The 135,655-nt window shown below is 38.6% G+C and overlaps 1 protein-coding gene across 1 annotated transcript; it reads left to right on the top strand.

The window, feature by feature from the left end:
- Positions 1-71,799: 71,799 nt before the first annotated feature.
- Positions 71,800-135,454, top strand: SYT9 (synaptotagmin 9; the record flags this gene model as incomplete). The annotated part of the gene is made up of 7 exons (XM_084262751.1): positions 71,800-71,974; positions 104,092-104,443; positions 107,347-107,893; positions 132,650-132,770; positions 133,820-133,991; positions 134,641-134,770; positions 135,347-135,454. The coding sequence occupies exons 1-7, from the start codon at positions 71,827-71,829 to the stop codon at positions 135,452-135,454; spliced, it is 1,578 nt and encodes a 525-aa protein (XP_084118877.1). The 5' UTR covers positions 71,800-71,826.
- Between the last annotated feature and the right edge of the window lie 201 nt (positions 135,455-135,655).

Here is a 135,655-nt window from a genome sequence, read left to right as displayed (position 1 = left end):
TTTACAATATATAATGGATCCAGTCTTAAAACAATGCCTTATACAGCTATTTCCATGAAACATTTATTTTTAAACCTCCACTGGAATAAACTACAAAAGGAAAATACAAATTCTGTATTTCATATGTGACATACTTGAGGAATACAACCAACAAAATCCTTGAGAATTGCTGCAGACTTTTGATAGTAATACGGGATAAGGCAATTACTGTTACTACTATTAAGAGATAAAGAAGGAATTTCACTGAGAACATTAATAAGAAAATCAGAATATATACATAAGCATGGTATCATTGAATTTCCTCCCATTATCTATTATTTCTATTAATAAACAAAACCAGACAGAAAAATACACTGCGTGAGAAATAAATAATCCTGACAATCTAGCTACATTTAACCTGTGAAGATAAATACTACTGCAGTGCTTCACATGAACACTAATTAATTTTCTGTAACAAATCTCAATGGATCTTCAGGATCCAAGAGTAATTTAAACCTTGTGAGCTGAGGCAGATTGTAAACCCTGTTCAGATCCTTTTCTTCTGCAGGAAGGACACCTGGCACCTGTAAATCCTACGGTCTCAGACGTCACATCTACTCAGGGATGAGATCCCATGCAGTTCCAAGGACCAAGAGTCCTTCACTCATGATCTTTCTTCCAAGGTCCTCATTACAAAACAGTAATCCTTTTTATGAGTAGGCGGCAATGAAAAAGGAGAGCCATTTCTTTGCTGCTTTCATCATCTTCCCTAGTAATTTTTGCATTCCCTTCCCTCCTATTTTATTTATGTTTTTTTAATTGCTCATGATTAAATCAGTTAAACAAAACAAACCAACTTAGGTGAGTTATGGGGAAAAAAACACAAAAATCTTACAAAACCCTCACCAGGAGTGAAACTGCAGAATTTTTTACTCCTATTAGTAACTCACAGAGCACAGTAGTGATTAACCATAAATTATCCATTAATAATAAAATTATTTTATCACCTTAAATGGGCTGGGTGCTTAAAGTTGGGACAACCATCTTTTGGGAAGAGCACCTTATTAACCAAAAGACTTGGTTTAGTTTTCTTTGAGGACTCAATTTGTGATTGATAATCTCTTAAGGCCAGCATTTTCTGCTCACAAAATATTAGAAAAATAGAAAGATTTTTCATTATTTCAGAACTAGGAATTGTTTGGCACCTCTTTTATCTAAAGCTCTCCCTTCAGAAATTGATCAAGTAGGGCTTTGGCCTGGCTGCAGTATAAATCAATCAGTAGTATTTCTGCACCTTAGCTGCAAAATAGAAGATTCCACAGTGAAATGTCAGTATAAAGAAAATTTAAAAATCACTTCCATCAGATCTGAATGTAGAAGCTAAAAATACAATTTTCTAAAAATCTCTGTTATTCAAATAGGAAAAAAAATGATACAAGCCCAAGCTTTATGTTTTAAATCTCCCAGCCTTCCTCTTGAAACTGAAGGATGGCTGATATTACCTTCTAATTCTAAAGAGGAGGTGAGCCACTTCAGAATGAGACCATGTTTAGGAAGCTGCTCCTAACTCCTCCTCAAGCAGTTCCTCCTGCTCCTTTTTGTCATGTGCTTGTGGTGCATGAGCTTCCTCTAACCCTTCTTCAGCTGTATGGTTAATCGAATAAAAGATACTTCTCAAAAGCCTTCCTTCCCCTCGTTAAAAGAAAACCACAAGGTCCTCGTGATGGTCCTGCTCACATCCTGAAAAATTTTGAGAACTCATGATCTATGGTTGTGACATAAACCTGAATGCAAAGTACAGTGGTTGAGTTTGCAGATCTTTCTTATCTGCTTTCCTAAGCCTGGGCTTCCATTTCTGCTTTTTCCTGCCTGCAGAAAGAGCACAATACTTCCCACATCTGTGGGAAGCTTAATCATTTATGATGAAGTAATTCTTGCCTTCAAAGCTCTTCAAGATTATCATACACCAAGCAGTATAGAGCTGCATCATTAAGTGAAGGTATTTGAATTAAATTTACCTGAGAGTAACTAAAAGGAGATCAAGAATTTGAAGAGAAAATATCTGAAAACAGCATATAAACAAGCCTGCCTTTAAATGCTGAAAAGCAGCACAGTTAAGAGCTATTACAGCCTGAGGTAACTGATAAACAATCAGTATTTCACCTGAACATATATTCTGTGGTAGAATTACTGTAATTACAATACTCGGTATTATTCTTCAGAGACAAGTTAAATGCTAGGGAAAGCTCTCTTTTACATAAGCACTGTTTTGCCTATAACGTTATCACAAACACCCTGCTCAAATACATAACCAATTATTTTAATCAGATACTCAAGCAAAATTCCTGTAGCCATGTACATTGTGTGCAGTGACGGCACTGATAAGCTCTTGTCACAAAATGTTAATTGCATTTTATTAAAAATACTCAAACAGCCCACATGATTTCAAACACTGTGTGTCATTTCTCTCTAATTGGTCCAAAGAAATATTTTCCTTTACCTTTCATTTCCGTGTGAAGTTCAAAATTGCCCTGGAACTTGATGAAGACAAACACTTTGATGTTTCTTTGCATTAGGAAAATCTTTACCCAATAAATTACAATTATGTAAATATTAGCCCCCCTGGGGTATAAGTGCCTCTTTGAGGCATAAGATGATTAGAGCAGAAAAATTATTAGATTTGTCCATGACCATGCTATACTTTCCTTCCTCAGGAAATTCTGTTATCAAAAAGTTTAATCCTATTCCCAACGAAGCAAGCAAATTTGGCGAACGAGTTAAATGTAAAGAGAATTAATTTCATCCATTCAAACAGCAGTCTAAAAGCCCAGATGATAGTGACATTCCTGGTGTGAATATTTAGCTACCATTTTTAACACTATCTTTTCACAATTGTGAATGTTTTTACTGTTAACGGTCCCTTTCTACTGTCACAAAATCTCGGGCTTTTCTGAAAGACTCCAGAACATTGCTAAACCCGGATAACAGCTGCACAGCAAGCATGCATGCCCATAATCACATAGTGTGGCTAGTGTAGCGGGATTGCCTGGTGATGGGACAGCACACAATTACATTGCTTTTGATATTAATGCTTAGTGGATGATAGCTTGATCTGATGCTTGCAAGGCTACAACAATGATTACAGGATTTGTGAGACAAGGGACAGCTGCAGCTGTGTAACAAGAACACATATGAAGAAAAGCATGTTGTTTTTTGTAACCCTGATTACATCACCAAGTCCTTTCTGTCCTCACAAAAGGCATAGTTTGTACTCTGCTCCTGGAGACTTTATATTAGGCTTAGGAATCTGTTTGAAGTAGAAAGTAGCAAGTGGTTTCCTCTGTTCCATCCTTTGCTCATATGATTATAAAAGACTCTGACAGAGCTTAACCTCCTTTCGCTAGGAGCAGGCCAGCTGGTTTGTGATTTGGTGTAGCTGTTTTCTCATTGCTTACGGGTTTTCTCATTGTCAAAGACCACGAGGTAGGCTGAATTCCCGAGGAATGCAAAGGAAGACAGTGCCTCTTAACAGCAAGCAATCCAGTAATGGCATGGTGGATTGGAGCCTGTTTGTACATCTACAACGACTTGATAAGGAAAGGATGAAACAAACATTATCTGAAGATTAAGACTTTATCCTTAAAGAATGAGGCCAAAAAGAGTAGTCTTCTGAATAATTTACACATGCTTGTTCTGAAACACATTTAGGAGAATTAATTACTATAGAGATTAGCATAGAAATTTGAAGTACAATTATTCATTTATATACACATAGAATAAGAGTAGATGGTGTTATGAGTTCCTTCAGATTTTTCCTGCTTCACCAAAGGGTGATAGTACCTTAGGTTTCTAGCACAGGACTAGAACAACATGCCAGACACTAAGTGCTCTGTCAAGCTTGGCAAGTTTGAACCATTTTCCAGAAGGGAGGTTATGCGTCTGAAGTTTTGGCATATCCTTTCAGTTGCTAAATCCTGCTCAAAATTTTTCTTATAAATCTGTACTTGCATAAACCCAACATCATTCTTTAGAAGCACAACCATAGTTACCAAGAACATTGGGCAGCGTCTGCACATTTTAAAAGACCTGTCTCTGTAGGTGGTTTAAATGTTGAAAGTTATTATGCTGTGGCAGATTTTGAACTTCAGGAAACTTCTGGATAGGGCTCAGGGAAATGCTCAGCAGCAGCTTTACTTGCTCTATTGTCCTAAAAATAAATTGTGGCAGATGTACTTGATGGCTCATATGCCAAATCCATGAGATAGCATGCCTACATTGAAGGTGAAGAGAGGGAAAACCTACACCTTAAAGTAAGGACTCTGCTCCAGGTTCTGATACAGCACTGGCTCCCCACCACTCCCCATCCCCGCTGAAGTCTCTAAAAAATGGTAGGAAGTTATTTTTAAAGGAGCAGTGAAACAGATACTGCAGCTTACTTACATGTATACATGTCTGTTTATCATAGAACACACAGAGATGAATCTTGTTTTCCCCACCTTAATGCTTTATTCTTATTTTATACAGAATAGGCACTTGTGAAAGTAACCTTTTAGAGTTAACCAGTATTCAGATGAAGCGATTAAGCCAGTGGTAACTGCTGATTTTAAGAGCAATTCCTGGTCCTCTGAACCTAGAATTTACCATTTGCACCCATCTGGAAGTATCTGCAGCAAGTTAGAAATTTTACCCTATAAAATCCTTGCAGCAGAGAGGATACTTGAATTCCAAAGTGCTGCAGAAGAAGAAAAGCACTGATGAGAACTGGGAACCAGGATGTTTCCCTGCTGCCAGTCATTGGCAGGTCTGGCTCAGACTCACAAGCCTACTGAAGTACCTATTGTAACAGGATCCATGCACTTGAGTATGAAGGAGATTAAATTATCTTTCTAGTCTATGGAATGTGACTCAGTCAGTCAGCTCTTTTTTTTTTTTTTTAATAAAAGGGTTTTGTAGAGAAAGAACACAAAAGCTCTGCCAATCATGTTTGCTTTATCTTGTCCCATAGCCTCCTTCATGTGATGGAAGCTGCAAAATACTCTTTTCAGATTGTTTACCTGAAGTTCCATAATTTCCATACCATTTTGAAAGTTTGAAACTGTCTAATGAAACTGTCTTTGGAAAGCAGCATTAAAGAGCTCAAATACATTTCTGTAGTCACCTATGAGCACCTTCATTTAATAAGTGATTTTGGATGAAAAATGTCTTTAAAAGATTGCCTTGAAACCCTTAGTCAGGCACCTCACTGCAAAGTAAAGCACTACCCAACATAATGCTTCTAATCTGACCTTGAGAAACACGACTATCCGTTCCTAGAAAAGGAGTTATCCTCCTTGATAGAGATGACTGTAGGTACATTAAGACATTTGTACTCCACACAGAGTATCTGTTCAATCTTTAGGAACTATTTACTGACAGATTTGGCTCAGATTATAGCTAAGACTTTGGCTGAAACAATGTACTGTAGTGGATATTTCAGAGCTACACAATACATGTGCTAAAATAAACTCCAAACTGCTATATTATTAGGGAGAATATAAACAGGAGGTGTATCAACTTTTTAAAAGGGCAGATAACAGCAGGACAAGGGGGAATGGAATAAATCTAAAGGAGGGAAGGTTTAGTTTAGATATTAGGGGGAAGGTCTTTACAGGGAGAGCAGTAAGGTGCTGGAACAGGCTGCCCAGAGAGATGGTGGGTGCCCTGTCCCTGGAGGTGTCCAAGGCCAGGTTGGACGGGGCCCTGGGCAACCTTGTGCAGATCCAGACCTGAAGGTTGGTGGCCCTGCCTGTGGCAGGGGCGTTGGAACTCTCTGATCCTAGAGGCCACTTCCAACCCAGACCGTTCTACGATTACCTCTGCTAACGAGCTGCTTCTTGACTATTTTTACTATGCTTATTGAGAGTAGTAAATTATTCTGTAAATGATTTCACCTAATTTCAATGTGACTGCTCTAGGGTAAGGCAGGACTCAGCAGGGTTAGGGAAAAGGTTAGGGTCTGCTACTTATTCCATGCTCTTTGTTAGCATCTCAAAGAGAAGCAAAGCAAAAAAAATAGCTTTAGCAAAATAAAATGTTTGCAAGCATGCTTTGATTTTCCCTAAATCTTCAGTTTGATGGGGATCTGCCAGGGCATAACTATTCACACATGGCCTCTATTAACAAACTGTTATTCATTTGAACTTCCTCAGTAATAATATCACATGTTTTGCTTTGGAGATGCTCTAACCACTCTGAATGCTATCGGATTTCAAATCAACATTTCTCACCTTTTTTCAAAGGAGTTTATACTGCACCAACCAACAAATCTGAAAACATTGTGGTGGCTCATCATACTGTCACAAGGAAGAAGAAAAATACCCACCAAACATTTAACAAGCAAGTTTTTAACTTGTAGTCTTCATCAAATCAGCGTAAAAAAAATTTAGTACAATAACAAAGCAAAAAAATAAATATCAAAGATATTTCATCTTCATTCTTGGGAAGTTACTTTCTCACTTACAGGTTTGGGGATCTTCTTTCCGAATGTCAAGGCAATTTTTCTGCAGCTTTCCTTTCAGCAGTGCAGTGTTTCCTCTGCTGGTGATTTTCAGGTAAAGCAAAATTTCAGAATTACAAAAATGAGAACAGATGGTTTGGACTCCATTCTCCCTTTACAGACAGCAGGAGAAGTTAGAGAGGATTTCCTCTATGCTCATATACCCGGTAGGTATCTTCAAATAATCAGATATTATGCTATCATTGTTACTATAATTATTACATGCAGAAACCTGAGAAGACAACAGTCTCATGTAGGGTAATGAAAGAAATAATACAAGATCCTGCTGTGAGCATACTAAATTAGATTCCCCAGTGTAGGCAGGTAGCTAAAAACATGATAAATTACAACTGTTGTGATATATGTTTCTTAAAATTGGAGAAGAATGGACCAAAACCAGCACTAAGAAGGTTGTTGTGATGCATGAGTTGGAAGGAGAAATAACTACATTAGAAATGTTCCAGATCCCTTTCAGCAGTGGAAATTAATGGAACATTGTCAATTAGCCTGAAACACTTAGCATAATGTATTTGGAATTTACATGATGGATAGTTTATGTAACTCCATAACAAAGGTCATCACAGGATTTCTTCAACTTCTGTAACTATTTTCCTCAAAGGTAAAACACAGAAAAAATAAATACATATAACAACATTTCCTGGGAAGAAAGTTGGGCATTTCTTCCTGCATTTAGGCTTTAAAACATTGCACAGGATTAAAGCCCTTGCTTAAAGGCCAAAAGGAACTATGCGAAAGCCTACGTGCAGCACGCACACCTATCAGTTCCACAGCAGTCATCAAGAATCCTCACAAGTTTAACTTAAACCTGGGTGAAAAACTCTGAGAAATGGCTTCTAGATTTTCAATCTCTGCAGGCATCAGAGATTATCTGATGCTATCACACTTGTGTTGATCCATTCAGCTCTGTCACCCTTTGGGCCTTGCTCCAAACACACAGTTTCTTTCACTAAAACATTTCACATGTGAGATGGACACACACCAGAATGCCTGACTGAACTGCAGCCAGGCAACAGAAATGTTTTCTGGTCATTTCCCTACTTTTCTCTCCAAGTAATGCCATCAGATTGTAACTGTTTTGTATCTGGTTTTCTTTTGTTGAGCGGTTGTCAAGAAACTGCAAGTAAGGCTTCTGCTGAGAAACAGGTCAGTGACGAGGCAATGCAGCAAGGTAGACTATGATCACAGCTGCTCATCAAAGTGCCAGTATCTGTCTCAAGAGCTAGCTTGATGGGCAAAGACAAAAAATCCTTGTTAAAAGTTATATTCCTTCCTACAAAACTTCAATAAAGGCACACATGGTAGCACTTCTCCAGGACTAAATATTAGTTTGTGCAATGAGAAAAATTACTTTCAAGGTTATGAACAGCATCTTGTGACCCAAATACATACAATAGCAGAGGGGTTGGTTTTTTTTTTTTAAATTTGAGATACAGGGAACTTTAAAGAAATCACAATTGAACAGTCTTTAGACTAATTTAATAACAGTGTATTCCCCTGATGCAAATTCAGCCATCTGTCAAACTCCATATGGAGTAAGAAGTCAAATACATAATACATTTTAAAAGTATAAAGTATTCAATGACAGGCAGGACCTCCCTCTGGCTGCTCATTAATAAGCTACACACTGGTACAGTTATACACTTGTAACTGCATATCTTGCCTTTACTTTTTCATTATTTACTTTAACAAAAGACAAAATTAAAATTATGTTCTTCCACTGATACCTTTTTTCAATTAAAAAAAGTTTTCCTCTCTGACCTGAACTTTGTGAAAACCCCGACAAAGCCTTAGTCAGATAATTTGTGTTCAATAAGAAGTTTTCTTTGATATTTTTCACCACTTTAGCGCCTCTCTTCTTCATGAAATCAGCATTATTAAGAGCAAAATGAATGCTGTACAGTTTCTTCAGTATAGACCTCAACCATAAAAACATCTCTGACCCTGCGAATATTGGAAAATCTAGAGGAAGCCACAGAAGAAACTTCTGTAGAAGTCCAAGATGTTTAAGTTCACCCATCTTGCATTACAAAAGCCAAACAAAACCAATTAAATCACCAGATGCTACTCCAGAAATGTGTGCTCAGTTTGTCCTACAAATGAACCATAATCAGGTTACATGGAACATGACACCCCACCCTCCAGAGTCCCAACTGTTTCCTTGCAGAAGCAGTTGCAGCTAGGGCTTATACAGTCATCCTGGAGTTTGCAGGAGACTTGTTAGCATTATCTTCTTCCTGTTTTCCCTGCAACAATGATACTCCTGCAACGGATGCAGAACCTGCCCAGAAACTTCTCTCATGCCTGCCCAGCGCTGAAGTGGAAGCCACCACACAGAGGTAAGAGGACCAGAAACATCCCAGATACCATGTAAAGGGAATGGATAAGACCAAGCTGAGACTGGAACTGAGAGAGCATGTTGGATAAATTGCCAATGGAAGAGAGGAGATCTGTAAAGTGGAGAGGAGATGTGGGGAGCCCAAGGAAATGGCAGGTCACCTGAGGTAGCTTGGGCATACCTTGACAAGGGCTCTGCAGTGGTGTGGAAGGAGGAGCTAGAGGAAGGAAGGTAAACACTGAGACTTAACATACCTAGCTTAAAAGTTAGGTAGTTTTGAAATAGATAAAATAAAAAATTAGAGGATTATTTAGTTATCTGTCTAGAATTAAAACAGAAATCATTTCACTTCCAAGCAGGCAACTTCAGAATTACAGATTACTCAGGAGAGGAGGCTTGCTTCCTAAAATACTTAGATCCACTTAAACTCAGTACCAACAAATATTTTGTAAAAATTCACTCCATAGTAAACTTTCATAAAGTACTCCCTTCAAAAGGGCCTGAAGATTACAACATTACTGTTTTCTTAGCTATGGTTTGGATTTCATATTTAATAGTGGCATTTATGAAATATTAATTTTAAAACTGCATAATTTATACTCATGGTTAGCATAGGTGAATAGTTCTGTCACTCATGACCTCAGTCTTGAGCATTTATCACTATTCATACTAACTTAGTCATGTAAAGGTTTAATTTTAAAGATCTTCATTACTCCCAAGTTTGCCAACTGATTTGGCATCCATCCACACCAGTAATCAATAGGGTGTCCCTTTGACCATGCCTGGAAGCCACCAGGAGTCCAGGGCAGAGCGAAGGCAGCCTCCCATGTGCTCGGGCTCCATCCCCACTACAGCTTTGCAGACTGAATAGAGGAATAAAAATACCCACAGAAATCCATGGCTGCGAGGCAGTAAATCCAGTTTCTGTAGCTGCATTAACCAGAACTGATTTCATGAATGCCCCATGTCCATTCCTGTGCTGATAGGCTAGGCTGAACCACCTATGGTGGTGATTTATACTAATTCTATGATTCTATGATTAATCTATTTGACACTGTATTGAAAAGGGCTGTCAATGATCACTCAGTAACCGGAGCTCAAACAAGACAGTAACAAACAGCTGAGTTGAAAGAACATTTTTAGTTGAGACAATTTTTTTTTATCAATTTGCAGTTACTGAGGTATAGAAGACAATATGGGACAAGGATTTTAGAAAGAAATTACCAGGAGGTGAATACGTAAGAATTGACTGGCCTAAAGCTGCTTATTGAGCTGCAGATGTGCATCAGTGAACCTCAAGTATTAACTTGAACAAAGCAAGAAAAATATCTATAGATTCCCTGGTCTGTGTCCCTGGCTCAAAGCTGGGCCAATGTGATCTGCAGAATGCAGGAAATTCCCTTCCCTGCACAGATATTTAAATAGCTTTCTGCATTTCAATACACTTTTTGAAACGTAGAGAATAGTATTATTTCCTTACATTAGCAGGTGATGCAGGACACTCACCTTGGGTTAAACACTGAAATCACTGTGAATTACAAATTTCCACTACATGTTCCATAGAGTCAGATACCCTGAACAAACTAAACAGCTATTAAAATCTCAGCTTTGTTCTTGGAAACATACATATATATATATGTGTGTATATATATATATAAAACTAAAAAAACATTCCCAGTAATTTGATTGCAACTCTTGCCTCATGTTTATGCAGCTCAAGTATGAGAGGACAGCTATCAAATAAACAAAAATTTGGGAAGTATTCTGTGACAAGTGGCAAATAGTCAGCTACAAATGCTGCATCCTCAGAAACTGAACAGTTCAATTCCATAACCTGCTCACTTCAAAATTAACAAAGAAAATTAATAAATTCTTCCTTGCTTACACCTTCAAGTAAAGATTCCTGTAACTTCAACATCAAATCAATGGCTTAGGGTTAGCAAGATCTGCTGCTGGTTTAAGAGCCACTTTCTGCATGTCAAAATTGGAGAACCACGAGCCTTCTCCTATGGTACCAACCTTTTTTTCTTCTTCTATTTCTGCCTACAAAAGATTTCCATCAATACTGGAGCAGGGCAATGATTTAAATATATTTATAATACCATAAACTAGCTGAAAAATACAAATGAAAACACAAGATGACCAAAAGATATTCTTTGAAAATCTGGTTTTGTTTGTTTGGTTTCTTTCCCTAGAGCAAATTCTGAAGCTATGTGCATATATTAATTTAATTCCTATCCAGCCCTCTCTCATAAATGCCACAAATCTGCAGTTACTTCTGGGTCATAGATTTTGGCCAGAGTGTTGTACATCTCTTTCAGGACAACCTCACATTCTATCCATCTTCCAGGGAAATTACATCCAATAGAAAAATAGCCTCTATTCCTCAAACTAAAATCCTAGTCAAATCAGCTCCAGTTACAAGGCAACTGTCCATACAGTGCTTTTAGATCCCTGACCCAAGAGCTTTCCTTGCCTAAAGACAAGGAAACAACCTCTACAGCCTCTGGCATAATTCTTTGTGCCGTTCATTTCTTCCTTCTTAAAAAAGATTGCTGCCAGTCCATTGATGAAAAACACTTCTGCCATCCCAACGCAGTATCTGTCCATCGGCTGTTATCTATGTTCATGGAGTCACAAAGCGGAAGTTTCCTCGCTCCGAGGATGGTGCTCACTTCTAACACTGATGAGCAGATTTCAAATGAGGTCACAGAACAGCCCAAGTGGTGCTACAGGACCATGAAAAGAGACAAGAAACCACCAACCTGCTTATAACTGAGAGATGATGATAGTAAGAGTTCAATATTCCATTCACTTCCGTACATCACCAAGATACCAAAAAGCAAAATAAATATTTTGCTGTAAAGTCCGTAGCAAACAGAATGATCCAGCACCTCAGACATGTTCTGGTCCCTGCCTTCCACACAGTTGTAAACTAACACATAAAATATGTAATAATAAAATATAATTTGAAAGTAAGGGAATGGTATCAAATTTTAGTTTAGATTACCTGTATGCAAAATTCCTAAGCAGAATAATCCTAGTGTTGAGTAGTAAAACATTTATAAAGGCATTATTTCAGTCATGAATAAAAGCAGCTTACTCGGTCTTTGTAGCTTCTTCTACAGCAGACTAAAACAACTAACACATAGGTAAATTCTAGGAAACAGCAATAGCTGATGTGCAATCTGTCCTAAAAAGCAAAGCATGTGAACTTTGCAGGCTAACAGAAAAAATAATGTGAAATACTGTAGGAAAAGGACAATCTCACATTTTATACCAGACTTTTCCATTAATTTATCAATAAACTAGATTAATGGCACTGTTTCTGGCTCCATTAGAACCCAATTCACCACAGAGTTGCCAGCAGGATATATCACAGTTTTTCACACATAGCTTGGTGATGTGTGACCCTTCCCAATGGTAGCAAGCGGGAACCATACCTGTGAAAGGTAAGTGCTCTGCCTTTCCTGCTGACAGGTAGAGAAGGTAAGCATGGCCAGACCAGAGGTCCAACCGGCCTGGAGTCTATGCCCAACAAAACCCACTCACTGTGTTTTTTCAGGTGTCTAGAAAAGTGACAAAGAACCAAACACTTCTTTGGGGACTGGCAGTGAGTCCAAAACCATTCCCCATTTCTGAACTAGTGCCTTTCAGCATTGTTGCTACCTTCCTGTTGCATACCTCTGTACTCCACAGCATTCCCTGCCACCACCACCAGTACCGTAGCAGCTCTGCAGGACACGGAGAGGTAAAAGTAAGCAGTACACTGTTTTACACTATCACTGACACTTCAAATCCTGACTGCTCCGGTCTGCTGAGATCCTGCCATAGCCAAGTCACTTTGTAAAGCTTTGCAGTTCTCTCAAGAAAGGGGTAAGAAAACAGCAAGAGGACGTTCAGGGAAATATGTAAGAAAAGAATGTAACATAGCAACTTGCTCTCCCAGCATCCTGTGATGTGTAGCTCAGGCAACTTTGAGACAGAGAACATCTTTGTATTTAGCCTTCAGTAAGTTCCTCTTCCATTAATTTCTTTGATCTATTCTTGAAAGCTGTGTAAGCTTTCAGAATTTATGTCATCTTATTGCAAAGGCTTCCACAGCCTGATTACACTGGGTGAAGAACACAGAAATAAAAATGAAGATTAAGTTGCTGCTGCGGGCTTATTTTCTCTAAGTGCTCCTTGTACACCTTGATCATCTATTAGCCTTACTCTCCAGCATCCTGATTCTGATGTATTTGGGGGGAAAAAAAAGTATTGTTATTCATCTTTATTCTGTCTGCAAGGTGTTCCTCTCTTTTTCTTTCTCTCCTCCTGTCTTGTGCTTGTACATTTAACCTGCCAGAGTCTATGAGTCTTTGTATATTTCTCATTTGATCACAGATTCACCTCTTAGGAGGATGTTTTCCTGCCTCTTGCAGTCCCCTTGCTCTGCTCTTTAACAATGCCATTTCTTTCTGGCTTTGTTGCCAAAACCTTTTGATAAGTGTGTTTGTCCTGGTTTTTTTTTAATGCAGCAGCCTTGAATAGTCCCCATCCTGCCTGTAAAAAAAATTATGTTTAAAAACAATTCTAGATTCATTTAAATTGGAAATGCCAGTTTTTAGGTTGTGTGTTTTTTTTTCTTTTTTTTCTTTCCTTCATATAAGGCTATCCATCCTGTGTAGGTTTCCACTACTTCAGACACTTCTCTAACCCTAAAGAAATTGTTTCCCCTGTCCTTGTGGGCTCTCTCTCCCATACTCCCAGACACACAGGGAGCTTTAACCTCTCTGTCTCCTTATTTGCAAGTGAAACCACGGGCTGGAGATTGCAGAAACCAGCCAAGTACAGTATGGATCTCTTGTTTCAACCCTGAAATAGCCTGTGATCATACTGGATATTGCCGTTATCCCAGATTTACTACCAGCACGTAGAATGAGCATAACTTCAATGAGGTTAGTAACAAAGCACATTGTTACCCAGCTTACACTGTTCCAGCAGAGTACTGGCCCGACTAAGCGAAGGACTCAAACAGGCCGATGAAGTAAGTGCAGCATATTGTATTTCTTGTTCTCAGTAGTCAGTATTTTACACTTGCTGACTTCATTTGAGAGCTGTCATTACTACTTTGGGGGGCAGAACCAAACAGTGTCTGGGGAAATGGTACAATGTAAGAGCTGACAACTGCAGAGACAGGACGTGTTTCTCTTGCGAAGAAATGCCCGAGCCTTGACCAATAAACATGCCCTGTTTGTGCTCATTTTTGTGTGCCTTTTCATTTATTTGGAAGAAAATCTTAATCCTTTTCCAACCACCAAACCAGAGTAGCCTCTGAAGATTTATATCGAAAGACTGCTGGTGAGATCTAGTTAACTAAGTACGACATCTCAACCCACCAGCCCTAAGGGAAAAGAGGAGATAAAACTTAGATGTACAAGTACAAAGAGTAGTTTCATGTTTATTAGAACCAAGCCACATTCTTAACAGCAGAGAACATAATGGCAAATGAGGGTAAAATTAATCTCCAGTGTTAAATCATCCTAACAGAAACATTCAGGTATCTTTATTTTGTTTCAAAACAGTGACTTGCCCACTAATTTAAGATCAAATTATTAGTAAAAACATTGTTATGTATTTGTTAAAATCTATAAGCATAGAGTACTACAGGAAGGATTTAAATAATACAGGCACTTTTCTACCACTACACCTATGAATTTTAGATAACTTTATCAGCGCTGTGTGCTGATTCAACTGCTCCTAAACCAAATTTGTCCTGCTGCTTTGAACTGAGCTATTTTTCACAGTCCTTTCAAATGTGCTACTTATAAACAATCGCTACAACTTCAAATTCAGCAAAAGAAGGGATGAAAGTTCAAACTCTCATTTATTTTGATTTAACATGCTAGAAAATCCCGCATCATACTTTGAATGAAAAAACAGTAGTTAGATTAGAAAGGAGTAAATTCTGCCAACTAAACGTGACATTTGGTAGATATTAAACCGGCATTTTGTTAGGTAGTACTATCAGCGGAAAAAACATATAAAGAAAAAATGGAGGAACTGCATTAGAGTCTGTACACACAACAACAAAGTAATTTGGTATGCTTTCCTTCCCATCTGCTTTATTATGTCAAGGAGTAGCTGAATAGACAGAATTGTGCTTTGTTACTTTTATCTTACTGTATTGTATATTTTATTTATTTCACTATGTTTTAAAGTTCAGAGCTTGTGGGTTTCAGTAACTGCAATGTCAGTAACACTTCCTGAGTTTTAATCCTGTCAAACACAAACAGATTCCTTACTCATTTATTATAGTTGGTGGTCCAGACTTCTAAAGCCTTATTAAATTATTCTGAGTCTGTGCACAATACTGTCTTTCCTTCCATCCTCATTAATTTCATATTATGGCTTTGTTTTCTGTTATCAATAGACTTACATTAATTTTTTTCCAAACACAACCCTTACTCCCACTCAGATACCCCAGTGGCCTAGAATACACGACTGGGAATCTACGTGGACCTCTCCTGCCAAGGCTGGCAGCTGTATACCCGGTAGTCATCTAAAACTGCTTAATTTCTCCCTTTTCTGACTTTGTTTTACATATATTGGCTAGAATAATGTCAATAATGCAGAAACCATTTAAAGCATTTTGAGCTCAAAAGAGCTTCTTCAGTGTTCAAATAAATATCACTTTCTAAAATTTGCTTAGACAGCTCTCAAAGTCAAAAACAATATAAAGGAAGCACAAGCAGATCTGTTGATAAAGCCAAAGGGCTCCTCCAGAGCTTATGCTGTATTGTTTTCTGGGATTCAACACTAAATACAGATTGCAATTCTGTAAAAGCAAATAAAAAGGGATCCTTCTGGCACAAGAAAGTATACTACAGATATAGAAATAAGGAGATTGATATCACATACCAGATTAGAACAAAATAGTAATCTTTGATCTCTTAACCCAGTTTGCCTTGATGACAAGTCTTCAGAAAAGAAAGTAGACAAGTCCCATATCCCTACTAAGTAAGCCAAAGACTTTTGAGTCAGCTTTAATTCAGAACACTTTTTGGTCTGATTTTTAATTCACATCTCAAGTAAACAGGCTTGTTTTCGTGGTGTGTGCTAACAACAGTCCCCATTAACATAGTCTTTTACAAGCAAAATACATCTGCTGCCATTCAATATTATTTATTCATTTTACCTCTATGAATAATGAATACAGCTTACCAAATGTTGAAGAACTTTTAAATGCTTTATTATTCTTAAGAGCTTTGCAACACACTTAGGAAAAATCAGAGTATTTCTTTTTAATATAAAAAATATGATACTCCTTTGAGTACATATTTTTATTTAACTGTGCTAATATTGGTCCTTAACTCTTTCTTCTATCAACATGACCAGTGATTATTTAACCACTAATAGCTCACAAAACAAAAATATGGTTATACGATGATATATACCCATGTTACACTAAAGAGATGGTTGGTGCCTCTTATTCATCATAATGGCTTCCTCTTGGCTATTCAGTCATATCTGCATGTATTTTATGCATTTATTTTTAGAAAATACCAATACCTACTGGCATTCCAAATAAAACGCAGGTACAGGAGGGTGAGATTAGATGGATTTTACAAAACAGTTCTAAGGATGATGCAAAGGAAAGAACAGTCTCCTCATACATACATCAAGCTAAGTCAATGCAACTGGTTTAATGCAGGACTACTTGATAGTCTGTTTTTCATTTATTGCTGGGTCTGCAGTGGAAAAATCCCAGTGTTGTGTTTGGAGCCTAAAATCAAGTTTGCAAGGACTGGCAAACAAAGAGGAGTGTGAATGTATGGCAGAGATTTTCATTTCGGCATTGAATCCTTACACAGAGAACACGCATTCAGCTGGCTTGACTTTACCCAGGCTTGGGATGATCATGCAAGGCGGTGTTTCATTCAAGGAGACACCTATAAGCAATCACTGGATTAAATCATGCCCAACCTGTAACACTCAGGAAAGCACAAGTCCTTCAGAGAACCTTAACATTATAATAAAATGCCACTATAAAAAACCTATTTCTGTTGCACATGATATTTCAGTACTCTTGCAACATTTTTTTGCCACATCCAAAGCATCACTGATGCAGTTCAGCTGCTTCTCTCAGAAGGAGCTGTTGAAGTTTCTCTTCTATTTTACAGAGACCAGCAGTAAGATTGACCTTTACTATCTCAAGCTTTAGCTTTCTAACTCTGATTTTAATATTACTATTCTCACAGTTTATACCAGATATACAGCTTAAAGTTTTGGGGAAAAACATTTAAAGCAAGCTAAGCAGCATGCAAACAGGTTGAACCATTCCTATAAAACATAACTATTATTTTTGAAGATTGCAAATATCTCAGACATAGTTGCTCTATAATATATCTGCTTCAAGTTCATAAAACTGAAGGAACCAGATGTCTTAGATTATTACAGATATTCTCTGACAGTAACAATTAAGCCAAAGTAGGGAACTTATGGGGAAGGAGAAAACTGTAAAACTAAATTTCAAGTGGATACAAACTAATCATGCATTTAAAGTCTATACCACCAATATCATGTTGCAGTCATTACTCTGCCATATAATTATTTTTCTAAGGAAACACACATATCTGATGAAGAGAGTTTCAATTAAAAAGTCTTGGCAAGACACCAAGGGTTAGTCCTTTGAAAGAGATTCCTTAAAAGCTCAGTCCTAGGCTGAAAATGTCACTGCAGAAGCAAAACAGACAAGCATGCAAAGCTCTTGGTATTCTAGGGAGTTTCAGATAACATACCAGCAAAACTAAAGGGATTTTTAAAAGCCCAAAGAAACGTTATTTATAAAAGAGACGCAGTCAGCAGTTTACAGATTCAGAGCCCATTCAACTATTCTAAGTTTAGAGACCAGCCTTTGCTTTGAAAAAAAAAAACAACCACAAACAAAACCAATGCAAGTGACCAGAAATTTAGTAATCTAATAACAGCACATGCATCCATCCTAGCAAAATCATACAGGCACCTTCCACCTACTGCAAGTCCTGCTCTGCTTTCACAGCCTGAGACATAGAGTTCAAAACAGCACCATTACTAGTCCTTTACTTACATTTCCCAGTTGCTCTATATCCCTGTCTCCAGTAATCAAAGTTAACTGGGCTTCTATACAGGATTCAATAGAAACATTCTGTGCTCAGATGTTTTCTTCTCTTTTGTCAGTGGATGGGACCCTGTTAAGAGACAGATTACAACAGAATTATGCTGCATGTTACCATTAAAGAAAAAAAGGCATATATAGAGTCACAACTACCTTCCATAAACCCCTCATTTTAAGGGCTGCAAAGCCATACAGCACTTCCATCAGAAATCTGCCTGATGAGTTTTTAGAAAGATATAGTTTAGCTAATTTAATTACACACTTCATGGGTACAGGAATTGGAATAACCATACTTCACTTTACTTTCCATTGTGGGTGTCAAAATTAGAGGAAAAATTGTCTTGGAAAAATTGTTAATCATATTTAAAGCAAAAATTCACAAAATAAGCCTTACTGGTATTCCTAAGAGAATTTCTGAACTGCCTAAAAGAAATCTTCTCCCATTGACCACTATTACCAAATAAGCAGTAAGGTGTCATTTCTTGAATGGAAGGCTGGTACCTGAAAAAAGAACAATACAGCTCTTTCCGGTGGTTCTTTGGCATTACTCCCCTGTTCATACGTTCACAGTGACATAGCGGCTGTTTTTATATTTCTGAACAAAGCAATTTGTACTTCTGAATTTGTATAAACCATTAGACAGTTTTAAAAAAAAGCCTCTATATGAACAACAGTATTTGTTGCAGTAACAATAATTTCTACTGTCATTTAAATTAATCAGGCTCAGTCAGTACTTTCTATTAAACTGCTACAAAAGGGAATCCTTTTTCCTATTTAATCTTTTCCTCTTAAGGTACCGGCAAATTTATTTCTTAGCCAGATCTCCTAAGGAAATGAGATTTATGCATTGAAACTGCATAACTTCAATGACTTCTAAATCCATTTGCAAATTTCAGTTAAGTGCAATAGGGAAGTAAAAATCCCAAGGTACTGAAAATACTTATAAACCTTTCACTGTTCAAGGAGAGAGGCCCTCGCATTTCCCACTGATGGTAAGGAAGGTTGCAGAACAAACTTACTCCCCAAGACCTCCAAAATTAGTTTCATTTTCAGACATATGTTCTACCTATTAAGGAACAGACTTACTGACTGTCCCTAAAAGCTTTCATCATCAGACAAGGGCTTAAGTGACATCACATCTTTTACTGCTTAGCCAGTGAATGAAATATAACCCTCATTACTACCTCCAGGTTTTACCTGAAAGCCATTATGTGCAAGGCTTCTGGCTGGCCACTTGAGCAGTACTCCTGGTTTCAGTGCCGTTCTCAGCTATCACATTTCTGGTCCTAATTGAATGCGAAATCTCAAAGCTTTCCTTATAAAGGCCACATGCTAAATGAATGCAAAGGTGAATGTAAACAAACTCTCACTGTACTAAGCTCTCCAGATTGAAATTTTACTGGGACCATCAGGGGCTTAGAGTGCTTCCACCACATGCTCTCTATATAAGCAGAGGATTTCTGCCTCCAAAGCTCCTTATCCAAACCCATCCGTGAGCACTAAATGTGTTACAATGATATTTGAGAGGAAGGTTCAGCCCTTGAATCATTGTAAACAACCCTAGTTAGTACTAGAACAAAGGTAGCAGTGATATTTGATGTAATTTCATTACAAAGAAGAAAATACATTCTTAGGATTAATGAGGCACACCCAATTCAAAAGTCATCCCTGGAAAAAAAAATGCCAGAGTATTTCATAAACATCTGGATACACTCTTCACCAAGTAACAGCTGTTAAAAAAGTCAAAGAAATAACCAAAAGAATAGGGTTTTTTTCCAAATATCTCTTTGAGAAGTGAGCAAATTCTGTCACAAATACGAACAAAAATCCCTGTAGTTTACCCTCAAACCCTCAAAATACATCCTTTACATATATGTACATACTATCAACACAATCACAAAATCAGAAAATGAAACCAAAACTGTTAGAAGTGATGGAAGCAGCTTCTGAGATTTACTTTAATTGGGGAGCATGTTGGATCATGGATGGTTACTAGTTCACATGAGCCCCTCAGGATCAAGATATCTGAAACTGAATCTGAGGATTCTAATTCTGATACCTTGATACCTTCTATCAAACGTTCTCTGGTGCAGACAGCAGCCCTACATTGAGCAGATACACTTCCACCACAAACTGCATCCTGGAGTAAAGTTGTCCAAACTAGTTTGTGTACTACTGAAGTATTCTCGCATAGCAATACAGAAAGACTGAGACTTCAAACTCTTAAGAGGTTTACCTGTGCAAGCAGCAGATCTAATAGCTAACCAATATTTAATTAATCAATAAAAGTTAGGGAATCATGTCTAGAGTGGGACTACAAATGAGAGCGTGCAAATATATTGAATTGGTTAGCATTTCATATGAATTTATTAAATTCAAAGAAATCTCCTAATTTGTACAAAGAGGACTTCTTTAATAACACAAAAATGTTCAGCAGCATCAAAGAGGCTTAATACAGGAAAATAAAAGACCCCTGTATCTGAAGTCAAGAACATTAACCGCAGGGTTATTCAGAATACAAAGAAAAAATGGATTCCTAAAAACATGCCTTCAGACCAGGCACTATATTTTGCTCACTCACTCTCTCGCACAATTAACCCGGCAAACATTAGTGGTTTTCTAAGTCTCGATGGTTTCCTTATGTACCAATATATTTCTTATTATTGACAGTATGTCAGGCCAGTAATGTGTGTTCAAGGGAACAAAAGATATATTTAGAAAAGAAAAAGAACAAACTGACAAGGAGAAAAAAATACATCTAGACAGAATTTATAAGAATATATGCAATATGCAACAAAAGAGGTCATCCTTGTTGGAATGAATTGTAAACATGATAGCATTAAGCAGAGAACTTACAGGAAAGTATAAGCAATGAGGTCACTAGTTCAAGAAAACATGAAGAGTAAACTGTACGTTATTCATTTTTCACTTCTCAGTATTACTCGCATCACAATCAAGTTTTTTAATAGGTTTTATTCCTTTATTTTAAAGGATAAATTTATGCTCCCAGGCTCCTACAGCTCATTTGGATGCCTATCATGGTACCACCTCCCTTGAGTTTCCTTCTCACAAATTTCATATGATTTCTTTAAATATCTTTCATGTCATACAATTTCATTTAATTTCATTTCAGGTTTATAGAGTCCCTAATATCACATATCTGTATTTACTCTTCTTCCAGATAACCAACATTAACTCCTTTATCACAGAATTTAGCTTTTCATCCTTAAATCTACTCATTTCCTCTCTACTATAATTCCTTTTTGCTTTCTGTGATGCAGTCTGACGCTTTTATCAGGTATCCTATCACTTTTCTGTCTTTCTTCTCTGTCTAAAATGACTCCTGAGAGACTGCAGACCTGCAGAGCTGAAGCAGAGATCCACTGAAGATCATCAGTGTCTGGAGGAAAGAAATTACACTTCTTGACATCTAAAGAGATCCTGTTTCAAGGCTCTTCACTTTTAAAGAACCAGAAATTTTACAGTACCACTAGAGCACTCTGTAGCTGTAGTTGCATTTCATATTCTTTTCGGGAATCTCAGGACTTCGAAAATCCAGTGTGACTTGAAAATGTAAGTAACTGAATGATGAGAGGTGAATTATTAGCCTCTCACAGCACAAAAGAGAATCACAGGAGGCTGGAATGAGGAGCAACTAAAAGAAATAATGCTTGTCTACCAGTCCTCAAAAAACAGCATATGAAAGCCTGCCAGTCAGCTGAGTCTGAAGATTTTTATAAATTTACCAGAGGCTGGAATTTCAGGTTATGGTCACATGAAATGTTACCAGCATTAATAAAGCCAAAGTTCAAAAATAACCCTCAGAACAATCCTTAAAATACACTATATATTGGAAATTGCAGGGAGTTATAGCTGTCCAAAGTACAAAGATAATCTCTTTTGATGACTTAAGACACACTTTAAATTATGAATTTACAGATGACAATAAATATTTTCAGAAAATGGATTTAATATTCATCAAATCAGTACTGTAATTCTGGAAACATTCATTTTCAACAAAACAATTTTTGAACAAGAAAATCACCCTGCATCACTGTCACAGATTCAAAAACTCAGCTGTTAATCACAGTGTTGTGACATACATTTCTCTATATAAAAGGTTGGGAGTAACAAAAGGGGAAAAAATAAAAATCACAGTTAAGCACATGACTGATCAGACATCTGATGTTTTAAAATACCCTCACTTGAGGTCTAAACTCAACTGCACTTACCAATTAGCTCCCTGTCACCTACTTCATGGCACATAATAACTAGGAATCAAATCCTTTCATTTTATGACGTGACCATTCACTGTATAATCTAGACACAATAAACCTTTCAGAGAGCCACCTGTATTAATCTAGAGGTACCAAGATAACATCCATTACAGGACCCAAAATGTCATTTGGCTATTTTCTTCTTCAAAAAGAGAAAAACAAATCCATCGGACATCATAAACTCTTGCCAAAAACTAGATATTATTGTTAGATTTTATAAAACCAAGTTACCTAAAAATACTAAAACTCTATTTAATGAAGTCTTCACCCTGCTGCTATCAGCTGACATGCCAGAGAGAACATGGTGCTCTCAATGTGCCCCCAAGCCATGGCCTGTTTATCTCCTACCAAAGAAAAATGATATAATAGAGGACCTTATCAGTATAACCTTGCCTTTGGTTTTATATCATGCACTCTGGTACATCAGAAAGACAAAAGACAGTTCCTCAGAGAGATTCAATGCCACTTACAGTTCTACAGTCAGAAATACATTGTCTACCCCAAAAGCAATAGAAAGAGCATGAATTTTAATGATGATCACACACACACACTTCCTCACTATATTAAATCAGACTTAAAATAAAGCACCACTAAAACTGCTTTCTCTAATCCACTTATGAAGATAAACAGTTACTAATACTTCCTTTATCCTATAAACATCATCTTTAGTCACTTCATCCTTCAAAACCTGACACAGACCTTTCAGGTTGCATCACAAGGGAATATCCAAAGATACCATATTATGTTAATATAACAGAGTAATAGAGTTGTCTGTGTTAAATACCGACTGCTGACATTACACTGCTCATCATAAAAGTATTCTTTATTAAACACATGGACTTAATATATGCTAAATATTTACCTTAAATACATTTTGTTTTAGAATTAAGCGTTTCAGAAAATGAAAACCTATCATTCCAAGCTAACATAACAAGGAGTATTGTAGGATATAGGATCAACATCTTTACCAAGGAAAAACACAAGGTTTATTTCAGGACTTTCAATCATAATAACTTCTGTTCCCGGGAGATCCTGATATTGTGTCTCCTTTCAGGCTGCTGTGTATTTTAAAAACTATTATGTTAATTGAGAGAAATGCTTTTCCTTAAGCATGCTTTCAAAAAATAAAAAAAGTTCATGCTATAAGACAATCTTTGATCCATGAATAATTATCCACAATATTCCCAAGAGGTCAAGTCTTGTATACTAACCACTAAGTTACATATGCTTACTAATGCTAAGATTCTATGTTGATTTTCCTATTGATTCACTGAAATGATATAGTGAAGTGTTGGCTTAGAGAATGAAATAGAATAACGTGGAAAAAACCCACATTATCTCCATGGTATTAACACCTTCATTCTGTACTTTTATTTACATATAAAAATACTCTATATACTCTATATACTGTAGCTACTTTTCTACAAAAAATTCTTCCAGGTGAGCAATTATAGTCCTTTAACTTTGATCTGTATGTTTGTTTATTAAGACAAATTATCTTGTGACTACTTGACACAGTCTCCCTGCTGTGCAAACAATCTTAGCATGCTTTCAGCTAAGCATCACTTCTAATATGGACTTCTACTTTACCACCTGTACTACAGCTAAACTAGGAAAGTGGTTATTAATGTAAAAAATTTCCTTGAAGCTTAATGATCAGTAAGAGTAAAATCACATCTTTTTTCCTGTTTACATTCAAACTCCATTAAGTATCATGTTTCCAAGAGGCTTTTAACCTTCAGTTGGGGCTCACTGCTACTGCTGTCAGTTGGATTTTTCAATTCTCTCAAAATATTCTTTTAACTGTATACATTACTGCATCCTCTAAACGCACACAGTATGGTTCTGGCCAAGCGATCAGAACGTAGCAGGAAGAACAGCAGGAAGAACAGCAAAAGCTCCATGTAAAACTTTCTAACCACTGTATTATCTCCTGAAAATTAATAAAGATTCTCTTTCAGCTGTCAAAATCTAACAAGGTTGTGACTATTATAAACACTTAATAACAGATATCATTTAGGGTGTGGTGCCTAAAAAAAATTAAAAACCACAATATCTTTTTTCTCCGGCAAATATAAAACTGGAAAAAAATTAAGGGTAGATACTATTAATCAATAAAGAAAAAATCAACAGTTTATTCTCTCAGACTAAAACGATTCCATGAGCGAAGGGAGTTGGCAGAGAAGAGCCCTGAGACCAAATGCCTCAGCAAGGTAACTGGGATTTTTTTTTTTTCCAAGCATCAGAATAAGAAAATAAAGTTTTCTGTTTATTAGGACTTGATGCCTCTTGTCACCCTTAATCTTCTGATTTTATTTTAGGTAGTGGTGGGGATTGTGGGGTTCTCTTTTGGTTTCCCATTTCAAGTATATTAAACAATAACTGATCAGTAACTGTAACTTACAGGACATGACAGAGTAACAGCTGGGGCCCTCCAACCCAGGAAATCCCAAACCATGTGAGCTAAAGGGAGCTCATGGAGTTAATCTATATGAAAAAAAAATACCTCAGAGTTATGCTCAGATGTTTTGTAGCATGCGTTTAGTTTCTTAGTGTAGCCACAAGAGGGAAGCTCAACCTTCGCGTTAACTCTTTAACTAGTTTATCCAAGTCCAAACCGCTCACAGAAGGGAGGGGCGGGGAAGAGGTGGTTAAAGATTGGATTGTACTTCTCATTACCCTATTGAGGTTTCAGTTTCAGTTTGCTTGTGTGTAATAAATTAGGTGTTTTTCTCTTAATTCCGAGTTGAGTCTGTTTTGCCCATAACACTAATTGCTGAACCATCTCTCCCTGTCCTTATCTCTACTCTTAATCCTCCTAGTATACATTTTCTCCTTATCCAGCTGAAAAGGGAAGTGATAGAGCAGCTTTGGTGGGCATCTGACCCTTAGCCAGGGCCAAATCATAACAAAAAGGTTAATCTGAACTGGTCCCAAAACTTACAGTACAAGACACCGAGAGAGCACGTGTGAGACTAAAGGTAATCTGCATAACCATGACAGTGAAGACACTCATCCAAATGAAGATCCCTTTGTGAAGAACTCAGAGTAAATCCAACCAGGCTGCTAAACAGAAAGTTTCTGGGATGTGAGGCAATCTAGGCAGCCAGGGAAAGACTTGGCTGAGTCAGAGGAGAAGGCAAGGTTGTTTAGCTAAGAACAGATCAATTTCTCTTTGCTTGGACAAGGGGAACCACAGCCTGTGAGAGACTAAGCCAGCAGGCCTCACTCCTGTGCTGGACCACTAATCCAGCAATCAGTTGTAACACAAAGAAATACAAGCTATGGTGCAAATACAAGGCTCTCATGGACCAAGGTCCATCTCTTGACATAGCTGAAGCAGTAGGATAGTAAGTACATTATTGATCATTTTCACCTGTAGACTACCAGCAACAGTTCTGCTGAGGAAGAGGCACATTCAGCAGTCCCATACAGCAAACCCATTTTGCTCCCCTCCTGTGGCATGAATGCTCAGTGCTGGTCTCATAAATTACACTTGTGCTGGGTACTGCCAACTAGAAAACAAGCTGGCATTCCTCTGCACCAAAAATACACCACTGAAAACAGGGATGCTTGCCAAAAGGAAAAAGTGAGTTTGACTGACTGTATCAGAGCAGGTACTTAGTCTTATACTTCTGCAAAGGCCTGTATATCCAGTCGATTTTGATGCAGTCTGTTCCTTTTAATAAGCTCAAGTAAATGAAAAACTAGTGATTCTAAAATAAATATGATTCTTTAAAAGTTTGCTTCCTGTGGATTTCAAGTTTAACAAAAATTGGATGCTGAAAATTTTTTTTAAAATATTTGTCACAGTGAAAAAAGAAGGTTTGAGTCTACAACTAGCCATTTTTTAAAAAATGTAAGGCATGTTAATTTCACAACCAGAAACATGTTTTCATGTAATTCTAAACTTAATTTGTAAATTCTTTCCTTTTCCAGAAACATTGTATACACATTCAGAAACGAAGCATAATTTTCCTCATTTGATCATGCATCCAGATAACCTTTATGAAGAGCTGTACATCCCAAACTGCCCTGTGGTGAGGATATATGCAATCAGCACTTCACAGGTGTAAATTTCTTTCTTCCTTTCAGTCAAGTTTCTTTCTCCAAGACAGAGGCTGCTTCCCAAAATGTATACCTGATGTGTTTTCCTTGACTTGCAGTGTAGTCTGGCAGAAGCGATGGGAAATAGCTTACCATTAAAACGTAAGTTATTTTATCTGCAGTCTTTCTTGCATATAGCACTAAATTGCTTGCCTACTCCAAAACCACGATGCTTAGCATATTTTTTCTATTTGTGTATATCAGATTCCCAAATAGAGAAGCAGGACTTAAAAACAAAACACAACCCATAACACATAAAAGTACAGTCCTTGTGCTATCATAAATACAGGAATGAAGGCTTGCTACCTCTGGGACTTCAAGACATTTCAAACATGTGGTATTACTTTCACTTCATTTAACCAAAGTAAAAAATACTTTATAGCATTATCTGTTTCTATAGTGTCTCTTCAGTATTTTTTCCTCATTTAGTATGCTTTCAAACTGCCAAATGACAGCTTAGCATATGGTTACCTGTTCTTCTTTCTATTGCCTCATTCTTCCACACTGGACACTACTTTCAGAGTGCTGGTAGCATTGTGTAAACAGCACTGATGACTTTGCATCACAGCAGTGTCATATAGCTATGGAAATCGTGACCAGACATTCCTCCTGAAGGATTCCCCAAGGGCTGGCCTCCCTCAGACAGTCATTAGGATGAGGCATTACATGAAGTGCACAGCACAGAAAGAGAGCTAGCGTCACAGCATATTTCTTACCAGTGAGTCTCAGTAAGCAGGGCCTTGGCATCATAGAGCAGCTTAATAAAATAATTAAAAATGGGGACCATCTTGAACAACGCCACTACTGATAACAGCCCTCCTGGACACAACTGACAGAGAAATTAAAACCCTGTGGTATAGACAAATGCAAAAGGTGGGAAGCCTGTTTCTATCCCTAAGCAAAGGGCATAATAATTTTTTAAAAACCCTTTTCCAAAGCTGTCGGGCTGATCATTCGTGCATAGCTTGATCTGGATGCTCACAAGTAGTGCTAATACATTAGAGACAGGGCTGCAGAGTTCTGTGTAGAAACCTATGATCAAGCAAGTTAATGATCTGAGAAGATGGTCTGTGGTAGAACTGGTTTGATTTTATTTTGAGTTGGCTGTGGAATTCTCAAGTAAGTGTTTTGCATTAATAGGTAAAAGGCCCTGGTAAGTAAATTTTGCTTGCTGATAGAGATGCCTCTCAGAGGTGTCCCTGAAATGATGTGGAAAGCCTGTGGACATCAGATTATTAAAGCCAGCGTTTCTTCCAGTTAATGTATCTAACGAACAGCAAAAGTCACAGACTAATTTTAATTTAATACGGGACCTTTGGAGTTCATCTTATCCAGTCCCTTACTTCACACAGAGTTAACTTTCATACAGTTTCTTCTTTTTCTTTACTCAGCATATAACAAGAAGATATTCCATGTCTTGAATGATGCTGACACAATTGTGCAGGTAGTTGAAGAGCTTAGCAAATGACAGAAGCCAATTTTTACAGTTCCAAACTTTACTGGGATTTAACATGGGCTTGTATGTGGGTTTTGGGTTTTTTTTTTACCTAGAATAATTAGCTTAATGCACATTCCTCATTTATGACCAAGTCAGTGGCTTCCTTATCCCCTGGAAGCACTAACCAATCCCCCTAGAAGGCACCTTGCTGCACAGAGCCAGCAGAATCAGATAAATCCTGCAGAAAAGCAAAACTAAGCAGACATTTCAGAAATACTGAAATGGGGTTTCTTACCATGGGGGGAAAAAAGAAAATAAATTTTATGAAATAATTTAAAACACCACCAAACAAACCCCAAAATACCAAAACAGCAACTTGAAGCATCCTTGATTTTAAACCTCCGTGTTACCAACCTGTGCCACACAGAGATTCAAGCAAAGATTTGTCAATCAGGACCCCAACACCAGAGCGCAGTGTTTTCAGTCCAACTGTATCTCTTGCAGGATTTGAAAACAATGATGTACACAAGACAAATATCAAACACGGGTTTAAAATCATGAGATTTCTAAAGCCAAAAATTGATTCATTTTATATAGGATTAGTCACAGCATTTCTAGCCCTTACGATCATTGCAAGATGAGATATAGAAAACAACTCATATTTTACTCACACAGAATATATCATTTGGGAGTTCTAAAAATATAGAATACCACTAATTTGAAATGCTCCAACAGTATCTTACAGCAACAAGGGTTCAGCTCCCCCAGGCTTCCCTTTTCCTCAGCCACCTCGGAGGGGTGACATTTCCCACAGTTCCTTCTCCCTTGATGAACACATGTCGTGCGCTACAGGAACTGCATGGCTGCACATCAGATGATGGGCTCTGACCCAGAAAGGAAGAAGTGGCTGATAAGGTAAACTGTATCAGTCCCAAGTTAAATGCCAAGACAGCTACTGTGAACTTGCAGCAATATATCCAGTAAAAACATGATCTGGGTTTCTTTTATGATTTATTTTTGCAAAGGATTTCCACAGTACACAAACACTTTTGATGGATGCTTTGTCAACAGTACTATGGAAAAATGTTAGGGCCAGACATCCTGATCATTTTTGAATCTTCTTTATATTATTTCTTAACAATAATAGAAAAAAGCTGCCATCTGATTAATCTGTGTTAATTCTTGCATATTGTTTGGCATGGTTTTAAAGTCCTTATTAAAACCTCTTCCATGCAAAAACATTGTCCCCTGAATAACTATAATCATGAGACAGTGAATAAAATCTTCTCTCTTCTAACATCTATCTTTCCTACCCATATGCTCATTAGCAGGCTTTAGTTGCATTGGAATATTCATGGCATATAAATAATAAAAACCCCCATGAAAGCTACTAGAGTGTAGGTAGAAATTTACTCTCCTTGCTAGTTTTTAACTTTCACTTAACTTTCTTACAACTGTACAATAACTTGCAGCAAAATTTGTCCTCTGAGAGAAACTGCTAAGCAACATTTCCAGTTAACAATGTACTCCATCTTTTAAATATACACACTGTCAGAGGATATTAATGTAAGAGTCCCAAGTTCTGATCACATAACACTGCTGGTTATTAAGAGCAAGAGCTGGGATAGCTAAAGAAATTCTTATAAAAATTAAGACAATTTTGTGCTTAAGTATATGTTAGGTGCAGGAAATTTTAAGCCAAACTTATTTCCAGTCTCTCCCAGGTCATTTCTCTCTCCACCAAATACAGCCCATTTTCCAAAACATTGTTTCCATTTACTTCTCAACAATTGGGTAGTTTTACACAGCCTTTTAACTTTCTTTTGAGTCTCTACAGACATCGTGCATTTAGTAGACAAAGTCTTGAATTAGAAAATAAACCCAAACACCACCACAACAGTAAGAAAGTGATATTTGTGTTCTAAAAGTTCCAGGTTATTATTAGACAGTATTTCCCCCCAAACTGGTAGTTTTTTAAAAGATAACTAATCGGCAAACATATCACCTTATAAATCATTACTGTTGTATCTGCATAAATAATATTATATAGCCATCTTGAAAGAGTACAACTTAAGATAAATGTACTAATATTTTGTGAGTCATTTAAGTACTAACCCTTTTAGTATACCATAGTGTAGGTATACTATTTATAGAAACATGAATTGAAATAACGCAGCTTAGTTCTTAGCTTAATGGCTATATCTCCTTTGCTAGGACTTTTCAGAGAAGCTAGCAAGCACTTAAATGAGGGTTTGGAACAATTAGGATATTTCAGAACTCTCTTTCATACCCTTATTTTGCTTGATGAAATTTTTATATGGTATTTTAGTTTTATTTTGATTTCTTTTGGTTGCCTTTTTAAGCCACCTATCAAAATATAAGGGACCCACTTCCAAGTCCCAAAGCCTACCTTCCAGTGGTAGCTGTTAGCAATCTAGTGAGATTAGTTTTATCGTGGATGATCTTCCTGGGAGACTTTAGATGTTGAACACACATCTAATTCGCAAATCTTGTGCAAGACTACTGGCGAATATTTTTGCAATGCTTGACTCTTCCCTGGCAGAGCAGAGCCAGAACAACAATACATGCTATTAAATAAGTTTGTCATCTTGAATGTCTTTGCTTTCTAGAGCACAGAACATTAAGCTACACTAAGCTGCATTGAAAAAGCCATCAGAGTTTCACCAAGACAGCATTACAAGAGGCAGTCAATGTTTCTGGTTATTTGTCCTTTCTTCACCTAATATGCTTTGACATTATATTGCTACATTATAATCAGTCATTGCCATCTATATTTAGCCAATCTGCAATGGTCACAGCACCTCTGTGAATCACATTTAAGAAGAAAAAACCCATAAGCAGTCGCTTTTTGCCACCAGGGTGAGAAGATGGAAGAAACCGTGCAGACAGGAAAGGCAGGGAAGGCGGGGGGGGGCGTGGGGGAAGAGGTGCCCCAGGTGCCTGAGAGAAAGATGCACCTGCTGCAACCTATGGTGGAGTGGGTGTCCCCCCCCCCCACAGCCCATGGCAAAGGACAACCCCACCTACAGCCTGTGGAGAGGCCCCACACTGGAGCAGGTAGAGATATACAGAAGATGCTGTGACCAGCATTGGAACAAGCCCCTGACAGCACTTGCCATCTGTGGAGAGAGACACACAGAGATGAGAGAGAGAGATCCACACTGGAGCACTCCCTGGAGGACTTGTGACTCAATGGAGGACCAGACAGGAGCAGTCTGGGCCAGAGAGACATTCCATAATTTTATGACAGCACCCCATAGAAGTGACCCAAACTGAGGCAGTTGGTGAAGACCTGAAGACCTGTGGGAAAGGACTCACATTAGAGAAGTTTGTGGAGGACTGTCTCCCATGGGTGGGACCCCACACTGGAGAAGAAGTAGCACGTGAGGAATGCCTCTCCTGGCTAAGAAGAAAACCATCTCATGAGGAACTGACAGAAACCCCCATTACCTGCCCCTTCCCGTGCCACAGTGAGGGGGGAAGAAGGGACCAAAATCATGATTAAAGTGAAGCCTGCTAAGAAGGGAGGGGTGGGGGAGGTGCTCTAAGATTTGGTCACACTTCTCATTATCTGCCTCTGGTGTCACTGGGTGTGCAGTGTAATAAATAAGTGAGTTTACTCTGTGTTGAGTCTGTTTTGCTCATGATGCTGACTGCGGCATGATCTCTCCCTGTCCTTATTTTGACTCCTATTTCTCTCAATATATATTTTCTCCCTCATTCAGCTGAAAAGGGGACTGATAAAGTGACTTTGGTGGGCGTCTGGCCTCCACCCAGAGTCAAACCATCACAAACCTAAACCTACAGCAACAAGCCCTACAGCTTGTCCCCATCTTTCTTTTATGCCCACAGAGCTTTCTCTTTTCCAGGTTGACCAAGGCCTCCTCTTTCTGTCTGTCTGCATAGGAGAGGTATTCAATCCTGCTGATAATTTGTGTCCCTACTCTGGACTCAGTCCAACAGCTCCATCTTTTTCCTGTGTTTAGGACTCCCAAGCTGGACAAGGTACCCCAGGTGAGGTCTCTCCAAAGCAGAACAGAGGGACAGAATCACCTCTCTCAACCTCCTGGCTGCACTTCTTTTTATGTGGCCCATAATATGGTTGACTTTCTGGACTGCAAGCACACATTACCAAGTCATGTTCAGGTTTTGATACACCAGTACCCCTGTCTTCCTACACCTGGTCTCAGTCCCTTTCTCCCTCAGCCTGTGCTGATATCAGGGGTTGCCCCAACACAGGTGCAGAACCTTGCATTTGGCCTTGCTGAACATAAGTTTCACGTGGGTCCACTACTCAAGCTTGTCTGGGTCACTCTGAATGGCATCACATCACTCAGGCATGCCAACTACACCATTCAGCTCGGCTTCCTCTACACACTTGCTGAGGGTGCACTCTCTCTCACAATGACATTGATGAAGTTAAAGAGAACTGGTCCCAATATGTAGACCCCTGAGTAGCATCACTCATCATTGCCCTGCATCCCAACATGAAGCCATTGACCACTACTACTCTCTGAATATAACCATCCTGCCAGTTCAACAGTCTGTCCATCAAATCCATCTCTCTCCAATTTACAGAAAAGGATGTTCTAGGGAATGTTGCACAACTGCGGTCTCTTCTGCTTATCCAAAGGAACAGCTGCCTCTAACCTCTTTGCTTGATCTATTGCTATTCTTCCTGCACAAATCCGGACACAGCATTCCACAGGCCTTACAGACACCAGAGGAAAAGTGTGGGAAGTATGCTACCTTCACTCTTACAATACAGCCCAGGATGCAGTTCCCCAATAGAAACTAGGACATGTATTCAGGATCCTACAGACATAACAGACAAATTGTTGCTCATCTTCAAAAATGCATTATTTGAAATATAGCTATAGGTTGTAATTAATACTAGTGATTAATATTAATAAAAATATATGGAAGGAAATTAATAAACTCCAACAGAAAAAGATTAAATAGCATTCTCTCCTTGGGCAGTCTTCACTAACAGATTCAGTCAATCATTCTCTCAAATTCTGCTATCAGGACAAACAGAACATGTGTCCAGGAAATTGAGAATGATAGTGCCTTGAAAACAAAGAAAAGAGGATTTCTGAAGCATTTATATCTCTATGTAGCATTTAACAAATGCCTTTATAAGTTTTAAGAGAACCAGAATCATGAATTGGAACAAGATGCTCTGTGCATTAGTTTCATCTCCCTTGTTGAAATTCCTGCCTGCATTAATGTTGGTAGAAGCTTTTATTTTCCTACTAGCATCACTGATTCAAAATGATTTGAAATACAATTATAGTTTTCCCAACAGTTATCCAACCTAAGTGGGAATTGACACACACGCCTCAGTGGATGTTTTACTACCTTAAGACAAAACCAGCTTAGAACATGTTTTTTTAACACCACTTAATATTTTGCTAACCAGAAGAATATTTTTTCCCCCTGCAAACTGACATTTTAGACAGACACAGTCTTAGTGTCTTCACTGGTTCCAGTGCTAAAAGTAGGCTGCATATAAGAGAAGGAAAGATGTACAGAAAATATGGATTAATAAATTATTCCCAACCAGATGACATAGCATTGCTCACCTAGAAGCATGTTTTTGTTGGCAAAGATTTTATATAACTTTCTTTGGAAGAGAAAGTATGGGGTAAGAAGAAAAAGTATCTGATGATGTACAACAGAAGAAAAGCAGCAAAGTTTTTTCCTAGCAAGAGTCCTTCACATGCTTTTAAGTATATTTGCTCAGGAATAATATAGGTATTTATAGGCAGGGTAATAATAAAATTACAATGGCAGCACATATTGCAAGAAGTGTTTCCAAAGCTATTTCAGTGTTCTTTCATAAGATGAATTATTAACATTAGTATTGGCATGTTTTTGAAGGCAGGGGTGTAGAATCATGAATTCACCACCAACAGTACAGAAGTGCCATGCATATATGCACCTAACTGTCTTTAAATAGTAGCAATCAAGCAACACTACCTCACATTTGCAAGTGTTACGTGTTATCCCACCAAGGAAGATCAATACATTATTTTACTTCTTTCTAACCCAGATAGTTCAAATTTTCAAAGACCAGTATCATCATGAATTATTTACAGGCGGGTCACACAGAACTTCCCTTGCCAAAATTATTCAGCAAATACTATGTAAATAATTTTGAAAAGCATCTGGCTCTGAGCTACTAAGTTTTGTACACGGATGTCATTTTATGTAAATTACCTTGTAAATACATCAGTATGTTTCAAAATAAGATGTATCAATGGACAAACTGTTCTAACTTTACCAGTTGTGGCAGATGGCAGGATGCAGAATGTCTGGAGCCTGCCAAATAGATGGCTTCATCTAGAATGGACAGCCTTGGAAGGCATGGCACAAAGGATGTCAATAACCATTATTTCCTCCTCCCCACCATATTTTTCTGGTCATGTGTTCCACATCTAAATCCAGTAGATTCAAGTCTCAAATTTTCTACTTGAAAGAGGCCATTTAGACTGATCCTGACAGCCCAGGTGAGACTGGACATAGGAGCAAGTGACTGCCTCAGCACAGAGGTGTAGCTATTTTCATTAGCTACTCTCTGACAAAGACCAAGAGCATATTTAGGGGGAAAAAGAAAAAAAAGAAAAAAAAACCCAAACCAAACCAAAAAGCACAAGAATCAAGGTATGTTGCCTTGCATATCCTACTTGCTCTTGGAAATCTGCTATTTGTAAGGCTCTTGAACATCAGATGACCAAGTTACTAGACACTCTGGCTTTGTTTTTTTTTCCTCCATAAGTACATAAAATTCCCATCTGAACTCTTAGGTTTGCCTTCTATTGCATCCTGCAACAGTAGAATCCGCTATTTAATTAACTATTTTAAAGGAAAACTAAACCAAAGCAAACCCAAAAGCTTCAAATCTTCGTCGTAACAGTATTTCCAAGGAACTTCATATCAAAACCCTAGGGAAAGCAGCATTGCCAAACAGAAAAACGACTACAAATGGAAGTTACCACAAAATACCTCAAGTTGGAAAGAGCCTATAAAGATCATGATATCCAACTCCTTGGCTTTCACAGGACTGCCTAGAACTAAACCACACAAGTAAAAGAATTGTCCAGACATTCTTTGAACTATGACAGGCTTGGCTACGTGCTGCTTTAACACTGCACATCCATAGTTCAATTTTAGCATAGCCTCATGCAGAAGATAAACAGCAGTGCAGGTATTAAGCCTAGTCAAACCAACTATCAGAAGAAAAATTCATTTTTCAAACCAGTCTGCTCCAGACAAACTCCCTCCAGCCTACAGAGACACAAACGTGAAAAAGTCATAGCTGCTTATTCCATGCAACTGCAAATGGAGAGCAATCTTTGTCAGCTCTGCACAGTTGATACCTGTTGAACAGCACTTTCCTACTGCCACAGCATAACAGAACTCTACTCTTTTCCCAGATGGTACTAATCACAAAATCGAAAACAGGTTATTTATGCTACTTTCTCCCCAATTTAAAGCCTCCAAATTCAAGTACCAGCAGCATCATCTCTGCAGTATTGTAACTCTAACTTGGATCTTGGACTCAAACAAGGAAAAAGCATGCAGAGATCACTTTTCACCACACCTTAAGATGAGCTTTTTGAGAAATGTTTTGACCATTCTCACACAGGACTTGCTTGACTGAGTGCACAGATGGAGAGCAGGGTCTACATAATTAGGTTTGCTGAGGAGGTAGTGAGGACTGGTAGAAAACATGGCTAAATGTGCAGGATGAGTTTTGCAGCACTTTGGAAGTTGCCTGTTTTATCTCATAGTGAAGACATTCAACACAGGAGCTCTTGAGGATAAAGAGGAAAGAGGAGTTTGCGTCCTGGAAGAACAACCTCCTCTCAAGCTTCTTGGAGGGGGAAAGCATTTCAGATCACAATGAAGTCAAAAGGTTCCATCCAGCCCTTAATAAATTATGTAGTGCTGGAAAGTTTGTGGCTAGGGCCCAAAAGTTGTACTCCTTTTTAATTTTAATGTCTACAGAATTTCCTGCTCACATGCACTCAAATTATGTATGCTCTTAAAATACATAGCAGTAGTGCCCAGCACAGTACTGCTTTATTCAAAAAGAACCTGAGAGAGAATAACTTTTAAGGACCCCCACCTTTGTTATTCTGTGATTCAATATGCTGCAGTACTGATTGCAATAAATAGAATTGATAGCACTATGAAGAAACAGAAAACTCAGTTAGCAAAAACTCTAGCATCTGAGTACTTATCTCCCAGTAGAGCTTTACAACTATTCTACAAAGCTGCTGCCAGAAACTCCAGAGGGAATTAGGTAAGAAATTTTTCCAAGGACTTCCTGTACTTTGAAGCCAACATAGCTATCACATGCTATTTCCTCAATCCTGCTTTCTGAATGTCTGAGAGAAGCCATTTCTGTTTGGCTCAGAACTTGCCTTGAAGGAAAAAAAAAAAAAAAAAAGGGGGACTAATTTCCCTGTAATGGAGAGCAGCACTTTAATCTGATGTCTGATGTCTCTCAGGTCTTGCTACCAATTTTCTGCACAGGCATCCCACTGCATGCATAGAGAGGTTTCATTTTGGTAAACAGCATACCTTAAAGTAGTGAAGGTCCTTTTCTAGTCATAAAATAATATATTTTATAAAAAAATCCCAAGTCTTTACAATCTTTTCCTGTGCTTTTCAGCAAAGGCTCTAATATTTGATGGCTTTTCATATTTATGTTTAGTGGATATTGGTTTATATGCATATAAAAGAGCTACTAGATGTCTTCTATCATATTCCAGGAATGCACTCCTTAGATTTGGTCTAAGTAAAATCCAAACACCATTTCTTATCTAATGATTTCTGACTAGTCACAATAAATCATATGAAGTCACAAGCATACATACTACTCTAGGAGGCTGGAGTTACATGGCACAAATCATAGCAATTGTTACTACAAGTGTTTCTACATGGCAAGGCAAAATAAGAAGCTGAATGATATCTTAACACACTGGCTGTTTCCCAACATCCTCTTGAACACATCTGTTGCATCTCTTCCCTGCAAAAATACTCATACAAGTAGAATCAGCACTTTTATTGCTTTTTACATTGCAACTTAATCTAGCACTTTTGTTATTGCCCAAAAATAGATTCTAGCAAACAGCCTCAGTAACACAGCAAACATACCATCCTTCCTTCTCTGTTTAAGCCAATAAGCAAGGTCAATATAATGTTTCCAAGAAATTGAAAAGCTTCATCATTCTTCTTTAGCCTTAGTGTACTGCACCGAGTATGCTTGACAAATTGTCTCTGCTTCAGTTTCTGTAAAACCAGGACATGTCAATAGGACATGTAACGGTTGGCAAATTAGCTTCTCAAGGCACTATAGTGGCAACAACAAATAAACTGCAAGAATTATGAAATTAGTTGTTTCCTTTGAAAAAAACTACCCCATTAGAGTTTGTTTTCCTGTGACCTAAAAATGTATTATTTGCATAAACACGTTTTTAAAAATAGGAGTCTCAGAACTTGTCAGCTTCAAGTTTAACAGACAGTAGGGCTTCAAGTGATGCAAAGTAAACAACAGGTGATGGTTGAAACAATATGAATTAATCTCTTTCAGACAGTATTAAAACTTCATATATATCCCTTAGGACCGGATTTTAAAAAACCCATATGCTCAAGAGCTCTTTAATGTATGAATAGTTTATCAAAGTCACCAAGTTTTATACAAAGAAAAAGCTTTCCACAGAAAGAGGGCTTCCCAATGTGCCTTTCCTACACATTGAAATCTGTAACACAGGAAATGCAGGAAGTTCTGCATCATATTTTACATTTTAATTAACTACAACTGTGATCACCTCAAGCATTTTGGAAACTGAGCTCGTTTGCAGTCTCCTGGAAAAGCTTTTTTGAGCTAGCATTTGCAAAGTCTCTCAAAACCTAAGTGCTAGGCTAATCTACTAAAATATCCAAAGCATCCCAATTAAAGAAGAGTCTCATATAGAAAAGGACACCTTGCTGATAAGTAGCTTTGTATAACCTTGACTCACATAAATAATTCACAGTATTATACTGTAAATTGTTTAAAAGTTCCAGGGTTTTTATAAACTCTTAAGAAAATTAAGCATTGTTATTAGAACAAAACATCTGCTTTTACTTTCCAGCTTTTTCTTTTCCCTCAGTTCCCTCCAGGTGGTATAAAAATATTTTAAGCCAAGCTGCAGTAGTTGCTAATATAACTATGCATACCAAAGAAAAACATTCATTAAAATACATCTAGCTGTAGAGATCCTGCATGAAGCACAGATCCATCATGAGTAATAAAACACTAACTTCAAATAATTACCTTCTCAAAAGTAGAGCTGCAATACAGAAATTTTATCTTCAACTGAAATGAAATTATCATTTCAATAGACTTCTATTATGTAAAATTTTAAAATTTCTATTATTAATTCTGCTTTCTTTCTGCTGTTACATACTCATACCAGTGTCACAGACACAAACTGAAAGCAGGTAAAAATCTCAGATGCATAAAGATCAAGTGGGGTTTTATCTGGAAACGAAGGAGTATCAGAACACCAACAGCCAACAGATCTTTGCTATATAGCCATTCAGCTCTGACAGTGATCCTAATAGGTCTAAAAACCAGACAGTATTAGTTCAAAAAAATTAAATTAGTCGTTACCAAACCACTTTGATATTAGTTATTCCAGGAATGGCTCATTAGCTCAATCCCAAACCATTAAAATGCTTTAATAGTAACTGGGAAAATGTGAGACATTCACAATTGATTTCTGTGGAAACTGAATTAAATTACATGGAGCTATACATCTCATTCATAAAGGGCAACAAGAAGTCAATGCTGTGTGCTTTTTAAAGAAAAAAATAAATTTAATCTCCACTTCCCACAACAGCCTTCTCCCATTTCCGTGGACAAAAATCTATTTGATACAGACGTGTAAGTGCCTTTATAGCAGCTTGTGGAGAAACTCCTATTTTTCACAAAATACTTGGAAGAAAAAAAAGTTTGGGGCTTTTGATCTTCCTTTCCAGATAGGTCTAAAAAGACTCTACCCTGGGCTTTGCAAATTCTGCACATGAAACACTGTCTATAGCAACTTCAACTTGCTTTGGACCATCCACCATTTACATGCAGACTTTTGCTTATTACTGCACTGGCTTCATAAGCCTCCATAGCTGCCTTTGACTGTGCAACTGTCTGCCTTTGGATTTATTCCTTTTACAAATATCTCCATGACATCTCCTCAAAGATGAGCAAAAAAATATGATCTTTTATTTCACAAACACCAATGATTTCCTAACAGCTCAAAGGTACAAACTAAACGGCTCCCACTACAAACCAGTCCTGCTTGGTTTCAGGATCACTGACACTATATATTCAAACTAAGGGTTTCCACTCCATTACTCTTCAGGGAATAAAATACGCATCAAGAGAGCCTCAAGTTCTGTCATATTTTCAGGTAATATGGACATATTTGCTTGGCAAGCCACTTGATCAAATTCAAAGTATAGCTTATGAGACTGGCAGAAACCCACAGAGGTTAATCCCTGGTGTCATTCACCAAGCTATATAGACCCTTGACACTGCATTGGCTGCAAGGATACAAAAGCATGCATCTCTAGACAGCCCTTGCTCCTAATGTTTTCCATTTACTGATAGCTCATTGTGGTGGGTTGACCTTGGATTGAAGCTGCTCTATCGCTCCCCTCCTCAGCTGGACAGACAAGAGAAAATAACAAGAGAAGATAACAAGAGAAGATACAAGAAAAGGCTCATGGTTCGGGAGGAAGGCAGGGAGAGATCATTCAGCAATTTCAGTCTCAGGCAAAAGTTATTCAGCAACAAAAACCCACCTAATTTATTACCAAGCAAATCTGAGTGGGATAATAAGAAATAAAACACCTCCTCTCACCTCTCCCATTTTCCCAGGCTCAGCTTCACTCACAAATTCTCTTTCTCTGAGCAGCACAGGGTGACAGGGAATGGGGCTTGTGGTCAGTTCATCACACAGTCTCTGCCACTCCTTCCTCCTCAGGGGGAGGACTCCTCACACTGTTCCCCTGCTCCATCATAGGGTCCCTCTTATAGGAGAAAGTCCTCCAAGAACTTTCCAGTTCAAGTCCCTCCCATGGGATATACATCTTCACAAACTTTCCCAGTATGGCTCTCTTTCACAGGGTGCGGACCTTTAGGATCCAGGATAGGTCTCCCATGAGGTCACAAGTCCTGGCAGCAAACCTACTTCAGCACAGGTTCCTCTCTCCACAGGGCCACATGTCCTGCCAGGAGTTTGATCCATCATGGTCTTCCCAGGGAGTCATAGCCTTCTTCAGGTGTCTCCACCTGCTCCACCATAGGCTCCTCTCTCCACAGCCTGCAGGGGAATCTCTGCTCTAGGGCCTGGAGCACGTCCTCCTTCCCTAACCCCCTTCTTCACTGGCCTTTCTGTCTGCAAAGTTTCTCACATCTTCTCACTACTCTCTCTGGCAGAAAAGCACTACCACTAGGTTTGCTGGGTTTTTTTTCTTTCTTAATTATGTTGTTATCCCAGAGGTGCTACCACCATTGTGGATTGCCTTGGTCCTGACAGGACCTTGATCCATCTTGGAGCCAGTTGGTATTGGCTCAGTCAGACATGGTGGAAACTTTTAGCAGCTTCTCATAGAAGCCAGCCCTGTAGCCTCTCCCAGCCCCCGCTACCAAAACCTTGCCATGCAAACCCAAAACACTTACTTAGTTAATAAAAGAAAGCTTCTCAAATATTGGTATTTTTTCCTCAAAGACACGACAGTATCTTTTCTGGTAGGGATTCAGATGTCTTTTGGAAAGCAAGTATGACTTTCAAAAATATATCCAATTTTTCCACTTCTAGATAGTTTCATTTGCTTTTTAGAGTGCTGTGTTGTATATGAAAGTTTTAGCAGAGTTTTCCTAAAAAATACTTAGATTAGCTAAATACAGACCTGCTTAAAGAATTAAAGAAAAAAAAACAACCAAACAAAAACCAACTCAAGGATGGCACCAATAAGGTATGGAATAAGTCAAGGTCTAATAAGAGTTTACCTATTCATTTTCATCCAAGTTTACCCACACATAACTGGGCTTATTTCACCATGTTAAACAAATTAGCCCCTGCTTATCAAAGTGTCACAAGGCAGGTGTACTTAGTTATCTAGAATTGAAAAAATTCTGATCTAAATAACTCTATTCATTAGTTTAGTTTTACTTGTCTAATATACTAATATAGTTGTCAATAACCCACTGCAAGTCAAATCCACAAGTTTTGAACAGAGATTTTCTTTGTACCACAGCTGCTATATCAACTTCACATTTAAGAGAACATAATTCACTGAAAGGGTCAGGGCTGGTTTGCATTTTTTACTTCCTGCTAGCTAGCTATTACAATATAAAATTAAGATTGAAATTTGTATAACAAACATTAAGTTGTGTTTATCCCTTGAACAGAAAATAACTACTTTTCCCATTATTTCTTTTCCTTATGTGAGCATTACAAGTTGGTGATAGTCAGAAGAACATGGAATGAATGGAAAGTGCAACACAGACAATGAGCAATGTTTGTAGTTATCTTCCACAGTCATTCATGATGCAGGATAATTTTACTTTCTTCAGAAGGTTCTCTGTCATACTGAAACTGTAAAATTACTCTGTGGTGGTTTAGCCCTGGCTGGAGGCCAGACGCCCACCAAAGTCAGTCTATTACTCCCCTTCTTAGTTGGACAGGGGAGAAAATATATATTAAGAGGCTCAGGAGACAAAATAAGGACAGGGAGAGATCACTTTGTCATCGATGTGGGGAAAAGAGACTCAACACAAAGCGAAGAAGAGAGAAACTACCTAATTTATTACACTACACTACAAAGAACAGTGACAAACCGGAATTGGGAGCATGAATAGATCTTAAAACAAATGCAACCAGATCTTAAAACACATTCCCTCCACCACTCCCTTCTTAGCAGAATTGACTTTAGTTAGGATTTTGCTCCCTTCTTCCCCCTGCTTGCAGTATAGGGGGGCAGGGACTGGGAAAAAATGGGGTTCTCAGTTACTTCTTCATGAGCTGTTTTCCTCTTTCAGATCTTAAAGCACCTCTAACCTCCCTCCCTTCTTAGCAGACTTCACTCTAGTCATGATTTCACTCCCTTCTTCCCCCCGATCGCAGCACAGGGGGACGGGAAATAGGAGATGGGGGCTACGGTCAGTCCCTTGCAAGTTGGTTTCCTTCTTGGCCAGGGTTGGGGGCGGGGTTGGGAAGGGCATTCATTCCACACCCTCCCCCTGCTGCACCATGGGGTCTCACCCACAGGAGATAGTCCTCCACGAACTACTCCAACGTGAATCCTTTCCCCAGGGCTTTATCTATTCACCAACTGCCCTGGCGTGGGTCACTGCTATGGCGGGCAGTCATAAATCACAATGTCTCTCAGTCCCAGTCCTCTGTGGGGTCACCAGCCTCCCCCAGCAAACATGTTCCGGTGCAAATCTCTCACTCCTCTCTGTGTCTTGGTTTCTCTTCATGGCTGCAAGTGCTGGCAGGGGTTTGTTCCAACGTAGGGTCACAGCGTCTTCTCTATGTCTCCACCTGCTCCATCCAGCGTGGAGCCCCTCCACGGGCTGCAGGTGGGGTCTCAGCCTTTTCCATGGGTTTCTCCACAGGCTGCAGGGGCATCTTTCTCTCTGGTACCTGGGCCGCCTCCTCCCCCGCCCTGTTCCGGCCTTGGTGTCTGCACAGCTCGTTACATCTTCTCGCTCTCTTCTCCGGTGGCAAAATGCAGCTACTTCCGGGTTGTTTTCTCCTATATGTGATTCCCAGAGGCGCTTGACTATCTCTTGGGCCACGATTTTGGCCTTGAATTGCTTGTTGTTTATAGTTCAGGCTGGCAGAAAACTCCAACTGCTGCTTAAACAAACCGTCTCAGCAGCACAGCCTCATAAAACTGCAACATACTAAAACACTCAGTACTTCTAGCCTCTCAGACTTGGGGCTTTTGTTTTGGGCAGGGTTTTTTAGCTAAAGAAATTAGCTGAACACTGAACCAGAGGTTCCCCTCTGCTCGTGTTTCCAGCAGCCTTGTTTTAAAAATAAGTAAAATTTCCAAATTCTCAGACAAATATTGGCAGCACTAAAACATCAAAGAACGCTGCAAACAGACAAGTTTTACTGCCAGGGCCCTCTCAGGAAAAAAAAAAAAAATCTTATTCATATGAGGATAAAAGAATAAAAATTAAGAGTTATTTTAGACAGATATCTCTTTCTACATTATTGCTACACAATTTTATTCCTTGTTATATCTTCAGTCAGGAAAAAGAAACAGTAGTAACTTTTTCATGAGTAATAGAAGTCTGCCACTTTGCACAATTTAGTCACCATGCACATACCTGTCACTTCTGAAGTTACTAATGGTTAACCTGAGAAAACTACTGCAGAATATTAAATGCTAGTAGGGACCAGTATCTGATTCTCCATGGATAACTTAAAGACCTAGAAACCCCTTAGCAAGTAGCTGACTTGTAACATACTTCATATTTTTATTTGCAATTACAGTAAGCTTCCCTTCAGGAGTATCAACCTAGCACTGCAAGGTAGGCTCCACACATTGTTCGTCTGGACGTATCAACATAGCAGGTACCAAAAATCAGGTCCTGAGCTGGAAAGTCACAGAAACAACAGGTATACAAATTATTCCAATGCCATTACAATTTGTTGCTACCTAAAATCTGCTGCACATCTCAACCAAACACCCAGCACCACTTTCAGATCCAGCAACTGTTTTCAGTCAAGCCATTTCTAGATCTACAACAACCTGCTCAAAGCAGAACCCAACAATCAAAATCTGAACTTCCAATATCATCACTCAGTGGACACAGTCACAAGATCTGTCATGGCAAACTCCAGTTGGTTGGCATGGTGACAGAAGAAAGTCTGCTAACCAGGAAAAATTGGGAGACTCTGAATGCTGCTGGAAGCAGTGTGCTCTACAACAGCCTCCAAGAGCCCCCAAAAAATTAAGGCATACAACAAGGAGTGGAAAGGAAACACATTTTACCACCAGGGCAATTTTTCCTAAATTTTTAGAAGCCTGGAAAATTAACAGAACATAGCAGCCTTGCGGACTGCATTTTCCACAAGGGACAATGTGGGCTGTCATGCTATACTAATTACAAAATTGTTAATAGTACTAGAGAAATGATCTACCATTTGGACAGTTTTAGCCCACAAAAAAATGCAATGTGTGAAATAAAGTCAGCTCTAAGTACACAGGACAACACACACATAGCTGCTGTTCTAAATGGTCCAACACACTCCTGACAATCCAACAAGTTATTTCTAAAGAAAAATATTTATGATTTTTTGAGGGAAAAAAAATATCCCCTTTCAAGCTGTCTTAGCATGAAATACCTCTGTTCAACTTAAATTGGTTCTAGATTTTTTTCTTCACCTGGAGTTTCACAAGTCATAACCAATATAATGTTCTGTTCAGTCTTGGAAAACGAGCTGTTCTTCTTAATAGTTTAGTGCTGAAGCAAACCACATGCTTTCCCTCTAAAAGCAAAGGATGGTGTAAAGTATATTACAAAATAAGGCGCTTAGGTCTTTGTTGTTATCTATGTAAAAAATCATAGGTGGCATTTGAAGAGGAAAACACCAAGAGGTGGACCAATTTTTCTGCACTGCAGGAAATTATTAATTTATTTTCTTAGAGTAGACATATTACACTATATGTATACGTACATATTATGCTGGAGAACATTCTTATGATGCTATTATCTTTCTAATGCCTAAAAACAAGTAATAAGTTAAATAACCAGTGATACAGATCAAACCCAGGTAGGCTCACTGCAGGTGGTCATTTTTTCCTGGTTAAACACTGCAATGTACAAGAAAAGTTCTAGTAAATAAAGATGCTTAGAGACAAAAAACTCCCAAGACTGCATCTGTCTAGTTGCCACTTGTTACCACAACACTATTAGTAAAAATCACCTGTCAAACTGTATTTATCTTTTAAAGAGAACATAGCTCTTCTTTTTCATCTGCTAAAGTGTTTCTGACCTACAGCTATCAGACTTTTAGCACCTTCCCATGTTCATTCTCCTTGCAGAGCAGCATTAGTATCTCCATGGGAATAACAACTACCTCAGTGACATACATTATAAATGAGCTCCTTACCATTAGCAGTCTAAGTTTCATAGAAAGAACAAATTCTACAAGGCTTTTATTTAAAATATTTGCATTGAAACAACCTTGCACTGAAGGGAAGGCAGGACAAAAGGCAAAGAAGCTCCACAATCTGTCAGGAGTGTGAGTCAAAGGGAACACCTTGTAACACTTTGATTTCTAATTAGGATGCAAAATGCTTGAGGCAAATAGCGTATCTGAGCTGGTCAATTAGGAGGCTTGTTACTGTTCTTTCACTGTAAGACCCCTTTACCTTATCAGAAGACAGAAAATCATTACAAAATGGTTAAAGCCTCGGTGTCTAGGTAGCTATCCTTTGTGAAATAAAATTATTTATATCAAAACATAGGCAACAGATATGACTAGAGTAATTTTATCTTCTGGTTTCCAAGGAGACAAATGACCTGTATATGCTTCTCCTAACAAGCGTATCAAAGTCATTTCGCAGCAAGTAAAACCAGAAAACCCCCTAAGAAAGTAGCTCAATGCTACAGAGACAATGAGCTCCTCAAAACTGAAGTTAGTCTGAAGCACAGTATCTTGAATAATTTGTTTAGCAGTACAGCTCCACCACTGGTGTGATAGATGAGCCTTTGTTCAGTAAACCGCACGTACCTTGAAACAGGTCGTAACGTTATGATTTTGTAAGAATGATTGTGTAACGTATATTGTAAGTTGCTAACGAAGCATAGAATTGAGTTATAGGTAACTTAGAAGTAGAAACCATAGAAATCAAGTAGCCAGTAAACGAGCTTGCTGTTAAAGATGACCAAATATGGGAGAGGGGTCAACAAAGGGACAAGTGAGGAAGACAAGCTACTTCCCCCCGTCGACCACCAGGAGGTAGAAGACAACCCCCTAACAACAACCGGCGCATGCGCAGGAAACTGAACGGAAGTCTTAGTGGGACATTCGAGATCCGGAACTAGAAGACTATAAAAACCTTAACTCGGACGGAGACTGTGCGCGCCGTTGGTAGAGCTGAGACTCTCCGGCTGCCCAGCGCTGCTTGCTTATTGTCACCTGCTAAATTAATAAAAATAAGTTTGTAACTGAATTAACTGGTTTCCAACTGGTGATTGGGAAACCCACAATTACAACTGGTATCAGTTCACAAGCTGCCTTCTAACAGAGCATTCACTGTAATTACAACTTACCCATCTTTATTTTAGAGAAGAGAAAATACAGGCAAGAAAGGCTCCTTCAATATGGAAGCACAGATAGTACACTACAACTAACAAGCGATCGGGGTGGTAATCTAACTTTAGCACACTTGGGGGAAAACTCCCTGTGATCTGAAATCCATGCTTTCACAGTCCATCAGCAATTCTTTGAAGCAAACATTTATGTTGTATCAGCAATTCTCTATTTTAGTCTTCCAGAATCTCAGGAGGATTCTGCTTTCTTCCTTAGCCAAGCTCAGGAAACCTACTGGAGCCCACAGTACACATAATCATGTTTTCAATGCCCTCCTAATCTACAAAAAGCAGATTTGTTTTGGCAAAGCACACAGTTAGAGAGATTCTCTGTCTTCCCCACTTCCCCATCAAGTATCACTCACACATTTACAACATAGTTGGTGAAAATTGAACTAGCTCTTTCTCCAGTTAAAGCTTACTGTCCATTTCCAGACATCTGCACAGACCTTGACTCCCTTCTATCCCTTACCCCATTTTTCTCCATGCTTTCTTCCACATATTCCTTTCAGACAGAATGCTACAGAACTACAGAGACGGCAAGCTGCAGGACTCCAGTGTGCTGCTGTGAACAAACAGCACACAAATAGCCAGCTGAGGGTAGGTTAGTACTGATTTCAGTCTGTCCTAATCTCTCTCAGCTGACAGTAATAAAAGGAAACCAAGAAATCATCAAAATATATGAAAGTCTTAAATACCAGTTCTAGTTTACAATTGTGTAGTAGATGAACAAGTTTTTTGTAGTATTTCCAAGATTAGTTTTAGAGCCCTATACTATTTGTGTAGTAGGACAAGGAAAGGGACTATAAGAGATTCAAAACTGTTGATAAGTTCCTGCATCTTAAGTGTATATCTGGGCACAGGGTAGTCAAAAAAAAAATTTTAAAAAATCATGAAACATGCTTAGGAAAAAAATAGGGTTTTTTGTCTTCTGAAACAAAACTGGAAGAGACATTTATTTTGGACCTGACTAATAAAACCTTTGAGAATATAAATCTGTTTGAATGAGATCATAAGAGACAGAGCCCATGATTCTGAGGAAAATAAGAAGTGAGAGAAGCTAAACAGCAGCAAGAGATCTATAGGTCAGACTCACAGATGCATTAAATGAAGTGCAATGCTAACAAACACAGGAGAAAAACATTAGCACCTAAGACAGAATTGGGGGTTGCAGTACAAAATAGGTTTGCAGAAAGACACAAATAGTAATAAGAAGCATAAAAAACAAGACACAGAAAAATGCAAGTCCAGGATTTCCCCAACAAGGCAAATAACAAATGCAAAACCCCAAACACATTCAATGCCTGTTTTGCTTAATCTTCAAAGAAGACTGCAATAGGATATTAAGCACACTCAGTAATAAGAAAAAAACAGAATAAAGACTTTAAACAAACCCCACAATCCATGCAAAATCCTAACATACACAATCATAAAGATATCTTACTGAAAAAGATATCTAGCTATTCCATTCCTCTTCATCCCACAGCTGACAAAAGTCATACAAGAGGGAGTAACAAAACCCCCCACATTTGAATTGACCTAGCAAACACAGCACTTCTAGCACTAAGCAAAGCTTTGATCCACTATGAACTCCACAGCAGAATTGGCAATCAGGTTCTTTTACTCACTACCTACTTCCTACTATTCATGACGAGTTTTAGAGACAGCCAGCTGTAATCAGACTTCTTTCCCACTACAGAATTCTACATATCTCTTCTTTCTAATTGCTTGTATATAGTCTTTAACCTTGTAGAAGACAAACAAATAAGAATCACTACTCACAGAAATTTATTTTTAGATAAAAAGTGCTAAAATTAGCACTTCTGTGTTCCCCTGCCCTCAAAGCTCTCTTTGAAATTTATATTGCTTATTCATTAAGCATCTCCCTGATACTATGAGTTCTCTCATTACACAGATAAAGAAGAAAATAAAGCAAATCAGAAATCAAATATTGAGTGTTCAATCCTATGCTGACACCTAATTCTCCTTGGAAGCACAGCTTCACCTAATTACAAGACCCTTAGCACTCACAGTTGTGTGGTGCAACCTGAGCAGGTGCACAGAATCATTACAGAAACGAGATGAGAAACAGGATTGGAGCATTGATATTTCTGTGGCAGAGCATTTTCCAGAGTTCCTGTGTTGGTAAGGATTTGATGATACAGAAGGTTACATAAATAGGAGACAGACCACAGCAGATAAGAAGAGATGTGACACGTACTGACAAACACATTTTGGGGCACAAGTCTTACAGCACAATCAGCAGAAAGCCCAAGGCAAAATGGTATTTTATTAAGGTAAATCACATAGCATGGAGCAAGGCTAAGCAAAGTTATCAATCCCTTTCATCTCATAAAAAATAAAAAAAGACTGCTGCATACAGTTTAAAGAAAGGTCAGGCTAGTACAAACCTTAGCTATGGAATTCTCACTAAAATGGCTGCTTTGACAAAAGGCTTTTCTCTTTCCTACTGGCAGCCAACAAAGCATCTGTCTGTATTCAAAACTCCTCAAACTAAAAGCACAGTAACAGATTCAAAACCCCAAGTATGGCATGAAGTTAGAAATCAGAAAGCTGTGCTATAATTTGGCTAAGTGAGGGGTTTTCCTTGACTATAATCAGAACTCTTTAGGTCCATGCCCTTTATGATTTACCAATAAACAGGCAAGATATATTTTCAGTTGCATGTCAACCTCAATGCAAGTGAAGTATAAGACCTTCATTACCTGCAGTAAAGCATATTATGGAATTTGAAGTGTTATCTCGAATTTATTGAAGGATAGCACAGGATGCCTGTAGCAGAAAGTTTCTCAGGGATTCACAGCTGCTGAGTGCAACTCCTTAGTTTACCATCACTAAACACTGTCTTCAGCCACCAACCTGGTGATCTTTTAAGGCAGCAGGATGCCAGCAAGGCCTGAGCACTCAGAACACCTGTAGCATCCCAGGAAACTTAGGTATTGCCAGTCTTCTGTTACACTTCTCACCCCCTTAAGAAAAGAGTTAAAAGCTGACAAGAACTGTGTGTATGCCATTAGTCTAGTGTATGCCTGCTTGATATAGAGCATTTACTGAAATGTCTTCATAAAACTAATCTAACGGTAGGTCATTAAAGTGTGCTAATATCTCATTCAGTCTGAAAACTGATTTCCCATTACAAAGGTTGCATTAACTGAGTTTATACATTATTTCTAATCTGGGTTTTCTATTCCAAGTCTATTCAGAGAACGTTAAACTTCCTGGATAAATTCTACTACTTACAGCTGGGATATTGCACTTAATAATTGTGAGTCCTTTGCAAAATTAGTAATCTTACTTTTTTGCAAGATGGGATATATTTTATAATCATCATCAAAAGGGTTAAATATATTTTAAAATTCTATCATTGAAATTGTTGAAGAAGCATCCTGGAGCAGCTGCCTAGAAACAACCCTTCTTGAAAAGTATTTTTGAATGCATCAATGAAAATGTGCTTAGACTGAATTCAATCTATATGAAAAATCACAGTACATACACAGCTTTTTTAATAAGCCCATCATGTGTCCACTGAGGAAGGCTGTACTACATACTGATATGCTGGTTCACTTGGATGAAAGCCAGATTTTCGAAGAGATCAGCTGCCATGTAGAGATCATAGCAGGTTGACATATTTTTCAAGACACCACAGCACACAAAGTACTCCCTGTGCTCCTCCTAAAGAGAGGAGCTTCTTGGAAAAATCTAGTCCTAAGGGAAGGGAGGGAATGGGGGCTTTGAGCCTTTATCCTTATGCTCTGAAAACATAATGTAATTGCACAGGGATAGGCTACACACAAAAAATTTTTATTTTTATTAGTGCTTCATTTGTATGATAGTTTTCTGTAAAATAGATTGTAACCTCTAAGTGTAAGAATGTATATGTATATCAAGTTGTTTATGTATATACATTATTTCTACATGCTTTTCAATTATAATTTTAGTTATGATTTTTACTGCTTAGTTATAAACTCAATGTGTTTATTTAACTCAGTGTAGAAAGTAACATCTACATATTTCTAGGCTAGATAGTCAAGAAGGTTTGAGTTTCAGAAAACATAACTACTAAATTCAGTACTCACAGAATCACATAATCGTAGGGGTTGGAAGGGACCTCAAGAGATCATCAGGTCCAACCCCCCTGCCAAAGCAGCGCCCTAGCACATATTGCACAGATAGGCGTCCAGACGGGTCTTGAATGTCTCCAGAGATGGAGACTCCACCACCTCCCTGGGCAGCCTGTCCCAGGGCTCCGTCACCCTCGCTGTGAAAAAGTTCTTCCGCATGTTGGTGCAGAACTTCCTGTGCTCCAACTTGCAGCCATTGCCCCTTGTCCTGTCTCCACAGACCACTGAAAACGGGCTGGCCGTTCCCCCTGCATCCCATACTTCAGATAATTATAAACATTAATTAGGTCCCCCCCTTAGTCTTCTCAAGATTGAACAGTCCCAGCTCACCCAGCCTTTCCTCATAGGGGAGATGCTCCAGGCCCTTAACCATCTTCGTAGCCCTTCTTTGGACTCTCTCAAGGAGATCCTTGTCCATTTTATACCAGGGAGCCCAGAAGTGGACACAATACTCCAGGTGGGGCCTGACCAGGGCAGAGTAGAGGGGGAGGATCACCTCCTTTGACCTGCTGGCTATACTCCTCCGGATGCACCTCAGGATCCCATTGGCTCTCTTAGCCCCCAGGGCACATTGCTGGCTCATGACCAACCTGTCATCAACCAGGACCCCCAGGTCCTTCTCTACAGAGCTCTTCTCCAGCAGGTCATACCCCAGCCTGTACTGATGCAGACGGTTATTTCTCCTCAGATGCAAGACTTTACACTTGCTTTTGTTGAATTTCATTAGGTTTCTCCCTGCCCAGCTTTCCAGCCTGTCCAGGTCTCTCTGGATGGCAGCGCAGTGTTCCTGGGTGTCAGCCACCCCTCCCAGCTTTGTATCATCGGGTACTTGCTGAGGGTGGATGCTATTCCCTCATCAAGGTCATCAATGAAGATATTAAACAGGACTGGACCCAACACCGAGCCCTGGGGAACACCGCTAGTCACAGGCCTCCATTCACATTCTGCTCCACTGATCATGACCCTCTGAGCCAGGTCCGACAGCCAATTCTCAACCCACCTCACTGTCCACTCATCTATCCCATGCTCCCTCAGCTGTCCTATCAGGATGTCATGGGAGACAGTATTGAAAGCCTTGCTGAAGTCAAGGTAGATGACAACCACTGCTCTCCCTCCATCCACCCAGCCGGTGATGAGATCATAGAAGGCTATGAGATTGGTCGAGCACGATCTTCCCTTGGTGAATCCATGCTGACTACTCCTCATGACCTTCTTCACTTCCAGTTGCTTGGTGATGGCATCCAGAAAAGGCTGTTCCATAACCTTTCCAGGGACAGAAGTGAGGCTGACTGGCCTATAGTTGCTAGGATCCTCCTTCTTGCCCTTTTTAAAGACTGCAGTGATATTGGCTATCCTCCAATCCTCAGGCACTTCTCCTGTTCTCCAAGACCTATCGAAGATGATAGACAGCGGCTCCGCAATCACCTCCGCCAGCTCTCTCAGCACACGTGGATGTAATCCATCTGGGCCCATGGATTTGTGTGCATTAATCCCTTTGCACCGCTCCTGGACCACCCCTACCTCAACCAGAGGGAAGCTCTTCATTCCCCAAACACTCCTACTTTCATCCAGGATCTGTGGGTCCCGAGGGGCCTTTGGAGTGAAGACCGAGGCAAAGGCGGCATTCAGTATCTCCACCTTCTCATCATCACCCGTTACCAGGACATCCGCCTCGTTCAGCAAGGGACCCACATTATCCCTGGTCATCGTCTTACTATTCATATATCTGAAAAAACTCTTTTTATTCTCCTTTATGTCCCTTGCTAGCTTCATTTCCAAGCAGGCCTTCCTAGTCGCGTCCCTACAAGCCCTGACAACATCCCTATATTCTTCCCAGGTGCTCAGACCCTGTTTCCACAGTTCATTAACCTTCTGCTTCCCTTTGAGTTTACTCATCCACACAGGTCTTTTGCCTCTCTTTCCCAATTTCTTACTCAAATGGATGCACCAGTCCTGTACTTGGAAGAAGTGTTGTTTAAATGCTACCCAGCTCTCACAGGCTCCCTTTCCTTCTAACAGTGTAGCCCACGGGATAGCTCCTAATAGGTTGCAGAGGAGATCAAAGTTAGCTCTTCCAAAATTCAGGGTAGCTATCCTGCTTTTCGGTTTGCTTCTTCCACTCAGGATCTTGAACTCTATCATTTCGTGGTTGCTTTGTCCTAAGCTGCCCCCGACCTCCACCTCCCTAATGTGCCCATCCTTGTTAGTAAGAACAAGGTCCAGCACCCGCCCTCCCCTTGTAGGTTCCTGCACCATCTGTAGCAGGAAATTGTCTTCAATATACTGCAGAAATTGTCTGGACTGCATAAGACTGGCTGTATTGCTTGCCTAGCAAATATCTGGGTAATTGAAGTCCCCCATAAGGACCAGCTCTTGAGATCTCGAGGCTACTTCTAGCTGCTTATAGAAAGCACTATCCGTCCGCTCCTCTTGATCAGTACACACCCACAACAGTGTCACTCATACTAGCATGACCCTTGATTCTTACCCACAAGCACTCGACTGATGGTTCATCTTTCCCCAGGTGGAGCTCAATACATTCCAGCTGCTCTCTAACATAAAGAACAATTCCTCCACCTCGCCTCCCTAGCCTGTCTTTCCTGAAAAGCACATAGCCATCCATGACAGCGTGCCAGTCATCCAGGCTGTCCCACCACGTCTCTGTGATTGCAATGAGATCATGACTGTGTGACTGCATGATCTCTAATTCTTCCTGCTTGTTTCCCATGCATTTGTATAGAGGCATTTTAGTGGGGCAGCAGGTGCAGGTATCCTCAACAGATCGCAGTGAGATTTCCAACAGGGGATTGGTAGTAGTGGCTCCACTGAGGAGTCCTCAGGGCAATCCACAGAATTTTCCCTACTATCACATGGAACAACATCCCCAAGTCTGTCACTGTGCTGCTGGCATTTACCTTCTTTCACCATCAACTCATGTCGTGTCTCCCGAAGCACTTGCCTAACCCCAGCAGCCTTTGTAATATCCCCTTCCCCCTTCCTAACTAGTTCAAAGCACGCTTAATGAGCTCTGCCATCTCCTGGGCAAGGATTCACTTTCCCCTTTGGGACAGGTGAACCCCATCAGCAGTAATCATGCCAGGAACAGAGTACACCTTCCCTTGGTCAAAAAACCCGAAGTTCCTATGCTGGCACCAGCCTTTCAGCCACTTGTTCAACACATGGGTTCTCCTGACCTGCTCCGAACCCCTCTTCCCACTAGTAGGGACAGACGAGAATATTATTTGAGCTTCCCCCCTCCCCCTCAACAGAGCACCCTAGGTCACGAAATTCCCTTTTGATAGCACACAGGCTACACTTCATGATTGCATCCCTGCCTGCTTGAACAATCAATAGTGGATAGTAGTCAGAGTGTCTTACCAACCCTGGGAGTCTTCTGGTAATATCACGGACCCGGGCTCCAGGGAGGCAGCACACCTCCCTTCGTGTAGGGTCTGGTCTACAAATGGGGCCCTCCGTCCCCCTGAGGAGGGAATCCCCTACCACAATTACCCTTCCCTCTTGCTTAACAGAGCAAGATACTTACTCCATACACAACTGTATCAAGGTTAGGAAGAGGACAGGAGCATCTAGACTAAACAATACTAAGGTTATGTATCAATGTAGGAGGGTCTAAAAACCCACAATTATTTTTGGATTAGTTCTCTGTTTTGGACAAAAATTAGTGGCTGGTTACCCAGAGGATCGGTCGGTGTGACTCGGCTAGATTATTACTTGGAACAAGGCTCAGTCCAAACTATGAACAGGGATCAAGAAACCAAGGGCTAAAGAGCCAAGATGATGATTGATGCTAGCAATGATGGATGGGAAAAAAAGCTATCTTTGTGTAGGAATTTGGTGTATGTTTAATCTAGATTCATTGTCATGGCTGGACACCTTCCAAAGAACAATATTCTAAAATATAACTCTAATTTCAGTTCCAACCTGAGTAAGAGATACAGCTTACTGCCACCTGATACATTCATGGTGGAAGCACAAGTTAATGATTTATAATTTAAATAGGAAGTCCAAGTCATATGGCCGGGGATATATTCAGGGATGAGGGGGAAAATATCTTTAGCACTAGATATTTAAAAGTTTCTAGCATGGGAAGACAAGTAACATCCCAAAGGTCATAGTTTAAACTGTACTTAGGGACTGTTCAAGAATGGAGAGCTTTGAAGCTGAAAGAGGAAAGTGAGACCACGGGTGAAAGAATTATAAAAATGTATTAATAAGTTTCAATTTTAAGTTTATTTATGCGGACATATAACTTACACCTGCCTCATTTTAGCCCTGTAACTCTTAAAAAATCTACCATGCTTTTTACCCTATCTCAAATCCTGCAACTGGACCATCTTCCTCTCCTAACCACAGCACTTGCTGCAGCCCCAAAAGCCCTTCAAGATTCAGCACTATCTTCAGTTGTGCAGATGGTTGGAGGAAGCAGGGCTGTCACTCCAGTGCTAAGTAGCACTACAACTACATTTAGAGATAGCTTTCAGGCAAGTAGGGAAGCAGGATTGAGATGAATTCTGTGGGTTGAGAGTCTTCAGGGTGATGTGAGGACTGAGGGACAGGTGTAAACATGCTGCCACTGGCTGCAAGTTAAGTCAAGTCCTACTCTGAGGGTGTAAGATGTGATTTAGGTTAAGGATACAGCTTGAAAAAGGAAAGCATATGCAGGTGAGTTATAGACCTTGACATGCTCACACAGCTAAAATGAGAGCTTGAAGGAACAGGAAGAAATGTAATGTCGTTCCTAAAACAAGTATGAGACTCATAGGTAAAGTTTCAGCTATCACTGGTCAGGAAAAGAGAAACTCTCAAGGTGAAACTAGTCATGGAGCATGAACAATTTAAAATGAAGACGTATAGAAGAAACCATAAAGGAGTTACTACTGCTGCTAAAGCAAATACAGATACAGAGCCTCTGGCAACAGTCTGGAGGAGAAGTTAGGCTGAGAATGGATAGTTGAAAAGCTGAAATTAATGGTGACTCTTTAAAATCTCACAGGGATAAAATAAGGGTTGAAAGAAGCAGAGGGAATTGAGCTACCACTCTTTTTAAGACTGATACTGATTTATGCTGGGGCTGATTGGATTAGAGTAGGATTAAATCTTGCAAGATGAGAGCCAACATTTCTCAAGTGCTAAATAAGGTGTAGAGCCAATTCAGTTAGCATTTTTGTCCAACAGTATCAGCTCTGCTTTCTCAATGATCAACTAGACTAGGAAGGGTTTAAAGGCCTGGCAGAACATCTACCATAGAAGACTGAAACATTAGGCTCAACTAACACTGTACACAAATATCAACAAAAAAAAAAAAAATCAGTGCATCAAAAAGCAAGTCATTATCAACAGCCTTAAATAAAATGATCTTGCTTTTACCAGTTAACAAAGTAGTGTAGATGATAGAAAACAGACTGGGTTCAGATTTCAAGTACTACCTGTCTATAATTTGAAAGCATCTCTTGAAAGGCAGACTTTGTGAGATTGAAACAGTTACAGACTTGTGCTAAAAAGGAAGAAGCACTGTGTCACCTTAGAAGGAAGAAGACTCAACTCCATCCTCTCCCACAACAGCTTTGAACCATTTTCACCTTTTAGGCAAACACCACTGCCAAAAGATGGCTGGCACTGAGAACTGTAGGTGGTTATACAATAGATGAGTATCATCTGAAATTTCAGAATTCTGTGAAATAATGAAGATGACTGATGAATGCATTTTTTCAGGCAGACACTGAAAAGCAACTTAGTTTTAATTCAGCTAAAATCAGGTTAATGGTTGTGATTGCATCCCTCATGAAATAGCAAAGTTAACAGTAAGAAAATATAAAGACCCAGCTGTTCTCAGAAAATGCACTATAGACTTTTTTTGTGCTCCCAAATAAGATAAAAAAATCACAACATTTGTAACACCTTACATTTTAGCAAGAGAATTTCCATTATTAGTGGGAAAGAATAGGTCTTAAAGAATCTCCTTTAAAAGTGCACTCTAAGACTTACAGAATTCATCAGATTTCCACATACAGAATCAGGCACACAGCACACAGATGACAATTCCCATTCTAAAATTTCACCCTTTTACCTGACCCCACAGGAGGATATTACACCATTATGAAGTTTTAGTCTTTTCTTTTGAAATGTAAAGTTCCTCTGATGATCTATCCACTTTCTCCTTTGCCAAGTCTCTCAGTACCAGTGCTAACACTGGTTTGCAATGCAGTCTACTTGAGCATAGTTATATACATCCAACCGGGTTTAATTTCATAGCAGTTTATTTCATACTTCAAATGCTCTTAGACTTGAGTATTTCCTCTGCATTGTTTTTTGTTGCCCTGCTCTTTGTTCTTACTGATTTTGTTCAGAGTTGATGCTCAGCATCTTTCAGAACATAATCTTATTTTATAGACATAGGCTCTAATACTTCCTTAAGGCTTGTCTGCTTATTGCTATGTCTCCAAGGAGTCTTCAGTTGAGATGAACATACTTCCTTCAGTATTAGGTCTCATGCCCACGTTTTGCTTATGGCTTTCACAGTTCTGCACACACAGTACTCAAAAAGTCAATGTTGTGGCACCACTGTGTCTCTCCTGCAGTAGCTGTAATCAGTAGCGAGAATGGATGTAGCTGTGACAACAAATGAAGGAGAAGCAGCTTGTTACCCCTTTCCTCCTGTGATATGCAAAAACTGCTGAATCTGCTGAATTGGACATTAATGGCAATTAGCCCATCAGAACCTTGCAGAGCAGACTACAAGTCTTAGCATTTAACTATGCTTCCAGTTATCTTAGTTGTGCCCAAATTAGAACTACTTTATGACACATAGTACAACCTCTTAATTTCAGGTTGTCCTGAGTTTAGGAACCTCTCCTGCTTTTGCAAATACAACCTTTTTCAATACAGCTAAAGTACCGTTTTTTGTAACCTCTGTTCATCAAGCTGGTTTGGACTCCTCTGGGGGATAGAGATGGTTTTCAAAGAATAAATTCCAATGTTAAGGAAAGGATTGTGCAGACTTGAGATGGATAAGCACACTTTTGGCAGTGAGAACGACATTGCATAATCTTACTATCAAGTATTCTTTAAAGCAAGTCTGCAACATCACTTTGTTGGAAAAAGAGAAGTCTGTACACTATTTGCAGAAAGTGAGATATATTGGCGCTGTTGCGCTTGCAACGTAAGTAAACTACTTTATGATGGTCCATAGGCAAGCATAAAATGCATGAGTAAGCCCAGAAATCTTACAAAATGTGATCAATGAAAGATGAAATACAGTATCTAAATTCAACTCTGTAAAAGCCACCCATTTCCTGGGGCTGTGCAAAGGTATTATGAACAATACAAACAATGCTAGAAACCATAAAAAAGGGAGGAAGAAAGGTATTTGAAACCGCTTTGTGTGCAACCATGCACACTTACTTTTATTTTTCCATGAAACAAGCAAATACTACTACACTTAAGGTTGTCAGTTTAAAACAAACAAACAAAAAAAGCAAACTGCAAATATTTCTTATGTTGCCTTAGATTTACAAAGTATTTCAGAAAGCCACAAATTCCACATGGAAATCAAAGTTTAAGTTAACATGGAAAGCTTAGAGGGACAGTAAGCATCACGTATACTGAACTGAATCCTCACTAGCATTTGCTCAAGTAAAACAAGATGCACTGGAAGAGGCCTATCTGTTATATTTTAGTTCTTCACCTGACAAAAATAATGAAGGTGTTATTCTGTGCCATTATGGAATTATAAAGAATTGGTCTGGCTGGTGTTTTAGAATATTTAATCCCTTTACATCAGCAAAGGGGTTCATCGGCAAAGAAAGCAGGTGGCAAAGTGAATGCTGTAATCTTTTTCCTTAAAAATGCAGTTGGCACAGAAATTGTCCATTTTACTCAGGAGGATGCAATTACATTTCAGCTTTCATGTGTAGCTGGCTTCATGAAATTGAAAAGCCTGTGTATGAACAGAAACATAACAGCAGGGAAAAAACAAAGACTATAGCTGGCTATGGATCATTTCTCCTTCTCCACATGGTTTGAGGGAAAAATAGCAGGATACACTGGGTGAAGCCAATCTGCAGTAAGCAAGCTCGTATCAGCCCTGCTTACCTAATGGCAACAAGAAGTTTAGGACTGAAGAGTTCGGACTCCTGGGGAAAGCAGATAATCAACCCTTCATATCTTTAAGTAAAGACTTTATGAGCTGCACACACAGAAAAAAAAACCCACCACAAAAACCTAACAACAGAAATTATAAAGAAGTCATCTTAGGCCTCAAGGGAGGAAGAAGAATCTTGCTACTTAACCCAAATCCAGCAGCTGGGCGTAGAAGAAAGAAGCTCTAGTCAGCCTTTACTATGCAAAAGCCTTTGAGAGACTGCAATGCAAATTGCTAGGAATGCTTTAACTGTACAAGTTTCTGTATGTAAAGGCCAATCCGTTGGTTTGGTTTAGGAATGTAGATAAGAATAAACTTTCTGACAGAGCGGGAGGAAAAAGAAATGAAAAGGTAGCTTTATCTTCTTTCCTCTCATATGGATATAGCAAAACTAGCTGTCACAGAATCACAGCACATGAGGAGATGGAAGGGAACTCAAAAGATCGTGTAGTCAGGAAACTCATGGGTAAGGAGGCATCAGGCAGAGCATTCTGTCTTCCCAAGATGTATTCTAACTGCCAAAGTCTTTGGCTAAATGAAGACAGTCCCATTTTTATTAGCAAAAACAACAACAGCAACAACAAAAAAGCCCAAGACACTCTGAAAAAAGCATGTTTTCTGCCCACGCTGCAACAGAAGTTATCATGAAATTCCTCAAAATTTCAAAAAACATTGGAAAGACATTTCTCATCTAACTCTGCTTGTACCATAATGAACAGAAGGAAAGTTACAAACTATAAATACAACTTTAAGGTCAGAAACTGTCAGCTTAAGAAGTTACACACCGATTATGTAAGGCTACAGTAAGTTAATTAACATTTATTAAGCCATGTTAGTTCCCGATGTGAGAAGCAGTAAATGGAGTCAGAAGACTCTATTTCTACATTCAAACAAACGCAGCTTATGTTCTGAGAAATAGCTGAATGCAAATCTTGACCTGTTAATTATTGAGGTCTTCGTGGTATGCTTTTAGATACTTTGATCAAATGTTAAAGAACTCCTGTGACAGACAAAGCACACTTGGAAAAAACATAGTGCTCACATTTTTATCAGCATTTCTCCTTGTTTTATGAGTATGAAGTTGTTGGACAGAAGAAAAAGTTCAAAGATCCTTTTGATGAATATCTTACTCATGTCTAGTTGCTATCAATAATAAAAATTAAATTTCTGTAACCTCGATATTTGGCATGTCTGCCAAGAATAATTAAAGTTATTACCAATAACCTCTTTGGTATGTAAGTAGAGAAATTTAAGTCACCTTTCACAGTTCAGCGAGGAGAGCTACCAATAAGATTTTGTATCACTTATCCCTTTGTTTGCTCACATTTCTGTTGTGATAAAGTATACACTGAAAAGTGTATTTGTCTGGTTTAATAATCTTGTCTTTTTGAAGTAAAAATAAAAAGGAAAGAGTGGAAAGTTAAGAATGCCCACTGTGTGATTCAGAAGGAGGAACTGTAAAGGTTTTATCTTCCAGTCCTTCAGTTCAATGCAACAGTGCAGTACTGAAGTGAATCCCCTAACAATCTCTGTTTATTGTACATCAGGACAGGTCAAAGTTGACAAGAGTGACATACATTTGCTCTGAGGGAAGTGAAATATGCTCCAGATACCCACTAAATGCTCTCCAACCCCTGTGGGAGTTTGAAACCATGAGCATTTGTAGCTTTGAACTGCATTTACAAATTAAAACCTATGGTACAGAGGACTAGATGAAATCTACCTCGAACCAAAATCCCCAGGCCACACCCAGACAAGCAAATCTTGGATCCCACTGCTGAAATCTGCTGAAATCATAGAACGTATTGGGTTGGATGGGGCCTAGAAAGGTCATCTAGTCCCACCCCCCTGCAGTAAGAGGGGACATCCTTACTAGCTCAGGTCTCTCAGGGCCCCATCAAGCCTGACCTTGAATATCTCCAGGTATGGGGCCTCCACTACCTCTCTGGGCAACCTGTTCCAGTGCAATGTTCCTATTGCACCACATAACACCAAATATAGGCACCCATACAGATTACTCTGCTTTTACCCAATTTTATGAGAAAAGGCTGTTGTTGTACAGTGTAAAGATAGTCCCCAGAGTCTTCACAATGAATTCAGAGGGAATTGCACTGGATCTTAAATGGTCTGAGATGGTTAGCATTTGAAGGAATTGAGAGAAGCATTTATGTTTTGTCTAAGCTTAATATAAATTCAGCAGCAACTGCAAAGTTATGCTTATTTACTCAAGAAAAAAAATTAAATTAAAATAAATTTGTGCTAAACTAAATGACTTCTAAGACATCAAAACAAAATGGGTTTGCATGATTTTCATTAAAGACAAAAAATATATTGCTCACTTGAATTTCTTCCCTATACAGCTAGGTATCCTTCTGTTGCATAGGAAACTGCCTTTTCTTTACTATTTGTTGAGTTGATTATATTTTGTCCTACTTTTCTATGTAATCATACTGATCTGCTAGATGAAGCCAGAAGAAGCCAGGAAGCCTAACAAACTTTTCCACCATCAAAAGATCATTCTCTTTTTTAATAAAAGATTATAAAAACACCTATTTGTTTTAGCATTTGTTCACAGGTCATAACATTGGGGTTTAAGACATTTTTTGTTTCTCTTTTCTGGATACTCTTCAGCTTGTCTGTATCTGAATTTGCAGTATCCAAAACTTCCATTAGATGAAGCCTCAGCAATTTCAAATCAGGGTAATTATGTCCCTTGTCTTCCATGTAATGTTCTTGATCATAAACTGTAGAATCACATTTGCTTCTTTTTGCAATAGCTTCACATTGTTGACTCACTCTATTTATTTTTTCCTATGACCCTAAATTTGTTTTCCAAGTCCTGTTCTAGTCAGTTATTTCAAACCACAGAAGTACAGGGTGGATAATACATTCTTCACCTTCCACTTTCAAATATGGGGGAAAAGAGCCATCGGATTTCGCACATAATCCACAGGGACAGGCACACACCTCAACAAAACATATAAAAGCCCTTCAATTGCTGACCGAAGAGCTTTCTGGAGTCAGCCCACTGCAAGTACCACTGCAGAGACAGCCCAAGGGAATTCTGGGATCAGCGCAATATTTTATATTTTCCCCCTGTTTCCTCCAAACTGAAAGGTGGACTCCATCATCTACCTGGAATACTGTTCAGAATCAACTCCCAAAGACAGACACTCTTCCAGGAGGTTAAAATCAAAAGATAACAGGACTTCAGTATAACAGCATCTCACTTAGATCACATTCCAAAGAGACAAGACCAGGAGTCAATTCTTCACAGAAAAGATTTTTGCCCACAGGTTCTGGCTCACAGAACAACTTCACCGCCCACCTACAGACACCCTGTGACTTCACCTTGCTAAAACAACCTTAACCCTTCTGGCTGAGAAGATATTACTGTGTTGAAAAGAACTGAAAATTCACAGTGCCTAAAGAAGGTTGAATATGGCTCTTAGAGCTAACAGTAGCTGACATAGGATGGGGAACATTCCTGTGACAGCTTCAATATTTAACAATTCAAGTACTGAACAGTGAATCCAAATTTCCTATGTAGTGGTCCACTGTGGATTTTTGTTCCTGGAGTAATTAACTGCAAGAGAAAACCCTTCTCACACAGCAAGCTAGGTGCTTACCAGCCTTTGTTTCTTAGCAATGACCCATATGTTTTTCCAGACACTGATCATTTGTAAGAGTTTATTTTTAACATAAACTCTGGTATAATATGAAAGTTCAACTGCTACCAATTGCCAGTCTTCCCTAGATTTAAGCAACAATATATTTTGGGAGTATGACTCAAGAAAGCATTCACATGAGCAAGTAAAGCAGGTGGCCAGGACCTACCACATAACACCAGCTTCATCAGAACATACTCAGAGAAGGAAAAATAGCTTTAAACTGTTTGGGGAGTTGATCAGAGGGCCGAAGAAAAACTGTTGTAAGTTATAGGTTGTAATTATTACAATCAATAAAGCAAACAGCAGCATCTATTGCCTTAGTATCACAAAAATAGAAAACAACATCCACTACTAGTCTGATCATACTGTTTTATCACTGTGTTGCCGGTAAGGCTCACAGAAACTAATTTACACATGGGGCCTCAGTCAAAAGTTATGCCTGTACCAAATAAACAGCTTACCTGTTTCGCGCTCAAAAGTACCTCATTCAGCAGCACAGCTCATTTATTGGCTCGATGTTTCAAGTGCAATAGAAAAAAAGTCGTTAGTCTGTTGGGAAGAGAGATGTCCAAGCTGCCTATAAAACTCTCACCGTCTTACATGGATTTATGCCAAGCACTGGGTCCAGTGATAGCACAGGAACAGGCAGCCTCACTGCACTGAGGTAATGCAAGTTACACTGCTGAGAAAACGTCATGTTCAGCTGGGATTCCCTAATCTCCCTCTTCAAGTGAATTAAGAAAAAAAAAAATAAATAGAGGAAATTGCATGAAGTTTTTCTGTAATTTGCTTGCTTAGTAACAGGGCTTTGACCAAGTTAGCTGTTATAAATTCTGGGAAGTCTCAGGATAAAGTTTTTCATTTTCAGCCAGAGATTTCAAAAAAGTATCCTACCACCTTCACTCAAACAAACAGTCCAGAAGCATTACTGCAGGCAGTCCTGATTCAAAGTGATACTTGGGAAGCATCTAACTTCAGGGACATCGGTTGCCCCATTTAATTAAAACCAGAAGTATTCTGGTACATAAAATAATGTACACACATGTGCTTCAACTCTGATTTGTATTCAGGTTTGTGGGAAAAGGGATTGCATACCTAAACTCTGCCTTGAACCCATAACAGTGATGGACATGACAGATACTCCAGAGGTACTATAAAAAGACCCCAGCCAAGGAAAATTCTAAAAAAGAAGAATACTGGATGTATAAAACAAGACCGTTCCTAAAAAAACCCAGTATAATATTGGATTAAAAGTGAAAAGTTTTAAAGTCCCTAGACTTCCACACAGACCATCTGTTCATGGGCCCCATACACTTTGAAAATCTTCACTGAATACCTAGGAGAAAGAAAAAGTTTAATGAAATGCTGACCTCTACTAGAGATGGTTGCAATTTAATAACCCTCGTGCTTCAGTTATACACACATGAAGTGCAGTAGTATGTTCCCCATCCCAGCCATGAGACCATTGCATGTTTAGGAGTCAGTGATCCACCTAGCAGTTAAGCAGAGCACACCTGGGCCAGTGCTGTGCAGCATGACACTATACATACAGCATGTCCACCAGGCTGTGTGATGGTGTGATGCTCACAGGACAGGCTTGGCCAGATCACCACAGCAAAGGAGTTGTAGGCAACTCACAGCCGGCACTGGCCATTGTGCCACCTGCCTGGCCCTGTCCATCCCTGGCAGCAGAGCAAGTTCTCATACAAGCATTCTTTGGCAATAGAGTTATTTCCTTGCAAGGAAATTCTATAATACCTTGTATGACCAAAAAGGAGAGCTTCTCTCCATGGACAGGAGCTACTCTTCTCTGTGCAGCTTACCACAGGAAAATCCACGCAGGCTATATCCACTGTGGCACAAAGGGAGATAAGACTTACTATCTGTATCCCTCTTCTTATACTGTCATATTGAAGTGGTTATCTTACTAAGGCATTTGGGTTTTGGGCATTTCCTAGTGGGAATCAGAAGGAGCCCTTCACAACACTTCCACCTCACCAATCAGAATTGTGTCCAACATTATTACCCTTAGAACAGTTAAGAGTGGTTCTCAAGAAGGTGTAGGCTTACATTAGACCATTACATAAGACCATCTATATTTTGTCCAGAAGCCATCTCACTGATCTGCTTTATATTGTTCTTTTTTTATAAAAGAAGAATGCTGAGTAACCTTTTCAAGAAATCAGATGATTATCCTTCACCTCCAACATAAGGTCCTGATCCCAAAGGTCCAGCATACCTGTTGGGGCACCACACTTATAACAACACTACTACTGTGTTCATACTTTCTCCAAAATTTAGTTAGCATATAAAATAATAGATACAAACAGTTATGCAAGTATTGACTGCCAGAACTCAAATTCATAACTCTCTCCTCCTTTCAGATTTTCCTCTTAATGGTATGTCCAAAAAAATACAGAAAGCAAGCAGCATATGAAAATAAATCAATATTAAGTTTTCCTGTTTAAAATAAAGCTACAGGAACACCTCTAAGCAAGAAAATGCTGCTCTTCAACACATGTGAAATGGAACAGATCAACACTTAATCTCTATCCATGTACTTTCTTAACTGGAGACAACATCAGACCACATCTGCTTAGGACCATAGCAGATAGAACTAGACTGTGGATCTGAAACAGAATGCGTCAAATGAGGCCACCTGGACTTTTCAGATTTTTGTAATACAAAAGTTGAACCTTCTGTCCAAGTGAATCCTCAAAAACACACTAATATAAATTTCTTTCATTATTTCACTTATTCTACTTCAAGAATACCTAGCAAAATGCATATTCTTGATGCAATTAATCAAATATTTTTAACTATGTTCTGGACGGACTGTACTTTATCTGATTACATGTTGTAGAGCACATAACCAGAACTAAAGATAGATTAACACTTTTCATTGATTCACAATGGAAACTGTGGATTTATTTTACTTGCAAGCAGATCCCATTTAATTAAAAATGTTTTCTAAACATAACTACCTTTCAAAGAAGGCCATAACTACAGAAACACTAGTCACAGCTATAATTTGCAAAGCATTAAGTTACCAGAAATAAAAAAAAAGGTTTCCTTTTGGTTGTTTCTTTGTTGCTGTTGTTTTTTTTGAAGGTTCTGTAACCTTTTACATTTCAAAGATAAGGGAGTACATCCTCCTCACTAAAAGCTACTTTCTTAGCATTCCTACAAATTCATCAAGCTGTAAGTCATAAAACCACAAAACATTTTTGTTCCTCCTTTTGGTTAGGAAATAGTAACATGTAGCTGTAAGCAGCTGAGTGGAAATACATTAGCAGAGCTTTCCTGCAGTCCACATTATGATTGAGCTCTCACATATTTACTCGTATGAACTGTACCACTGAGTGAGACCATCAATAAGAGTTAATTATATAAAGGTCCTACTAGACAGTATGATACCAATTTCGAGACTCATTTTTGTCCCAGATGATTCTGCTTCCTGAACTAGAAAAACATGCTTTAGAAATAATAACATTTACTTTATTCAATGGCTTTAAAGTTTGCTATACCAGGTTCAGCTTTTAGATACACTCCTGAATATTAGCTAGACTCATATCTGGGTTTTTTTTCCTGGAAAAGCTACTTTCAGTGACACTTATCACATCATCATTCCATGTTGCAAAAAAAATGGCTCTATCTTTTATGCATTTACAAATACTCAAATGATTTAAAGATTTTTTTTTGTTACTTATTAACTGTAGATACATAAAGCTCCCATCTTGTTATCATCTGGCTGCCCTTAGCATGTTAATATAAATAACAGACTTTATGGGTATATCTGAAATAAGACACACAATTTTCAGGAGATTCTCTTCTGATACCAAGTTTTCATCTTTCTGAAGGACTTGGATGCTTCAGCACATGAAGGGAGGATACCAGGAACAGCGCCTCAGAAAAGAACAGTGTGATGGTTGTCCACATTAATGTAGGAACACTCTTTTCAGCTTATTTCCTTTTTCTAAACAATAGTCTACCAAGCAATGTAAAGGTCAACATTTTTGCTCTGTAGCTGAGAACAGCTAGCTAACAGAGAGCAAGATGGTGGCGTGGCTCCAATGTAGTTACAGTTATAGTGCAGGAAACATACTATAGCAGTAAAAGACAGACATCATAGGTGATGATTTGGTTAGATATCAATCTCCTTTCACACACCACCTTCAGGTGTATTTGTAAGACTAAAGCTTCAGTAATAAAAGCAGTATCAACTAGCAAACAAATACTAAGGGAAAATGTCATAAATAATACCCCACAGAAGAGAAAGAAATCACCAAGCCTTGCAAGACAGAAAAGATGGCTACATATTCATTGGTTTCTCTTCAACACTCTGGTCCAGGGTCAAATTCTGATTTATAGTTTGTGCAGATACATGCAGAACTGCAGCTAGAACAGAGCTTGGTGTCGCATGCTAGCAATGGCTCCCCTTGCTAGCAGGAAAGTCCTTCAATGATACTTCGTATGTTCATTCGCAAGATCAGAGAGCTGGCACTGAGGGGTGGAAAGCTAGACGAACTTGCATCCAAAAGGGAGATAAAAACCACTGACTGTGGAGACAGAACTTTAAATCCATGTGAGCAGTCAGTAACAAAAACCACAGACCACAGACTTGGGAATTCAACAATTCTCTCTCAAGACTGAATTATTCACAGTTTTTCCCAGTAGTGTTTGCAAAAGCTGTGAAGGAAGAGATTGTCAAATTAGAATTAAAGTCAAATCAGAAGAGAATATGTATTTTCCTCCCCCTTTCTCTAGTTTTGAGCAAGCTTTCTTAAGATAGGTGAAAACAGAGGATGACAAGCTAGAGCACCCAGAGTCCTCTCTATTAACAACTTGAGGTATGAAGATCGAGGAAAAAATGGTTATCTGCTATAACGAGGTCATGAAAGTGATACAACATCTGAAATAACTTCTATTCATGTAACAGTCTTCTGGACTTTGGGCTTGCATCTCTTCCTCTTCTTGGGCAGTAAAGCTTTATCCAATGGCAACATGGGAAGAAAAAAAGAATCAAACAAAAAAATCCCAGTGATGAGCTGTAGCAGATTTAAAGTAGCTGTCTTGCTTTTTCTCATAACCTTCATTCAAACAGCTCATTCGTTATCTACACCTCTTCAGCTCCCTTCATAAAACGTAGCTGCGCCCCAGTTGTACCAGAACATTGTGCGTCAGATGTACGTACCTAATCCTCTAACACAACATGCCTTCTAGTGGTATTCTGCTTGAGACAGGATAGACATGTTGCTCTTCCTTCAGGAACCTGCTGTGAGAAAACAGCCTACCTATCATCATTCAGAAAACTCTGTACTGACATATAATTCTGATGCAGAAGCAGCTTGCAGGCCTCATGCAGAGCGAAAAACAAAGCTTTGCACTATCCAGTGGTTAACACTGGGTTTATGAATTATGTTGTAAAAATCTGAACAGATGCCAATAAGAGACATGTGAGTCCATATAAAACACCTTCATTTTATAAATGTCATAATGAAAATACACCATCCCTCCTCATATTCCTTCATCAGTATTTAATACTAATATCAAAATCTTTAAACAACTCCATATTATTAGCTTCAACCAAGAACAGCTGACAATGTCTGAAGTTCTGTAAGACATTGTCAGATGTATGGCATCACCTTTAGTTAACACTAACCTGTTTCCATGTAACCTCTAGCAGTCATTGATGAGTAAAAAGCCCAAATGGGGGCATATCTATTTTCTAACTACTGTCCCCTTAAAAGCATTCCTAAGAGCTTCTGTGAAGAATAACTAATGCATCTCAAGAATGAAGCTGCCCAGAAAAACATCATCTCACAAAATCTCAGTATTAACAACCCATGTTCCTGTTTCTTACATGTTCACCTAAGCATTTTCTAGTTTTCGGTGGCATGGAAATACATATCCATTAAGAACAGGCAGAAGGTAAAGAGTATATGCATACATGAGGGAGAGCGATGCAGAAAGTCTGACACAGCCAGTAACAGGAAGATTTGACAGATGTATCAATCTTTGATCCTAGATTGACATTTTCCTTTCTCCCACCTGGACTTCAGGTGACTTTTAGCACAATGGCATCCTTTAACACACTGATGTCCTCCTTGATCCCTGCCTCACCTTCCTACTCTTTAATGGGAGAGTTTACCCACTTTGGCTTTTGGAAAAAAAACAACAAAACCTCATTGGTCATGTTGCATTTAGTAAGTTTATTGCTCTACATGCTTCCTTGATTTCCTGAAATACACGAGGCCTCTTTCTTCTATTTTATTAAAAAAAAAAATTACTAAGATGATGATCTATATGCACCTATTTGAGGCCAAATATCATTCAAACAATTATAAATACTTGATCAGTACTGGGTGCAGCATAGCCATAATAAAAATTCTAATGCAAGTTGCCTTACTTCCCTCCAGAAAGACATTCGTTTCATGAACACCTTAGCTTTGATGATGATTTCATCACCAAGCTACCCTTGTGTTACTGCCAGAACACTGGGGGAAAGCTTTATTGCAAGAAAAGAAAGAAGAACGTGTCAATTGATGATGACAGAAGTGTTGTAGGTCAAACAGTTAAACTTATTCTGACTCCATGTGTTGCAGGCTCGGGGAATTTTTTTTTCCTTCTGAGCACACTGTACTGTGTGAGGCCAGCTCTGAGCTAAACAGAACAAAAACAGAGTAAGGGTCAGTACAAGTTGTAATTCTCAAGATAAGGTTAACAGGAATGTCCCACTGCATCATGCAGTTAATTAGTACAACATTCCCTTGGGATCTCAAACATTACACAATCCCTGTTACACAAAAATCTGCAGCTGATGTAAGAGTGAACTCATAACAACCAGGGGTGCCTTCAAGTACAGAAACATGCAATCCATGACAACAAAATGGCAGATATAGTCCAGTTTTCACACACAACCACAGGAAGAAAAAGTTGCATTTGCCTTTAGACACCGCAAATTACATTTACTGCTGTTACCTCCAGAAAGAGATGTGGGCATTTTCTTCTGCAGTGCACTTAGTGCTTGCTCAGAGTTTTTGAGAATAGATGTCTTTGCTTACTAGCCCTGAGAGCTAAACAATATCATGGTCTTTTCTCCACCAGAGGAACCCTCACTCACACTTTTCAACCCTCACCATCTGCATAAACATCCCAGTACTTTCAAATTTCTGTGATTTTAAAAATTATGCAAGATATTTTAGTTGTAGGAGAAAGACAAAGAAATTACCACTTCATCACCAGGCTGTCCAGACTTCGCTCTGCAGCAATAACAAGCTAGGGCCAGGCTTGTGGTCCCACAGGATAAAAACCTCACTCTAGTAAATGCATTAATATCACTTTGCAGTTGATATATTTGACCATCCTGGACAGAGTACAAACTATACAACAGCACGGCCATCTAGGTCAGGGCCAAATTACCAAAACATAGCCAAATATTGTCTAAATGAGTCACAACTCACAAATTGTATGGTAATTCAAAATCTGTTCACACATCATCACTGGGCTACTTGGAGTGTACTTCACTGATGTCTCCATCAGCAACCTTTGATGGCCTCTTTGTCTTTCCTCCTCTTCATTGCACAGTGCCAGAATTGGCTGGGACTTGATTTTGGGCTATAGATTAAAAAGTTGCTGCCCCCAGAGACCTTATGTACATCTGAATAATTCAATAGACCTCTTGCAGATTTTTATTTTTTTTTTTTCCAAAAAGGGAGTCTGGTATCTCTGGTTCTACCAAGTTCTTTAAATTTTACCTCTTCTTCACTAAAGTTGGAAGAGCAGCAGTGCTGCTAGTCTGCTCCTTAGTTTCAGAATAAGAGCTGTGATTGACAGTACCTCTGCAGAATTGTCTGTCCTCCCTCCCTGCATGCTTGGAGAAACAAGCCAATCACACTGGGATTTTCAGCACCAAGATAAATATTTTTGCAGCCTTTTTTGAGACTAGTAGGAAGTTTCCCTACGTTTAGATGTGAAAACGTATGTCATACAAATCTCTGGGCTTCAAAAATATGACCTCAATGACTATAGCAGCTACATACAATTTTATCGTCTATTTTTAATTCCTAATAAGAACTAGGCAGCATGCAAGAGTTGCCTGTTTACTGATGGAATTATACCTCATTTATACAGTCATGTTATACAGACATAATTTTTGTATTGTTAGTTTGGGAAAAGTCATGCCTTTGGGACATAAGCAATGCTGCCACAGCACTAGGAGACATCAGAGGCAAGCAAGGTATACCAGCAAACAAAAAACTGTTGTTAATTTTCACTCCAATTGCAGTATACATTCTGATTTACTTCCTTAAAAAAGAAAAAAGCTTCTACGAGAAGATACTGCTGTCTACACTAGACGTATTTCTAGAGCCATTATCACCAGCCTTTAAACGGTAGGCTGAACATCCACATCAGTCTGAACTTTTCAAGCTTGTGGCCTTTGATATTTGCTTAAACTATTATAAAAGAGAGAGGAAAAAAAAATTAAGATAAATGGAGCAGCCAGTTCTCAGCTCTTCCCCTCATGACACCCACCAGCCTCTCTGCGACAAATCCAGAAAGTGAAGCAGCACCTTACAAATCTCCTACTTGTCAGGATAAACATGCTTAATGGCAGACAGCTTCTCAGCCTCCACCTCCTCCAGGGAAAGCTCTCCTTGCCTTCCCCTCAAGCTATGGCCGAAGGCTCTCCTGCCTTCCCTTCTCCTGCCTTCCCCTAGAGCTACAGCCAGTTCTCAGGTGCCTGAGATTTCTCTTCCGTGCTTTAACGCTTTCTAACCCATTGCTCTGGCACAACTATGAACCAGCTGCAGAACGCCGTGCTATTTAGAGCAAATTTCTAGCATTTGCCCCTCTGCGAGGCTCCCCAGGGCGAGGGCGCCCATCCTTTGGCAGGCAGTCATTTCAAGACAGGCGAGTGAACGGAACAATCTCTGAATAGGAGTAGGCAGTGAGACGGGAAAAGCATACGGAATGCAACAAACTGTTAACATTAAACTCCGACCAGCAAAGAGGAGGTTTGGGCCTGGGGAGTAGGACGAGGAGCTGCCCATCAGGACCCGCGTTCAGGACCGTCCTTCTCCGGACCCTACGCCGCTTCTCAAGTTTTCCTTCGCGCCCGTCACCAGACACGGCTGAGAATCTCGGCTCGGGGGGGTGCCACGACCGGACCCCGCCTCCGAGAGGGGGCCCCTCCGGACAAGACCCGAGACGGGTGCGGCGGGAGGGGTGCGGCGACCAACCCGCTCGGGCGGAGGCGCGGCCGGCCCCCGCCCGCTGCCGCCGCGGGGGAGAGCTGCGCCAGCGCGGCTGGGCGGTCGCGGCGCCGGCCCTCCCCGCCCTCGCATTCAACTGGTGGGACCCCCCCCCTCCTCCGCCCCCGGCAGCGGCGCGGCACGGAGGAGGCGGCGGGACGAAGCCGGCAGCGGAGCGCGGGGGGAGAGCGGCGGGCGGCCCGGCCCGGCTCGGCCCGGCGGGGCGGGCGCCGCTGGCGGAGGATGCGGGCGGCGGCCCGGCGGCGCGGGCGGCTGCAGGCGGGCGGCGGGCAGCGGCGCGGCGCCTGACCGCAGGGCTCCGCTCCGCTCCCGAGGATGCTGGGGGGCGATGCCCGGCGACAGGGAGGACGAGATTTGCCAGAAAGCGCTGCAGCTGCTGGCCGAGCTGTGCTCCGTCGGGGCGGTGGAGAACGAGAACTGCCGGGATTTCATCTACTACCTGCGGGACAGAGCCCGGCCCCGCCTCACCGACTCAGGTACGGCCGCCGCCGTTAGGGGTGCGGGCTGGGCGCGGGCACCGACGGCCTCCCCCGTCCCCTGGCTACGGGAGGCGGGTGAACATCCCCAAGCATCTCTCGGAGGCCGGGCGCCGCGGGACGAGGCCTGCCGGCGCGGCGGGAGCTGCCCCGGAGTGCGAACGGCCGGGGAGGGAAGAAGGGGACGTGGGCGCTCCCAGGAACCCGGAGCTGGGGGGGATTTGCCGCGGTCTGGCCCGGGGAGGACGCTCGTCCGGGCTCGTCTGCCCGCTGCTGCGCCCGGTGGTTTCAGGCGGTGCTGCCGGGTCTCCCTTGCAGGCGTCCAGCGCCCGGCTGTTGGCGGAGATGCAGACCCCTCGTTCGGCAGCTGTCCCCGCTGGAGCCGGGCGTTAGCTGCCCGGGTGCCGGCAGCGCGGGGTGCGGGCAGCATGGCAGGCAACTTTCTCCCTGGGCGGGCCGGCGTGCCCCCGCCGCTTGCCTGCGCTCAGCCTGGCCCTGGAGCGGGTCGGAGCCTCCCTGCCCAGCGCTGACTCCTCCGTGGCTTGCTGCAGCGTCACAGGACGAGGGGGCTCTTCTTGTCCTCCTTAGCCCTCCCCATCATTGGGTTTCATTGCAAGGGTAGGGGGCGGGGTGGGGGGGGATATCGGAGCTCAGTCTAAATGTAACGCAATTTAACCTAACTTTCTGGTTCCGTATTTCACAAGCTAAGAGGAGCATTTCTTGCATTTCCGTAGCAGGTGTTGGGGTTGTAGTTCTGACAACATGTACACTTAGTGATTTTATGTGCCTGAGTGTCTGGATTATGGTTGCCTTTTCATATCTTGGCGTAGCACTCTGACTTAAAAACTACCTCAAAGAAGCTTTTTAATAAGGAAGCTGAGCTCCAGCTGCTGAAAAATGTTGAAAGATTAATGATGTTCTGTTCATCTCTGCCCTTAAGAGAAAGGCAAATTGCAATTTGAAGCAGGAGTTTATTATATTTATTTTTGCACCATCAAGTCGAGTTTGCTCAGTATGGGGACAAATTGAGAGAGTTAAAAGAGAAGTTGATAAAACATTTGCAGTACTGGAAAGCCTTGCTGTTAGATCAGCTGATCACAGCGCAGCACTGATTTCTTTAATAGTCTCTGAAATAAATTAATGTAGCATGGGGCAGGCTAATTACACTATTCCTAAATATTTTTCTGTATTTTGATGAGTCTGAACTAACACTTAGAGTCCAACTTACTGACAAATGCTTGGATATGCTAAAAGGCCTGGAGGAAACAAAAGAAAAAAAACTGGGGGGAAAGAGACCTGCCATCACAATAAACGAGTAAGGAATTTTCCAACATTCAGTTTGCTTGTATCCAAAGCTATTTGCAGCTATTCCAGCTTCTTCCTTACTTAAAAATACTCAAATTAAAGTGATTCATGCAATGTTTGATAAGGATTCTTTAAAATTAGGCAAATTTAATTGTTTTGCTAATATAGGCAGATCTAATCGCTTTGTTCATATAAGCAGTAATTTTTGTGACAGACACCTGTGATTTTCTGTAATTTTCATTTACCAAGGGATCAATCACATATTTGTGTATCAAGTGATGATTCCAAAAATGTGTACTTAAATCACTGCTCACCTTGAATACTAAATTACTTTAAATGCATATGGGACTTTAACCTCAGCTACTTGGATAACAGCTTTTCAGATTTCCTTCAGAAGCTACCTGCTTTTTTCCATCAGCCTTGGGCAAAAAGAGTACCTGGCATCTGTTTGGGAGCATTTTTAAAACATGATGTGCTCAGTAAAAATTTATCACCTCTACCTAAAGATATAAAAAAATCTGTGTTTATTTCTACCTGTTTTGCTTAAGCCATTATTATACAACAGCCTTCTGGTATTGTTGCAAACCTGCTCAATTACACAGAGCAGCAGTCCCTAACCTTCGCCAGCCAATGTGCAACAACAGTGAGCAATTATGCTGCAGGCAGCATCTTCCTATTGGCCTCAATTTTAACATTTTTATTTTTTGCAGCTGCAGCCAGTCTCAGAGGGTCTAGCAGGCAACACGTTATCCATAAGCCCTGACTCGGAAACCATTTCTGTAGGGCAGCAATGTCAGGAATTAATTAATTTACCTTGTCTTCTATTTCTTTGATTAAAATACATATATTGTCCTAGTAAACCAGCTGCCCATGAGGCCTGCTTAGCTGGTCCTTGGATGGTGTAGGCTTCAAGAAGATGGCATATGTGACTTCCAAAGAGAAGTAACACAATTCACAATCAAAGAGTAGTAAGCAGTACATTGGACAGATCTAGCTTCATTCACATAGTGAGTTTCATTCACTTAACAATGCCAAAATGGCATTTAAAAGTCCTGACAGCCAATCCATTCACTTTCCAGCCTGGGGTGGTGTAAACATAGGGGTGTGAAGAAAACCTGTGCTGAAAGCATCTCCTTGGCAAAATTAAGCAAAAGATGAAGCTATGCTTCTAACAACCTTTTTTTCTTTTTTCCTGTATGAAGGTGATGTGCATTAGCTGAGCTGAACATCTTCCTCTTAGGACAGACAGAAGAGCTATCTAAAAATGTGTACAACTTTGTTAGAGTTGAGAAAGGTACAGCTGGGAAACATATACGATTAGCTTTCCTACAGGAATGAAAGCATTTCCCCATGCTTATGGAAGTTCTTCTGAGGTAAAGAGGCTTCTTGCTTAAACCCACCTACGTGGTGGATGCAGGTGATTTTACAGCACGTTTGGTTTGAGCCATTTGTGTACGTTGTCTCTGTTATGTGAGTGGTGGGAAATCAAACCCTGACTGGGGAAGTGAACTGAAGTGTTGCTGAGCCTGCTATCAGGGTTTGTCTACGAGCTCACCTTCAGTCCCAGCACTGGGCATCCAGATCCCTGGAGATACACTTGGTGACATCTGATGCAGCCATCTGAGTATCTGGGGTATGACCCAGACCAGGAAGGAGGGGAGCAGGGGGACGACAACTGAATGCTTGTGATACGCACAGCATCTTTATTTTCCACGTAATTTGCTCTATTATGGGCAGTACTGTGCAGTGCTTAAAGCGTAAGTTTGAGGCCTAATGAGTTCCAGGTTTAACACACTGGTCACAGGATTTAAAGGATGAGATGAGTGAGTCAGATTTAGAAAGGTTTTCAGAAAACTGAAAATGCAAATTAGGCATTTAGTGAAAAATTTTCAATTAGTTCAATAAGAGTTATATGTCAGAGCACCCTCGAAAATCCCAATAGGCATCCTTAAGCATTCAGATACCTTAATAAGCTGAATTTTTTTCTGTTCCGTTTCTCCATTCCATATTTGTAAAATGCTGATAATGTTTCTGTATCATGGAAGGGATTTATGAGGGTAAATTTCTAAGTCTGAGCACACTAAGTATGTAATATGTTCATAAAGGAGAGTCATATGGACCCCTTAAAATATTAAAGTGAAAACCATGGTAGTCGTATGAACATTTGAAAACAAGGTCGTGTAATATCACCCTGTGACACCACAGAAAGCAAATATAGCAGATGAGGAATGGAAGTTACTTGACTAGAAGAATTATACTAATCTGTAAAACACTCAGCAACAACCCAAACAAAAACCCCAGGAAGGCAGGATATCTTAAGGGACAGTCTGTCCATGAAAAGAAGAATTAAGACCAAAGTGGTGTTTCCTCGTGGGCAATTTCTCCAATAGATTTACTTTGCTACTTTTAAACGAAAAACTGGCTGGGTGTATATGGTTTTGTATCTGACTTTAGGCTTTTTAAAAGATGGATGCGTTGGGGTGGGAAATCCATAGGAAGAGTTACATGGTTCTGATTGAGGATTGTTTAGAGTTTGGCATAGAAGAGAGGAAGAAAGTCTTTTGGTGGCTGGAGATGGTGCCTTCTCAGTCTGCCTGCTACATGACTGTGAATTACACTTCCATTGTAGCTGATTTGACTGCTTCACAGTTGCATTTCAGATATTTCAGAAATCAGCCTTAAAGCTTTACCACTAGCTGTTGTTGTAGTAGTTCTTGGGTGTAGGTTATTCTGGGACTTTTTGTTGTTCTGTAGCAAATGTTTGTTTATAAAAACAAACAGCTTCCCAGAGATTGGTGGTGGTGAGCCACCACTGTTCTTTGTAGACCCGATATATTTCTGCACTGCCTTATGTTGTAGTGTTTTGCCAACATTGCAGGAACTTGTGCTGCCTGCATACCTTCCAGTGACTGCTAGATACAGCAACAAAGTGCTTAATGCTGTTATATGTTTGCTGGCATTTGCTGAATATCAATAAAATTAAGTTATATAAAGGAAAAGTGTAAAAGAGTTGCACACCAAGACTGCCTTACATAAAACTTCATCTCTTTAGCACATTCTGCAGATTGAAGTTTTCTTACTTTAGTTAAAAAACTTGGAATAAAAAAATCCAAAAGGTCAGAGGAAGCTATTATGAACCTGAGGACTGGATAGAAAAGATGCTTATAAAGATATGGGGTATAAAAAAAGTCTACATCATTATTCATAATGAATTTTCATTAATGTCATAGAGGAAAAATGAACAGGAATAAAAACTAAAGTTTGGTCTCCTACTCTGTTGGATTGCACATCTCAAGGATAAATTAGTAAGATCTTAAAATATTCTTAATTATGTGGTTTAAAATTGACTAAGAGATGCTAAAACAGAATACATGGTGACTATTGTGGGTATAGTGATGGCCATTAGCCTTAAAATGGGCTACAGGTCATAAGTAAGAGAACAATATTGTACAGTGACAGAAATTCAGCTTTTAGTACTTGATGGAGGGAAAGAGCTTATGATCAAGAAGCTAAAAAAAGTGTGGGTATGAAAGTGCAATGGATATTGAAGACAGTGTATGAGAAGGTGCAGTTATGGTCTTGCAGTAGAACTTATGAACCTTATTAATCAGTACTTTATGTTTCAATGTACATTTTTTGACTACAGGAAGGAGAAAAGCGCAAAGAAACAAAAGAGCCGAACTGGCATAAACATGGCCTCATGGCCAACCGGTGATGTGTGGGAGTCAAGGTTTTCTAGGAGAGTATCATTCCACTAGACTAGGATGCTAATAATTGTATTTAAATAGTATCCCAGCAAGCTTCCCCTTAAATTTAGAACTGATTTTAAATACAAAGCTTGTCTTCAGGAAGTAGTTTAATTTCTTAAGAGGGTATTTTTAAACGTTTGTAACTCAAATGACTTACTGATTTATTCCCCCCACACCCTCAAACTTCAGGGATGTATCAAGCTGCAGTTTCATCAAGATGCCAAGTACATCTAGATTTATCTAGATAAATGCAAATTGTAAAGGCATGAGAAAGATTTGAGTGGGTGAAATAACTTTCAGTATGGTTTTTATTTTTATTTTACTCATTATGAACCATTGCTTTCTATATTTTTAATTTTATTTCCCTCCTGCAAAAAGAATGTAAAATGCTGCCACTCCAAATTGATAGTATTCTTTGTGGTGTGCTAGTGCTAAACTCTTCACAAGATAAAGGACAAGTATAAAGAGTATTCACTACACATGACGTCAAATGAATGAATAAGTGTGAGGCCCAAGTTCCTTTGGTTCTCAAGAACCAAAGTGCTGTTTCAAGAGTTTAAAAAAATAGAGTGATGTTCTACATTTTAGACTAAAAATATGTATTCTTTTTCTCTCCTGAAAAGTCAGGAACAAGTTTGCAGAAGGTAAAAATAACTATTTCCTGTTGCTTGCATGCTCAGAAGCTCTAATCAAATAGAGTCAGAGATTTTCCCATCCTTCAGAAAGAGTTCAGTATTGTTTTTTTTCTGGGAAATCTGTTTTAAACAGGTAACTCTAAACTTTGAAACAAAGTATAAAAAAGAGAAAATTCTGTTGACAGAAAAGGGATGACCTGTGTGCATAATAACAGCTTGAAACTGTAATTTAATTAGAATCATAGATTATACTGGGTTGTAAGGGATCCATAAGGATCACTGAGTCCAGCTCCTGGCTCCATATGGGACCAGCCAAGTCAGAACATGTGACTGATAGCATTGTCCAGACACATGTAAAAATTGCAATATGACTGCATATGTATTTCCTAGAATAGATTTTTTTATTCTTTCTACTGGTAACCTCAAGATGTATAGAAGTTTAAGTTATCATTTCCATGTCAGAACCAGAAAAAATTAACTGCAAAGATCATTCTTACTATAAAACTGATCTTGAACTTTGATCAGGTTGTAGTCATATTAAATACTTACATATTTCCTGTAACTGGAGAAGACAGAGGTAAGTTTTCTGTAGTCCCTTCCACCAAGGCTCATGACACTGCTGTCCTGTCGCTGCCCATGGACATAGTGGGGAGCAGAGCAAGTTTAATTATGAGGAAAAGACAAGAGGAAAGTGGCTTCTAGCCTTCTTGGCCTCTACATTCATATTCAGTGTAGGTGTGGAAAGCAAGAGCTTTCTGGGGCTTCCTGTTCCGTTTGGGTTTTACTTCTCACTTATCTGGGAATTATACCAAATGTCTGTTGTTTACAGTATGCACTTATGCACTGGAACGATAGCACAACATGGTGTTACACTTATGTTAAATAGGCTCATACCAGCTACACCACATTGTATGTTTACTTGTCTGTTATAGTCATTGTATATATATGTATAAATAATAGTTATTTACTGAAGTAATTGCAAACAGACTTCTAAAGTAATCCTAGAAGTTCAATAACATGCCAATAGAATCAGAAGTCAGTTATCTCTGCAGTCATCCCACAGTTTACGCAAGTCTCTACTAAATGTGCTGTGTGTGTTAAAGAAAATGGTTATTTTGACTTGTGAGTAACAAAAATGTATATAACTAAAAGTAGCCTAAAGAGTTATGACAAAAACAACCTTTTAAAAACTAGGATAGCAAATTCACATATAGTCTGTCTTACACCTGAATTCTTATCCTAAATGCCAGTTTTGCTGATGAAAAACAGGAGGCTAAATTTAGCCCTTGTACATATGACTGTACTTGCCACTAAAAGTTTACCACTGCATTTGTCATAACTCTTACTTCAATGGGGTTTGCACATTCATCCAAGATAGGGGGGAGAGGGGAAAGAATTTACTAATTATAGTTTCCTAAGAAATATCCATAAGCTTTCTGCAGGCAACAATTTACAAAAAAAAAATCTCTGATTGCTTAAGTAAAGGTGTTACTGTCATGGATTTATGGATCATTAGTTACTCAAAAACTGTGGACCTCTGTGACAATGCTGTTTTTCAGTGCTGGTAGAATTCAGAGTTGTTTCTTTTTTATATGATCCATACATGTCATGACCCAAGTACAACTAAATGGTCGGCCACATGTATCCCCCCCTTCCCCACATAGCTTTCTGGAATTTTCTGTTCCAAACTCATTTGTGAGAGTTTAATTACACTGAATTCAGATACCTAGAAATGTAAGTCCAAAATGATTGCTGTCAAAACAGCAGATCCAGTTAAATTTAGTCTTCAGGCTGTGCAACACTATAGCATCTTTAGTGTGTAAAAACTAGAGGTTGAACATTAACAGCAATTTAGGAATTTGTTTAAAACCACATTTCTAAGTTTTAGCTCTTCCCCTGCTAAAAATAATGTCCATTGTTGGTTCAGTGCAAAGCTGTACTTAAGAACATTGTATTGTGCATTTTTTGCTCTATTTTGTCCTTAATTTAAGCTCTTTTGTGGCTTTATTTAGACCAAAAAGATAAAAAGAGATTGTTTTGGTCTAAAGCTTTATGTCCTTTTCATATTGCTAACAGAATTTTAGTTCAAGGGATATGAATTTAGAATAATCAATTACAGATGGAAGGATTTTTCATAAAAACTCTGTCAATTGCAACTTGTAAAAACATTCATTCCTAACGTTCGTCATTTTACAAGATAAATCTTTTTTTGCATGTCTTGTAGTACTGTTAAGTCGTGAGTACTTGATCTTTGGGGAGTAGAGAAAAACTTCAGTGGCATAAATAAAATGTTATGTATAACAGCTGGTGGTTTGCACATTTGTTACATGAGCTATTGTAATCACACTGAATCTTGGGTGTTTTAAGTTGTTCAATATGTTCAACTGCATTTTTGGGAGGATTTTAGACATTCATTAGCCAAGTAAAATCCGTTTGGCTTCTTTTGGCAGAAAAGTATGCTACAGGATTTTATCCTATGTACTTCCTAGGGTGAGTTGGAATTCAGAAATACAGTGGATGCCGTCATAACTGGCAAAACGCTCCTGTATGTCTTGAACCAATTTGTAGTTTATGTGTGTCTACCAAAGATAAACATTGCAAGAGTCCAAGAATATATAATCTGTAAGAGAAAGCTTTTAGATTATGGATGTAAATCCACCATACTAACAACAACAACAAAAAAAAGTCAGACACTAATGATTTTGGAGTTAAAACTTTCAAAGGGCATGTAAAATAAGAAGAATTAGTAACTGAAATAGGATCATTCCTCTCAATATACTTTCTTACTCTTCCCCAAGTTTAGCTTGACAAGTACTGAAACAGAAAGCCTTCCTGACTTCCTTTGGAAATGTTTCCATTAGGAAGTTTGTTCAAAATTTCTTAATTCTATTTTACCCTCTGTGAAACTCCCCAAATCTTTACTTTCCCCATGTGATGGGCCTTTGTGGGGTGTGTGTACACAAGTACTAGCCAAACACTAAATATTTATCTTTCTAAATCTCTTCTTGCAAAAAATCTCCTCATACAAAATCTCCTCATAATTCCTACCCAGGTTACTTTGTGCCTGGTTTTTCCATTTGTTTTCCAGATTGTGTATGTCCATATATACACCTATATGCTTTTTCAAGCAACATCTTGTTTTATTTACTGCCCATATTTCTAGTATTTTTAATTCCTCTTTGTTTTAATTATCTGACCTCAACAGTATGGTTTGTTTTCTACTCACAGCTATGTCAATTTCTGCTTACAATTCTCTTTTAAACCTTTCTGCTTATTTTGTAATTTACAAGAGGTTCATGCCTATAGAATTAATGGTTTCACTAATATATATATATTAAGATATCATAGAAGGTGTTTCTCACATTATCAAATTCTGTAAATGATTACAACTTGTAATTTGGTAAGAACTATCCTACTATAATACATAGAAAGGGATGTATAATGCTCATTATGAAATGATCGATGAGACCAACATTCTTATAATCTTCTGTTTCAATTTGTAGCAGATGTTTTACCCATTTAAAAGAGAAGCTTCTTTATTATTTTTTTCCCCAGAGAAGTTTAATGATAAAATTAATGCCTAATTATTTTTTATATATGATAGGCTTTTTGGGAAGCCTACCATATATAGGGTGATCTCAGTATTCATACTGCATAAAGGAAAGGAGTGTTTCCTTAGTCTGGCTACAGGGAAATAAAGCAGGTATTGAGTTGGTTCTTGCTGAGTGCTCTTCTATTCCCTGTGGTAGGGCTGATGTAGGCTTATGTAGCGGTGGCATTATGGCAATTCTTACCTGCTGAAAAGAGCTTTTAGGTCCATTATCAACCAAATACAAGAGAAAACAGATCTGATATTGCTTATACAAATATATGTAAAGCTCTTAACAGAAAATTCTCTTATCCATACTAAATTTTTTAAAGCTTTACCTTGCTTGGGGTAATATACGACACAAATCTAAACTAATAGCTTTAATTTTGTTTTAACTCTGATTGTCCTGTCTTCTGCAGTAGATCATGCCATGAAGAAAGGTTCCTATTTTGGCAGATGCCACTAAGGCATCCATGGTAACAAAAGTCTAACTTAAACTTTTCCTCCTTTTTTTTTTTTGAATAAATTGAGAAACATTAATGATGATTAAGGAGCTGAAACAAAAATTTATTCCATCCGAGTCAACGGCTATGAGATAAATGGTGATGTTTAATGACGACAATGAGTATCAGACTGGAAAATGGAGACCAGAAATTAGGCTTAGCTGGCAAACAGAAAGATGAGGGGTTGACCTTTTCCTTTTTCTGATTTGTTTGTTTGAAATTTATAGTTGTCTCACAAAGAAAGAGAGGTGAAATCTGCTGGTGTAGCAGGCGTAAGCAAGAAGTCTATCACTTGTGGTGCTCAGAGCATGGATATGGGGAGCAGAACAGGCGGCCAAGCCTCTGGAGTGGGAGAACATCGCTTATGTTCCTAAGGGACCGAAGAGCACCAAGCAGATTTGCTGTCACTTGAAAATTAGAGTTAACTGAAATGAACCCTGGGATTTTAAGGACCTGTCTATAGGGATATAGTAGACAGAAAGAGTTGTGTCTATACCTTGTTATACCTCTTCTGTAAAAAGTTATATTTCTGGGTTTTATTACAGTTTTCTGAATTTAAAAGACCTTTCTTTGGGGTAGGAGGGTAGGGGTAGTGTTGGTTGGGGTTTTTTCGAGGATGTGTAGTTTGGTAAACCTGCCTGCGAAAGTATAGTTTGAGGCTGACAGTAGGACTGTGGCTAAGCAGGAAAGAGAAAGCTTCACCATTGTAGCTTCACCTAGCAAGGAAAACCTGTCACCTCGGCTCTTTCCTATGCAGCAGCATCACTGTTCCTGCCAGCTTCTGTTAACTGCAGAAGGTGTAACATTTTTATATCTGCTCTCATTCTCAAGTTAATGTCTTGTTCCTGCCTACCTGATTCATTCTGTACCTGTCTCTCGGTCTGTTGTTGTTATGTTATAAAGAGTGATTTGACTAGTCAAGATGATTCCTTTCATACTGCTGCTATGAGCCAGTGACGATAAGATAGCTAAAAGCAGTGCCCAAAATAGCAGCGTACAGGTATAGGTTTGCCAGAGCGATTTGATAGTAATTACTGTGTCTGTCCTTCTGTGGTGCAGTGTTACAAGCGAGACCCAGCACTGTGAACAAAAACTGCACTTTCTTCCTTTGATGTATTTTTCTTCCTCCTTTTCTGTTTTTCTTGGGAGCTGAAAACCAGAGCAGACCTTAACAGGAAAAGAACCAGCAACACCTTCAGCCACCTCAACATTTTTTCCTTCCTCAGTTGGGGCGAAACAATTTTTCGCCTTCAGGAACATCTAAAATTCAATCTTGGGATTTACTTCTTACTCTAAAGGCTCTGCGTGCCAAGAAAAGAAGGAACAGAAATTTTGTAATAATGGAAGTGTTGGGATTTGACATTTTCAGTGGTTTGGCGGTTTTACCTCCTTTTTTCTGTACCCCTCTTATGAGGAGGATTTCCAGTGGTAGTTGTTGCCATGGTACTAAGCAGGATGAAGTGTCTACTCCAATCTTAAAACTATGTTTATGGTTGTATCGTGAAAAATTATCTCTTCTGACAGGTCAGGCTTGTTTATGCAGAATTAATACAGCACTACTTCTCTTATTCCAAAGTGGAGAGAGGCTCTTCAGGTCATTCCCCGTGTGTCAAGGCAAATGTGAGCTTCTGCAGTGCTGGAAAAGCCTTAGAATTAGCTCTGTCCTTCCACTCCCTAGTTAGCTGTTCAAATGAACAACCGCTTCACGCCCTGCCGAGCAGCTGATTGGCCTTGGAGGGAAGAAGCATCTGAAGCAGTATTAATGTTTCATTCAAAATCATGAGAGCCAAGGAGGAGGGGAGGGGAATTAGGGAATTCAAAACCCCAAATCAGTACTGCATTTTATTTCACCAGGCCCTTTTCTCTTGAGCAGCATCCCTAATTGTTTCCCACACTGGATTTCCTCTCAGGACGGTCTTGCTGAGTTTGTGAGATGTTTTTGCCAGGGGTAAATTTAACAGTGTACAGAGAGGAATTTGGCCCTGTCTCTTCCCTTTATGTCTCCGTTTCTTCTCCCCATCCCTGTTAATAGCATCTAGTATGATGTATGCTGTCCTATACAGGAGGATGGAGAGGGAAAGAAGCTGTGCAGTTCCTCCATGCTCTGATATTTTCCCTTCTCAATTCACCATTGCTGCATCAAGACCTATTTTGTTTGCCATGTAAAAATCCCTTTTTATTTTCTCAGTAAACAAAACAGATCAGAAAGCTGAAAAATTAGTGCCTCCAAATGCTATCTCAGAGATAGATGAACAAACTAGCTGTGATAAACTAATCAGTAGAGGAGTGTAGCGGAGTGCATGCCAGCGAGAGCAACCAGCTGCATCTGGGAAATACGCAAGTCCAGGGACTCCAACAGTGTAACAGGTCCAAAGCTGCAGAAGCGCAGCAATTAGAGAAGCAATTCTTACTTTTCTGTAGCAGTCCCAGCAGTTGGAAACACAGTTGCAGCCATTCCAGCCTATTTATTGCAATCATAACATTGATGCTGAAAGAAACATCACCTCAAAGTGGGTGTTACCAGAAGATCTTGAATTCATTGTAAATAGTATAGCACATGCCAGAAGTATAAATCCAGATATGTTTCTAGGAAATAAAGACTGTTTATTTAGGACAGGAGTAGAAAAAATTAGTTGCATGACTAGCCCTTGGTTAATGAGGAAGGGCCCTTTTACAGGGTTTCAACCAGTACTGTCCCCCGTAAATGACAGCAAATAGGTCCTAAGTCCTTGAGTACTGCTGAGGTAAAAATTGATAGCATTGAGTTTAAACCCACAAATGCTTATTTTACCTATTAATTTTGGGGAGAGGAAGCAAGCTTTTACAGAGTTTTTCCTACTCAGCAATTGAATAAAACGTATGATGCTGACACAGTCAATGCAAGATAATGGGAAGGCGTAGCCCCAGCTAAATAGAGCTGTGAAAATACAAACAAGCATAGGAGATCACATAATCACAAGCTTGGAAAAGACCTTTGAGGTCATCGAGTCCAACCATACCCATCCTCTACTAAACCATATCCCTGAGCACCTCATCTACCTGTCTTTTAAATATGTCCAGGGTTGGTGACTCAACCACCTCCCTGGGCAGCTGTTCCAATGCCTGATGACGCTTTTGGTGAAGAATTTTTTCCTAAAAATCTAATATCTAATCTGAGCCTGCCCTGGCAGAAGTACAATACATAGATACAAACTTGTTTGATTCAGGGATGTTGTTTGGGGACAGTTTATTTGACTGGATAGATTACTTTTCGGGAACTGTGAAAACTAAGGCTCTTTATTTAACTGTGCCAGTCACTTGGGGTGTGATCTTGAAGAAATCTGTCAGTGCTTCTTTTCCCTGGCCTTTCAGTTACCTTTTCAGTACCAATATGCAGCTAAAATTCCAGCTAATCCCCTGTCTGTAATCAGCGGAGAAAGCAGGGCATGTCTCAAGTGTGATGTCAGTAAAGCACTGAGCAGAAAACTGCCTAAAAAGCAGCCAAGAGAAAACATTAGGCCCAGGGACTTAGGTGGAAAGTGGTCTCCCTGAATATGGCGCTCTCTTTTCATAGTGAACAGCCAACAAGAGTCCGTACTTTGTTGGAGCCTCTCAGCACTTTACTCTTATAAATAATAAACAGAATATATTTTCCTCCTGTGTAGGGTAGCAGATAGAAATGTGCCTTTGTTATCAGCAAGGAAGCCATAATTGAGAAACAGAGATTGGATGGAATACACATTCAAATGGGAATAAATAAAAGCATAAAGAGGATTTCAAAACGTCTATTTCTGTGATGGGCTTAATCTGAATGTTTAGCTATGGAATTTATCCATGATATCTGTTTGCAAGCTTGGATTTGTGGTTTTTAGTCCTAAATCCCACCCCACACTCTAGCCTGTGTCTGACTGCACAGCAGTATTAACAGGGTGACTCTTAAATATCTTTTGCACATTCCAGCATTGTGTTGTTTACTGCCCCTTTTTTGCCATGAGTATGAGTATGCTTTCATGGCCTGGGTTGGGTTGCAAACTTACACCTTAGCGTGATATTATTTGAGACTGAAGGGACTACTGTAAAAGGCAATCCGGTTCCATTACTGTAGCAGAAACGCATAACTCAAAGTATGTTTCTTGGAGGGTGTGGCCTTTTTAATGTGCCCCCATTCTCCAGTTTGCTACACGCACACAGTGTATTTCTACTAACTCAATTCACTTGTTATTAAGGATATATACTTGTTTGTTGTCGTATACCTAAGCATGCATGTTTAGCTCAAGTTGAAGAAACTTATAAAAGGGCATTCACACCCCTCACATGAAACTCCTCTAGAGAAATTGTTTAGCAGTGAAGTGGCAGTTCTCAGCACCCACTAACATTCCGACTATCACAACTCTGGAAGTTTGGAACCTGCAGCTCTTTGAAGTGCATGGTCCTTTCCCTTTTTCATCCTTTTTTTCTTCCTAAGTGAATGTAATCTTATCCTTACAAGAGAAATGTTTGCTTGTCTTCTTAATGGTTACCTTTTAGTAATTCAAAAAATACTTCCTTTTCTTACATTTGTCTGAATTTCTTTATTTTTGGAGCAAAACTTAATCCTGCTGTCAGACAGATTTCAAAACCTGCTAAACCAGACAGTAAATCTGAATTCATAACTTCTGCAGTACTTCTTTCACTCAAAATTACAGAATCCCAGAACAGAATCAGTGGAGTTGGAAGGAATCTCAAATGACCACCTAGTCCAACCCCCCAGCCAGAGTAGGATCACGTAGACTAACTAACACAGGAACATATCCAGGCGGGTTTTGAATGTCCCCAGAGAAGGAGACTCCACAACCTCTCTGAGCAGTGTGTCCCAGTGCTCCGTCACCCTCACAGTGAAAAAGTTTCTCCTTATAGTCACATGGAACTTCCTATGCTCCAGCTTGCACCTGTTGCCCCTTGTCCTATCACTGGCCATCACTGAGAAGAGCCTGGCTCCATCCTACTGACTCTCACCCTTTACATATTAATAAACATTAATAAGGTCACCCCTCAGTCTCCTCTTCTCCAAGCTAAAGAATCATAGAATCACAGGGGTTGGAAGGGACCTCGAGAGATCATCGGGTCCAACCCCCCTGCCAAAGCAGCTCCCTAGCTCATATTGCACAGATAGGTGTCCAGATGGGTCTTGAATATCTCCAGAGATGGAGACTCCACCACCTCCCTGGGCAGCCTGTCCCAGTGCTCTGTCGCCCTCACTGTGAAAAAGTTCTTCTGCATGTTGGTGCATGTTGGTCCATCTCCCTCAGTCTTTCCTCATATGGAAGGTGTTCCACTCCTTTCATCATCTTGGTGGCCCTGTGCTGGACTGTTTCAAGGAGTTCTATGCCCTTCTTGAACTGAGAGGCCCAGAACTGGACACAATATTCCAGGTGTGGTCTTGCCAGGGTGGAGTAGAGGAGGAGAAGGACCTCTCTTGACCTACTAACCACACCTTTCTAACACGCCCCAGAATGCCATTGGCCTTCTTAGCCATGAGGGCACATTTCTGACTCATGGGCATCCACCAGGACCCCCAGGTCTCTCTCAGCTATGCTGCTGTCCAACAGACCAGTCCCCAATCTATACTTGTACCTGGGGTTGATCTTCCCTAGATGCAAGACCTTACACTTGTCCTTGTTAAATCTCATTAAAATTCTCCCTGTCCAACTCTCCAGCCTGTCTAAGTCTTGCTGAATGGCAGCACAGCCCTCTGGGGTATCAGCCCCCCCTCCCAGTTTTGTCATCAGCAAACTTGCTGACTGTATGCTCTATTCCCTCATCCAGGTCATCAACGAATATATTGAATGGAACATCAAATAATCTTAGAGAATAAAATTTTCAAAAGTTAGGGAGTGGAATTATGCATGCCCCACTGAAATGGAGAGGTAATCTTTGCTAATTTATCGAGGCAAATACACATTGTGAAATGGCAACCCAAGGGTGGGAATAGTGTTAAAGGAAATAGGAACATAAACACTTTGAGAGAAGTTTGTATACTAGAACCTGATCCTAATGAGAAGATTTAAAATAACATGCATGTAATTAGGGTTTATGTCTATTTTTTCCCAATATATTCAATGTATCAGAAATGTGATTTTTTTAAAATCTTATTTATTTATTTTTGGGTGCCATGTGAGACCAGGATAAGTAATGGAAATTGGTGGGTCCCTTATCTACTGAGTGTTCAAAAAAATAATCCTAAAATCATTCAGCTGAAGTAGCCAAAAAAATAACAAATCCCATCAGTGCATTCCAGTTAGCAAGTAGGTTGTGGCTCTCTCTGGGGAGCTGAGAAGAAACCCGCATTATTTTTAGTTGTATAATTTTTTCTGGGCAAAAATAAAAAGCATAAAGACCAGAAGACAGAAAAACAGTGACTAGAAATTTACCATCAGTTGACTCTGTTATGTATTTGTTTTTCCATTACGAATAGTATAATGCTTGGAATTCTTCAAAACCCAAATAATTTCCTAGATTTGAGAGCAATCCAGCTGAGCATTTCTTGGGGGAGAAGATATGAAAGCCATGGCTCAGTTTTTCCACAGTCTTCTTAAGTATCCCACTGCTGTGGTATTATGATTTCTGGGAACAAGGAGTTGCTGCCGACATTTTTTTCTTTACACTCTCTTTGTAATTCCGAGATGGAGGTAAGGAGAGCAGTTGTCCTACCCTTGGAAGAGGCCCGAGGAAGAGCAGCTGTGAGCCTGCAAGAACGTTGCAAAGTTGATGGTCCCTTCTCTACCTCCCATTTGTTTACGTACGCCCACAGTGTATTACAGGGAAGGTATAGTGCAGGTTATAATGGAACTGCTCTTAAAAAATAAACTAGGCCATGTAGTATGATTATAATTTTTCTCTCTGGAAAGGTTGTTTATCCTCTTTTTCTTATTTATTGCTTGAGTGAACCAAATACATTTGAATTATGTTTTAGAAGAAGTAAGATACTGTGCAACTGGTTGTATTTCACTGCAGAATAACCCCCGAAGGGATTTGTAATCCCTTGGCACGAACATCATCTAATAGTGAGCCAAATTGAATAATAAGCTCAGTGCTATGAACACAGCTTCATTCTGTTTTAGTTAGCATTGCCTGGTAATTAATTATTATTCCATATTTATGCTATCAATGACATCCAGAGGCTGGCCTAAACATGCTCAAGCCACTGGCAGCAACAGTAGTAGATACACATGTGCATGTTTTGTTCTTTCCGTATAAATGTGTGCTGTAGGCTGTCTCGTAAAAGATCTGTAAGTCTTCCCTGTAGCTAAACACAAGACAGGACATGCTGGACATCAGTCAAAGCCGCACAGTGACACATAGCTTACTAATTATTATTAATGTTTACAGGATGTGGAATGTCCTAATTGATTTTGGCACTGCAAGTGTAGTCTGTTAAATTGCTTGTCACCTTTGCTTCATCCTCAGTCTCACTGAGAATCTCATATGCAATTAACTGTAATTGCTATACTGTATTTATTCTGAAGTGCACAATACATTGCTATTTTGTTGTTTGGATCTCAAAATTGGGGCATTAAGTGCTTACAAAAGTACAATTCAAAATAAGGGGATCTTTGTGATGAGAGGTTTTTTTTTTCAGAGTACAAAAGTACATCGTTCATATTCCAAAGTCATAGACCTCCTGACTTGAATTCTCACCAACTTCAGGGAGAGTAACTTGTGCATCAAGGCATGACAGATAAATCTCTATTACCAACTTGTGTGGCACAACAAGAGGAGCATGACTTGCTGCACACTGTTCTGGTTTAGGACCGAATGTCCATGTTGGGCTGCTCATGCCAGCTGCCAGTTCAAGGCATGTGTCTGCACTTCTTACTTCATGATGATTGTGCAAGGACCAGCTCATCAGAAGTTTCCTTGCTGTCCTTTTAAGGCAGAGGATGCTCTTTAGTTCCTAATATTAAAAAAACAGCTGCTCTAATTTTTCTAGAGAAAATAATTTCAGGAGATAAGATACAGATCTAGCTAAATTAACTTAATTAAAGAAAATGCAAATCCAATAGAATGAGAGTGTAGATTCTACTTGCTGCAAGCACAAAATCTCTCCTAGAGTCTGGATATGACAAATAATGACAATAATTTTACATCTAAAATATTAGAAGTATCTTCTATCAGAATAAAGAATGAAAACAAAGACTATTTGATTTGAATTTGTTTCACCTACTGCAATTGGAAAGACAAGCTGATTTGAATGGGCTGATTTCCAGCACATTCAAACTACTTTAGGGGTTACTTTTAATTCAGTTAATTATTTTGGTACTCTCCATTCAATTAATTACCAGATTAAAGTTCTTATATAATATGCAAAATGGTGTTTTGATAATAGATTACTGCAGTTTGCTTAAGAAGAAAGCATAGCAAGATTAAAATCTGCAGAATTCCAAGTTAAAAGAGGCTTTTAACTTCGACAGGAATTGCATGTATGAGTGTATCCCACAAGAAGATACATTACATGGGGTACGGAAGACTATGACAAATCTTTACCATAGAAATTGTTTAGGATTGTATATAAGTACTATTGGTTGAATCTTCTTTGATCTTCATCAAACACTGTGTTTAATTTATTAAATTAGAGATGTCAATCACAATTTCTTTTTGTGGTATTTCAGGCTTCCCGGGATCTACTCTGAAAAAAAAAAAAAAAAAGTAATTTTTGTTATATAACCTAAGAATTGATGCTCAATGATCCTTTTACGCTGCAGAATCTGGTGGTACAGCTTTTCAGTTATCTGTACCACTTTCTTTTTGCAAAGGTCTGTTCATTGTGTCAGTTGGTGCTTTACATGCGGTGGCAATATGCCTGTTGTCTCATAGCAAGCAGGTGCATTTGGAGAGATGACAGCTTTCTCAGAACTCAATTATTTAATTCTCTCATTTATAACTAGATTATTTGAAAAAGCCATACCATCTGTTTAGTGGTCGAAATCTTGCTTGTGTGCTAAGCAATGCCTATTGAGTTCTCTGCACCCTTTCTATTTAGTTGTTGCTTGCTGTTTCACTGGAAGCAACTGGAAAGTTTCTAGATTCAAAATTAGAAGTGAGAAGATTCAGGTTCCATTTTTAACTTTTCAACTGATTTACCTAATTTTACGTTGAGCAACTGTGCTGCATCTTGGTTTCTGTTGCCTATTTGTAAAAAGACATTTAAATAACTTTGACATTTATAGGAGAAGGGAAAAAACTGCTTGGTGATAAACAGTTTAATCATCGTGATAATTTAACAGCTTTGTTCTACAACCTACTTGGTAATGTGGATAGAAAAACACTACAAACAATTCTTGAAATATCCATTAGGGTTTCTAAACACATTTGTCGCACTGTTTACATTCCATTACCATTTGTCAGATTCAGATTTACTCCCAGTGGTTTTAACTGTGTATGTCCAGACACTTAGGGAGAACACAGGCAAAATTTTAGTGCTTTCTAGCAGCTTTCATTAACAAACCTGACTTTTTTAAAAAAATAATTTACTCATGCTATCAGCAATAACAATATTACTAATTAGTTAAATGGGGACAGAAGGATGCTGTTTATGTCTTATGGATATAAAGCAGAGGTCGTCAAGCTGTTAAATAAAGAAAATTTTTTTAAAAAAAGATAGTTTCCGAATTTCTTCTAAAAGTCATTTAAATGGCAACTTTCTCTTAAAAACATGGATTTGCATTTCTTTTCACATTTGTATGATATTTGAAATTACTAGAGGAAAATGTATATTTTGAGTGGACCTTCTTGTCATCTTTCAAGAGTGTGGAGGCATACTGTTAGTTGATGGACAGTAGCAATGAATGCATCATGCATCAGAGGAGTAGTCTGAAGACTTTGACAAGAAAGTTGTCAGGCGGCCCCTTATCTTCATCGTTCCTGAACAGTTACCCTCTGGGATAACACTAAGCCTGCATCTAGCTCCTAGTAAAAATCAGGGTATCCTTAGATGCACAGGGGGTTTCTTTTTGTAATTCTGAGATGACTGTCATTAATCACCAAGTTAAGACTTTTTCATAGAATCATAAAATTGAATAATTTAGGTTGGAAAAGACCCTTAAGATCAAGTCCAGCCATTAACCTAATCCTGCGAAGTCCACCACTAAACCATGGCTCTAAGAACCACATCTACATTTAGGGATGGTGAGTCAGTACCTGTATAATGAAGGAAGGAAACTTGCATTTGGCAATGCTTTCCTCACAACTCATCATAACTCAGTCAAAATGGAATAGGGTCCATAAACTGTGACTCCAGCCTTACAGACATGAGAATTGTTGTCACCCCTCACCTCCGTGTGTATTTTACCTTACTCATTAGAACTTAGTAAAACACCGAAGCCTTAGAGGCAACATCATTTATTAAGCTTGTGTCAGCGGTCACTTTCTATGAATTTAATATATATTTCAGATTCTTATCTTTCCACCCACAGAGATACAGCTTAGACTTGGGATGTACATGTTTGAGTGTGTGTATCGAAGGGGAGGGATGGAGTAAGAGAGAAAGGCAGAAAGCAAAGGAGACACCTTTAAACACACAATGTACATCAGTATGGACCCATCTGCAGTGTTTGAAAAATAGAGTGTTTGAACTGCTCCTTGTCATTATCATTGAGGGAAGTAATCCAAAATCTTCAGGACATTTTTTAAATATTATCTGTTAATTTTTTAACTGGTAAATATTTTTAGATGCATTGAAATAATGGCTGATACTGGTAAGTAGGGTTCAACAGGCAGTCACGGCTATAAATGATTTCTTGTATGAAATGTAAGTACCTCTGATCCTGTCACTGACCTCAGTCTCTGGTGTTCATAAATGGATATTTTCTTATTTGTGTAAAAAAGCTCACAATGTTTCTTTAATATCTAAAATAAAACCACATCCTGCTTTTCTTAGGTGCAAAATTCACCATGAGGTGCCTTGCAGGTTTTGAAACCTCCAGACAGATGCAAAGCTAATGTAATCAGTTAAGTTACTATCAGCATTAAACCCCTGAAATGCTGAAGCGTTAGTATCTTGACCTTTACATCAAGATGCATGAAAATCAAATTAACTTCTGAGTCAGCAGGCCTTTCTGAAGGATTGTTTTTGTTAGAAATTGTCCCCGCTGTTACATATAAGTGTAAGTGCAAAAAATAAGCTGTTTCCATACAAGCTGAAACATCTTGACAGTTGCCAGAATTTCTAGCTATAATGAACTAGTTATTGATACTGTTCTTTGGCATTTATATATTACAATAGCTGATTATTTCTATAGCACACATTGATAGGTACTGTTGACAAGAAAGTAAAAGATGTATTGGCAAATTTAGAAGTTAATAGCATAGAGTTCTACCAAACTTTCATCTTTGTCCCTTGTCCTCTACCTGTTGTCTTCTAAAGATTGGTTTTCCTTGTGAATCCAACAGATTCTCAGAAAATCCTGACCTTTCAGACTAAGCGGTTCGTTGAGCATGCCCTTTTGACCACGTGGTAGGGCCATGCTTCCCCAGGTATAACTCTGCCCAATTTTACTCAAGCAGTTTAAGGACACAGCAATACATTAAATCTTCAGCAGTCACTGACAGCAGTTCACATCACATCTGTGGCTCAGACTGACATCTAGATTCCAGACAGTAGCAATCCCGTGGTTACTTCACTGATAAGATAGTAAATGAATGCAAATATGCACTGGTCTGATTTATTATTTTCTGGGGGTTTTTTCCTTTCCTTTTTTTTTTTTCCAAACCTATTATAGCTCAGTAAAAGTGCTTAGATCAGCAGCTACAGAGAGTACAGCCCTGAATTTATCCCTGCAGTCAATTAGTTTGCTATTCAGTGAAAAAGTCATATATTTGGATGCCTCCTGCATGATACGGAGTAAGAATACTGACAAGCCTCAGAAAGTTGGGCATAAAGATCATTACCATCCTCCTCAGTATCAAAACTTCAATGCACTCATTTCTGTAACCCAGCGCACGGTTTGGGTACACTTGCTGGAAAAAAACAGGATTAGTCTTTACTGCTTTCTTCTCAGTAACAAATATTGATCAGCGTGAGTCCGTTAATCTGGGATAGGTGGGCATCTGTCATCATGACATGGTTTTTAATATTTGAGTGTCTCAGCTTTAACAGAATTACTCCCTAGGAATGAAAAAGCAGAAGAGCAGTCTGAATGATAATTTTTTATCAAAATGGTTTCTCAGTTCTGTTTTCTAGCGGGTTTTTAAACTGTTTCACTATGGTTTCTCTGGATTTTCTGCTCGTTTCTGTTTTCATACCTACTCTACAATTTTCTCTTAGACAGTATGTTTGTCAGACAGGATTTCCAGAGCGACCCACTAGTAACAGTCTGTAGGAGCCTTTATATTGTTTCTTTTGCTCTCTGGAGATGGGAAAGAAGTGTATTTTTTTCTAACAGTAAATTAATAGTAAACTTGATTCAATTGTAAATTACTAATTCATTATCTTTCCTGATAGTAAATATCCTCACCAGTAAGTCTTCCATAACACCCTAATATATATGTATCAGGGCAAAAAGCTTCATTTTATACAATAGGAACCCTAAGTTCACAAAGAACAACAGATACATAATACATTGCCCATGGCTCATTTTCTGAAATACTTCTGAAAAAAAGGTCATTGTGAGCATTATAGTACATCTGGCTCTTCATCTGAGAAAGATGTCTTATTTCCCTTTATGCCACCAGTTCCCTCCAACAAAAATAATCAGGCTATTTGATCAGGTTAAAATGCTAGTGGTTTGTGATAGTTTACTCTTCAGGAAGAATAATGTGTAACAAGTCCAGAAAAATAATCAGTATGAAGAAGTCCTAACCAGAGTAGATTGAGAATATTGTAAACCATCTTTCTAGTCTAATGTAGGGATGAGAGTGCAGTCATTCAGGAAAAAAAAAAACAACCCCCCCCCCCAAAAACCACGAACCAAACTGAAAATATAAACATCTCATTAGGTTCATGAAAGTCAAGATAAGTAATAAATTTCCTCTTTATCCATATCAGTCTATACAGACAACTTTCGTGAAGTCCCTTGTGAGGTTTCAACACTTTTGGCAACTGCCAGTGTACAGAAAGCACATGAATTTTGGCTCTTCCTTAAATGTAAAGCAAGGATTGTAAATATTTAACCAGTGTGATGTGCCAAACTCCCATAATATAGGCTTAGAGTAGTTGATTCTGAAAAGGAAGCTAATGAAATAATTAACCTAATTTCCATTCCAAGCAATCTGACTTTAAAGAGAACTTGCACTTCTATTCTACATTAATTGCTCAGCAGAGTAATACTATATTCTTATTTCTTACATATTTATTTCCTTAAAAAAAACCCCTATAATTTAGAAAGGAAGGTTCAAAACTATATATATATATTAGGTTATTCAAAAGTAGAAAGGTTAGTGGCTGCCACAGGGCATAAGAAAATTAGAGACAGGTAGACAACTGGTAGATGAAAATCAGTGCTTTCAGTTGAAGAGAAGATGGAAATTTGAAAGAAAAATATGTTGTATAGATCTGTTTTATAACTATACTAGTGACACAACTCCTATAAATCATTATAGCTAGTTCTGTGAAGCTATTTTTCATTATGCTACATAATATTTATCGTATTATAGATTTGTGTAGTTACATATATTTACATATAAATGGTTTTAGATATGAATGTGAAACTTAAACTTTGCTAAAGGTCAAACAGACCTTTAAATCTTTAGTGACCTGTCCACATCTCCCATGGTCCTTTAAAGTAATTTCAAAAAAGTAATTTAGTGAAACATTTGGGTAAGTATGTTTTTTGTTTGTTTGTTTTTCCCTGGAAAGATTGTGCCTTAAAGAGGTACAAAATTAAAAGGAATTTGTTAAAAATGTGCTGAAAATGTTGGTACTTCCTTATTCTTTTTTATAACATACCTCTGTAGCTACTATTTTGAGCCCTTTGGTATGATATTACTGTACAGCTTTGTTCAAGTGGGAAATGAAATTCTTCTCTGTCATTTCTTTTAGCACTCTCAAATGCTTTTTTAGTATTTATTACAATTTACTGGGCTTTCAAGGAGTGTAATGGAATTTAAAGCTTATTGGCGTGGTTCAAATTAGCTGTTTGCTTTTCTTCCATAACCTGGGGACTTCCTGTTACTGGCTATGTATTGCAGAAATAAATCGTGATTTCTCTTCATTATTATTCATAGGGTCAGAGCATTCAAGATTAATGTTTGCTCTGATGGCTTATTCATGAAGGTGTTCATAGATCTTGAAAGTTTCATACGTATAACCATGCACAATTTGTCCAAAAATTTCTGCTAGAAAGCATGGTTCATTCTTCATCATTCCATTCTCTATTAAACCCTTTCATTCTGCCAGTGAGGTAACATATTTGCCGAAAGTCACTTTCTACACTAGATGAGAAGTTACATTCTTCAATAAGCCCTATGAATTACTATTTTCTATCCCCTAAAAACAACCCACAGGATGAACATATGCGAATTATTAATTAGCAACTCAGCTCAGTTTGTGAATGAACCTACAAGAAAAAGAAAAAAATCTTAAGTGTATAATATTATTTATTCCAAGGAAATAATTATTCTGATTCTATTTAACGTATCCCAAGAAGTAGCAGAACAAGTGGTTGGATAGGAATACAAATTACAGCTCTTGAGGACAGTCATGGGAACTGTAACTCTTACCAGGCACAGCTACTCAGTTTTTACACTATGAAGGACCTAACAGACCTGGTGGTTGTATGAATTTGCAGTATAAATGTATACTACATAATTTCTGTCCCACTCAGCCTATCACCAGCTTCTCGATTTAGCTAACAAGCTAAATGTGTCTCAAATGCCAAATGGCTTTTAGAAAATTTCATATTCATTTACTCCAGCTACATTTCCTGTCCTGCAAATGTAGCACCCTAACTGATTCTGCCTAGAATGATGTAATAGAGCCATTTAAGCCATCTCTATGTCATGTTACACAAAGGACTTGACAATCTGGCATGATATCTTTAAAACTGGTGACCTCTCTTAATGTTATTATTTTTTAATTTTTCCATATTAATATTTTCCACTGAATATTAATACATCAAATGTACACCATAATTTTGCATATTTTAATATTTGTGCAAAGAGTATATGGTAATAACCAAAAAGAACCAAGTCTAAGTTATGGGAACCTGGATAAAATATATTGCAGTTGTGTATTAGCAGTCATTTTCTACTATGCTTTGTACCCATGTTTCTTGTGAAGCAGAAGCTTTAGCTTTCGTGAGAGGAACACCATAATTCTTTGTCAGTAGATACTACTGCAAGTTGTCAGAAAGAAAAATGCAAGCCCTTGAACATATGACTCCTCTCAACTGTGTCTTTAAGAATCACTGCTCATTCAGCCAGCTGTCTGATTAGTAAAGACATCTTCTGTCACTTACAACCTCTAGCAGAATATTATGTCAGGTAAGTTGTCAAGGAAATGCAGATTAAGTATTTTAAGAGCAAATAGATATACAAACAAGAAGAAATTCTTCTTAGAACAAGATTAACTTCTTGGATCATAGATACTAAGCTTTATCATAGAGACTGATCAGTTTTCTTCAACAAGTATACTTTTGAGTATTGTACTCACATACAGTTAATAAAGTATCTCAATCTGAAGACTTAGCTGAATTACAAAATACTCTATATCTGCACAGTTTTTTTTCTTAATAAGCAAACTAAAAACTTTCTGCTGCTACCAAAAAAAGGAGTCCTTTTCTTCCATTTATGAATGTCCATTAATTTTTTTTTTTTGCAATTTTTTTCTTAAAGATTTTGTGATATTACCAATAAAATATTATGTTAATCTTGTGGTAGTTTTGAATTATATCGCAGCAATTGCTACTGGAAAAGTATTCTGAGCAAACAAATCTCAATGGTTCATGCACTTTTAGTTAAGAAGATTTTGTATGGTCATTTAGTAATTCAGAATTCATATTGAAATTCTGCTGTGGAATTTAAGCACATTTAAATCAATTGACAATCAGTGAAGCCCTAGGGTTATATTTCATTGATCCAATTCATTTATAAAACTTTATTTTAAGCAATATGTGGAAAAACCTACACAAATTTGTAACCCAAGCAAAGCAGATGAAGTGAAAGCACACACTGATAAACTGGAATTTGTAACACTGTTTAGGAAGAAAAATATATGCAAGTCACTCAGAGGATTAGAACAGTGTCTTAACCAACATGAGAGGTTTACATGCCCTAAGGCTTACCTATAAAATGTAGAACACAGAACTTTAAAAAATAAACAGTCACTAAATGCTAATACCGCCTCAAGTTTCAGTGAAGCCTGGTTACATATACATTTTCAGATCATGGAAGATGTTATTACTGTATGAAACCCTGATGCTGATCTCATTTAGGCCTATTTTATTGGTTTACATTCATAAATTTCAGGGTCAGAGAGGTAAGAGTTTGAGTATGTATGTGTAATAAAGTTAAGATAATCTGAGATTCACTCCTTTGTTTCAGCTGCCTTACCTTAAAGAATTTCCCAGAAGGTTTCTAAACACAGTATTAGGGATAATTAACTGTTCAGGAATATTTCAGAGAAGAATATATTAGCTGAGAATTAGTCCTTTGTCTCAAGAGTCTTTGCAAAGAGACACCTTTCATCCTGAACAAGTGCCAGCTATGTTAATTAAGAAAAAACTTGTGAAGCACAAACGAAATTGCACATTGCAATATTAGGGTAAAACTGCTTCAATGAGTGCTTCAGATACTTTGTCCAAACAACACTTATCCTCTGGAAAAACTAGCCTTCTAGATATAAAAAAAATAATAAATTTGCTCTTACAAAATTACTGAGCTGAATTATGGCTAAGCCTCCATAGATGTATTTGCATGGAAGAAAGAAAATTTAGAATTTCAAAAGCAGAGCTAGTATTTAAGCAATAGGCACTAATGTTTCCATTGTTTTTTCAAAAAGTTAGAAATCTAACCACTTCATATTCCTTAAAATCTCCCATGAGACAAGAACTTAATGAAAGGAGAAATATTTTTTCCTCTGAAAATAACATCTTGAAATTACCATTGAGTTTGGACTGAATCATATTCACAAAGATTGACTGATTTTTCCCAATATATCCTAAGATTTAGTTGCATGATTATTCAGAACAAGTTCATGTTATCATTTTCTGTTTGACTGCAATGTTGAATTAAATGCCTTTTGATTTTTTTTTTGTTTTAAAGGAGAATAAGATTGCTTGTATTAGACTAAAAAGTCTTTATTGCAAGATTTTAAATTGATAAGATTTATATCACTTCATGCTAGCCATACTTCACCAAATGCTTATTTTACAATAATGTTGGAATATCTGAATACTCATTTTAATAAAAAGAGTAAATAAGCAGAGAGAAGAAAGCTTGGTTTATTTAAATAAAGACCCGTTAGAAGAACTCTCCCAGTTAGAATTTCTGGTAAAACTCTTTCAGCTTCAAGTTAAACCAGATTACAGCTAGTTTGTTAGGAAAGGAGTTAATTTGATAGAACATTGATGATGTGCAGGCAACCAAAAACTTGATTACCCAAATCGTTATATTATTGATCAGTTCCTTTGGTCAAATGTCCTGTCTACGCCTGCATTGGTTTTTTTTTCTCTTCATATATTAGCTCTTATTTACATCTTTTGGAGTCAGATGAATCTGAATATTTTAGCTGTGCCTTTTGACTGTGTGATTCCAGTTGTTTATCTGGACAAATGTATCATGTATCTGCATTAGCTATTAGCCTCCATTATTTCCTAATTTAGCTATTTGATTTTGTATTATATTTAGGAATCAAAATGGTAAATTAATTGAACATAAGAAGGAAAAAAAAATCATTACTTGTTTCACATATGATCAGACAAAGCCGCTGCTATTATTTCTGTATTTTTAGTAAGTTTTTTCAGCATAAGAGTTTTAGCATGTAAGGCACAGCCATTTATGCCAAAAAAACCCAAGTCACAGGCCTGTACTTTGTCCTGTTATAATTTGAATGGAATCTTTATACATTTACCTTTGGTCTTACAACCTTCAATAGTGAAGAAGAAACATGCAATGTGTATACATTCAACACTAACTCATTCTTTTGACACAAACTATTTCATTCAAAGTCAATATAAAAGCTTATAGATCTATAGTAGATCTATATTAAAAATACAGTACATAGTATATATAGTAGATCTATATTAAAAATCTGTGTAATATAAACAGAGGAATCTTTTTTTTTCTTTTTGCTTGATAATCTACAAAGTGCAGTTATTTCTTAGAGCTATATTGATATTTTTGTATTTTGATATAAAAATTGTTACCCACTTAGTGTCTTAGCCCTACCAAATTAAAATTATGTTATTAACCTATTTGAGGGTGGTTCCAACATCAGAATAGATTGCCATAGAGGCTGTGACATCTCTATCCTTGGAGAAATTTTGTTAGGGAATGGTGCTGGGCAGCAAGGTGACATTGCTTGTGCAGGGTGGTGAACTCGATGATCTGGGGGGTCCCTTCCCCAGCAATTCTGTGATTCGGATTAGTACGGTAATTTGAAGATAAGAATTTATGTACCAAACATATAGTCTTTTGACATAAAGAGTGGGATTTTTCTTTGTATAACACAGCTACTTTAAATTTTAAATAGAAAATTTTAAAAAAGTCCAGCAATGAAGCAAATAACCAAACTGAGTCAATTGATAAAGCTGTCATGGAACTAATAAGTCTGTCACGGAAAGGCCGAGCTCAGCTCTCCAGGCCGGTACAGTAACTGATGATGAGATCCATTGGTAGAAATGCCATTTCACTTGCTATTTCTGCATTGTTTTTAACCCTGTGATTGCTGCCCCAAAAAAATGAACAAATGTACTAATTATGCTGACAATAGGAGATTAATAAGAAATTGAAAGTCGGTGGAGTGAAAGGGATTCAAACATGATAACCTGTTGAAAAAAATGACGAGCATGTCAGCATATCTGTAACACATGCAGTGAGCAAGACAGTCAGAGAGCCCATGCGCCCATGGCCTTACTGCAAACCACAGCTGGGGTACCTGAGTTGTCATAATTGCGTGGAAATAAAAGCAGTGGCAGCCTTAATAGAAAAAAAATCAGATGAAGCTCCCTAGTGCTGAGAATGTTTAATCTGATGCAAACCTGAAATTAAGTTTCTTATTTTCTGACAAAAGGCCTCCTTTATGGATGTAGGAAAGCACGTTGCAGAGGACATGCTTATAAAAATGAACTGTATGCATACACAATTGCATTGATTGGTACCATTAACCCACTTAAAAAGCACATGGTTTTTAACAAAAATTTGAACTTATTTTGTATGGAACAGATCAACCATTATTAATAGGCTCTAATATTGTCCAGATATGCTGACATGTTGGAATGTGGGAGCTCGGGTCACGTTGCTGCCATAATCAAGAAGCTTTAGTTGTGAGATTTTGAAATTTCTTATAATTAAAAAATTATGACACAGAGACCTTCCTTGTGTTCATGAGATTCTCCATTGCAGAGCATGAATAGCTCCTCTCAATGCAGAGTGATACAGAGAGTAGTTATATTAGTTAGCCACTAACTGGCCAAACACTAACAGTGTTCATAGTATTAATTTATGCACACTAAATTTATATGTTGATATACTGTTGAAATACTTCTGAAATACTCGTCACCATTCCTCACTGCTCCCGGTGGCCATGGCTACCTGTAAACTGCTCTGCCTTGCCTACAGCGCTTGCCTGCACTTGGATTCACAGACTGTTTGATGAAGACTTACCTCATGTACTGCTCTGGAAAACACATTGAACTAATTCTGGTGATAGCAGAATGAATGGAGAAGCTGCTGGATTTTTGAGGAACACTTTCTGTGCTGCAGATCTCTGGATTTTGTAAGGTCAAACAAGTAAAGACTTACCCTGCTCTCATTACAAAGCACAGGAAATCACTGGCACCAGATGAGTGCTACTACCACATGGGAATACAGATAAACAGGCTTAGAAAAACTGAGACATCTGCAAAGATGGACTAAAAATTATACAGGAAATACAGTACATAATACTACAAATGGCTAATGTAAAAGCAGCTCCAGGATGCTGCCAAAATCTCATTGCTTGGGACTGTGCTCCCCACAGCTATTCAGACTGGATCTGCCCAGTTGCTGAAAGTTGCCAGCCAGGTGCACAGAATCTGGAAATAACTGTCTGGTGAATGTTAACAGTTTAGTTCTGTTCCCTTTAGTCCCACTGATTTTCACAGAAGTCAGACAGATACATGGCTGTCCCTTTTCTACCCACAGAACTTGAACTGTTTATTTACCCAGCTGCACTGAGAGTAAACTGTGAGATAAGAGTTCTTAGTCTTATGCAGAGGTAAATTATTTTGCAGAGGTAACAAACTCTCCAAATGAAAAGTAGTTTATATTGCTCCTTTGTATTTTTTCTCATTATGTCAGTTCTTTAGATGATTGTGTCCTCTGCTAAAGTCTTCTTTGAAGTAGGAGACTGTTGGTCTACCTGTCAAATTATTCCTCACCTTCACACATCCTTGGTATTGGGCAGTTTCCAGTTCTCACCTTGTAATCTTCTGGCTGGTTCTGACAACTCCCAATTTCTCACTTCTTTCAATGCTGGATCATTTACTTGGATCACTTCTTTGAAAAAGTGACCTTTTTGCAGACATCTGATGTATTTCTTCCTTCTCCTCCAGAGAATACAAGACAAATGGGTTTGTTCTGAAGGTCTTTGTTCACTACTGTATCCCAGTTCCCCCGTTCTTTAGTGAGATGGAGAGATTGTGCTCTACCTCCACTGCCAGACTTGTTTACCATTAAATATTCCAAAAATATCAAGAACCACCATTCAACTTTCCCCTAAATTACCTTTCATGCACAGGAGGAATTTCTTTAATTAATTTCATCTCTGAAACTCTTTGCTGTAATTCCAAGCAGCTGCTGTGCTGTCCCCACTGTTAATGAGCTTTGTCTTCATATGATGGGGAGAAGGACAGAAAGGGCCATGCTGGTTAAAATTGTTTAAAATTGGTTTTCAGCATGCAAAATAAACTGGACAGTTCCTGCATGAAACTGATTGTAGTGTCACTCCCCCCTCTGCAGAAATTTAATCTGTCTGGCTAGTGAGAATGAGACTCACAGCAGGGGCAGAAGGTATTGACTTTTCCACTTTTTTGAAAAATACTTTTTTTTTTTTTCTTCCAAATTGACTGAGGCTGTTTCATCTGAATTGTCATTCTTAAATAATTGTCCTAGTAGGAGCAGTACATTTCAACCTCATGCCATCCTTTGAAAATTTAGGCTAGCTGTTAGCTAGAGAGATGCAGCCTGACATCCTGAACCTACACACAGTGTGAAAAATTGCTTTGATAAGGTGGTGTTTATAATTTGAGGCAGTAAAATAGAATTCTTACTAATTGTGTTTAAGGCATGATGTATTGTGTAATCCACAGAGAAACTCATTTCAAAAACACTGTAACCATAAAAACAGCTGTTCCACTGAGTCATTTTCCCAATGTGCAACTTAAACCAAAGCAAAACATAGAAGAGCCTCTCCCTATTTATGTTGATATGATTATGGAGTAGGATAATGTTCAGAATGTGGGAAACAGAAAACTCATCCCCACATTCCTTTTATACCAGAAATTTGGAAACAGAATAAAGAACCTTTGGAGTTAAAACCAAAGAACCCTCAGTTGTGCAGAGATACTGGTAGTTAATGATATGTATTGATAGTCAAAAATAATTTGCAAAGATAAGAATGACTATAAGATTAGAAGAGATGGAATTAAATTGATGAAACAAGATACTTCAGTTAAATACCTAAAAAAATTCATGCCACGTGCATGCATGCATATATTCATGATATTCATGGTTGCCGTATAATACAGCCTCTGGAAGTGAAGATAGTAAGATCTGGTAAAGCAAGTGGATGAAACTGCAATACATAAAAGGAAGATAAATTAAAAACACAAAATGTACAGCAGCCACTACTCTTTCATCAGTAGAAAGTTGAGTGAACAAGTGAACAGCCCTTTTCATATTTAGCATGACCCTTCATCCCACACAGCTTTTGGAGGGAAAATATAAACTAAGTTCTATAAGGATGAGCATTACATTGAATTTCAAAAAAGGTTAATTTTTTTTTTCTTGGAGGTAAAAAAAAAAGAGAATGTTACATTTTTGTTATATGACTGTTGCAGGGACCAGAATTTAAATTTGTAGATCTACAATCCAGAGATGTTTGCTTCCCCTATTGTATGCCGCGGAAATGCAGAGCTCCAAAAAGCACAAAGATGTGACATGCTTGTGTTTTTCTTGTTTGCAGATATCTCAATAAGCTTGCTCTCCCTAGTTGTCACAGCCTGTGGTCTTGCTCTGTTTGGTGTCTCTCTGTTCGTGTCCTGGAAACTTTGCTGGATCCCTTGGCGAGAGCGTGGTCTGCCATTTGGGAACAAAGACAACAAGCAAGAATCGCTGAACTACACAGATACAGAGACCAATGACCATGACTACAGTGAGGATTATCTGGGTCAGCCTACAGCCTATCCAGAGTCCTCCATGAAGATCAGCCACACCTCCCCTGATATTCCATTAGATGCTCAGGAGGGAACGAAGGAGAACTGCTTACACAATGTGCGAATGCAACGTCAGATCACTGAACCAACATCTTCTGCTCGGTCAGTAACTCCCATTTCTCTCTGCTATTATTGAATAGATATACACTTAGAATAGCACAGCTAGTATGCTGTTCTATTAAAAATGCATAATTTACTTTCCACATTCTTAAAAAAAAAACCCCAAAAGTCACAAAAGTTATTCTTTGAAGTGTAGAAACCTTAGGTTAGAAGGATGATCAAAATGCCATTACACTCATCTATCAAACTACTGTCTCTGTGCCAGTCTCAGAAGCTGGAGAACACAGAACACCATGTGTCCCCTAAAGAACCAGAACAGCCTAATGTAAGCTATATTCATTTTCACTTAGCACTGATACTGAACACTCAGTAACATCTCCTCAAAAGATTTTTAAAACATCCAAAGAAGGAAAGTAGGACAAGCTAATGAAATACTTGCAAAAATTAGAAATAGGATTCAAAATCATAGATTTTTAGCCACAGTTATGACTGTGTGTGGGGGGGAAATAACTGGACAAGAGTCAGTGAGGTCTCTAGGGGAGACTGAGAACCAATGCAAGAAGGAAGAGGAAAGAGGAAGGGTGAAACTACGTGCAGAGACAGGTGATAAATGTATTATGTTTCACACAGTAGATAAAGCATCAGCACGTGAAGAAACAGTAAATTTATGAGTCAAAGCAGATACAGTTCAGCTGGAGAAGGCACAGCACTATCCCAGTTGCCCTTTCCTAGCCTCCATTCTGGCCATTTGGGAGAGCAAATTTAGCCAAGACTCTTGCCTGCAGGCACATCTGAACATGGGTAAGATGACAGCAACTAGCCACCAGTTCAGTAATTTCCAGTTGTCCAAAGCATGCCTCAAACAATTGTAAAAGTCTCCAGAATACTATTAATGCTATACAGAAAAAGCCCCAGGTGCATTTCCTCATGCCCTTCCTCCTTAGATTAGCTTAAGAATGTCTTGGGTTTACATAGGAATCTATGAGGAGGTCAAAGCTATAATTATAGATACTGAGGCTGTCACCTTACCACACATGGTTCCAACTAATAGCCCAGAAGTACAGTACAGGGCTGGTGTTTTCAGACTGCAGGGAAATAAGCATGTCAGGAGATTCATTAACAATGGAAGATTCATCTCCGACATCTAACACCAAGAGCTCTCATGTGTGTCTTCAATATTGTGAAAGTATTGAGTCAGATGCAGTTCTCTGCATCAACAGGGCAGCGGTTCTGATACTTAATCAAATGACAAATGCAGAGTTATCACCACAGCATAGTCCTCTCACAAGCAGCAGCAATCCCAATCCATAAAACAACTTTCCTCAGCTTCCTGAGTGCATGGACAGTGTCTTTATACCTGTGAATCTCTTCAGGTCTTTCATCTGGCTGTTCCCAGTCTGGCTCTCTGTTAGGGTGGCTTTCTGACCAGGAAGGCATGGCTTGTCCATGTCTCACCCCTGCCCTATATCGTTAGCTGAGACAGGCTTTGCTCTTTACTCCTGTCTCCATTGCCCCTTATTTTTGCCCAGGTCTCCAAAAGACCATTTCATTGAGGAGGAGGGGCTCATCTTCCTTGCACTTTATCCTTGCTTTGTTCAGTTTTGTCTCTGCTGCTTTCTGGCATGATTGGGTAGCCAGCTGTGTCTTCCCTGTGTGGCACCTGCCCCTGCTACAATCCTTGTTAAGCTGGCTCTCCAGTGCCCTCCTTTTTATTCCTCCCCAGGATATTCTGCACCTCCCACTGCAATGAGGAGTTTAAGGATTGAACAATGTAAAGCTTTTTTGTGACATGGTAATATTTCATCCTGGAAAAGACTAATTTATAGTTATAAAATTATGTATTTATTATGCAACAAGAGAAAAAAATAGGATAGTATATAAAAGGCTGTTCCTGTTTTAAGCATGCGTAAACATACACTTACAAGGAATGAATGAATAATGATAGCAGAGGAACTACTGCTGATTACATTCCACATAAACAGCTTTGGACTAATCCTGTGCTAGTGTTTTCCACATGCTCTTTCTATGGTCAGCCACAGCTCACAGTACTCCAGTACACTGAATGATTGCTGCATATGAGTAGAACAAAAAGGTGGAATCAAACTCATATAAGATTAGGATTTTACCTAATCCAACTTTCACATCCCACTACCCTGGCAGGGTCTTCAAATTTGATTTCTGTTATTATCTCATGAAGTGGAAATTTCAATCACACTAACTGAGGACTCCAGGTAATAAATATCACTGGACCGAAGCTAAAAGCAACTTTCTCTTCTCAGCGTAATGAAACTAAAGGAGCTTTTCAGCCAAAGTACCACCGACTTTATTACAGCAGGTGTGAGAGAAAAACCTAAATCATTGCTGAAGTGGTCAACAAACCATTTCAGACCAGCTCGCTGGTAAATGAAGTAGTCATAGAGATCAACAAGTAATTAAAATGCAGAGATGTCAGGAAGCATCCTTCCTCACCCAGCTTTATCTTAGAACCAGAAATCAGCAAGCTCACCTGGCATAATAGGCTAGATACTGCTGCCATTTGTGCAGTGCAACTCATTTCATAGCTTTTAATCCAGAAGAATAATTTGAAAATCCTAACCAATGAGAACAGCTATGGTTCATATTGAATCACATTTTACTTGACAATGAAGCAGCAGATCCTTTGGATTTGTAATGGTGATGAATTTGCATTTGTTACTTTCTTCAGCTGGGTTTGGAGAGTACGTACCACTAGTTTGAGACATAGGAACAGAAGGTTATGGCAGTCTAATGCCGAAGGTGGGCTCTCAGTTGCTGGGTATCACGCTTTATCACTTTATGTGAGTAAAAATATGACCCCATCGTGCATTACAAAAACATGTCAAATGAGAAGAGGATCTTTAGTGTGAGCGCACAGATTGTTATCATCTTCAGTCCAATGTTTTTCAATTCTTTGATTTTCTCTTAAGGCATAATTCAATCCGGAGACAGCTCAACCTCTCCAACCCGGACTTCAACATCCAGCAGGTCCAGAAACAGGAGCAACTGACAGGGATTGGCCGCATTAAGCCAGAGCTATATAAACAAAGATCAGTGGACACAGATGATGGTCGGAGGAGTAATAGCAAGGCGTGTGGAAAACTGAACTTTATTCTCAAGTATGATTGTGATTTAGAGCAGCTGATAGTGAAGATACACAAGGCCATCAACCTCCCAGCAAAGGACTTCTCTGGAACTTCGGATCCATATGTGAAGATATATCTGCTTCCTGATAGGAAAACAAAACACCAGACTAAAGTGCACAGAAAGACCCTAAATCCAGTATTTGATGAAGTTTTTTTATTTACTGTCCCATACAACGATCTGAACACAAGGAAACTCCATTTCTCTGTGTATGACTTTGACAGATTCTCCAGACATGACTTGATTGGCCAAGTGGTAGTGGATAATTTTTTAGATTTGGCAGATTTTCCCAGGGAATGTAATATTTGGAAGGATATTGAATATGTCACCAATGTAAGTATTATAATCTTTCTTTTTGAGAATTTTTGTTTCTGATTTTGTTTCCTTAATCTGGTTACAACTTGAAGTGTCTGATAAATTTATGAAGGGAAGTATTCTATTCTCTTTCTTTCTCAAGCTTTGACCTTAATCCAAGGAAATGGCCAGTACATTTTCAGTCCTCATTACTCATTCTTAGGATATATTAAAGAGTGTCGTATGTAGGAGATAATGGGTTTAGTCATTTCCCTGCTGATAGGGTAGAAAAGCTGGAGAATGTTTTTCTCTTAATCTTACTTAATCTAAAATTTACTTAAGGAAATATTCCTTTTCTTATTTTGCCTGTCTTTCTGTGTTTTGCATTATTTATCACATAAATTACAGCATACAAATCAGCCAGAACTGCAAATTCACGATTCTAGAAACTATATTCTCATAAAGTGAGATAACACCACCATCTATAATCTGGGCAAACAAAGTGCAGACAATGCCATCCGAAACACAAGTGCCATCAGTCAGCCTATAAAAATTAAAGCTATTATAACACCGGTTAACTATAAAGCCTATACAAACTTAGAAACATAACAACCACCTCAGCATGTGTTCTGTGAAAGCAATGGATGACATTGAATTGGTTTTACTCCTTGTTTGGCATCACTTTCTTACATAGGGAAATGGAAAACTTAGAAAATAAGTCTCTATTTCTGTTGTCCCAAAGATTCTGCTATCAAATTCTACACAGGAATCCCATTAGCAATTAGATACAAAACCACAAAAATTACTTTTGGAAAAGAAAGAGCTTTCTTCTCTTCTCAAAGCATTAGCCAACTTCCTTATAATGCTATTAGAAATTAATCACATGCATCCTATCGAGAAGGGAACTTCAATGATAATGGTACACTACAGAAATCCACAAAGGTGAGGCTACTGGTGCCAAGAGTCAGTAAACATTTCTTTGCTATGTCAAACCATACTCAAATGGAGTATGCATTTCAGAGTCAAATAAAACAAACATCATTAATGGTAAGAGCAAAGTGTAAGTTATATGCTTAACTGAGTGTAAGAAGCCGTTAAAAAGTAAAGCGTGTTCTGAGACTGCTACTTTCCTGAATTCCTGAATTCAGACCCTCATCTCATGCCTCTGTGGCCTGCTAGCATGGCCATATTACAGACCAAATGGATATAATCTATTATTTTATTTGGATTTTTTTTTTTTTTAAATTTGTATTGTCCTTGTACTAATGTGATTTCTCAATGTTGTTGGTGTTACACATCTGTGCGTGGAACATGCTGTGCACCCACTGGGCAGTTCTCTTCCACTCTAGGATGGAACTGCAGCAGCAGTGCCAGCAGTTCCCTCACTTGAGGTACAGGCAGGACCATGGACACTCAGCGTCAGAGGAGGATGAACCTGGCTTTTCTATGAAAAGTTACTGCTCTTCAACCACAACAGAAAAGTATGAATCTGACAGAGCAGATGACAGTTATTCCAAGTGAAAGCCTGCCTTCACGTAGCATTGAGTGTCCTAAATTCAACTTTTCAGTTTTAGTCAGCTGAAAGGTGAATGCCCATGCAAGCTGGAGTTACTTTGGTATGTACGAGTTCATTTTCCATGCCTTAACTTAGGCAAAAGGTTAGTTCTAGTATTTCCATTTATATCCTTTCCCCTTCCAAATTTCAAAATCAATGTGGCATATAATTTGTATTCAGATATTCTGTAATCTCTGAAATTAGATTCAGGACTGACACATGAGTCATTTATTAATTCCTACTAATATTAATTCCTGCGTGAAGTGTAGCCCTGGATATCCAAACAGAACACGTGCCTGCCATCTAGACTTGTCACTGGGTTTTCAACTAACAGAGACCTTTTCAAAGCAAGTGACTCATAGTACATAGGAGACACAATCCAGTTTTGGCTAATGTGAATTCTGAGATAAGAGTATCAGATAAATGAAAGTGTAGAGTACGCTTACTAATTTCCAAAATTTCAAAGGTTAGAACTTACTCCATGAAGTTGTTAGAAACCCTCCAAGCATCGTTTAAGAAACCAAGTTTCCTCGTGTTTTCTTGTCTCTGTAGCTTAGATACTCACAGACTGGCAGCGGCAGCTGAATCCTACAGGATGCTCAGTGAGGCTGCTGTTATTCAATGATGCATAATAATACTGGATAGATTGATCTTTAATATAAGGAGAAAGTATTTGTGTGTTTTGGATTTTAGTGGAGTGTGGCTATAGCTGTTTGAGCTATATATAAATATACCTGCTCAATAGTCACCAAAGCTATTAAGTTTTGATTCCGGCTTTTCGAGGCTTCAGTTGAAGGCAGGTTATGCTCCTGGTGCCTGCCCTCCAAACCAGGCCAGCAGTGTTACTCAATCTCAGAAATACATTTTATCAAAATTTGGAGCAGGGTTGGGCAGTCTCTGGTTACAAACAGAAACTGTATCAACAGTAGCAGGTTGTCATTTTTTTTTTTTTCTTCGAATGCCTTGTTGTTTCATGTAATAATTACAAACCAGACAAATACTGGGCAGAATTACAGAAGAAAATTCACTCGATGTAGAACAAAGAGTACAGCACGGGAGGGATGAATCAAGGAGCCATACTAGAAAAGGGGAAGGTCCACACAGCTACACATGTCAAGTTTGTCATACTTCTGAAGACTACATTCATTATAATTCCTTGTGCATCTCACTAGACTGCATAACCAGCGATCCCAAAGGCCTTTATTTTAGATTCTCCATTTTATTATGTTCTAATCCAATTTGACACAGTAATATAAAAGAATGTATCAAATCCTCCTTTGCCCGGCACAATGTCCTACTTCAAGTGAGCATTGCAGATTATGCCTGAAATGTCAGCTTTACTGCAAACAATGCCATTAAATTGACCTATTATGCCATGTACTTTCTTCTGTCTTCTAATAACAGTGCAGGATTTTTCTATACAAAACCAACAGTTTTGATTCTTTGGACTGTAACATCTGCTACCGTCACAGAGTTTGAAATTATTTCATAACACAGACGCGTGTCAGCGTAAAATTTTCCTACATGCTCAGAAGCAATCTGCCTCCAAACATGAATCTCCAATATCAAAATGATTGTTTTTCTAATCCCAGGTGCTTTGAGCATAAAATCTCTCTCCTGCAACACTGACACTTTTTCCACCCAGAAATAAAGCAACAGTGAGCTGTTTAATGGAAGAAATAATTAAGTGGATCAACTTCAGAGGAACATGAAATGAACAAGATAAGCTTTTTGTATATCTATCAGGCAGATTACACTGGTTTTTGGCTCATCAAGAAAAAAAGATACTCTCTATTTTTAGGCTGGGTTTTAGCAGTTGGTATGTTTTGTTTAGAAGCCTCTCAAACATATTCAGGGTTTGGGTTGGGGTTTATTTTGTTTTGTAATGTTCACAGACTGATGGCATGTCTAAGAGAGAAAAGAGTAGTTAATATTTCCTTGCTTGCCATCTTCAAACTCAAATGTGATCAGGCAAAAATACATGGCTTTGTCACAAAATAAACAATTATGAAGGACAAGCAGCTTTCAGATAGTCCATTTCAGATAAAGGAGGACCTTCTCTTTCAGAAGATTCTAATGCTGTGCACCCAGAAAGGAAAACATTTTCTCAAGAATTGTTTGGTTTATTCTTTATCTGCAAACAATTGGGTACTACAAAGCATTCAGAAGGTTACTCTGTTTTGAATACGGCTTTTTTGAAGTATTCCCACTTTTGTTTCTTGCTAAGCATTGAAGAGTGTAGCATCCAGCCCCTAAAGTTAAACACCCCCAATGTATCAGGGTACAAAAGGAGGCTGAATATAAAGAAAAATATGTCCAAAGAAGAGAATATATTACAGAAAGAAACCTCTGGCTAATATATATATATATAGTCTGAGAAGTAACATCTCACATACTTTAGAGAATATGTATAGTTTGCTGAAAACCCTGAAGATAGTTATGGAGAGTTCAAAGCTATAAAGAAACACAAACTGTTTATCAAGTTGTTTACGCTGACATCCAGAAAGAGACTAAATCTGCTAGAAGTTGTAAAGCCAAGAAATCGATTGCATCTGTTTTTAGAGAACCTACAAGCTCTTTTAGGATATATGTAGTGGTCAAGAATACAAGTTTGTCAGATAATACTGAATTATTTTTGCACAAAAGCAGTAAACAAAACTGTATTAAAAAAAAAAAGAATTTAAGTTGCATGTTGATATACATGCTGGTGTTTTGACCAAGAGTTAAAAAGTAAGACAGTTCTAAACCAACATAAATAAATATTTTAATAAAATAAATAAATAATTGAAATCCTGCATTCTACATGCTAAGTGTTCATTGATGCTGTTCTCAATTTTGCTCAAGAAAGATTCGAGAATTTGTATTTTTAGGTCTTTATGTTGTATAACTGAGATGCAACTGGAATAGTATCACCAAAAGGAAGTTTCAAGTTCCCTGTTTCTGAGAAATTAATTGCAACCATTGTATGTGTGGAAGAGAGACAAAAAAAAGCTGAATTATTTAAGTCAGTTGTTTATGGAGAGCATAATAAAACTCTAAAATTTTGAAACCTGCCCAAACCTACCAGATCTACTGCAGTTCAAAACTATCGTGCCCTAAATCTGAAAGAAACCCCCCCAAATTTCCTCAAAAGCTGCATTGCTCAGGACCACTCCTGCTAAAAGGCACATCCATAGCTGCAGGTCATAATCCTTATGGCTTGCACCCTCTAAACTTGAGGAAAATAAAACCTCCTTCTTTGAAATAAGTTGGTACTGTCCTAAACCATGAACAGTGGAACAGACTCAGAAACAAAGTCTATGACTTAAGACATGATGATACTTAATAGCAGAAATGGGACCAGGCCTAGAATCTGCAGATTCCCACCACCAGCCTTTATCCACTGTATGTAGCGATGCTGGTCTTCCTCAACAGTGTACAGATACTGCAATTAGCAGTAAGTGAAGCCAGTTCACCTACTCCACTTAGAAAAAATATTTAGCTTGTCAAGATGTTTTAACCAGTATTTCTAAAATTCCTGGTTTGGTAGTTACTGGGTTTAGAAAAGTGATGGCATTGAGCAAGATCTCAGAAAATGGTTAAGTCCACAGTTTGAGAAGGAACAGAAACAAACCAAATCTCAGGCCCTGTGTGTCCAAACCATCGATGTTAAGTGCTGCGTCTAGTTTTCAGGACAGTAGCACTAAATGTGAAACTCTAGCTGCTGCAGCTGAATAATACTAATAATACTAATAATACTAATACTACTAATAATAATAATAATAATAATAATACAGAAAACATATCCAGTATTAACCTGATGTGTTCCATTTGTTTAAAATGGGTAGGCTTTGGCATCTGTGAGGAAATCAGTTGTTGATGTGGATATATACCTGTTTAATTGATACACCAGTGCAAGCCTCTCTAGAACAGATAGATTTGCAAACCTATATTACAGCGTGCCACAAGTTTAAGGAGCAACAACTATTATTTCATGGCTAGAAAAATTAAAGCAGTCAACATGAGAGGCACGATTCACCTGATTTAAATTTTAGATGTTTTTAAAAAACAAAACAAAACCAACATAGAAACACAAAAAACTCCATAACCAAACCCATTTATTAAAAAAAAATAGAGGTGTAATTAAAAAGGCAGGTCAGTGGATATTCATCTTCTCCTAAGTCACAAAGGGCACTTTATTTCTTTTTTTCCCTTGACTGTTCTTACTTAATCAAATGTACAGAAAAAATAAAAGTCCATGTGTAATGAATAATTTCATAGCCAAACTATGCTCATCAGGCATAGATCTTTAATCCTGCAGATTTTTAAGGATCACCATGATAAGGATGAAAAAGAAATGAACTGGCCTTCAGCATCAGCACAGGAGGTATACTAGTTGTTGCACATTGAAGAACTGTTGCAATCAGTATTTTTTGTATGGTTTTCACTCTTTTAATAGCTACATATTTAAATGGGTTAATTTTAAAAACCCAGGCATTTTTCTTTTGTCTTTCTATGTTTCTTTTTTAATCTAAGGATTTTTTTAAAGAGAAGATTTGTCAGAAAATATATTTAAAAGATTAGGAGGCAGCACTTGGCATGGCTAAGCAAAGGACATACAAAGTTATATACCGTTATATGGAATAGAGATAAAATGAAAATGTGTTTTCAGAAAACCTAAGGAGAGTGGATGCCTCATTCTGGGTAACTGTGAGGATCATACTTGATAAAACTCGGGAAGGGCCCGAAGTAAACAAAAGTCAAGTGCCTTGAAGCCTTGAAGGGCTTTCAAGTTTGAGATGCAACTAGGGGGATCCCAAACCAGTGGTACAAGCACTCCAAGCTTGACTCCAAAAATAATGGTGACTATTCAGCTCCAGTGATTAACTTCCAGCCATGTAGCTCCACAGGCATCAACCAAAATAGGATGAATCCTGTAATATTACTGAAGCCTCAGCTAACATTTATTGGGGTTTTGGGACTAGTTTAAGAAAACTATAACTCAGAGAATTGTGTGTATGTGTCAGTACCACTTGAAGTTTATGGAAAACAGGAGTATGGCAGTCAGAGTTTCCAAGTGAGCTTTTTCAGTCTGGATATTTCTCTACAAAAAACGTGTACAAAACAAACAAAAGAAACTAAAGCAGATTTAAAAAAAAAAAAAAAACCAAAACAACCAACAAACCCCAAAAATAGCAAAAATAGGACCATTTCACTTATGGAATTAAAAAAAAAGTCAGTATTTTGAGAAGACTGAAATTTCAGAATAAGTTGGTCTGATTTCTCATTTGGAATGCCCTTCTATTGCAATATTTTAAAATAAAGTTGTAAATAGAACAAAACATCCTGTTCTTTATCAAAGAAAAATGATTCAAATCAAGTGGATATTCTGCTTAAAGATGGAAATAACTCAGAATTCCTTACAAAATTAAAATCCCAATTTCCACACTGGTTCTTCCCTTGCCCATTAACGCTGTGTATTCTTGAGCTCTCTCTTTTGTCTTTGCATCATACATGTTTCCCTGGTGCAACAGCTCCAGACCAGCAATAGTGTATGAAGAGCATTTTCCTCCACACATCTAGATTAGTGGAAGAGTCTGCAACTATCTCTGTTCTACACATTCCCCTTCTACTGTCTTCTCACCCTCCTCTACCAATTCTTTTTTTCTAGAAATCTGTCTCTCAACAGGGCTCTCAGAGGTAGCCTTCAGTGAAACAGTTCATACTGACAGACACTCTGCACAGACAGCAAAGCCAAAATATGATCCTACTCAGTGAAGCCTGTCCTTCAATTACACCATCCAGAATTGTTAGTGGGAGCCACACACACACACATACAAAATTGCACTAGCATTTTGCAATTCATAGGCAGCAGTTCTTCAAGAACCCGCACAGCGTCAACGCTAAAATAGCTGTATTAAGGTGATCTTGGCTATAATGATTCTGCACACAATTCCAGATTAGACTGTACTGAAGCCTTTTTTTTTTTTTTCTACAGGGTTATATAACTTTCAATTTAAACATGTATTTAGCCAGGCAGAGAAAAAAATCACTTCAAACACGCACTTAATTATTGAACAGTTTTGGGAATGCTTACTTTGTCTTTTTTTCTAGCAAAGGTCATAGAAGGCATTTCAATAGCTTATGGATTCATCGAAATATCTGGAAAATCCTACTCTTTAAATTTAGTTTCAATATTTGGAGCCAAACTTAAAAGTATTCTTCCCTCTGAACATGCTGTGCTTATGTGAAAAGCCTTAAGCCATTTTTAGTCTTTAATCCCCACAAGATATCACCGACATCAGGCATCTTTCTCCACCAGAGTATTTCAGAGTTTTCAGTTTTGCTCTGTGTATTGCCTGTTTACACCGTTCTCATGTTATTTTCAAATGGTCTTACATTTAAGCAGTAAATGGACATTTTTGTTATTGTGTATTAATTACTTGGGGATTAACTGTAATTGTGCTCTGAACCCTTTCAATATGTAATGGATATTGTGCAGGGGCTAGCCTAGCTACTTGGGAAGAACCTCCTGTACACCATACTGGCCAGGCTGGCGTTCTATTACAGCCTAAAACATGTGGTTGCTGGGGTACAGCCTTGACTTCATCTTTTCTAGTACACCTGTGTCCCCGGTAAATAGGTAGAAAAGAAAGTGCCACAATACACATGCTCTTCTCACCTAAAGATTTGTCTGTCCCCTTTCACACTCTTATTGGAGGATGTAACCAGTCTCACACCATAACCACTGAGGGTTCTAGGATCTTTCCAGAGTCCCATTATAGAGGACAAAACATTGTCTGTACTGAAGGAAGGAATTACTGGACCATAACTGTGGTGCTTTGGAGGCATGATTTTTATGCTCACAGACTAATTTATAATTTCCTGAGATTTAGGAAAGGCTATAGTGTTCACCTCATGTAACACAAGGGTTATCCTTAGACCTCCCTGTTGTCTTTGTAAGAGGAAAACATTAGAAATTGCGGCTAAGGTTTGAGCTCACTGGTGGAGAAGGACATATTATAGGAACAACATGTCCTATATCCATATCTATAGCTTTTCTAGCTTTTCTCCTAAAGCTCTAGGAAAATTTTAGTAGCTGATAAAGTAGTGTGAAAGAAATAAAAGATAAAACAACTAAACTGATATATACAAGAGTTGAAACACAATTCATTCTGCTAAGATTTGGTTATATGGTCAACAAATATAGTAGTGGATCCTAATTGTCCTTGGAAGGGCTCAGAGATGCACACAACAGATTTTCTGTCTTCAGTCCTTGGCCCTTCAGAGCATGAGGGCCACTTCTAAGACTCTGTGGAGAACCTTGCTTAGATTATTGCAGAAAGATATAAAGCTACACTCTTCCATTCTTTCACTTTATAAAAAACACGTTATTTGGCAGCCTAACTGTCTGAGGGAAGAGGGATAGAAAAGCATCATTCTTTCATGGCAATTGAGCAATTTTCTGAGAGTGGAGCTAAAGAAAGAGCAAAACTGAGGGACCTATAGCCTGACTAAAAGCTTTTTTTTTATCAAGATTTATTAGTCCCAAGTTTATTACCTTCTTGCAGTAGTGATCTTCATTTTAACTTGCTATTTTACTTAATTTCTCCTCATGCATATACATTTCTCTAAACGTTCAGAAAGATAAATGTTCAAGAACAACATATAATGTATAGTGCTACTGAAAAAATCCAACTAGGCACTGCAACAGCACTTTCTGCTTGCCTGGGTAAGATGAAATGACAAGCACGTACAAACCTCTGCATTTTGCACCAGTCCTCTCAAACATTGAGGCAATTTGCAATGCACACTCAAATTCTAGAACTACAGATCTAATAACTTCTGTGGTTAGTCCCCCTGAAATCACTGGAAGTACTCACATGGGGGAATGAAGCGTGCAGTCGTTTGCAGTGTGTGAGCCTTCCTATGGCTCCCTAGCAGAGAATTAGAATGAGTGTTTTACACCACGTACTTTGGTGAAGTGACAGGCTCAAATGATCAGACTGCTTTAGCAACATCTGCGGTATCATGATGTTTGAGATGTGTACAGTGACATGTTTCTGGCACTTTCATGCTTGGTTAAACACCTTGCTCTGTTTACTCAAGGAAACAGTAGTCACAAACTAGAGCTTACCTTAGTGAGTGCTTAATCATTCACTAGTCCTTTCATCACAAAATCTTAAAATTAAAGCTACAGACACCATCTGGAAGAACTTTTCCAACTATTGGCAGCATCTTGCTTGTGATGGGCAGGGAAACAGAAAACAAATGAGAGCTGAAAGTTTTCACACTTGATATTATGAACTTTTGGGATGAAATTCTCCACTCAGATTCTTGGGCCAAATCTGGTATCTTAAAAACAGCAGTATAGCACAACATCAGAAAACATAACCTTGCTTGTTGGGGAACCAGTTACTAACAGCCACAGTACAAGTGGCTGAAATCCACCACTCATCCTATCTAACATTTCCTCTTCTCTTTCCTGCAGTAAAATTATTTTATAATGATGGGTGAATTGGAGATTAGCAATATCATGTGATATCTAATATTTTCTATTCATATAGAAACCGCTACACAGACACTATGAAGGTTAACACAGAAGAGTGAAAGAATATTTCCCACACTGTATTTTGTATATTTGATTTCAGAATTCATAGACCTCTTTATGTGTTTTCTTTTTAAAAGCATGCCGGGGTTTTATAAATATTTTTAAAAGCCAGCTGTGGTTTAATCAACTGTCTGATCTACATTATGATAACTCTTCTGAACAACCCCAGCAATAGAATAAATATGTATGCAGTACAGAGGAACAAAAGCGTGTACAATAAAGATAGGAATAAAACAGCAGACTTGGGTTTCGAGCCCCCTAGAGAGTTATTTATGATCATCAGGAAGAAAGGAATCACTTTAAAATAATTAAAACCTTTCAATGTCTGTGCTTCACTGAGCACAGGATCTTACAGTAAATGCTAATCTAACAATAAACTTCACTCTATTGGGACAGCAATATTTTATGCAGGTAGAGATGAGAAGTACTTAGGGTGAGAAATCGGGGAAAGAATTCCCACTGAAGCTCAGTTTTCACACCTATCCTCTTGCTAGAATTTGGAAATAATATCTTGCAAACAGTACAAAAAGCCACATGGAAAATGTAAACAAATTACCTGAGATGTACATCAGACAATTCACAAAAACACCAGAACAAGCAAATTACCATCCTTTTATTCCTCTCTGCAAAATAAATCCCTGACAGTGACCAGCTCAGTAACTATTTAAATATTCTCCTCTTCCCCTTCCCCGAAAATCTGATGTCTAAAATAGAAGTGAGCTACCAAGTTTGGCCATGAAAAAAGCAGATAAAAACCTCTACATCAGAAATTACCTGAGTTCTACATCCACACCATCAACTTTTGACTGTCTGTCACAGTCCTAATGGAACAAAATCATGTGGAATTCTATTCCACATGTTCCTGCAGTGAGCAGCCCTGACTCATTCCTTTCAGTGGCTCAGCAGTGATTTTCATTTGCCAGATCCTTTTCCAGATTCTTCAATTTGGCCAGTATATAGCATCAACATTCTTGGGAAATCCACACAGAACACTTCATCCAACACAATTTTTTTATTTTAAAACAACATATAAAATCTTTTCATGTTATCCATAACTGTAATACTTTTTTTCACCAAAATATAGATATTAAAAAACCCAACAATGAACAGTAGATATAGCAGTAGATGCTCATTCTCTTCACTCTCATCCATTCACTCTCTTGCACTTCTCAGAAATAATTTATTTCATGAAACCTTTCAGTGCTAAAGCAGCACACAAAAAACCATGCTATCTTTCTTTTCAAACACTCTTGCTCCAAAAGTTATGAGTCGGGATGCTCAAGAGATAACTATACTAAATTCTTTCAACATCATACTTCCTTCCAGAAAACTGAAGTAAGGCCCTTTTAAGGTGTCAGACTGAGAACCCAAATCACTGATCATTCTCAAAGTAACAAAGAGCTTTAAAGTGAACTCAATATTTAGGACAAGTCAACTCACAACTTTTCTTTCATTCCAAAACTAACAGATTTTTTAAATTATAGGCAACTAAAGTAAAAATTTGAGAAGGCACCTAAGTGACCATGAGATGCTGTTTACTGAGTCTCTCACAGACTTTCTAAAAGTGCCGCTTTTCTTCCTACTCATAAGATAGTGTATAGAAAAAAACACAAGCTATTCTGACTACAAAGATAAACAGGTAGAAGCCTGGGCAGCTCACCCAGACTCACCTCACACAAATGCACACGACATTGTTGGGAAGAAAGTGCAACAAGACACAGAAAAATCCTTTTCCACTCTAGATCCATTTCACATATAGCACATGTAAAGTAAAGCAAGTTAGAAGAAAAGTATTCTAGGGGGAGGAAGTTCTGTTGACTCACTTTTATGGACTTAAAGCACATCTATATTTACTGCTCTCTTTATCTTACATCTTACACTACCCCCTGTGTATACTTTAAGAGAGAAAACATCCTCACTAAAGTCGTCCTAAAACTGCCTGCAGTACCTGTTTGAATATAATAGGGAGGCATAAGCATATCTGATAAAGAACAAGTCTTACAGAAAAAGAACTGTTATCACACTCTACACAATCACATTTTCCTTTCCTCATGCAGCAGACACCTGAATGATACCTTTGATTTCAGAGTATGCATTTTCTAAAACAGATTTCTATTTCTTTCCCTAACTTCTGCTTCCTTACATTCTTTAGTTTTATTTCAAATCCTTTTTTTTTTTTTTTTCTGTACAGCCTCAAAGTACTTGTAGTACTGGATTGATAAATTACCTAACAGCTTCAAGACTAAAACATTCAATTTATGTACAGTGTAGGTGATTGATATGCAACAACAGCTGAAATTCCTCTTTACCACATCCACATAGTCAAAGTGTCCTGATCGGGATAGTCCCCAAAGACCAGAAAGTAGCTGAATTTGCGTGAATATTTGGGCAGCATCAGCAGCTAAGATACTGTGAAACACTGAAATGTGCCAGGCATTGCCTAAGAGAACTGGCAAAAGTAACCCCTTGTTGTTAGATCACCACAGATCCCATGGCACTGATTCAGAGGTTCAGTCAGGGAGGTTTGCCAGAGAGGGTTAGATACCTACAGCGTATTGGAATGTTATGTAGTCAGCAAATTTTACATAGCAGCCTGTTACAAAACTGTCAGTAGGATCTCCGGGAGGAAAGAAAAAGGTCTCCCTTCTCTCCCATCTTTACCCCCACCTGGAAAAAGAATGACCAAAACCCCAACTTCTGATTCAAACATGAAGTTTTTGTAGCTTGGTGTGAGGAATAAAGGTTGAAAGCAATCCTCTTTTTCACACTTGTGGAGTGATGCTGCTATGTTATCATTAGTTTTGTCATTCTTCCTTTCTCCCTCTATTATTTTAATTCCATTTGTATTTCAAAACCAGAGAGGTCCTAAGTTATAAAATGAGACCATTTTGTGGTATTGAAAATTATGGGATTTTGTGTATTTTGACATATTTATTACATGTGTTTCATAGGATTACCTTAGTGTCCATGATTATATTCTTCCATTTAACTTGCAATTAAAATAGAATTGCTGTGCAGGGACAATCAAAGCAGTACAACTGCACACCTTTTCACCCCATCCATTAACTGAACATTGCAGGCAGTGAAGTAGTCTCTTTACCTTGGCTGCTTCACTTTGAAATTGGCAGTGATTTTCTTTTCTATATGACCCATTTAAATAAATTACCAAGAAGTAAATGAAACTTCTATGGAAATTGCTTTACTATTGTTAAAAGTGGGTAATTTCATGGAGAAGTGTTACCAGTAAAATGCATGTTGTGAAATTTAGTTGTGCTTTCAGTCTAATGGAAGGTCATGTGGAATGCTCTCAGATATGTTTTTAAGCCATAATGATCCCTTTTCACCATTTCTCTTATATTGATACTTTCTATGGATGGTGCATTTGAGTCTGGCAGGGCACCAGTGTTATTGTTCATACAGGTGACAGATCACATGCCAACTTTTTGCATTTAGTTACAGCAATTAATAGCAACCAAGTCCTTTTCAAAGGTAACAGGATTTCAGTATCAGGGAGCTCTCGAAAAAAAATAGCTTTTTACCAGAAAAAAAAACCATGAAGTATTCTCAGTGGTTCCTGACCTGAGGGGGTGGATGGCACCACACAACAGCATTGTCTCTAGTGAAACAAAACACACGGAGAAACTTAAACAGAAAGTTACTTGATCCTTGGCTTTAAAACCACAAGAAAACCCAGGAAAGAAAAATTAACTTTACCCTCATCATGATGAAGAAAATCTCTGCATAACTCAAAGAAAAAAACAATTGGAGAAATATATTCATAAAGCCATGCTTCTTTCCTCACCTGCTAAATGGGCACCGAATTTAAAGGGAGCTGGACATGGAAAATATTGCTTTTGAAAAGTCTGCCATAGGAATACCTTATTATCAGTGGGATGAGAATCCAGAAAGGATCAGAAAGAGTGAGAAAGGGCACACTAAGGATTTAATTGAACTTGGATTTGATTTGCAGATATCACCAGGATTTTTAAATGGTTAGTTTGTTTGGATTAATGGCAATACACTGCTCACTAACAGATATTTTAGTTGTCTGTGAAATGAGCCCGTTATATTCAAGTGGTCAATATCTAGGAGCAAAGATTCACTGCCTTTTTACAAGGAAAAATGCACATGTGCTTCTCCAGCATCTGCTGTCTACACTAGAGCCCTGAGCAGAAGGATCGCCTCTTGGCCTTCCCAGGCTTGTACACAGATACGTGCATAACAGACCACAGTACCTACTGAAATGAGACCTGAGATGGAGTTATGCAACATGTGGCAAAATCCAATGAGATATTTGATTTTATAAAAATAGTAAATTAAATGTATCTCAGAGCAAAGCTCTGGAATGGCAAGAGAGACACGGTACTGCAACACAGTTTGACATTAGCTGTCTGTTTTTCAAGCCTGCCATATTATTTGGACCATTTTCTTTTTCATACCAACTTCTTCATAAACAAAACTGTAGAGCAAAGTTTAACCTAGTCTGCAAGTAAATTCAGATTTACAAAAGTGGGCCTTCTTTATTACCCGTTTTGCCTCAAAACTGTGCTAAGCCTGAGTATCAAGGGATTCAGTACAGCACACCTAAAGTGCGTGCAATGAGTACATCCACAAAACACTAGAGGTGCTTACACAGGCAGAAAAGAACATTTTTGTTGTTGTTTTTTCTGATACCGTGAGTCTATCTTGTTTCAGCAGTACCCAGGTACTTAGTTTCCTTTTCAGAATGATGTGTTGGAATGCATGATATATAAGAGGGCTGCTTTACACAACAGAAAATGCCTGCACTGACAATGACATTCAGTGCTAAGGAAAGGTGAGGATCTGTTAGTAGGGCCCAGTGGGATTTAATATCTCATTTCAGCAGCATGTCTATATTAGCTGCCTTTTTTTTTTTTTTTTTTTTTACAGAATGGCCACTCTGCAAGACTTTATCCTTGATTAAGACTTAAAACTCTGTCAGCTGGGCACAAGGTCTGGCTGTACCCTGGGGCTGGGTGCCAGGAGCATCAGGGGACCATGACAACCAGGTCCCATCCCACTGCCCAGCCAGGGAGCAGAGCAGGATGGGGAGCTGGGAGGGAGTCCTTGGCATCAACCAGCTCCCTGGGACAGGCCAAGCCAGGCTGGGCTGTGGGCCCATGGTCTGTGGGGAGCTGGAGACCATCACCCTTCCATGTCACTGGCGCAGGAACCAACAGCCCTGTGCTGGGCTGAATAGGGTCCTGGACCATAGGCAGAGGGGGAATGCCCTGGGGTGGTCAGGGCTAGTAAAATTTATCAGTGCCCTCAGGGCCCTGGCATCCTGATTGCTTTCAGTCCTGTACATGAATAGATAATTGACTGGGGTTAGAGCATCTTTTGATATTCCACTGGAGCTGTAAATTCACACGCAGCCCCATTGTAACTCAAGGTAGAGTGAAAGGCCAATCCATTAATTTGCATACAAATTTAGTTTAAATTGACATTTTCATTTTAATACACTATGAGAAAAAATATTAACCAGCAAGACATTTTGGATTAAAATATTTTGATTAGTTAACTTATTTTTAAAACCAGCTTCCTCCCTTGCAATTTTTCTTGGATGCATTTGAGATTTTCATTATTAGTAGGATATTGAGATAATTAAACATTACTTTCAACTTAGGACGGAGCAGAAGAAAGAGGTAACTGGCAAATAATTCATGATAGAAATAATTTTCAGTGTTAGAATGGATGTGCTGCTTCATTTTCTTCAAGCTCACATTTAGCCTAGAGATAGTGAACATTTAACATGTACTTTAGCCTCCTCTTCTTACTACAAGCCAGTATTTAGCCTTGAAAATATGAAGGTTTATTTCCTCATCTCTTTCCATCTGTGTGGTGCTCATCATAGTTTTCTTTTGAGTCATCAAGGTTAGCCCACCCAGGTTAGTTTGTATGCTAAGATACTACACACTACAGTGCTATTAAGTTCTGGTTTTCTTTGTTTTTGCAATTTCAGTGTTTTACAGAAAATTGAGGTCTACTCCAAATCAATTACAGCCTGTTGAAAAATTATTTGGTTTGATATGACAAATATATATGGACATTCATTAAATGCTTTGATTCTCACTTTGGGAAACTACTGCCCTTTGTTCCAGATTAGATTGCTAGATTGTTCTGTGAAACTTCCCTCTGCCTGACCTGACTGTCCTTCCATTTTTACAAACTTCACCTAACATCTACACTTACCTTTACCAGCTGAAGCTCTCCCTTACATTTCCTTTCAAGTAAACAGCTGCCCTTCAAATACCTACTGCTATGTAGAAGAATTTACATTTCATTGCTGTTCCCAAGCTCGTCAACATTTCTAAAGCACCACTGCCTCCTTTGCCCAGAGAATGGCTTGAGTACTCTTTAGCATTGTATAATCAAACCCACCCTCAAAAGGCTTCCCTTTCAAAAGACTGTTGAAGCACAATTCCAAAGATAGCAACCTGCAAGCAGTGACAAGGTAGACAGCACTGAAGTAGGATACACTGGAATAAAAGGAGGAGGTGAATCTGCCCACGGTTCCTCACTTGTAAACTCATGTGTTACAGGTTATGACATTTTCATTTTTAAATGTTAGACCAGGAAGATGCAATTATCTCCTCTCAATCTCAAGTATTGCCTGTCCTCCACACACATACACATGCTCCCCCTGCCTCAGACTGAAATGCCTGGAAGGACCAGGGCAGACTCTTTTGCACAAGTTTTTTGTTTGGTTTGTTACAGGAGAGTTAGTAAAGCAGTAACAATTCAAGAAAGCAAAACATTTTTCAGAGGAATGGTTTAATTTGCAAGGAGAAACTTCAGCTTTAACTTCTTTCTCTGACCAAGAATGACATTTAGCAAACCTTCAAAACCACCTCTGTGTACACGTGCTTTCCTCCTCTTAATAATTGACAAAAAAGTTAAAAATTACTTATTATAAGTTTCATTTTCAGAATTCCACATTTATGCATTTTGGTTGTTTCTTTTTTTCTTTTTTTCTGTGAAATCAATTTCTGACATTGCCACACACACATTAACAGGACAAGTACTCCGGCTTTTCTAATCATGTCTCTACTAATTTTCATTAGCTCAATTCAGACTATCTCCCCAGTTCATCAATTTAGTTTGGAACAAATTAAGACATTATCTCAGTAGCTATGGGATAATTCATTAGATTCAGTCCTAGGCCCAAATTCAGCAAAGCACTTCTTGAACTAGAAACCTATGTAAAGGATTCATAGACAGTAATATCTATAAGATTTAAGCATATGTTTAAAAATAAGTATATGTATGAAGTTTATCTTTACCAAATGGAGTCTTTTTTAAAGTAAGACTCTTACTACAGTATAAAAAAATGTATCAATACATTTATCTTGAATGACTCCATAAGAACAAATACATTCTGTATATGCATTCAGCTAGCTGAGGACAATATGCAGCAAACCGATTGGAAAGGCAGTTTCAGTTAATCACTGCCATCCTATTTATAGGTTATAAATGATGGCAGTAGAGATGTTGAGTCTTTAGAGATAAGTACATTGACCGCCTACAGGAAAAGGCCTCTGTCCTTCCCTGACTGAGGACATTATGGCAAGGGCAAGTTAAATGTCTCTTCTCAAAGACATGAACCGAATTTGTTCTGAAATATATGAAGGTGAAGGCTTATCCCTTTGACTCCAGCGACACGCTTTATGAGATACAGTGACTGGCACAACACAAAAGTTGTGTCCGGAGGACCCTCCTTATTTGCACTGCAGTGATCTGCCTTGAAGTAGTCATGACACAAACATGATGGAAACAGGAGAGAGAAAAAAAAGAAAAAAAAAAAAAAAAACACCAAAAAGACCTACATCAAAAGATCTCTGGTCTGAACCATCAGACTGGTTTCTATTGATACACTTCCAACAGTTGTATAGGCATACAAGCTGATAGCCAGTCTGTGATGTGACCTGAAAATTGTATTATGCACCCAAAGCAGTATAAAGTCCAGTCAATTACATGCAAACACTTTGGCTTTCTTTTATTCCTCCACTTCAGTGAAACCAAGCTTCAGAATTGTTTTTTGATGTTCATTCCTAATAAGTGAAATCACTCATTTTCACATACCTAGCTCTAAAACTTTCTTTGCTTGTTTGTGTTCATTTTTTAAGAAAACCATGAATAAAAGAAATAAAGACAATGAAATGCAAAAAAAAAAAAAAAAAAGAATCACATCAAGAAAATAATACAATTTGCAAATTAACTTAAAAGATTAAATGCAGCCTGACATTGATGTATTGAAAGAATAATTGTAAAAGACAGGTCATTCTCATTTTCCACAAACTTTACTTAATCATATGTCTGTAGATACAGTTTGATTGGGGCATTAATAAATGCCTGCTTCACTGGAGTTCATTTCTTTGATTTAAGATATCATGAAAATAGAATTTTCCAGTCATATCTTCTCTATTTATCCTAAAATGTGTAATGAGAAGACAGCTGGCACTCTTCTAGCTATGTGCAAAGTCAGTTAACATCAAAAATTTCTAATGAGTTTTTCTTGACATACATTTCTCATACAAATGACTCACAATCTATGATGAAATAATAAAAAATGTAGAGCTAACTTTATGTGTTCATCATGTTAGCTACATTAGATTTACAATCATTCTCAGATTAAAATCTGAAATTTGTATAAGATGGTTGTGCATAATATTTGTGTCCCGGACATCTACCTGAAGAGAATTAATGCTTAACTCGCTACAATCTGAATCCAGACTTATCAGCACAGATGAAAAATTTAATAAACGTATATCCCCAAAGACAGATAGAACTTTTAAAAGTATTTTAATTCATTTACATTTAACACATAACCTAGTACACTTAAAATATACTCATCTTAGCAGAATGAACCTCCTATAAAATAAATACCTGCAAAATTCAAACTGCCTGTTATAAAAAAAATATGTAGAGTAAAATTTGTATGACATTACAAAAGTATAATTCCATTAAAGACTATGAAATAACTAGGAAGAGTTTTTACTTAAAATACAACTAATACCTCTCAGCTGGCTGGGAGAGTGGGGGCGGGGCAGGGGGGGAAGGAAGAAAAGATAATTAAATACTGGTAATCAATTCTTTCTGTGCTTCAGAAGCTGAAATTATATTACCTTATTTCATGAAACCTCAGCTATTTTTCTCTTTTTCAGTGACCTTTGCAGAGCACATGTATGATTGCTAAAGGAGGTGGTATGCAAAGTTGCCATTGCCTGGGCTGTACAGCCCTGCCATAGCAGAAAGAGTTTATAAAATCTCTAAAATCACTACTGTCTTGAAAACCTCCTTCAGCAGTTAGCAACTTTATAAGAAATAAGCAAGGGAATCACTGCCTGTAAGTGCCCCCATTAACGGAAAGTTGATGAGATGCATAAAAAGACATCTGAGCACCTCACAATCCATAATTAGGTTATTTTTGCAACACACCAGAAAAGTAAAAAAGTGTCTGTCTTTTTATAGATGGGGAACTGAGGAACCTGGCATAATGGAGACATATGCTTTAATTAGAGCAGCACAGGCACTGTGTGATAGCAGGCCTATCACAGCTTGTCTGCTCCAGAAACACAAAGCACAAGTTTCTGCAGAAATAGGCACAAACCTTATGATGGCCTAGCTCAAGGGCAGCATATTTTCTTCTAGAACAGAGGCAAAAGCAGAGTTTGTAACCTATAATTTGTCTTTTTTCCTTCTATCGCTTGCTGCCTGTTTTGCATGATTTTACATACCCATCCTCCTCACCGAAATGCATTTATGGGGATAACCTGTCCACTGGAGAAATCTGTTCCCAGCTTCATACCCATTTGTCAGAAACTCCCTAAACTACCAGGTAACTTTCCAGGTTTCACTGAGAAGGTTTGATCCAGCCTGAACTTCTTAATGCAGCCTCCAAGGAATCAAAGCTGAAGCCATTTAAGGATGCATCATCTCAGTCCTCTTTAACATGACACATCTCCCTGCTTAATATGCTGAGTTATACTCACCTAAGCACAAGCATGGAGCTGTTGACACAGTACTAGGAGTGATTTATCCTGCAGGGTAATCTGCAATGAAAGCAACATTTTAAAAATTGTAAATACTGTGTGACTATATGCTAACAAACTATCAACATTACTACTGGAATTCAGCATTTTAAAAGATATAATTATCACCTTGTTAGTTTTACAGGACAGAAAACAGAAACATTTTCTGGGAAAACCAGAAACAATAAACCTTTCAGTTGAAGCCACTAGAAATTATTAAAATAGTATTATTTTTATGGCAGATCAAATATTTCCACCAGAAATGGAACAAGGAGGAAGCACAATGTGAGGGAGGTCGTATCTCTGTGCTCCTAACACCAGTGAAAGGATGTACTTATTTTGAGGTTCCTATTGGTATTTCGAAACCTGTAAGGGTTTCATTGCATTTGTGAAGACACAGTTTTCAGGCAAACCTTGTGATTTACACCTCTGGTTTGAACTCTCCAGCTGACTGCTTACCCAATATTGAATATATCCGTCTCTCCCAGATTACACTGGGCAATTATTTTAAGGAAGAAACTTCATGCTTTTTCCTTATTGAATAAAGAACTACATTAATAGAACATGGGCTCAGAGGCAAATCTAGAGAGGATTATCAAAAAGAGACATCACACAGGTTGACTGTAAGGCACAGCTGACATCAAGGCACACAGCCATCACCCCAAGCCTGAAGCTGAAGCCTGGGGTGCTGGAGAAGAAAAGCAGGCACCAATCTCATTCTACCTTTTTTAGAATAGAGGACGAGCACATTTTAGATTAAAAATGGAGACAGTGCTTTCTTCCTCTGATTGTGGGCAGTTTTTGAGGACGATGGGAGGAGAGCTTGGACCTTAAGTATGTTTATCACAGAATATTTGTTACGTTTTTACACTATCCTTCCGGCTGAAAAGAATCACAATAAAAAAATGCAGGCCATACTCCTGTAAATAAATTATTATTGTAATTTCATTATCTTTTGAGTATTTTCTTTTAAGTTATTAATACCATTAACCAGCCTTTTGGTCTGGTTGGACTGTAACCTGCACGGTATGGTATTACTACCACACTAAATAAAGTCAGACACAGTTCTGGATTATACAAAATACCTGATTTACCTACAATATTATGAAATCTTTTCCTAAGCAGGAATTTAAAAATGCCTCTGGCAGTGTAATATTTCTGCCGCCACATTTTGTCAAGCATACACAGTAACACGTAAGTACTCAATGCAAACAGAAGCATAATCCTTGCAGAAGAGCCTGCCCTCTATTCTTGCTAATTTTGTTCTTCACAGCTCTTGATCATTCAGTACACCTTTAGTGACAATCCATGGCTTAGGCCATATAGCTCAGTGATTTCAAACAAGTGAATATGTGCAATAACCCTCTCTGTGCTGTTACATAGACCTTGGTTCTGTTGAGAACTGTTAAGAAACTGTAAGGACTGGTGTTTGCTGGACATAACGGTCATGACTGTGAAACTGCTGCTGTCAGAGCATGTTGCCTCTTCCACTGCAGTTACCCAGGCAGCTGAACACACGCATGCAGATTCTGCGGTGCAGTCACAGTTTGTGGTACTCTTTGAAGCACATTCCCTCATTAAGCTGAACCTTGAAGCCCCAGCAGCAAAATTTACGGTGTTTGGAACAGTTAAAAATGTTGTGCCCTTTGATTACAGAAGCAAGATGGAATAGCCAGGGCACTGGGAAAGGCTCAGTCTCTTAGAAAATCCGTCTTTCAAAAATTAAAAAACCAATCACAAGTAGCCATTATTATGATTCAGCCATTATTTCCCAAAAATCAAAATGAAAGTGTGAGAAAACAGGGCTTCTTTTTCAGGCTCAGAGAAGCATTTGTGTGCCATAAAGTATGTGTCTCTCTCCTTGCTGCTACCTCTGAGCTTTCCTTCAATTACATTCTCAGACTGCCATGGTTAGATTACTGCTAGCATTGGCTTGTGAACAGACTGAATCTCACAGTCATCTGTGATCTGTTCTTACAGCACCTACAGCCACAGGTGAAGAGCTGGAAAAAAATAAAGAAATCACAGGTTCTGTTTCCAAAGTTCAACAGGCTCTGTTTCCAGTTCAATAATGTTTTTCCTGTATAATGCCCAGTGCGATTTTTAAAGAAGCATTAAGAAAGTATTATTATCATTGTGGCATTTGCTAAAAAAAAGATATATCCCAGTGTAGGTGACTAATATTTTTCAAATGTAAGGCAAAGCTTGTGGATAAGTATATTGTGGCATAATTCCTAACATTGCATTCAACAGATTTTACCTGTTCTTTCCTGACCAGTTCATTTACACAGAGGGTTAACATTTTTCCTTGGATTTTGTATCTAAAACAAATGTATAGTAATTCATTTACCTATGAACTTCTTGATAAAAACTGATAAAAGGTTTGAAAATGCTCATTCGGGATGATCAAGCCTGGAATAGAAACTCTTGTATATGAAGAACCTAGGCACCACGTGGAGCAGGAATGTGGAATGACTTTGACATGATTGATAATATCTAAGACTACCAAGATACACAGTTAAAAACAACAGATGCCTGATGGGCTTCTTTATGATAAGGGAAAATCTGAGTGATTCAACAGTGCTATCTTCTCCTAAAGGTCATGATCAGTTAATGAAAAATAAGCTCTCAGTCAAAATTTCCCAGAGTGATAAATTCCCTGAAGTGCCAGAAGGTGGCTTCATTCAATATTTTCCTCAAATGGCTTAGGAAATTCTGCTCCCCTCAGAGCTGCAGCACAAGAACTCTACAGCTATGAATCTCAGCCCTTGGAGCTCGGGAAGTGCACTTGAATTCTAGCAGTTCTTCTCCCTCACAACAGGAAGGATAAGTGAAACCTTTGTTTCCTGTTCCCCAGGCTATTGGTATCAAGCTCCAGCTGACCATTGGGAAAGTTTCAGAGATCAATTATTCCTTCTGCAATACTAAATGCAGGTGTTGGCCAAAAGAAATTTCTCCTGGATGTGCTGACATCACTTTGGTCTGTAGGACTTCTTACAGCATCACCTTCTCAAACAACACTTTGGTGCTCCTACAGTCAAAGTGAGTTAGTGACACGGAGTTTGTTGCATCAGGTCTGCTTCCAAGTATGAACCATTAGGAGACACTGAGCAGGCTGAGTCATATCAGCTGCCTTGATATTGTTACAACCTTTATAAGCTTTACAGCTAACACAAAATGCTGATCTTTAGAATGAAAAATATGATAGTTCAAGTCAAGTCAGGGTTAAAAGCTAGTTATTACTGACAAAGGGACCATAATATCAGCTTTTTCCTTCTTTGAGGGCAGCTCTCTCCAATGCCAGCACAAGCAAAGAACCTGGTTTTGAATCAATGTACGTCATTTTTTTCCCTTTGCATAAGTTGAGAAGAATCAAAGCAAAGGTTCCTCTCTTGAGCAAGGAGTCGGATCAAGTGACCTCTAGAAATCCTCTCCAGCATAATGTTTTTCTAAAACACTGTGACAGCAATTTTTTCTGTCCTGCATGTCTCCCCTGCCAACTCATGAAGATATGTAAAGTGACTACACAGGCTTTGGGCATCAGTCTGTACAGCAACTAGTTCAAACACAAATGCTGACCTCTTTGGTGCTGTCTCAAGGTATTTTCACTCACCTTCTATGTCACTGGCCACCCTTCCTTTTTTGGTAACTGACAGAGAAAGAGTCAACCTGGGAAAGGAGAGAAGCTATTGTACAAAGCTAAGTGGGGAAGATACACATATTCTACAATACTTCCCTTCCCTATAAAACTTAGAATGTGGCATTGAATTTGCTGGACAGGATTACTTTTTTCACTGAAGAATGAAATACTGGGTAACAGGAAGTAGGTCTACAAAAGTACCAGTTCACCGCTCAAAAAAAATGCAAATCAAATCACACAAATCATTTAATGCAATCATTTATTCACTATATTTTTTATAAAAACTGATTTACCTTTTCTTTTTCCTTCAAAAAAAGACATGTTTTGTAACTGCTCATTTTCTACTACATATCTGAAACCATGATGCCATTGACACAGGAGAGGATCGCAAATCATTGTCAGTGAAGCAGGTGGATAAGCCTGCTTCAGGGAGCTTGTCTGTGCAAGGCACAGAAAGAAATGTCTTTTTGCTACTTCCAGCAGAGACTGCCCCAGTACCACCTACTTCACAGCTCTCTCTCACATCTGAGTTTATGGAAGCTTGACAGCTGCATAAAACTTTACCCTGCCCCTCTGAAGATTTTCTGTGAATGTCTCTATGGTTATCCTTCTGCAGACCAGAAGGAAAGGCACAGAGATCTGTTGCAACTTGTCAATGATACATGCAAATCACTATAAACCAGACAATACAACAAAGCTTTTTTAGTGTCTTGTGCTGTACCTCATCACTTAAATAAATGTGTTTCGGCTCCAAGGACTGAGTTCTAGAAATTATAACCATATTTACCCTGCAGTGACTGGAATCTTGTATGCAAGTGGTTGTCTACTTTTACAAATATGTTTCAGAATGAGAATTCAACTCTTGCTTGCAAGATCCCCTAAGTTATACTTTAGCTCCCATTACAGGTAAGGAAAACTGTTATTATTGCTTTACATTGTCTCTCTTTCCTTGGAACAGGACAATGTGGATCTTGGTGACTTGATGTTTTCACTCTGCTACCTTCCAACAGCTGGTAGACTAACTATTACAATAATAAAGGCAAGAAATTTAAAGGCAATGGATATCACAGGAGCATCAGGTAGGCATGAATTTAATGCTTAATGTCAATTTCTGTCCCATTTTTCTCCTGAGTCACAGAACTCAGACCTGTCAATTCCCAGAATGATTTTTGAGATGCTGGTTCTTATACTCCAAGCTCTTGAGTTACCTGAGTACTGGAGTTTCTGAGGAGTAAATAATTTTTTTTTCTGTTGCAAACAGCATTTTAAAATAATCTGCTCTTAAAAAGACAGCAAGATTATTATTTCTAAAGCCCCTGTGTTTAAGAATAGTATGACTTGGCCAAGCTGCTTGCATAACACAGAGAATTTGTTTGTGCATCAGACTATTTGTTATGGCTATGGCAGAGAAGCAGACTGACCCTTCCTGACAGTCTCCAAGAGCCACCGAGCCAATTCTGCTGTTGTTGGCTTATGGACAAAGCAGTGATCATACCAGGCTCCTTTCAGCCCTTTCAAAATTTGATGATGAAAGCAAGAAGCTAATGTAAATAAGAGTTCATAGATGGCTTCCAAATGCTAGCAGGGAGTTGTAGAGCTCCCAGAAAGGAGCTACAAAGAAATATCTTTTTTACTACATTCAGGAATTTAAAAATAATTATGATTCTCTTGAGAAATATAAGCGATTATTTGTTACACTTTGAATTATATTTAACCATACATCAGTAAATCACATTGTGTAAAAATATATTGTCGTCTTCTGTCAGTCCTACAAATCTGTACAAGTAATTAGGCTGTTATAAATAGGCTGATACACAGGCTGTTATATAGAAGTCATGTATAACACAGTTCACTGGATATTTTAATACCCTTTGAGAAGTTGGTACACAACATGGAGCTTCTTGATCCTAAATTGTTCATTATAAGCAGTCAACCAAGTAAAGCTTTCACAGCTCCACTGCCTCTCAGGCATTCCGTGGTAATAAAGAAGCTCAAATTCCAGTCAGGTCCAGGTGACTAATTCTGCAGGCAGGTATGGGCATGCAAGAAGGCTGCTCCCTTCACTTTCAATTTGCGTTTGCTTAAACACAAGAAAAGAAAACCGATGTTGTTCTTGTGATTCACACAGATCCCTACGTGAAGGTTTCTTTAATGTGTGAAGGAAGGCGACTAAAGAAAAGAAAAACTTCCACCAAGAGGAATACCCTTAATCCCGTTTACAATGAAGCCATAGTCTTTGACGTCCCTCCAGAAAACATTGACCAAATTAACTTGTCGATAGCTGTTATGGATTATGACCGGTGAGATACCTGTAGCTGCAAAATAACATCATTTATTGGCTTGTCAAATCTTGCATAGTAGATTTGCATCCAGAAACAAAGTTACAATTTTTTCCAAATAAATGGGAAATTAAAATTACGTTGACTTTGGTAGAACACTAAAATTTCTTACATTCTGAGGCAGAATTACCTTTCTAAATTTTAAAATATAAATTTGCATCCATTAATGACATAACTAAGCTGAATCAGAAGTAATCTAACTGAACATATAGTCAGACATTCCACACTACTGTTGGGTTTGTGCACCATTACAATGACCCCTTAGACACACACCTCTGTTTTCAAAATTGTGGCCTAGAGTTTACTTGTATTTGCATCTATTACAGAACCCAAGCAAAGAACTTTGTATATTATTCATGCAAAAATAGGAGACAAATGCACACAGACACACAGGGTATACTATAATGGGGAAAATACAAAATAATTCTGATTAGTGGGAAATTCAAAGAGCAAATCTTTATATGTATTTTATATGTATTTTATAGTTCTTTACATTTTTTAGGCAAGAATTCTAAAAATCTGTGACTAATGTTTGTAATGAAATATATAGATGGTGTTGCTCTAAAGATAAAATTTTAAGAAAAAAAAATATTATGGAACATTTTCACAGTATAGGTCACAATGAGGTCATTGGAGTATGTCAAGTAGGCAACGATGCAGAAAGTCTAGGTCGTGACCACTGGAACGAAATGCTCTCATACCCTCGGAAACCCATTGCTCACTGGCATCCTCTTGCAGAGGTAAGACTTTTATTTCTTGCTTCCCCATTACAATGATTGCAAAAAGTGTTCCATATGGCATTAGAAGTTGGATAGAATTTTATGAACAATACCAAGATCCACATGCATGCACTAAATCCTAGAAAAGGGCTCAGAAACAGTGATATTAAAATTAAAACAAAACACACAAGTTAGGTCTGCTCCTTTCAATCTTAGGGGGACAGAAAGTAATTAATGGCTTTAATATATACATGAACACAACAAACATCATACACTGAATGAAGGTTTGGTTTTGTTTTTTAAATAGGATCTTGGGTAACTTTCACTGATAATTTATAAAAAGAATTGGACCTTGTTTAAAGAACAGCCAAGACCTATTACATATATATATATATGAACCTAATTTGACTTCTTCTCTTGTAAGAATGTATCATCCATGCCACTAGCACATGTCAAAGGACGCCTAACTACACAAAAACAAATGTTTAAGTGTCTCTGGAGATCTGAGGCATTGATAAGAAGCCACACAATCAGAAAAGCTTTTCAAGGTTCCTATGGTTTTGTTTTGTTTTGTTTTGTTTTGTTTTTTGTCTTTAGGGCCCTATTCAGCAGAAATGTTATGCAGGTCTTCTGCGCTTGGATGGCTGCCGAAGAGGCTTCCTCACCCTTTTAACCTATTCAGCAGAAATTTGGCATTCCTGTTGAACTCTTTCTTAGCCATATCCTCAGGGGCTATTCCACAGAGTCCAGTGGGGTAAAGATGTCCTTTTAATCCCTCTGTCTAATCCTCTCCCCAGTACAGGGAATGCTAATTCTGATTAATGAGACACAAACATTCACCAAAGATCTAACTAAATTGCTTCCTAAGAGTTACCATGACTTAATTTTAATTCTTACTTTCCCTGG

Source organism: Gallinula chloropus (genome assembly GCF_964237585.1).
Source record: "Gallinula chloropus genome assembly, chromosome: 4".
NCBI lineage: Eukaryota > Metazoa > Chordata > Aves > Gruiformes > Rallidae > Gallinula > Gallinula chloropus.
Note: the sequence above shows the minus strand (reverse complement) of the source record. Positions and strands in the feature narration are given on the sequence as shown.